Source organism: Eubalaena glacialis, chromosome 4 (assembly GCF_028564815.1).
Source record: "Eubalaena glacialis isolate mEubGla1 chromosome 4, mEubGla1.1.hap2.+ XY, whole genome shotgun sequence".
In the NCBI taxonomy this organism is placed as follows: domain Eukaryota; kingdom Metazoa; phylum Chordata; class Mammalia; order Artiodactyla; family Balaenidae; genus Eubalaena; species Eubalaena glacialis.
The window spans coordinates 29,624,511-29,742,346 of NC_083719.1; the positions used below are offsets into that span (position 1 = coordinate 29,624,511).

At 41.0% G+C, this 117,836-nt stretch overlaps 3 protein-coding genes across 4 annotated transcripts; 1 reads left to right on the plus strand and 2 right to left on the minus strand.

Moving 5' to 3' along the window:
• The first annotated feature begins 2,287 nt into the window (after window positions 1–2,287).
• IL7R (interleukin 7 receptor) lies at window positions 2,288–28,575 on the plus strand. 2 transcript variants are annotated; one of them, XM_061187702.1, is made up of 8 exons: window positions 2,288–2,369; window positions 6,838–6,976; window positions 17,459–17,616; window positions 22,659–22,816; window positions 24,894–25,062; window positions 26,535–26,628; window positions 27,574–27,649; window positions 28,072–28,575. In XM_061187702.1, the coding sequence occupies exons 1-8, from the start codon at window positions 2,288–2,290 to the stop codon at window positions 28,573–28,575; spliced, it is 1,380 nt and encodes a 459-aa protein (XP_061043685.1). The 2 variants fall into 2 exon arrangements, with proteins under 2 accessions (XP_061043685.1, XP_061043686.1); XM_061187703.1 differs by lacking the exons at window positions 26,535–26,628; window positions 28,072–28,575 and having other exon boundaries at window positions 27,574–27,653.
• A 15,224-nt stretch (window positions 28,576–43,799) lies between these two features.
• CAPSL (calcyphosine like) lies at window positions 43,800–76,038 on the minus strand. Its single transcript, XM_061188934.1, has 6 exons — window positions 75,965–76,038; window positions 60,816–60,960; window positions 59,970–60,106; window positions 56,438–56,615; window positions 55,957–56,166; window positions 43,800–43,901 (listed from the first exon to the last, which is right to left on the minus strand). The coding sequence occupies exons 3-6, from the start codon at window positions 60,104–60,106 to the stop codon at window positions 43,800–43,802; spliced, it is 627 nt and encodes a 208-aa protein (XP_061044917.1). The 5' UTR covers window positions 60,816–60,960; window positions 75,965–76,038.
• An 11,007-nt stretch (window positions 76,039–87,045) lies between these two features.
• On the minus strand, window positions 87,046–104,374 carry LOC133089626 (UDP-glucuronosyltransferase 3A1-like). Its single transcript, XM_061187704.1, is given in 8 exon segments — window positions 87,046–87,612; window positions 89,377–89,596; window positions 91,046–91,276; window positions 93,346–93,439; window positions 93,441–93,882; window positions 96,554–96,668; window positions 101,840–101,941; window positions 104,186–104,374. Coding segments are annotated over 8 exon segments (1,563 nt in total). The 5' UTR covers window positions 104,280–104,374; the 3' UTR covers window positions 87,046–87,347.
• Window positions 104,375–117,836: the final 13,462 nt, after the last annotated feature.

The following is a 117,836-nucleotide window of genomic DNA, read 5'->3' on the forward strand; positions in this document are numbered from 1 at the left end:
GTAAGGCAGTTCCTCCTCAGCTTTTCTAAGCTTCCAAAGATCTGGGTAGAGAAAGTAGAGAAGGTACCATTGTTTCCCCAGAATGTCTAGAAGGACGAAGGAGGCTTCTCATTTCTTTGAGCGCCCCACACTTAATCTAGGTTTCTCTCTGAGGTCCTTCAGCAACTCCTGCCCCACCCAAAGAGAGTAAGTACACCCGTGGAAATCCCCTGAGCAAACTAGCACATGCTGTACAAAAATATTGTGTCTTGGCTTTGTTCTTTTACGTCTTCACAACTAAAGGAAAGAGATACAATCAAAATGATAGTCCACTTAAATGATAAACAAGAGAATTTAAAGAGACATGACCCAGTTACTCACCCGTGGAGTGACAGTCTGTGAGCAGTTCACGAGGTCTGTGTTGGTGGATGGATATGATTTGTCATTTCTCTTTGAACACTTATGTAGTTCATGGAAATTTATAATTAGAGCTTTCTTGAAAGGATATTCAGCTCAAGATGCAAAACACACTAATTTTTGTGAATCAGGCTTATGAATTTCTAACTGAGCATTCAAGACAGAATCAGAGATGAGAACACAAATTATTACTTGAGGCACAAAATTGTCACCGTTTCTTTGGTTTGGAAGATGTGTGAAAGATGCAGCAGGTGGAGGAGGTAGATTACGTCCCATTCAGTTGGCTTCTTGCTCTGAAATGTTCCTTGAGCTTGTATTCCAGAGTGTGACTATAAACAGGGCATCCCGTATCTGTCAAGGATCTGCCTCAACCCTGAAGAGGGGCTTCCAGGGGCTGATACAAATGCCCCACCTCCTCTTCTCTCATCTTATGAGATTGTCACAGTAACTGTAACGATGACAAGCTAACTTATGCAGCTTTCAAATACTCTGTTTTACACTTGGGGAGATGTTGTTCATCTTGGTTACTATAGCCATTTTTACAAGCCCAAAGGACCGATTTTACCCAATAACAGTGAATTGAACAGAAGTTCAAAAGTCACTGTCTACTCAGCACCTCTGTACTTGTCACCTTATAATCCTAGTCTCGTGGTTTCTTTCTAAAAGAGCCAAGGTGAATCAAGACAGTGGTGTTTCATGGCCAGAATCCAGGCTAGATTATGTGTGAGAAGACATGAGCAGAAGTATGCCCTACAGGAGCACTGTCTGTGTGTTGATGACAGAACTTCTATCTACCTGTGCCTTCAAACGTGAATGATGGTTTAAGGGGGAACATCCAACAATGACTAAAAAGTCAGCCAGGCTTAACAAATATCACTGCTTTAACCATGAGGCCATGTTGGGGACAATTTTGATGGACAAACTAGTTTAAGGAGAGTCTGAGTGACCTCTGTCATGGTCTCAGGCCCTGTATAAGTAGGTACCAGTGTGGTCTGCATGTATCGTATGTTGCTACAAAGCAGTGCAGCAATCAGATTTTCACAAATAGAATCCTATTTTACATACATGGAGAAGACTATTTAAACAAGGGGTCTTTTCCTGTAACGGGCTAGATGGTGAAGATTTTACACTTTGTGTGCTGTACGGTTTCTGTCTCAGCGACTTTACTGTGCTCTTGCAGCCCCAAAGCAGACGTGTTTCAACAGAACTTTACTTACGAAAACAAGTGGTAGGCCAAATTTGGCCCCTAGGCCATAGCTTGCCAACTCCTAAATTAAACAAATAATTCTTGAATGCCTACTATGACGGGTGAGGCATCAGTAACCACCAGGGATACACAAAGAACAAAACAGAATAGTTACTGTGTTTGTGGAACTCTCTAGCGTGTATGTTCTGAGATGAGAGGTAGACAATTTAAAATATACCTGCAATAAATGACTTCATTAAGTGCAGAATCTTTCTTTAAAGCAAAACTCACCCCAGACATGCAACTGGTAAGTTTGTCAGTTTAGATTTTTGTCTCATGATTCTTTTAAAGCAGGCCTAAGCTAATTTGAACCTGGATTGGAATCCACCCCCTTAGTCTGAAACAAGCCCAGTACGTTTGGGGGCTGCCAGGGACACCAAAGAGGTACAAGCATCTCAAAGGCTCCATCCCTTCCTTCCCTCCACTTCTGCTTATAGCAACACTCCTTTTACCCACACTTCCTGTTTCTGGCACTTGTCTTCTTTTCTGCTGTTTATACTTCCCCCAATACTTCCCCCCTGTGGTTAAACAAGTATAAAGCCCTAAAGCTGTAGATTTAAGTTGCTCTCTCTCTCTCTCTCTCTCATTCATTCCTCCCTATACATAGGCTCACGCGCCTGCTCTCTCCTCTCTTTCTCTCTCAGAATGACACCTCTAGGTATTGCCTTGGGTATGGTTTTCTATTTACTTCAAGCCGTTTCTGGAGAAAGTGGCTATGCAGAGAATGGTGAGTCATTTCTACCTTTTCTTTAGGATTTCAGATGATCTCTAGCATCTGTTTCAGGTTGCTCAGATCCCTAACAGACCAAAGTGGGGCACTGGGTTAGAAGGGAGTTTGAGGGCTTGCCACGTAGTCAGTCGTTTTGTGCATTCTAACCACTAGGACAGAGGGCCTGGGGACAACACTGTGAGTGGTTTGTAAAGGCTTAGAATTGTCAAGGGATGCACTTGACTCTCCCAATGTGGATCTTACATGTTTGTCAATGCTTCTGCTCTTACAAAAAAACACCCACAGAGACACACTGGTTATGCTTGTTGGAGAATCTTCAAGGTAATTTTTCCTTGTCAAGAAATGAAGTTCATTTTGTTTTGTTTAGCTTTTTAGAAGGTTCTGAAAGCTTCACTTTCAAGATAAAATAATATCCAGGAACAACAGCTTTGTCTGCACTTACCTTTGCTATATCCTCAGCACCTACTCTAGCATCTAGAACACAGTACACATTTAATAAATATTTGAAAATTTCTTCAAAATACTTCAGTTTTGGTAGAGTCGTGTGGTATTCTTAGTGAATAACTGAATAGGGTTAAGATCTGAGTGAGTTCTCATTGAAATATATTTAACTGTCTCCATAATAATTTTACCATCATATAATAATTATCCCGTCAATAATTATTACCGTCAATAATTTTACCATCATATAATAATTATCCCGTCAATAATTATTACCGTCAATAATTTTACCATCATATAATAATTATCTTTGGGATCCTTAAAATACTTAGTATCTAGAGGCAGATGCTGCCTACTTTGTAAATCCATTGTAATTACAACTGAACCGTACACAAAGATGAAGTAGTCCAGAGGAGCCACCTGGAAACTTGGACCACCAAATTGCTCCTGAAAATTAAATGCTTTCACTTTAAGACTTACAAAGTATTTGCTTAACGAAGATATCAAACACATCAGCCTAATGACTCAACTTGGATATCTTAAGTCACGTAATTTCTAAGGATAGAAATCCCTAGAATATTTTCTTTAAGGGACTTGTCAGAGGGTTGACATTTTTCACAGTGTGACCATAAATGAATCACTTTGTGGGAAATGATGATTATTTCATGATAAATGTTGTCTTGTGTCTGTAGATAGATGCTTGGCACGTAATACATAAATCTTACTCTTTGGAGTATAGTATATCCCTTCTATTTCTCCCTGCTGGTCATATTATTTTGAAAAGAAATTAACAATTTTAATTGAAAGCTGAGTTTTCACTTCAACTTTTTAAATTTAAGGGTTTTTTAGGAGATTTGTAACCACCCATCCACATGATTACATCAAAATACTTCCTGGTTTGGGGTGTCAGGAATTCAAAATAATCAGCTGTGGTTTGTTGAAAGATAAGTTAGTTCTCTGATAACCACAAGAGTGATCAAGAGAAGAAAGGGATACTTTTTAAAAATCCAAACCATTTATACTTTTAATCAACTAAGCCCTTTCAGTAGGAAGCTTTTAAACCACACTGCCTTGTCTATAATACATAGTTCAAAAAACCTAATTTTTATAATGAGCTTTTAAAAAATAATAGGTTAACTCACTGTTAAAAGCTCTATGTAATTTCAAAGCCATAGTCATAATAACACCTTTGACAGAGAACTCTTTTTCAAAGGAGCCCCAAATGCTTCGTGTATATTCTCAGAATTAGAATTCTTATTTTACCTTTTCATTACTTATTTCTCAAAAAAATGTGATAAAGTAGCTAACCCTGATTGAGTGCTTACTGTGTTCTAAGAAGTCTTTGTATACTTTTATTCAATGATTCCTCATGATAACATGAATTTAAATATCAGAACTCTGAAGCTTAGAAAGGTCGAATAACCTGATGGAGGACCACAGCTACACAGTAGAATAGCCAGGATTTTAACCCACATCTGTTCAGCTCTGGTGCCAGAGGTCTTAACCACTGTGTATATGATGCTTAACTAAGCTTAGAGCAGGTATAGCATTCTCTTTGTAAAATGCCATGCAATTTTGCAGGTTATTGAGGAGAATTTTTCTTGTATACAAAGCAACTTGGCCCAGTAACACCTGCTAAAGAGCCAATGAGCTGTTTGTCAAAACATGGCCATTTTAATTGTATGACCACTGCTTTTTTTCTCTTTTATTGAAGTATAGTTAACTTACAATGTTGTGTTAGTTTCAAGTGTACAGCAAAGTGATTCAGTTATACATATATATATATATATATTCTTTTTCAGGTTCTCTTCCACTGTAGATTACTATCAGATTTGAGTATAGTCCCCTGTGTTCTACAGTAGGTCCTTGTTATTTACCTACTTTATATATAGTAGTGTGTATATGTTAATCCCAAACTCCTAATTTATCTCCCCCCGCCTCCCACTAACCCCTTTGGTAACCATAAGTTTGTTTTCTATGTCTGTGAATTTATTTCTGTTTTGTAAATAAGTTCATTTGTATCATTTTTTAGATTCCACATGTAAGCAATATCGTATGATATTTGTCTTTCTCTGTCTGACTTACTTAACCTCTAGGTCCATCCATGCTGCTGCAAATGGCAGTATTTCATTCTTTTTTATGGTGGAGTAATATTCCATTGTATATGTATACCACCTCTTCTTTATCCATTCATCTGTCAATGGACATTTAGGTTGCTTCTATGTCTTGGCTATTGTAAATGGCCACTGCTTTATAAAATGTATAAGAATATACAACAAACTCACTTTGCCAGATTGGATGGCTAAGGATAGCGGGAGTGCTTTGTTCTGTTAACACCCGGCATCTGCTAGACTCTGCTCTCTCTGGCTTACGTTGTATGTTGAATAATTTTGGAGACAAAGATGATCCACAAATGTCTGAATCCAAATAGTAATGTAGGTTCTGTTGTACAAGATTGGTGGAAGTTCTAAAGAAGAGAAAACATTAGGAGAGCATGAGTACTGCCATATAAGGGCAGGCTAAAGCCACACAGAACCATTCCATCAAGAAATGTGCCAGCAATTAGGGGACTAGATTCACTCTATAAGATTAGGAACGAATATGTTTTGAAATGGGAGCCCTAAATGGTGGACTGCCCCTCATTATTTAAAATTGTCATTAATAAGAGGGCCATACCCTTCTGAAATTACATAAGGAGTCTTTGCTGGTGGCAGAATTGTGAGCCGGATGGATTCTAGGTATAGTCAGAAAGAGCAGTGCACACAGCTCTTATCTAGATGTGGCTTTTTGAGATTTGTCACTTCGACTGAACCGACCTTTCTCTCAACTGGTTGATCCACTCACAACCAGCTTTAGTAACTTTCCCATAGAACTAATGGGTTATTGAAGTAAAGTGGATGCTGCTTGTAATCCCATGGCCTACAGGACACTCAACTGGGGTTTGATTTTTAGTATATTGTCTATCCTATTTAAAGCATCTATTTTCTAGTATCAATGGGCCAAAGTAATTTCTAGTATCATTGGACTTTGAAGCAATCATAGCTCACACTCAGCCTGAGAATGGCTTTGGTTACTCTGGATTTTCTCAGATCCCAGTTGGAGTATTTTGCTGGCATAGTTTTCTCTATTAAATATTGTAAGATATACACACAAAATATCTATATAATCTTAAGGGCCTCAACCCAGCTTAAGAAATCAAATACTATCTCTGACAGACAATACTTTCCAAAAGTGGTGGCAAAAAAATTCTGGTTCCCCACATACTTCCAGAATTTTGCTAATATCTAGAAAATGCAATATCTCTAAAAGAAGGTTGTATAAGCACAGAAATAGTATCTATAAGATTCATAGGAAGGCCCACCAAATCTGAGTCTTGTCATGTAATTTTTTCTAATCACGTTTGCCTCAGTTAGTAGCTTAAGACAAGTTGCCTTACATAAATAGTCACACAATGGAGATAATCAATGGTACTTTTAGTTAGGATGCCTATTCAGGCAAGGGAAAGCTACCATTTTAAAAAAGTGAACTTCTGAATGCAAGTTAGCTATCACATTCTTTCATTCAAAAAAAATTCTTGGGAGGGAATAAATGAAGATTAGTAATAAAGCCCAAGGCTAGATTAGGTAGCACATAAATAATAAAGTATCTCATTTGAAATGTATACAAACAAAAGAAATTCCCACTTATATAAAAGAAAGTGTGTGTTCAGTGTCTCATTCTAGACCTCCAATGCACTAACCCAATGGCAGAGATATTTAGAGATCTTAGGAGGCTATTTATTAATTGTGATGACTTTTTTTCTATTAGAAAAAAATCTGTACTCATTAAGTTTTGTTTCGGTTTTGTTATTTTGTTTGTTTGAAATCCTATTTCTTGTCTTTGTCTTTGAGCTTTCCTTCTTTAGATAAACAATCATCACTCCTTTATGTCCACCACAGAAGGCTGCCATTTTATCAGTCCCTCCAGATTTCAAAAGGATGCACTTATTTGCTTCATTAACAGCTGTAGGTTTGTTCTTTCCCAGGAGACTTTGACGATGCAGAAATGGATGACTACTCATTCTCGTGCTACAGTCAGCTGGAAGTGGATGGATCCCAGCACTTGCTGACCTGCGCATTTGACGACCCGGACGTCAACAGCACCAATATGGAATTTGAAATATGGTGAGGAATGGTGCCTTCAGTGGGTGCTTAGAAAACCTCTGTCTCTCTTTCGTGTACGGTACAGCACCAGCTGCAAAGGCAAGAGTGTGGGAGCTAATTATCAAATATTAAAATTGAATAAATTCCAAAAACTTCCTGGAACCCTTTGTCCTTCACCAAGAGACTCAAGCAAAGCAACTCTCAGGAGTTCATCTTTCAGGTCCCACTGCTACAGTCAAATGACAGTATGGATGTAGATCCCACATCCCTCCTGACTTCATGGCAGAATTTGAATTCTGGTTCTTCTGGGACACTCATCCCCCAAAAGTTCTTTGCCCAACATGAGACAATGTAGTGTCTTGAACCTCACTTGAGGGCAGGTGCCTGGTTTCTAATCCCAACACGAGCACTTACTAGCTTTTTAATCTAGAGTAAGTTGTATAACTTATCTATGCCTTAGTTTCTTCACCTGTTAAATGAGATATACCACCTCATAGGGAGATGTGATGCTTAAATAATTTAATACTTTAATAATTTAATTAGAAGACATATCCGGTATGTAATAAGGGATGAAAAAGAGGCATTAAGTCAAAACTCTATGACTCTAGACTCAACTGCCATCCCCTTGACACAGTTTGACTTCAGATGGTACTCTCAATACCAGTTTTCCAAAAGTCCACAGAAATAAATTGGCTCTTGGTTTCATGGGGCCTCTGAGAAAAGGTAAAAAGAAAGAGAAAGTCTCTGTCTGGTTTGAAAGTTTGGTAAAGAACTCAGAGAACTTTATCTTCTCCCTCTTCCACAAATCATCTCTTGTTGCCAAGGGTTACTATCTCTAATGACTTGAAAAAAATACTCGACCGTAAAATTCTGACTTGTGGCTATTTCCAAATTCATAGCAGATGACCTAATTTTAGTTAGTTGCCTAGTAAGGAAAGTAAGTCAAGATCCACCAGTACTAAAAGAGGGCTTCTTAAATTTCGTAGACATTCAGCCAACCCTCCACAATATATAGTCTAGACAAGCCCTGAATCCCACGTCTTACGTTAATTCCCTACATCTGTTCATGCAGTGCCTTCTGCTATGGTCATTGGATAAATATGACCTTGGACTTGAATTCCATAGTGTGTTCTCAGTCTGCCTCTGTCAGTTCACTTCTATAACATGCTTTCCAGGAATAAAATATATCAGGAGAAGAGGAACCTACAATGTTCAGAATCTGTGCAGCAACTAGACTCCACTAAGGCAGCCGAACAACTCATTCAAAAGATGCACTCATTTTTGTGGGCAAAACCCTCTCCGACACAGAGGTCTGCTTTGGGCTCTCCAGCCAGCCGGGTGGTGAACTGCAGTGGTTTTTCTTGGGGAGGCTGAGGCTCACCTTCTGTCCACTTTCATTCACAATGGTATTTGACCACTTCCTTGGCCACTTGAACAAACTTTCCCGCTTCCTTTAACAAGTCTCTTGATTTCTCCTGTCATATTTTAACCTGTCCATAGCCTCCGTTTGGGTTTTTCAGTTGGGTTCAGATATTTCCGTTGGAAAGCAATTGTTTTAAGACACATTTTCCGTGTGAAAGTATAAGTATGAAGCCCTTAGTAGGTTAAGGTGCTTCTGGAGAGAAGCCGTTTTCGCAAAGATATCCACACCTTGAGGGAGAGATTCATGCAACTCCTGGGTTCAGAGTAGTGATGTAGCTCAAGTTAAAGCCACTTAAATAGAGTGCCGTACTTGCTGCTTTGGTTGGGCTTCTTTTCCACAATGAAACTAGCTTTATTCGAGCTTTTTTTTTCTGTGAATATAAATTTATAAAGAAAGAAATTGTAAATTACTGAAAACTGTGAGTTCTGCTGAAGTCATTACACAGGTGGGATTGTTGATAGAAACCAGGCGTTGTTTCCCAGAGGGCTCACCAGGGACATTTTCTAACAAGCATTGCCTGATCTGGCCGCCAGTCTCCCAGGCTCAGAAACCCATTACTTAGTGTTCAGTGTGCAGATCCATCTCTCAGGGATGGACTTGGATTAGCCAAAATCACAGAGTTGGATTGCCAGCACTCCAGCTGACAACTTTACATGGACAGATGCAACTATCATAGTGACCCAGATGTTCACCCCGGGCTCAGGTGTTTTGCGGGGGGAGGAGGGACAGAGAGGGCCAGTAGGTTGTACATCAATATAAATCCACTCTCACTGGGGGATCTAGAAATTCTTCATTCACCAGCACCCTAACCAGCTCCCAGGTACCTGGAGTGACAAAGCAGAGGCACTGGAAACAGGCAGGGAGGTTGGAATCCCAGTAGCGGCACTAGCTCTGTGACCCGGGGAGTCATTTAAGCTCTGATCCTAACAACCACCTTGCACTGGGGTAGAAGGTTTAGTGTCTGGCTTATGGTCAGTGCCTGTAAATGGTACTTAATTCTCCCAGTGTCATCAGATTTTCATTAAAAATGTGATCCAAAGGTTCAGTAAATACAGCAAAACAAAGGAAATTTGTTTGTTGATTTTAAGACCAGAGTTAATTTGATTCATATCTCAAAGTGGTGAATTTTTCTAAATTTAGTTGCCAACATTTAAAAATCTAAGTATCTCTTTAAAAATCAGATTTGGTAATGCTAGGCCCAGACAGCAAAAATTAGCTGAACAGAATTCTGATTGCTTCTATAGACGAGGAATTAAATCTCAGTCCTGAAGTTAGGCTCACTTTTCTCATTTCTATTACCCACGTGGACACCATAGGCATGTAAATTTGGGACCCTGCTTTTTAGGTGTCTGCATAACTTTCATAGTCAGCTCTCAGAAGGTAATTATATTTCCTTTACTTCCACATCCTTGGGGGCACCACAGTCACTCCCAGGTACCACCTACAGATACCACTTCAAATATGTCATTTTTTTGTTTTCATCAATTACCACCAACTTCACAGGCTGCATCCTGCCAAATCTACTTCATGCTCCTGACTTAACTAGCAATATCTGTCAAGTGTTTTTAATTTAGTCCTTTCTACAGTAAACCATACTAACTTTCAAAGGTGTTTAATACTTTTGAGAAGATTCTGTCTTTTAGGGCCAAATGAGGAATAAAATCTATGGTTGTTTTTAGTATTTCCATGTAAATATCTGTTTGCACCAACAAGAGAAATGTATTTATCACGCTAAACTCCTAGCGATTGCAGGAGGTTTAGGAAGGTGGCGTTGGGGTGAAGAATCAGGTGCTGTGGTCCCAAGCAGTCTCTCCCTGTTTTCAGAACAAAGGAATTTGTGTGAGTGGCTTAGGTTTGATGTCCCTTAGGAAGGTCCTACAGGGCCAAATTTGCTAGCCTATAGTACTGCTTGGGTACTTGTAGTGGTCTCTTCTCCCCACCAAAATACCCTAGAACAGCTCTATCCAACAGAAATACAATGCAATCCACAAATGTGTGAGTGATATATGTAATTTAAACTTTCCTAGTAACCTCATTTAAAAAAAAGGAATAGGTGAAAATTAATTTTAATATTTTATTTAATGTAATATTGCCAAAATATTATAATTTCAACCTATAATCTGTATGAACAAAAAATATTCATGAGCTATTTTACATTCTTTTGCATTCTACATCTTCAGAATCTGGTATTTCATATTTAGAGCACATCTCAATTTGGACGAGCCATATTTCAACTGTTCAATATCCTCATGTGGGGTTATGGCTATTGTGTTGGCCAGTGAAATCCCAGAACATTCCTAATCCTAGCAACACAGTTAGCAACCACGTAAGCTGTTTTAATTTAATTAAGTGAATTGGATTGAATTGAGTTGAGCCACTCATGGGGGGACACTGAGTTTTCTCCAATCACCTAAAGCCAGGGTTAGTGGCACAAAGCAAGGCTGTCTGTTCTAGACCACAGTTGTCTCTTAGTCTTCCGGCACAGCTTCCCCTCCACATAGGGCAGCTCCTAGAGCTCAGAGCCCATAAAAGGATGCCCAGGCTCACAAGACAGCCATATGGTGATCCTTTATTTTTCTTGCTCATTACTTGCGCTCCCTGAAGAGCAGGAATGAACTAAGAATACCATTTTAGATTCTTCTTAAATGTCCAACAGTATCGGGACCTTGCTACATGTTAAGGATCTGCAATTGAATATTCCACACATGCTTTACTTACAAATATATCCTAAACTCAATGATTGAACCAAAAGCCATTTCCTTCTAATTCCTCCATAGCACATTTACCTAAAGTTCAGAAATGGGATCCTGACCCAGTTGTCCTCTTCCATCCTTACTCATCAAACCATGACAGTGTTGCCATCTTCAGAACTTTCCATCTGACACTCTTCTCAAGTTTGTTCCTTGGTATCCGTCTAGCTTACCTTAAAATTTTGCTTTTTATTTTTGCTCTTCTCCAAATGGGAAAACCCATGTAGCCCAACAAGGGGCGTACTCTAGAAACTCCAACACCACACACACACACACACACACACACACTCAATGCCAGAACTGCATACCCTAAATAAGATAACAGTTAACAAAAAAGCTATACTGGGGGGGAAATTTTTAAGGAATGTCCCACAAACAATAAATATTTTAGACCATGTAGGAAAAACAAACTGGTAACCATGGTTATCACAGGAGATGTGAATTAAATAGAGGGTTGAAGGAAAGAAATGAGTAATTTTACTTTTACTCCGCACTGTTTATTTTGACAGTAAGAATACATATTCTGCTTTACTTCCTTATTTTTTATGTGGTTTATTAATTTAATTTCACTTTCTTTTTTGATTACCATTCATTTGGGGGGTAAAGTTTACCTACGGTAAAATGTACAGATATTAAGTGAGTTTGGTTTTTTTTCTTTTTGTAAATACTTCAACTCTTTAGTCAACTTTGTTTTTATAAATTTATTTATTTTTTTATTTTTGGCTGTGTTGGATCTTCGTTGCTGTGCGTGGGCTTTCTCTAGTTGCGGCGAGCGGGGGCTACTCTTCGTTGCGGTGCACAGGCTTCTCATTGCGGTGGCTTCTCATTGCGGAGCACAGGCTCTAGGCACGAGGGCTTCAGTAGTTGTGGCGCATGGGCTTCAGTAGTTACGGCTCAGGGGTTCTAGAGTGCAGGCTCAGCTGTTGTGGCACACGGTCTTAGTTGCTCCGCGGCATGTGGGATCTTCCCAGACCAGGGATCAAACCCATGTCCCCTGCATTGGCAGGTGGATTCTCAACAACTGTGCCACCAGGGAAGTTCCTTAAATGAGTCTTGAGAAACATATCTGACATGTTGCCATCACCTCAGTTGAGATATAGAACCTTTCTTTCACCCTAGAAGGATGCCTCCTGTCCCCTTGCCGTCTTTCCTCATCTCCTATGAGCAACCACAGTTCTGAAACCTATCAGCCTTTGGTTTTGCCAGTTTCTGCCAGTTCTCATAAATGACACACTGCTCACTCTCTTCTGTCTGGCTGCTTTCACACAACAAAATGTTTTTGAGATTTATCTATGTTGATGCTTATCTCATAGCTCATCTTTTCAGTTGCTGAATATTAATTCCACTGTTCAAATATATCACAAATTTTTAATCCTTTCGTTTCTTGATGGACGTTTGAGTTTTTTCAAGTTTGAGGCTATTCTTTTTAAAGTTACTATTAACATTCTTATACAAATCAGTTCGTTGATACATATTTTCATTTCTCTGTGGTAAAAACCTCAGAGTGAATTACTGTATCACAGGGTAGGTGTGTATTTAACTTTATAAGAGACTACCCAACAAGTTTCCCAAAGTGGTTATACCATTCAACTACCAGCAATGTATGAGAGCTACACATCATTTCCAATATTTGGCTTTGAAAGTGTATCTCATGATTTTATTTACATTTCTCAAATAACAAATAACGTTGACCAGCTTTTCAGGTACAGTTGGCCATTTGTATGTCTTCTTTGGCCAAGTATCTGTTAAAGTCTTTTGTCTTTTTTCATTGAATTATTTGTCCTTTTATTATTGATGGATGTGAATTCTTTATATGTCCTGGATACAATTCTGATGTTAGATATATGTACTACAACTATTTTCTGCTAGTCTGTAGCTTGCCATTTCATTTTATTAATGACATATTTTAATAAGCAGGAGGTTTTCGTTTTGATGAAGTCCAATGTATTTCATTTTTCTCTTTTATGTTTACTGTTTTTTGTGTGATGACTGTCTGTCTATACTCAAATCTAGGAGGATATTTTCTTATGTTTTCCTCTAAACAGTTTACAGTTTTAATCTTTATATTTAGAGCTATACTCCATATCCAATTAATTTTTGTGAGATTGAGGTTCATATTTTCCACACATTTGCTCAGTTGTTCCAGGACAATTTGCTGAAGACATTTATTTCCATTGAATTGGTTGGGTGCATGTTTTAAAATCAAGTAACCTTATGTGTATGAGTCTATTTCTGAACACTCTATGTTTTCCATTGATTAATATTTCTATCATTGTGCCAGTGCTAAACTGTCTGGATTATCATAACTTTATAGTAAGTTTGAAATCAAGTGCTCTGTGTCCTCCATATTTGTTCTACTTTTTTCAAAGTTGTTTTGACTATTCTGTGTTCTTTGGGTTTCCACATAAATTTTGGAATCAGCTTGTCAATTTATTTTAAATCCTGCTGAGATTTTGATTAAAATTACATACACCAATTTGGGGGAAATTTCCATTTTTCAGCACTGAGTTTGCTAATCCATGAATGTAGCTCTCTATTTATTTAGATCTCCTTTAATACCTCTCAGGAATGTTTTGTAATTTCCATTGCAAAGGCCTTAAACATCTTTTATTAATTTTATTTCTAAGCATTTTATGTTTTTATTGCTATCATAAATGGAGCTGTTATTTTTTTAATTTATTTTCCAATTTTTGGACACTAGTCTATAGAAATATAATTGACTTTTGTATACCGACCTTAGTGAATTCACTATATTAGTTCCTGTGATTGTGTTGGAGAACCTTTATAGTTTTCCATGTGAACAAACATGTCTGCAAGTAAAGAAAGTCTTATTTTCTTTCTTTTCAAACTGGTGATTTTTATTTGTTTCTCTTGCCTTATGCACTGGCTAGAACCTCCAGTGCACTGTTGAATAAAAGTGGTGAAAAATAGGTATTCCTGCCTTGTCCTTATCTTAGGAGAAAACCGTTCACTAGTTCACCATTAGGTATGTTATTAACTATAGACCTTTTGTAAATGCCTTTTATCAGGTTGAGGATGTGTCTGCTGAGAGTTTTATCATAAATGGATGTTGAATTTTGTCATATGCTTTTTCTAATCACTTGAGTTGATCAGATTATTTATGCCTTTTATTCTGTTCATGTGGTGAATTGTATTGATTGATCTTTGATTGTTGAACCTACCTTGATTTCCTGCATGCATCCCACTTTGTCATTATGTGTTAATATCAATGTATTGACATTTTCTTGAGGAACATTAATTTGTAAATTTCTTTTCTGTAATATTTTTGCCAGCTTTCTGTACCAGATTTGAGCTAACTTCATAAAATAAGTTGGGAGGGGTTCATTTCTCCTCTATTAATAATAAATTCTTATTAATAATAAATTGAACCTCTTTGAAAGAAAGGGAACTATTGAAACATTCAATTTCTTCCTTATTTTCACTTTTGGGCACTATCTCTTTTTAGATTACTCTAACTGTTGCAATATTCAACCATTTCTTAGAGTTTAGAGTTAATGTACTATTTCATGTAAAATATAAGAAACTTGCAACAATATAGTTGTACTTATCACATTCTACCCTTTGTACTACTGTCATATATTTTATATCTACATTGTGGTTTTTTGTTGTTTTTTATTCTTTTTTGGCTGCATGGGGTCTTCGTTGCTGCGCACGGGCTTTCTCTAGTTGTGGAGAGTGGAGGTTACTCTTCATTGCGGTGCGCAGACTTCTCATTGCAGTGGCCTCTCTTGTTGCGGAGCATGGGCTCTAGACGCGTGGGCTTCAGTAGTTGTGGCATGCGGGTTCAGTAGTTGTGGCTCTCAGGCTCTAGAGTGCAGGCTCAGTAGTTGTGGTGCACGGGCTTAGTTGCTCCGCAGCATGTGGGATCTTCCCGGACCAGGGCTGGAACCCGTGTCCCCTGCATTGGCAGGCGGATTCTTAACCACTGCACCACCAGGGAAGTCCCTACATGTATTATTAATGCCACAATAATGCTACAGTATTTGCTTTAAACAATCTTTATCTTTAAAGAATTTAAGAGAAGAAAATATGTATTGGCTTTTTTATTTATTCTGGTCAATCTAATTGCTTCCTGTAGATCTGAAATTCCACCTATTATTATTTCCCTTTGGTCTAAAGTACTTCCTAAAACAAATTATCTCAATTTTTATATAGCTGGAAATATCCTTACTTTGCCTTCATTATTGAAGAATATTTTGTAGTGTAAGGATTCAAAGTGGACATTTTTTTCCCCTTCCAGAGTTTTAAATATATTATTCCAATGTCTTCTCGTTCACATAATTTCTGATGAGAAGTGATATTTTTCTCTGGATGCTTTCAAGATTTCTTATTTGCCTTTGCTTTTCAGCCATTTGACTATGATGTGCCTAGGTGTGGTTTCCTTTGTATTTATCCTGCTTGGATTGGCTGAGTTTCTTAAACCTAAAAGTTGATATTTTTTGCTACATTTGGGAAATTTGAGAACATTATTTCTTTAAATATTTTTTAGCCAAATTTTTTCTTTTTGTTCTGGAACTCTAATTGCATATTTATCTATCCCCTTGATATTGTCCCACAGGTCAATAAGACTTTCTTTCTGTTGTTTTAGACTAAATAATTTCTATTGATCTATCTTCAGCTTCACCAACCTTTTCTTCTGCCTTCTTCTATCTGCTATTAAGTCCATCCCATACATTCAGTACATTTTTAAAAACTTTAAATTTGTACTTGTCAGTTATAGTATTTTCATTTTGTTCTCTTTAATAGTTTCCACTTCTCCACTAAGATTCTACATTCATTCAATAATTATGACCATATTTTTTTGAACATATTTACAAAAGCTGTTGAAAAGTTCTTTTCTGCTAGTTCCAACATCCGGGTCTCCTTCGGGTCAGTTTCCATTGACTGCTTTTTGTCTTGACTATTTGTCACATTTTTCTATTTCTGCTCTTTTGTAGTAGCTTTTGAATGTAGGAAGGACACTATCGATAATAGGGTGGCTTGTTTATTGATTGATTGATTGATTGGATTCTGATAACTTCCTCTGGCAAGTGTTAATTTTGACTCTGTTACTCAGTTAACTTGGCCAGATTAATCTCCAAATTGTTCTTTTGAGGCAGCACCAAAAATATCTTCTTAGTTCCTTCTAGAGCCATCTAGCTATTGCCATGGTTTCCTTGGATTTTCCTCCACAACTGCACAATTAAAGGGACATGTAATAATTTAAGCAGAGTTTATATGCAGACTTAGTGTCTTCTATGTCTAAAGTTTCCTCATTTCTAGGCTTTTCTCCCTTAAAAATACCCAGCCACTCAGGCCAACCGAAACTCTGTCCTCTAACTTCTCAAGACGGTAAAACTGTGGCCTTCTGTTAGATTCTAAATGCCCATCATAATGTGACCTGAGAAGTGCCTTCAGATAAAACAAAACAAAACAAGCAACCTAGAAACAAGGATCTAATCCACCCTTTTCTAAAGAATTAAATTCCCCTAGTGTCTGCCTGCTTTTGGTTATTCTCCAATGCTTTTAAATAGTATTTTCAAAACTATCTATCTTGCTCAAAGTTTTTAGTAGTTATATGTTGATGGTTAGTGTGATATAAGCTACTCTGCCACTACTGGAACTAAAACATACTTTCTTTTTAAAATAGGAATTTTTTAAAAGAGTACAATTTGGAGCTTTTGATGTGGTCGCATAGTAGGCAACATTCTCTTTTCTTCAGTTTCCTGAAAGCCTGATTTTAATTGGGAATAGGAGGTCACAGAAGTAACAGAATTCGATTCCTAGAACATTTAATCTAAGGAACATGGGGAGAAGGGTTGATTTTAAAGTCTGTTGATGAGTTAAAAGTGGAACTCAGCCAAAATTACCTATGAAAATTCCCAAATTACCCATTAAGTGTATATGGTTTTATGTATATAATCCTTTAGACTATTTTATTATTTCCTTTAACCCTTTTTTGGTCAATATTTCTTTACAGGCTTTATTTTTTCAATTTATTCCTGCAGGACATCAAAAAAAGAAATTACCTTCCCACCTAAAGAAAGTACTTATCTTCTAATAATCAGTTATTACAAGATAAGAATTTTCCATTATTTTCATGAACATGCTTTGACTATTTCAGGTTCAATTGCATCTAATGCCTGAGTAAATCAATGCTGATTATAATGGCAGCAAAAAGCTATTTTATTTTAATTCTCTCTCTCTCAAATATGCATCTACCCTATGGACAAATTTAAAGCCACACAAATGAAAAGTGGATGTGATGCTATTCCTTCTATACAGAAACTCCTACTTGAACTAAGATAAATTCCTTTTTTGTTTCTACAGTGGGGCCCTTTTGGAGGTAGATTGCCTGAGTTTTAATAAACTGCAAGGGATGTATCTCATCAAGACTAAGAAATTCTTACTGATTGGAGACAGTAAAATATGTGTGAAGCTTGGAAGAAAAAGCATGACTTGCAAAAAAATGAACATAGTCAAAATAGGTAAGAAGTTGTATATGGGGGTATGTTGCCATTTTTCAGATATCGGAAGACAGATACCTGTGTCTGAACTTTCTGTATGTTAAAGTAGACAAATCATGAAAACTATTTACAATAGAAAATATCAAATTCTCTAATGCATATAATTTCTTAAGAGAAATGAAAGTTTGAAGCTTATGCTATTTATTCTTACTGTGAGAGAACTCTGAGGGTCTTCAAACTGAGCTATGAAAAAGGGTGATTGACACTTACAGATTGCAGGAAGAGTTCATCTGTGTGAAGTGTCTAACTGTAGCTGGGCTTCCCATACTTCACCCACACACGTCTTTTCCTTCCTCACCTTACCTTTTCCTGAATTCCTTGTAATCTTCTCCCCACATACCTACCTGTGAATGTATTTAGCAAAATTATCAAGTTATTTTTAAAAGTAAATATGCCTTCTGTATTAGAGTTCTCCAGAGGAAGCAGAACCAATAGGATAGATGGATATACATAGATACATAGATGATAGATAGATAGATAGATAGATAGATAGATAGATAGATAGATAGATAGATAGATAGATAGACGAGAAAAAGAGATTCATTTTAAGGAATTAACTGTCATGATTGTAGGGGCTGGCAAGTCTGAAATCTGTAGAGCGAGCCAGAAAGCTAGAAATTCAGGTAAGAGTGGATATAGTGGTTTTGAGTCCAAATTCCAGAGGGCAGACCAGGCAGTCTGGAAACTCAAGCAGCATTTCTATGTTGCATTCTTAAGACAGAATTGCTTCTTCTTCAGGGAATCTCAGTGTTTGCTTTTAAGGCCTTCATCTGATTGAATGAGGCCTACCACATTTTAGAGAGTAATTATTTTACTCGAAGTCTCCTGATTTAAATGTTAGTCATGTCTTTAAAAAAAAAAAGTACCTTTAGATTAGTGTTTAGCCAAACAACTGGGGACCATAGCCTAGCCAAGTTGACACATGAAATTACCATCACACCCTCCTAGGAGACTTACTATTGAGGAGTGATGCATAGTCATATCTGATTCGGCCTAGAATATACATATTAAGTGTAATATGTATGTAGAATATACATATTACACTTGGCCAGAAAAAGTGATAATTATTATAATCCAAAAAAAGTACTATTTGAATTGTTAAATTTATCTATATGTTTCCCTTGGTTCTATATAATATCCATATACATAATAATATGAATTATGGATTTCAGTAAATCCATTCAATTATCTGGTTGTAAGTCAGCATTAATTACCAATTCACCATTCGGTTACCAAGCAAATAAAATTATCAGAAAGACTGGGAATATAGACACAAAAAGTTTTCCCATTACTTACAGATTTATCACACTGAGGTAAATAAGGTTCTTTTTGAAAACCTCAGAGATACCCTGGTAGAGGGGAATGTCTAAGCCAGTTATGATATATCAATGCAATGGAATCCTAACTTCTTGTATTCATTCTACCTATGGAGATTTACAAGTGAAACAATATATGTAGGGAGAAAACTGTTCAAAGTGATGGAAGAGGTGCATTCTCTTTCTGGTTTTAAATACTATGGCTCTGTCTCTCCCTCTTCTCAACCCCCTCCCTTCACCCTCCTAAAAGAAAATTAAAGGTAAGAGAGCAATACTCATTAGAGATGACAAAGAGAAACTTGGAATCTAGTCTCAGTTTTGTACCACTAATATAGTAAAGGGCAAAAGCAGAAGTTCCATGTTTGAACAGTCATCTTGTAAAAAAAGCAGAGGGAGAGTAGAAAAGAGACATTAGGCACAACCAGTGTAAGTGTTTAGGGGGGGTGGCACGACAGGGTATCTCTGAGTATTGGGACACAAGCAAGCTGAGTTTTGGTCATTTGGAGACTAGGCTGCTATGGATGGATGTTCAGTTTGTGCACAGGGCACTATATCTAGAAGTTCATCATTTACATTGCAAATACGTATTCACTCTCGGAGAGCAGGCAGAGAGGGCAGAGACTCAGTCCTGTGACAGAGTCCTGAAGCCCCAGGGGGGAGCCCCTTCTTACAAAAACCCACCCCAGCACAGAGGCCCACATGCATCCTAGTGTGTGAGCATGGGAACACTCGGGCACACCCACAGGCTCTTGGTGGCAGTCTGCCCCGTCAGACTCCCTGGATCTCATATGTCCAGTGCTCTTCAAAGTCCACATTCTGTACCACCCAGCAGATGGAAAACCTGACCGGCCACCTCCTCTGAGGGACCAGAGGAGAGACAGGGTGTGCACTCTGCTGGTAGCACAGGTCTACGAAGCAGTGCTGTGAGCACCTCGGGGCTTTGGAAAGCACGCCCGGGCAAGCAGGATGAGCGGTGGTGGAGACATGTCTCCCAGTAGCATCGTCTTCTGGTTCCTGATGCGACAGTTCATTAATAAAACTGTCATTTAACTAAATTGAAATTGGATGCTGCTGATTAAACCCCAGAGCCAGAACTCCCCTGCAGCCACCACTCCCCTCACTCACAACTCCTTCTTTAGGTGCAGGTCCCCAGTAAGGCTGGAGGGGCAGCTTCTGTCTCCCCCCTTTTCTCGTCAGGGTAAATTCATATAATAGTTCAAGTTGTGCCAAGAATAAATTAACTTTTTTAAGATGTTGCTTGAGGAATGAGCACCTTTTTCTAATTTGCTCAAATGTACCATTGGGTTTAGAAGCAGACCTGTGTGGGGAGAGCCTGAACAAGCCAGTGGGAGAGAGCTGAGCACAGAAACAAAAGCTCAATGAAGGAGAGAGAGTTCATTTGTATCATTTTTTTTTTTAGATTCTTCATATAAGTGATATCATATGATATTTGTCTTTCTCTGTCTGGCTTACTTCACTTAGTATGATCATCTCCAAGTCCATCCATGTTGCTGCAAATGGCATTATTTTACTCTTTTTAATAGCTGAGTAATATTCCATTGTATATATATATAGCACATCTTCTTTATCCACTCCTCTGTCAATGGACAGTTAGGTTACTTCCACGTTTTGGCTACTGTAAACAGTGCTACAATGAACATTGGGGTGCATGTATCCTTTTGAAGCATGTTTTTCTCCAGATATATGCCCAGGAGTGGGATTGCTGGATCATATGGTAGCTCTGTTTTTAGTTTTTTAAGGAACCTCCATACTGTTCTCCATACAAATGAACTTATTTACAAACCAGAAACAGACTCACAGAATAAACTTAGAGAATGAACTTATGGTTATCAGAGGGGAAGGGGATGGGAGAGGGATAGATTGGGAGTTTGGGATTGACATGTACACACTGCTATATTTAAAATAGATAACCAACAAGGACCTACTGTATAAATAAATAAATTTTTTTAAAAATAAATAAATGAAGGAGAGTGAGACTCAGGATCAGACAGAATTGGATTTACATCTTATTAACTCATCCTATGGGGGCTGAACTTAGCTAATTAACCTCTCAGACTCAGTTTCCTCATCAGTATACTGGCAATGAGTGAGTGTTGATGCAAAATGGCGTAAGTTAAGCACTTGGCACTTAGTAAGTATAAAATCAACATTAGTCTGTTCTTCCCTTAATTCTTCCATTATTGAGAGGCCTTGGGAGATGGAGATGCAGCAAGGGATTCAGTGTCAAAGGTTTTGTTGAGAATGTGAATCTTAATCATTTCCTTGAATGGCAGGTAGAAACTGGCTTGGCTGGTGTCAAAGGACTGACAGTTTTCTCTGTTGGTCTGTTTCTCTACACCCACTACCTTTCCTCCTGCTTCCCTTTGGGGTATCTTCCCTGTTTATAGTGCATCTAAGGGTTAAAAAAGGGTAAACTTCCCCTTGCAGAAGACATCCAAGGGTAAAGAAAGAACCACTTCCTCTTTTTCAGTACCTCTGGGGAAATCAAGGCAGGAGACACTTAGGCAGCCACCACTACAAGCAAGTGATTATGACAAGGGGGCCAAACTTCACCACATGAGCTCATTTTACTGGATCAGCAAGTCAGTCTTAAAGCCCAGATCATATAACCTGGAATCCAGCTCAGTCTACTGCGTGAAGTTGTGATGAACACAGACTCCCTCATTAACAATAGGTTTAGGTTAGATTTTAACTTATGCGTCTCCCAATCTCTGTCTGAGATCAGCCATGCAAACAAGTGGCTGCCCCATCCCTAGACAACTAAGTTCCCAGGCTTTAGTGAAAGAACAGCAAAGAGGCCAAGACAGGGAAGCCCCAAGTCAAGGGTGGGAGGTGGCCTGACACACATGTGCTCCTAAGATTTCAGTACCTTTCTCTGGGTTTGTTCTGCCTGAAATAATCTCTCTCCCTCCCACAGTATTTCATATATGGTGCCTCTGATCCTAGGCAGGTAGACAGGAGGAAGAAGCCAGAGAGGAGTTTAGAGCTAATGCAAACAAGACTGAAGGAGCAGGCAACCTGCAGTCACACCAGAAGTTACGAGCCAGAGCCAGGATGCAGATCCCCAGTTTCCATGTAACTGAGATGAGGTGTAAGGCCCCCAGTTTTATCAGAATAACGAAGACTCAAAGTTCAAATTCTCCTGCTTTGGGGCTAGTTAGAAACAAGTCCTCTAGTACTCAAAAGGGGAAGAGAATGTGTTTTTGCGTAAAATTAGCACTAGCTACTGTAACCAATATGCCCTAAAACATATATCTCCAACACCATAAGTTTATTTCTTGCTCATGTAAGAGCCAAAATGGGTGTTTCTAACCTGTGGGTGGTGCTCCTTCAAGCAACATTCAGGGCTCCTCCATCCTGGGGCTCCACTCTCTTCAACATATGACTCCAAGTGGCAGAAGGGGACTGAGCATGGGGTCACACACGTGGGGTTTCTGGGCCAGGATGGGAGGTGGTGTACATCACTTCCACCCACATCCTTCACAAGAACACACCCAACTGCAAGGGAGGCTGGGAAATGTAGTCAGGCTTTGAACCAGGAAGAAGAAGAAATGGTTTTTACTGACCCAGAAAAGGAATGTGATTTTCAGAGTAGATGAACTTTAAAAATTATAATTATTTCCTTGACTACCCTATAGAATGATCTCATTTCTTTTTCCTTTTCAGTTAAACCTGAGGCTCCTTTTGACATAAGAGTTGTCTATCGCAAGGGAGCAAATGACTTTGTGGTGACATTTAATACATCGCACTTACAAAAGAAGTATGTGAAAGAATTAATGCATGAGGTAGCCTACCGTCAGGAAAAAAATGAAAATGATTGGATGGTATGTAGGTCAACTACATTTATACATTATAAAATTTATGAAGATGTATATAAAAATATCTTAATAAATAAGTTATATGTATAGATTAAAATATATAAATATATAAAACTGTAAAATAGAAACTTCTTAATGCTACTTATTTTATAGTCTCAGAGGTACAGTTACCTGGGGTGGGTCCCTAGCAATTTCGTGTTCAAAATGTGCCTTTTACTAAAAGAAGTTCTCCAAAGTGTAAAATGTTTAGGCCTCGCAAAACCTGGATCTTCTCTGTCTCTTTTCTTGTCCTAGCTCTCATTTTTTTCTTGCCCTATTTTTTGTCTTTATAAAGTTTCTAAATGAAATAGTTGGACTAACCATTGTAGACTGAGATCAAATCCATCCTCTTTATCTGGGGGCCTGAAAAAGAATCACATTTAGCGCAACTCTCATAGGCAAATCAGGCAAAAAAAAAAATCACCAAGCTGTAACCACAGTCTGGTTTATTGGAGTTGTGGGAATAGCCTGAAGTAAGTAGGAGAGGAGGTGGAATATTTTTCTTCATTTTTTTTAAGCCTGAGTTCTTAAATCCTTGAAGTAACAGCTTAACTTTTACCCTTCATAATCTGGGTGGTTAAACTCCATGAGTCGCTGCAGTTGGAATGGTCTGGTGCTCCTCACAATCTGTTTTGGGGAGAAGATGAGAGAAAATTAGAATGTCCCAGGGTTTCAGGTTCCTCTGAAGTCACTGGATTAACTTTTGTCCTTTTTGTACCGCACGAACAGAAAATGGATAACAGTTGCTTTCTCAAGGGGAAATGAGATTCTACTTATCCATACTGTTCTCTTTTCTCAGTCCACAATCAGTCTCGTGTGTTTGCAATTTGCTGCCTTACACTACTTACATAAGTATAATGCCCACGCCAAACCTCCTTCTCCCTCCTTCTATCCCCACTGACAGGCGCACACACGCCCGCACACACACAGTAGTAGGCTCCTTTGATCTTGACCTCTTCCAGTCTTTATCTGAAAATTGCATCAGTGGAAAAGCAGAGAAAGGAAGGATTTTGAATAAATGGTACCAAGACAATCATTTTCCTGGGGAATATTAAGTTTAATGCTTAACTTGCTCCATGTAACAAAAAAATTAAAATAGAAGATGTTTAAGGAAATTATGTTAAAGTGAAACTCTAAACAGGCTAAAACATTTACAGGTAAATGTTTATATAATCTTGAGATGAGGAAGAACATTCTAAACATAAAAACTGTAAAAGAAAGCAAAGGATGGAAACATGTGACTACATAAAAATAAAGGTTTGTAAATGTCAGCATACACAATAATCGAAATCGTAAGGCAAATTAGAAATTAGGCTTAAATTACCACACATACAACTGACAGATGGTTAATATTCTTAAAATATAAAGAGGTCTTATGAATCATTAAGAAAAGGACAAATATGACGATAGAAAAATTAGCAAGAAAGTTGGAAATGTCTCACAAAATAGGAAATATATAATTTCAATAAGTATAAAAAACTAATAATCAAATAAATCTAAATGTAAATAACCATAGGTATTACTTTTTACCCATCAAATTGACAGAGTACTTTTTCCTCTTAAGGATGACACACATTATTGGAGAGACTGTGTCTCTATATTGCTATTCACGATGTAGAATTATATCTTTCCAGAGGAAAATGATTCTTGCTCACTAACCTTACCATTCCCTTTCATCTCTCCGTGGGATGTGAAATAGGAGGGAAAGAAAAAGAAGAGATTAGAGTGTGGAAAGGAAGGCTGGAGCCTGGGAGTGATTTATACCCTCCCTGACTGGGAGAGCCCAATTCACCTGAATAAAGATAACGACACATTTTATAACTGCCCTCCTTGACCACTTGCAGCATTGTTTGTGAGCTCACACACTCTGCCCCAATTCTGCTGCCAACCCCTCCACGTCAGAGCTCCTTTTTCTAACAAATATGAGAGAACCTCAAAAGAGTGCCCACATGAGTAAAGACACTCAACTTGAAATGATTTGGGAAATGTGAGCACCGCCTCTTTTTCCACCTTAAAAATGTAGTGGCCTTTTTTTGCTCTTCAGCACATGAATTTATCCAGTACAAAGTTGATGCTCCTACAGAGAAAGCTACAACCCAATGCAATGTATGAGATTAAAGTTCGGTCCATCCCTAACACCAACTATTTTGAAGGCTTCTGGAGTGAATGGAGTCCAAGTTTCCACTTCAGAACTCCAGAGACCAATGGCCCAGGTGAGAAATGACTAGAGTCTGTTCCCCCCCCCCGTAGTGCTTTGCATGTCAAAGTCTGTGAGCGACAGTGAGAGCCAGAGAGATGAAACAAACCCACAAGTTAGAACTCCCCAGAGGGCATTCTTACACTTTCTTTGAAAAATGACCTGCCATCTTTGCCCCTTTTGTGAAGAACGAAGAAGGGGTGGGAGTAGGGCTCTTAGTCGCTGATCAGCTGATGTAGGCTGTCTGGACTCTACTGTCCTGGGCACTCCTGGAAGCCACTAGTTCTGAATAAAATTCCCACCCACTACCTCTAGTTTACCAATTCAGACTGGGATCCCAATGGCCGGTCCCTCCAAGTCCCTCTAGGGAATACCATAGAGGGTGGCAGATGGGTAGGCTGGTGTGGCTTTCCCATGCCTCCTTTTCTAGAATAATGAAGATATCCTGGGGGTCTAGGAACTGGGAACAGCCGGAAGAACCAAAGGGCACAGCTCAGGCAGACCACTGGGGACCCAGAGCACCCCACATATACCTGCCCTTTGGGGGCTGCACGGAACAGCTCTGCTGCACCAGCCTCCCGTCCTTACCCTAGGAATTGCTGAGGCTGCAGGGTAGAGCATCTCTCAGCATCCCCCTGCTCAGCTTCTCTCTCTCGGTGCTGGAAGTTAGCCAGGGAGTGCTGCTGTCTTTACTGTTAGGTCACTTTTAAATTCCAAGTGACAGATGTTCTGGACTTGGTCACCCAAGCCGGTGCTGAAACCGTGTACAAGCTCCTGTGTCCTTGTCTTTTGAAGTGAAAGGCTGACTCAAGAGTTAATGATTGAGGAATGTGAAGGTGTAGAAACAAAGAATAGTTATTGGGCTGGGGAGCTGGTAACAATTTATAGATTATAAATCCGCCACATCTGCCACCGAACTCATGGTTCCCTGAGAGATACAGATAAAGGCCTGACACACATTCCAAGTTGTTTTTAACAGGAAGCACACCCCTACCAGATGAAAACTGCTGACCACAAGAACATAGACCCTAGACTGGTTTGAACCAGAAAGTTGATGGTGCTGACTCCCCATTTCCTCACCACCAACCAATCAGAAGAATGTCCACCAGCTGACCACGCCCTGCTCCTTGAACACTATAAGACTCCTCACTACCCCCACCAGGGTGGGGCACGTAGTCTTGAGGGCATTAGCCCGCTGTGGCCCCATTTGCTTGGCAAAGCAATAAAAGCTACTCTTTTCTAGTTCACCCAAAACTCTGTCTCCACGTTTCTATTCAGCACCGGTGAACAGAGGCTGTTTCAGCAACAGTGTCACTTAGTGAAGCCCAAATTCCCCCATAAAAGCTAATACATCATCCTGTTTACTGAAAAGCAACTTTCAAGGAATAATAAATGGGCCCAAGTTACTAAATAAACTCAAAGCATCCTGAAAGTCTCCCCCACAGCACGCTTCATGATTGCTAACCAAGATCTATCCTTGCCTTCCAGGGGAGATGGATCCTGTTTTACTAATTATCAGCGTTCTGAGTTTCTTCTCTGTGGCTCTGATGGTCGTTCTGGCCTGTGTGTTGTGGGAAAAAAGGTGAATTTCTTTAACTAATCAAGAGAGTGGTTATGTGGGATTCCAGACAGTCAGAGCTCTAGTCCTATTTATTGATGAGAAAACTACAAAGCGGAATAAAACATTTCAGGAACTGCAGCGCCCTATAACCCTCCTCATCCTCAGGCGCTGGTGAATTTCCATAGTTAATTTCACAAGCAGTAAAAATATATAAACTGAACATAGGGCAAATCCTCCCTGCAAACCTTTCCTCCCAAGTGTCCTCAATGGGTGAGAGCCATCCCTCCAGAATGCCTGGGCAGCTGGAGGGACCCATGGGAAATGCAGACTGTTTTTGAAGTCTTAGCTTTCAGCACACAAATTCATGAGACTTTTGCATTCTACCCCATGATAGGGCCACGCTTGCTTCATCATTTAGACACACATCAGTCGAGTTATTAATGTTTTAGGAAGATGCCCTCAGCACAGGGTCACATACACGCCCCCCGCCCCAGGATACTCCAGTTTCTAAAGTACCACCCTAAAGCAATTTCCCTGTGTAACTTTGAAAATATGTCTCTCTTCCACCAAAATCAGAGCAGAGGAGTTGCTGCCAATGAAGAGAAAAGAAAGATGACAAAGCTTATTTTGGGGAGTAGATGAACAGATCAGATTTTAGTTTCATAGCTACATCATTGCCAAGACTTATTGTTCCTTTTCTCCAGGGCTCTTTCCCAGGGGCGTATCACTGTTGTCTGGTTCACAGAGTAGGTCGCTGACAGTGGTCTCTGGTCCAACCCCTCCATGGGCTGGTGGGACTCTGAGGCCCAGAGAAAGCAAGTCACTTGTCCAAGATCATCCACCTAGTTGTGGCAGAGCCAAGGCTAGGAATCTGCTCTTCTGACTGCTGGCTCAGAGTAAGTGGGAAGGTCTATTGTGCCTGCCCCCTCCACCATTCATTTCATCTTCAATGTCCTTTTATTTCAGAATTAAGCCTATCATATGGCCCAGTCTCCCTGATCATAAGAAGACACTGGAACAACTGTGCAAGAAACCAAAAAAAGTGAGTGCTTCTGGTGCTTTTATCACTATGTCAAAGGCATCCCAGCAGACAAGAATGATATTGCAGGATGAGGAATGGCTGAACCTCAAGTGTCGGTCTTTTGTGTATCACATAACTAGGGTCCCTCATAAGATGTCAGCTGCAGGTTCCTGGAAGTGGGAAACTAAAATGACATACAAGTCTCAGAATTTCCCAGACTTCCCCAGGGATGGAGGGCATGGCAAGTGGTCACTTCAGACCCTGAAGTATCACAGCACCTCCAGAGGTAAAGAGTCAGCTACAACATGTGGGTAATTCTCTGACATACCCTGGTAAACCCCTGTTGGAAAGTTCTTGAGCTCTTTTCCTGAACAGAACATTTGCTGATATGTCTCTCTGGTGCAGTCTTAATGCTTCCCTTTTTTTTTTTTTTTTTGGTGCAGAATTTGAATGTGAGTTTCAATCCTGAAAGTTTCCTGGACTGCCAGATTCATAACGTGGATGGCATTCAAGCTAGAGACGAAGCAGAAGGCTTTCTGCAAGATCCTCTTCCTCCACAGCTAGAGGAGTCTGAGAAGCAGAGGCTCGGAGGGGGTATGCAGGGTCCCAACTGGCCCTCCGAGCATGCAGGCATCAGCCCAAAAACTTTCAGAGGAGAGTCGTCATTCAGATGCCTGGCTGGGAACATCAGTGTGTGTGACGCCCTTGGGCTCCCCTTCTCCAGGTCCCCAGACTGCAAGGAAGGTGGAAAGAATGGGCCTCTCCTGTACCAAGACCTGCTGCTTGGCCCTGGAACTACAAACAGCACCCTGCCCCCTCTGTTTCCGTTCCAACCCGGAACTCTGACATTGAACCCTGCTGCCCAGGGGCAGTCCATCCTCACTTCCTTGGGATCAAGTCAAGAAGAAGCCTATGTCACCATGTCCAGCTTCTACCAAAACCAGTGAATTGTAAGAAACCGACGACCAGAACCATCATGATGAACAGAGATAACTGAGTCCCACTCTCCCTCACAGCACAAAGAAGACAAAATGAAAGCAGCGCCTCGACATGGTCCACAGGATTCTGAAACAGCGCTTCGACCACACCTCCCTGCTTCAGTGGCAAGAGACAGGAGGCAGGGGCATTCTGCTTCAGGCAATGCAATGATTCATTTATTTCAGAAAGGAAAAAAAGCAGAAAAGAGTGAAAGAAAGGGTGGAGGAAAAGATGGAGGGGTGGGGAGGGCAAAAGGGAGCAACGGAAGAAAGAAGGAGAGGAGAATTAGAATAATAGATACCATTATCAGGACTCACTATGTACACAATGCTGTGCTACGTGCTCTACACATCTGTTCGCACTGCATCCTCACAATAATCCTGGGAGGTGGGTGCGATTAGTATTATTCTCTATGTTACAGATGATGAAACTGTGGCTTAAATTAGCTTATCCATGTTCCCCACTCAGCAAGGAGTAGAATCAAGATTTGCTGCCCAGGAGTCTAACTGCAGTCTTCTCCAAGTCATGTGCCTTCCTCTTAACTAGGGACTGTCCCACTCTCCAGTGCCAAACCTCACTTAGAACAGGGTGACTGTATAATGTATTGTCCAAACTGGGTCACTTTTGCAAGTGAAAGGGGAAGTTATAAATAATCACTCCAGGACAACAAGTGTAAACCGGGACTGTCCCAGGCAAATGGGGACCTATGGTCACCCGAACTGAAAAGGCTACAAGGAAGACAGGGGGCGGGAGGAATGGTCTCATGACATACGTAGCATCATGGCCAACCATGTCTACAAAAAGTAGAGAAGGTAAGACAGAGCCACAAAGACCATTTTATTCCATTTTTCTGATAAAGTGCTCAAGAGAGAATCAACTAGAAGCCTGGAATTTCTATTTTTAGTTACCAAGAGCATGATCCTCTTGCCCCTCCCACCCAGTGGCATCCATCGATGATGGAAGAACATGTTACGGACTCAGGCCACTGGTGCATTCGAGCCATGAGCCAGGAGATAACGTTTCTATATGTGTATAGACTCCCCAACCCAAATCCATCCACCATCCTGATTTCTATCACCATGAATGTTGCCACAAAACTTCAGGGAGAAGGAATTACAAGCCCATGCAGTGAGTGAGCCAACTGTGGCCATGTTCCTGAAGATATAGAGAACATCTGACACGGGTCCTCTTGCATTTCTTGGTCCAGATAAATTTTTAAAGGCTGTCTCAAGCCAAGTCAAGGCAGCGAAGCAGTCTCAACTCAGGGGAGGGCAGCTGATGCCTCTACACACTCCCCCATACCATCCCCATCGCCACTCCGGGTGTACACAGACCAAGAAGGACATCAGTCCAGGATTGATATTGTTGTTTGGGAGTTTGTCCTCATTGTTGTCATTTATGTTTTGCCTTTTTTCTTTGTTGTGTTTTTAGTTTGTTTGGGGGGAGTGCTTTTAATTTTTAAAATTTTAATTAAGTGCTTTTAATTTTTTAAATTTTCTTTTTGGTTTTATTTGGTGATGTCTGTGAAGTGAGTGTTAAATAGTGGACTAATAGACCTTATCTGTTGGCTTAGAGGCCTAATGATAATCAGACTAGTTCAGTGTTGTACTTTGCAGTGCTTTTCTCTGAATCACTAGCAATGACTATAGTCCCATAAACCCTTAGATTTGCTCAGCACTTTTGTGATTTTTCAAAGCACCTCTGTAAGCATTACCCCTTCCGTTTTCTTGACAATTATTTATGGAAAGCTTGCTCTGTGCCAACCACAGTGGTAGACTGGGAGGTCTAAGACAAACAAGGTTGGGACCCTGCCCTCATAAAGTGAAAAATCTAATGAAAGGTAGCTTGTAAACAAATCGTTATAACACAAAATGCGGTCATGGAGGCATGTTCAAAGCGCCCTGCTCGAAGACAGGCAGGGAAAATGCCACAAGAGTGGTATACATCTTTGTGGAAGAAAAGCAGAATCTGCCTGGCGTGTGAGCACAAGACATTTTCCACCAGGCGGACGTGGGTTCTTTACCTTCTGTAGAAATGTGAACCAAGTCTCGAGGAAGAGGTCATCACAGGAAACCTCACGCCCAACCTAGCTCTCTTGCATCATATTCATACAGGTCCTATGAAGTACTTACCATTATCTTTGCCTTATGTGAAAATGGGGACACAGACAGGACAGGTAAGTTACTCAACCTTACATGTTAAGTCAGGACTGGAAGCTGTAAGTTTGTATCCCTCATATAAATAACAATCTCTCAAAGAAAGGAGGGGATGGGTCTCAAGGAAGATCAAGGTCCCTCCAGCTTTAAAATCCTGTTGGCATAGATTATCATTTGAATTCAGTGTGTCAATGTCTGTCTGTTACCGGAGGTATGTAAAATCTATGTATCATACTCTTATAATCATAACTGCTGCTAATGCTTGATTATATACTGTATAATGTAAGATTACAAATTTGTTCTGACCAACCCTCTTTGGGATTTCATTAAGAAAGAAAAACTCCTGGTCAGAGACAGTGCATAAATCAGAGATGTAAACTGCTAGTTCTATATGGCGTGAAATGAAAAGAAAACTGATAAGTAGGAGGCAAATTTGGTCAATTAAACAACCATGTCTGAATCTAGGGCACCCTGGCTTATTCGACTGACTTTCTACCAGCCTTTGCCCCTCCCTTCATTCTCATTTCCAGGGGAATTTGCTTCAGAAAAGCCAAGTGTGGGCTGTTTCAGATGTGCATACTTGTGTTTTCAGAGCATTTGTAGAGAGGCTACAAGACTTAGAATTGGCCAGGGAGACAGTGAGCACATGTGATCAAACAGCTGGAATGATGGAGATCAGGCGGCATTTCTGCCAGCCCAGCTGTTTTTCTTCGGGGTTATTCTTTAAAATATCCATTGTTCACTACACCGAAAGTCTCTGATTTGACTGTGTACTTTCCACATGCATTACAAACATTTTGCAGTGCTGCTAAGTGTGTTATAAGTATCCGATGTGTGTTACAGTCATATATTTAATTAAACACTATGGAACTCTCTGTGACTGCACTTGTCTTCTATGAGAAATACGAATAAAAGGCTATCCAAAGTGGGCCATGCTTCTCCTCAGCCACTGGAAACATCCTGGTGTCATTTGCTGTTATTTTATGGACTGAGATTTTCAGAGGAAACTTTTTTCATCAATTAAGTAATTCATTTGCAAACTAACAAATTAGCAATTCGTTGAGGATCTGCTCTGCATTACTTTGCACTAGGCTGGGCACTGGGGTGATGGAGATGAGATGGGATGTCGCCAGCTCGCAATCACACGGGGACAAAGACACATTGGAACAGGCGACAATGTCATACCGGGGTGATGAGCCAAAATATCAGTCATGAATCTTAGCTTTAGGCAATAGGAACCAGCTTTGGCTAATTTGAGCAGAAAAGGAATTTATGAAAGGCTATCAGAGGGCTCCCAGAATACCTGGGAGGGCCAAAAAACCAAACACACGGAGGCCACAGAGCCACCCTGCATCTCAACCACTGGCACCTCCAGAAATGGGAAACAGCCCTTCACTGCCACCACCCGCTCCAGAGCAGACTCGGCAGCAGTGTCCCAGAGCTCCACATCACCAGCTCTGGTTTAAAGGCAGAGCAGGAGCCTATGGCTGAAAGCAGCTACGCCTCGTCCTGTGTCTGGGCGCCAGCAGTGGGAGTCGGGGCAGAGAATAGCTGGCATTTGCATCTTCTGCAGCGAGAGGCAGGCTCTGCTTCACAGAGCCGGGAGTTCCTCAAATGTAGGAAGGACCTTCTACTGCTGGGTGAGGAAAACAAGGACAGCCAAGGACGCGTTAGGAAAGAAGCATCAAGAAGAGGTGGCATGAAGGAAGTGCAGAGGAAATAGGAGAGTGCCAACTAACAGAGCCTGGAGTAGAGAGAGGGCATTTCCCGGCAGAGGAAACAGCATGTTCAAAGAGATGGAGCTTAGAGAGAGCCTGGACCATCTGGGGAGTTACAAATACAGTAGGTAATGTCTTCTTATCTGTCTCAGTTGAGAACAGTAGGGTGTTGGTGGTTACTTCTGAGAGTCAGACACAGGACACTTTGATAAAAAAATAATATGTATCTACCTTGAACATCTTATTTGAATTTAAAACATATGAGTGTATGCCCATTTATCCCTCTTTTATTACAAGGCCAAGGCTGTTCCTCTGGGGTCATTGATTGTAGTTCCATGTTGTCTTTCTTAAGTAATACACACCAGTAACACTTCATCTACTCCTTCTAGTTTTGCTTTCTTTAAAATGGAAAAGAACTTTCAAACACTTTAGAAGATATCTAAATGTAGATGCCTAGCTTTATCTCCCCACTCCAGTCTTTTACCATCACTTTTCCCACCCTGTTTACTAGCAATATTCTTTCAGTATGCCTTTATCAAGTCTCTTCAAACCATTCGAGTAGTTCTCCTAGATCAACAGCAGTCTTTCTTTGCACACTCACATTTTGCCAGCTTGCATCATGTAATTACAGTAACAGGTCCGACTGGGCTAAATGAGTTTGGGAACACACACAACTGACTTGGGTGAGTTTATACCTTACTTGTTGGGCACTAGAGATAAACCTGCCAGCAGCCAAATCCCGATGTAGGTGTCAATGTATATCAGAGAGAGAATGGAGTGTGCAGGTTCATTCAGCAGGTGCTTCAGTGGAAGCTGTCTATGGGCATCTACTTAGCTTAGCATCCTTGGTCCAGAGAGTCTGCTGCGTGGTGGCTGAGATGGCACTTGGCAGAATTGGTGGGGCCAGTGGCATTTGACATGCCAGCCTAAGAAATTTTGATTTAGTCTGTGGCGGAAGAGGGTGCTTAAGAGGAATTTAATCAGGGGTGTGGCATAATAAATTTCATGTGTGTACTTACCCCTATTGTCACCACACTGATTTGTAATTGCCTAATTTGTCTGACGCCCCTAGGGGCTTCTGAGCACTCTGGCGGAGAGAACTATGACTTATCGGGGTTTATGTCTGCTGCTAAACACAGTACGTAAAATCTAGAAGGAAAGCAATTATACTCCAATAAACATGTTATAAATAAATAAATAATTAATTAATTAAAAAACATAGAATGAATGAATCAATATATTAGTGAATGATGTTTTATTAGTCAAGATACTTCCTCATCGCCATTCGAGATAGAAGAATGCCAGGCTCAGGCAGAGGCAGGCACAGCATCCCTGAGAGAATAGCTCATCTGGGCAGCCACGTGCAAGGTGTCAGTTGCCTTCTCCATCCACAGTTACCTCCCCAGCTGCACTCTTAACCACCATAACCACAGAAGTGGAGAAACAATAGGGTGAGGTGGTATGGGGAAGAATTTTCCAAAGCTTCCTTTCTTTGATGAGTACCTGCATTTAATTCTGTTTGTTCATTTATTTAGTATATTTTAGATCCACATTTGAAGGCTAACCCAGCTTCTGAATTTTAATAGCTTGTGGCATTTGTATGGAATTTGTGTACAGCTTGCAATGAGGCAGCTGTTCAGACAAACAAAGTGTGATACGTAAAACCTGGTGGGTCCGAGGGATACGTTAACACTGCTCAGGACACTAGTGAAAACCAGCTGTGAAGCAAACAACACACAAAGCCCCTGAGATTTGAAAAATAAAGTTTCAGTGCTTAACACTTGAGTTAATCTGGTGGATCCCTCAACCATAAATCATGAGGGCGAATTCCTTTCTACTCTGGGTAAAGATCTCTCATCAAGGAGGAGAAAAGAACTTGCAGAGACTGAGAAGGACTTTTTCCTTTTTTATAACAAATTAGTTGCTGCAAAGTGCAAACTGCACGAGTCATTAGACAAAATGCAAAATAATCAGAAAACATTTTAATATGAAGCTAAAGACACTGCTATTCACTGATAACAATGAAATATTGCTTTTATATCCTATGAGATAGTTTAATTAGAGTGTCAATAAATGCTTCAGCAGGATATTGATGAATACGCTTCACTGAAAATCCATTTTTTGTATATTAATAAACTTTTATGAATCGTAGTATGAAGTTGCCAACGTAGATTTGAGTGGTGCTTAGGATTTTTTTTTTAAATAAAAAGCTTTAGTAAAATAAGAATAGAACATAAACCAGAATCATGCTCAATGATGAAGTATTAAAGGTTATACTCCATTTAATCTACAGATAACACAAAAGAAGTTTCATTGCCATCACATTTAACATTGGCCTAGAAATCTAGGAAATGCAAGCAGACAAGGAGAAAAGTAAGAAGCATAAATATTAAACAGGAGGAAACCAAATGATCATTACTGGCAGATGAAATGATTGCACATCTTGAAAACACAAGTGGATCAAATTTTAAAAATACACTAAAAGGCACAAAGACTTCATTAAGGTCTTTGATTACAATATTTTCATATATTGAGTCATTTCTTTAAATCTTTATTGATGCTTTATTACTAAAATAATACGTGCCTCTTCCCCAAAATTCAAGAAACATAGATGTATATAGTGTAACAAGTAAAAGACCTTGCTCAACAATCCCACTCCTCAGAAATAATCATATTTATTAATTGATGTGTAGCCTTCCACATCATGTACATATATACATATGCTGTTATTCCAAATACTAAATGGAAAAATACATGTTCAAGAAGAGCCTGCATGACTCTGGAGAAGAAAAAAATTGAGAAGAAACTGACTATACAAGGGATTTTAAAATTTTATTCACATTTTTAATGGCAATATAAATTACTATCATTATACATTTAGAAGTGAAAAAATTACAGATATCCTTAGTTATATTTTCTTCTTTTTCTTTTCTTTTATTTTGTGACAGAACAATCAATGGAATATATTTGGTTGGCCAAAACGTTCTTTCGGGTTTTTCTGTAAGATGTTACAGAAAAACCAGAAAGAATTTTTTGGCCAGCCCAATAATAGAGAACCTGTGTCCAGATCCATGTGCTTACAAAAAAAATTCATTATTTCTAATTAATGTAGTAAAGGTGGATTATTTAAAAGAGAGAAAGAGAGAGATTGGAACAACACACCAGCCATTTGTGGATAAAAAGGAAAGTGCTGACCAACTTCTTACACCAAAGTAAATCCCACATAGATTGAAGATGTAAATAATGTAAAAAATGAAAACAAATATGCCAGAAGACATAGGTGAATCATTTTATACATTTTGGATGTGGAATGCATTTCTACATAAGACATAAAACCCAGAAGCCATAAAGATTGATATATTTGACTGCAAAAAACTTTAGACTATTGATAAATTTTTATTGCATTTTAAAAATCCACAACAAAAAGAAAAGATAAAAACAAACTGGAAAAATATAGTAACAATATGATAGGCAAAGTGCTAATATCTTAACATCCAAAGAATCTTATATGTCAATAAGCAAAATATGAACAATCCAAGAGGGAAATAGACAAAGCACACTAACAGAGCGTTCACAAAAGAAATGAAATTGACTATAAAAATATGAAAATGTGCTCAATCTCATTCAGAATCAAAAAATGCAAATAAAGTGAATGAGACAGATTGTTTTGCCTATTAAACTGGGAAAATTTACAAGCTTGCTAAACTTCAATGCTTGCCAAGGGCATGGGAAAAGAGGCTTTCTCATATACTGTAGGTAGGAATATAAATTAGTACAAATTTTAAGAGGGCAATTTGGAAAAAAGAGCAAAAATTCAAAGGTGAATACCCCGAAATTTCACTTTTAAAAATTCTCTACAGAACAAATCACAGGAGTCAAAAATATATGTACAAGAAATATCGATGAAACACTGCTTGTAATAGAGAAAAAATTTTAATATTCTAAATAAAATATGCTATATCCATATTATGGAAAATTAGCAAAATCATTAAAAGAAATACTGCAGAGCTTCATATACCATAATAGGGAAAAATGTCTATGCCATTTTTCTAGGAAGAAACTCTGCAGAGGTCTCCACCTCTTTTCCCCATCATTCCCATGAGGAGAAAATACCAGATTAAGCAGTGTGTCTTAGCTATTGCTACACTAATGCTCAGTAACAAACCATGTCAAAGCTCAGTGGCTTCAAACAACATCATTTATTCTCACAAATTGCCCATTATGTGGGAGTTGACTGATCTAAGTTAGGTTCTTCTGGGTAGTTCTACTGGTATCAACGGGGATGACACAAGTCATCTGCACCTAGATGGAAGTCAGCTGATTTAGGCTGAGTCCCACTGGGAATACCACCGTTCCATGAGTTCCCTCTCTTTTTCCTGAGACTAAGAGTCTGCCCATACTTATTCTTATTTCATAGTAGAGGTACTAGGGGACAAGCAGAAACACAAAGACCTTCTGAGGCTTACATTCAGAACTGGCACACCGGTCACCTTATCCTATTGGCCAAAAAAGTCACATGACCAAACTCAGAATCAAGGAGTAAAGAAATATACTCCCTCTTGTGTGGGAACTCCAAATCATAAGGTAAAGAGTATGGATAAGGAAAGGCGTAAAGAATCAGCAGTTAATGCAAATTACGCCAGTCAGATATGTGGAGAGTTATGACGCCACATTTACAGGAGGACGCAAGTGTTGCCTCTACCTAAGGAAGCCCTTCCTATCTCGTCGATACAGCAGCAGGCCCACTGTCACCTTCTCTCCATTACTTAATGAAATGCCTTTAATCTATAAATTTCCTGAGAACATTTTGGGAAAGAAAAGTCGTTGGGCCATGGAAGGATTTCAATATTTATAGATCCTTTAGTCTAATAGCAAAAAAATGTAACCATTTCTTACATAAATTAAGTGGGGAAAACATTCTCTCTTAAACATGAAATTTACTTTTTCCCTTCAGTATGATTGACCCAACTGAAGTAATGTGCACATCCTTGGATCAATAACAGTCACCAAGAGAATGCCATGTACTGGTTGACTTGGAAATGGCTCACCATCTCTGGACCTGAGGATGAGATGGACACCTGGCCAAAACAGGGGTGACAAAGAAGGAAGGAAATAAAGGATGTTAGAGAAGCAAACAAAAGAGTCTACTAAAAAAGAACCTTTTCAAAATTATATATAAAGATAGACAGAATACCAGAATTAAGAATATGCTTATAAAACAGTCTGGAAGGCAATGCTCCAAAGAGTTTTCAGTGGTGATTATGGGGGAGAAGAATGAAATGGTAAATGAGTACATGAAAGTAGAAGACTTTCCATTTACTACATTTGTCTTCTTTTCCTTTAGGGAGAAAGTGTGTATGTTTTATTATTGTAATAAAATAATTAAAAGACCAAAATGTTTCTCAGTATAATTATTACTTGGAATTAAAATTTTCATTTTTTTCCTGTAAAGTCTATTTTTCTAGAATAATCTTGATACTGACTACTTTGATAAAAAATGAGAATTTGCTGTTCTAGAGTCATTGTCCGACTTCTTCCTTGTGATATGGGTGGTAGAGCAGTGAACTTCAAGATTCCCCATCTTCCCATCTTTTAAATAATTTTTGAATTCCACCAGTTAACTGAGCACCTCTTGTATGCAAATGGCAGTGATAGATGTTATGGAACAAGATGATATGACATGTCCCTACAATTCGCATCTCTCCCTATCTGCTGGGTGGTCCTGGTGAAAATTTCACAATGCTGCCAACTGGGGTCCTTACAAATTTGTGCTTTTCTTTATTCATACTTGGCAGCATCCTCTCCCAATGCACTCCATCACTAGCCAAACCTCTACCTCTTACTTCAAATCCTCATTGAATCTCAGTTCTTCTCATTCCCAGCAAGTGACTTTACCTTCACTTTGAGAAAACTGAGTCAAAACTCATATTTCCTCTCTATTTACTATCTCCATCCACACACTCCCAAACCCCCATAAAACTCTACCAACTCTTCCCCTAGTCAAAGGATGAGCTTCCCCTCCCTCAGTAGAGGACAATGTCAACCGTTAATGTCCTTTACCGCAGTCCTTCCTCCTTCTCCAGAATCTTGCTCCTTCAGTCATCCAGTCTCTCCTGTACCTTTGCTTTTTTTCAATACATTCATTGGCTCTTCACCTTCCAGATTTTCCTATCCATCCTGACCTACACCTTGAACTTTAGATTTGTGTCTTCTATACTGAACTCTCATGAGTAAATATATCATATTTCTTTTGTTCAAGGCTAAATCTCCAGCACCTAGAATAGTAATATTTGCTAAGTAAATATTTGCTAAGTAAATATTTATTGGTAGAATGAATGAATATCCAAATGCCTGTTGTATTTCTTCCTTAAATATCCATAGCTTTCTCAAAAGTGAGCTCCTCATTTACCCCATTGGCAGCTCTCAAAGTTGTCATTTCCCAAGTATGGTAGAAAAGCTGCCGAGATTCAGTGGGTGTAAGAGAGGCAGCAGACATCTCAGGGATAACATGTGTGATCTGAAGTTACACCCTTTCCCTTTCCCGGCTTGCCAAATTTAAGAACCATAGAACAGCCTTCGGTGGGAATCCCAAGAAAGACTTAAGCTACATTTTCTGCCAGCCAGCTTGAATGGGGCAGTGCTCCAAGTTTGAATGAATGTCTACTAGAGAAAATAATATTTTTTATACATCCGACTAGTAGATTATGATATAAAGATACATATATCCTCAACAAAAGCAGCATAGAAAATGAAAGAACAAGTCAATCTTGCTAGAAGATTGAGGAAAGCTTTGTAAAACCTTTTAACTTTTGAATTGAACTTTGAAATATGAGCCAGTTTAGCAAATAATGACTTAGCTTGTTGCTGTTGCAACCCCAACTAGGTGTAGTGCAATCCACTCTGGCACTAACTACCCAGAGTTAAGGCAGGCCCCAGAAATTAATGGGCACAACCCCCAACAAGAATGGTCTTCTTTCAGACATTTTCTGCTTATTTCTGGGCTCCCCAGGCTACTTATACTTCTGTATTAGTCAGGATTCTCCAGAGAAACAGAACCAAGTGTGTGTGTGTGTGTGTGTGTGTGTGTGTGTGTGTGTGTAGAGAAAGAGGACTTATTTTAAGAAATTGGTTCAGGGACTTCCCTGGTGGTCCAGTGGTTAAGACTCCATGCTTCCAATGCAGGGGGTGCGGGTTCTATCCCTGGTCAGGGAACTAGATCCCACATGCCCCGCAGCCAAAAAAAAAGAAATTGGTAATTGGTTTACATGATTGGTGAGGACTGGTACTTCCAACACCTTATGGCAAGCTGGCAGGCTAGCATCTGGTAAGAGTTGGTATTGCATCTTGAGTCTGAATTCTACAGAGCAGGCCAGGCCAGCCAGAACCTCAGGCAGGGTTACCATATTACAGTCTTGAATTTATAGCCATTTGCTTAGAAATGCAGGTTCCTACAACACCCTCAGGTTCAGTAATTCCCTAGAATGACTCACAGAACTCAGGAAAGCACTCTACATACAATTACAGTTTTATTATTAACGATACAAATCAGGAGGACCAGCCAGATGAAGATACATAGGGTGAAGTTTGACAGAGAAGGCAGGCTATGCTTTGCTCTTCTCCTGGAATCAAAGTGTGTCACCCTTCCTGCACATCAATTTGCTCACCAACCAGGAAGTGCTACTGAGCCTCAGTGTTCAAAAGTTTTTATTGGGTCTCATTGGGTAGGCATGCTTGATCAAAACACTGTCCACAGGACTGAACTCAATCTCCAGAACCTCTCCCCTCCTCAGAAGCTGGGACGGCCCAAAATTTCCACTCTCTAATTATGTGGTTAGTCTTTCTGGTGACCAGCCCCCATCCTGAAAATATCTAGGTCCTCACCCTGTGTCACCTTCTCCCCATGACGCATTGAACCATGTTGTTTGGTTATTCTGATGAACTATCTCCAGATAAGATAATTCTCTTCTATTTAATTTTTCCCTCTAAGATGAAACAAGAATGCACCTGATTTCTGTTGTCAGTTCCCTGGGACTACAATAAGTTGCACTCCAAATAACAGGGAAATGAGATAGCCCTCAGAACAACAATAAAATGGCTGTGATATTTTATACACAATGAATTAGAACAGAGGTATATAAAAGTACCCTAAAGAGACAAACATCAACTGCAAGCAGGCAAGGCAGACCAGATCCTGAGTGATTTCATTGGACATGCCTAATTAACACATCTAAAGTGAAGTGTGTGTCCCTCCTTATGGGCTGTTAGTCAGCTATGATGCATTGAAAAAGAGATAGGTCAGAGAGGGCATCTTTGATAGTCTTCTCCAGGAACTGTTGGGAAAAGATTATGGTCTCACTAGCAAAATGAATGTTATAAACTGTCAGCCTAATTTCATGAAATATTTTAATCTACATGCCCTTTGTTCTGATTCCAATGACCAAATAACTTCATAATAATAATTAAGTTTCCAAAAAGAGATCTGTCTCTAGGGCAAAACATTTCTCATTTACCAACATGAATAACTTGGTTCCAGTATGTGCGTTAGGACATAGCTACACCTCCCCACAGAAATCCCCTGCATAGATATAGATGGAAAATTCCTAGGTCTTGTGTCATAGGGGCAGATAAAGGATGAGTTGCTTCAGTGTTATGGCAGCATGAATATCAAGGCCTGGAATAGAACTATGAGGCCCAAATGACAGGACTTGCTGATTAGAAAATAATTACCTTATATGGTTGTAGAAATTGTTTTCTTTGCTGCCAATGTGGCTAAAGATAGAGAGACCTCAGTTCTGCCTCTAACCTGGCAAATACCTCACTCCATGTTGGTTCGAAGCATGCCTCTTTAAGAAAATGGAAGGCAGTAGGACTGCTATTTCAAAAGTTATTCAAAAAGCTAGTTGGGACTTCCCTGGTAGCGCAGTGGTTAAGAATCTGCCTGCCAATGCAGGGGACACGGGTTCGAGCCCTGATCTGGGAAGATCCCACATGCCTCGGAGAAACTAAGCCCGTGCGCCACAACTCCTGAGCCTGTGCTCCACAGCCTGTGAGCCACAACTACTGAAACCCGCGCACCTAGAGCCCGTACTCCACAACAAGAGAAGCCACCGCAGTGAGAAGCCCGCGCACCACAACGAATAGTAGCCCCAGCTCGCCGCAACTAGAGAAAGCCCGCGCGCAGCAACGAAGACCCAACGCAGCCAAAAATAAATAAATGAATTAAATTTTTTTTAAAAAATGCTAGTTGTCCACCAAAATTTGTACTCTCCTGTCATTAGATAGATTTTCACTGGCGGGAATATTTCCTGCCCGGGACTGCACTTCCCAGCCTCCTTTGCATTTAGATGTAATCGTGTGACTATTTATCATCAAATGCAGTGCAAGCAGAATTGATGTGTGTCACTTCCAGACCAAAGCTTTTCAGAAAGTTCTTCAGCCTTCTCTATACCTCTTTACCCTTTAGCCATGTGGATGTCATTGATGATGAAGCCCTAGAGAACAACAGAACCACAACACGGAATAGTCCTGCAACCTGAAATCACTGCACAGAGAAAAGCTGGTCACCGACCATGAATAGCACATACATAATACTGTTTCATGAATGAAAAATAAATATATTTTGTGTTTGAGCATTTGTAAATGTGCAGGTTTATTTGCTACAGCAGTTAGTGTTACCCTAACATACCACAGGTATATCCTCTTGCACTGCTTAGTCATATCTGAGAATAAACTGCTAAAAGCAACCTTGAACTGAGTGCTAAGCTGTCACTCTCTCATCCTCAAACCTAGACGAGGTCCTCTCATCTGGTCTCAGCAAACTTGAGAATTGCATTCTCCATAGTAGATGAATGGTTTGGATTCTAGTTTTAGTATCAGTTGCTATGAGCTTGCTCAGTGGAGGTCTCAAGAGATAAAACCTACCCTCAGTGGGCTGGCACCATCAGGTCTTTGAGGCTGGAAGGCTGCAGGACTCGGTCCTGGACAATGAGAAATTCTCCAATTGAAATACCACCGCACAAGTGCGAGTTCTCTCCTTCATGTGCCCAGGAAGCACACGTTTTCTATGGTACTTCCTTCAGACTTTCACGACTTTAAAGACAAAGAGAGGATGGCCCAGCAGTCAAAAATCATAAATTAGTATGGTCAACCAAAGGTGGGCAAATAATAAGTCAAGTGCACTGGAAATATCCACGCTGGTATCTCTCTACCCCTTACTACTCGAAATGTTACCCAGAGGCCAGAGGCATCAATGTCACAGGGAAGCTTGTTAGAAAGGCTGAAGTTCAGTCCTTGCCCCAGATTTCTGAATCCAAATTAGCATATTAACAAGATCCCCATGGGATGTGTGTGCTCATCAAAGTTGGAGAAGCCCAGCTTTAGCCTTCCATCTCCACTCCCACCCTCACTTCTTCTGCTTTTCCAGGATGAAGGGCCTTTGGTTATGTCCAGCCATTTTTGTTCCTTGAGAAGTAGTCACTAGAGGAAGGGAATGGGTCAGGAAATCTGACATCATGAGCCTTGGGGAGCAGCCTGGAAGTGTGGGTTCAAAAGGTGAATTCCAAAATCAGTTTCAAAGGCCCCTCGCCAGTTTACCCCAAAGCCCCAGAAAGTCTCCACAGCTTCTAACAGGCACTTCCCTTTCTTTGTGCATCTCTCTCACCCTAATAGGCTGATCCAGGAAGTGAGTCACTCCAAGGAAGCCCAGCCTTCAGCCAGGTGGGCCAGCTCAGCTCACCTTCCTTTCGTCACAGGAGGCACTTAAGTCCTCTGTTCACACAAGTGTGGCAATTTGCTGAGTTTTAATCCCCAGATCAAAATATAAAAATAGGCCCCCCAAAAGTCATTGGATTTCAGAATAAAATAAATTTTACTTATGAAGTATTCACCAAGAGAAACCAAAATAAGTAAGCTCAGGAAATTTTACACAGATGGATGTTCCTCCAATTCTTTTATTATCACCTCCTGCTACAGACTCCAAAGACAGCAGATAAAGTGAAGGTGTGGAGAAACAGTTACATTTACACCTGCAAGAGGCACAACTATAACAAGTGCATTATTTCACCTAAGGAACACCTCCCAGTCTCACTTTATGATTTTCTTTCTTCCTTCTTTCCTTCCTTTCTTTCTGATTTGAAAATATATTCTCAGACATTTAAGGAAATGAACATGTTCCAAGTAATAAAGTAAGATGATTGAAGATCTATTGCTTTTGAAATTCCAGATCTTCCAGAAACTTCAGTTCATCAAAATCTACAGCATTGGACTTCTTTCAAACTCATTCCATTCTCTGAGATTTGCAAAAGAATTAACAGACATAAGTCATAATCTCCAGGATTCTCTCATCATTAAAATGAAATAGACATCGGTGTCAATAGAAGCACTAACACCAGCATAATAGTTCAAAAAGTCTTCTTTTGAAACCTGAGGGGGATAAAGGGCAAGGGAAAAAGAAGGAAATGGTGTCAAAACATGTGTGTCATTGTTTAGCAGTTTACGTTCTCCCTGAAATCTTTTCTATTGAGTTTGCTTTGCCACTGGACCTCAGGCAGGGTCAGGCGAGTCGGCGGGGGAAGCCTGGCTTGACTTTCCCCTCTGACTCTGAGATGGGGCATTTGCAAGGGCCGCCAAAGACCTGCCTGCCCACTGGCCAGCTACAGTTTTCACACAGCCATCATTTCTTGCAATAAGATAAAAACCTCTAGAGCTGTGCTGTCCAATACAGTAGCCACTAGTCACACGTGGCTTTTTTAATTTAACTGAATTAAAATTAAACATAATAAAAAGTTCAGCTCCTCATTCACACTAGCCCCCTGTGGCTAGTGGCTGACATCTTGGAGAACACAATATAGGACATTGCCATCATCACAGAAAGTTCTATGTGGCAGTGCTGCTGTAGAGCATACTTTGTATCAAGATACTTGTGGTTATTGTTAATACTTTAGAGAAGTTTACAGCATAAATGAATAGATAAAAAGCCCTTTAGTGAAGGGGAGTCTAGACCAAGCACAGAGGTAGGAATAAAACTAGAGAGGGGGGAACCTCCCGGGATCCTTGGGCCCCCAGGAGTACATGATGCCTGGGGTTCCATAGCACAGTGCAGGGGAGTAGCCATAGGAGAGGTGCTAAAGGCAAACTCACGCAACCGCTCAATTTGGCCGGGATATGTGTTAGTGTTTCATGCTTGGCCCTGTGCTTCCGATAACAGGCAATAGAGTTAAGAGCAGAGACACAAAGAGCAGTAATCAACCTCTAGGTTCCGTCTCTCTCCCCTCCCTCTTAACCTCCCCTGCTCCTTAATACCAGCCCAGAGAGTATTAATATTCCCCGTAGTCTTGGAAGCATCACTCAGAGGCCGAGCATTCTGGGAACTTGCTTGGCCCATTAGGCAGTAGTCCAACCCTGCAGGAAAAGGAGTATTAACATCAAATTTTCAAACTCTCATTCTTGGCTGTCAAAATAATGGTTTTTATGGGTAATTACGTTTTGTTCTTTTAAAAGCACAAGAGAGTACAATCTGAGCAGAGCCTCATCATTTTCAAAGGAATTTCATCACCTGTAACTGAAACATCACACAGGTACATTTTTAGATGATTCGAAAGCACCATCAGGGAAGTAAACTTTTAAAGAAGCAGGGTATGTAACATGTTAGTTAATAAGAAGAAATATATTTTGGAACCACTTTAAAATGGAAATAGAAAAGATAGCTGAACTATTTTATTATAAGAGTAGTTAATGTTTCAAGCCTTAAAATTGCAGAAATCCTACTAGATCAGAATCATGTTAATGGCAAGGCACAGTCTGATAATGTGACAAAATGACAAGGCTGGTATTATAAATTAAACCATGTCTAACCTTGCAGCTCAAAAACTTCTCAATCTCTGGTTCCTAGAAATGATATCCTAACTATTGCCATTAAAGACAAGTTCTTGCTTTCAGTGCATACCTAGCTTACCATGCACAGTTTTTGAAACAAAATATTTAAACTTTTACGTCATAGATATCTCGTGAAATCTGCTTTATAAAACATTGTTTTTGAGCATAATTTCTATTCAATTTCTATTTGAGAATCCTATCAAGAGAGGATTTACATATAGAAACAGCTCACTATCTAGAAAATAGCTTGTTTTCCAGTTATGCAAATAAAGTCTTGTCAACTAACTGTTGGCCTGATATTGTTTTATAAGATATGTGGGAACTTTTTATGACTAGCATAATAATTATACTTGTATGCAAATAGATATCTCCAAGCAGCTGCAAAACATACACGAATATAAGTAGGCACAGCCTTTATAACCTTCTTTCCATTACTGATTTGCTTAACAGCCCCGCTTTTTTTAGTACAGATGGAACAAAAGTAAATTGTCACACAAACCCTACCTAAATGAGCTCAATTATTGGAGCCTAAATTAATGGTGATTTACTATATTCACTTTGCAGCCTCAAAGATAACCTGAAGTAAATGGGTGTTGAATGATATTGCTAAATGAGATTTTAGGCATAACTAAGTATGAAATTTGTAGAATGGTATTTAGTTTCCCAGTTCCCTTGGAAACTAAAGGAATGATCTGGGTTTTCTGAGGTAATGCCTGACATTTGCTAATACCCTGCATTCGTGCCCCACTTTATCTCATCAAGGTGGAAGCACTCTGGCAGGAGCAGGCCACTCGGCCTCCATCATTTTCTCTCAACTGCAGGTCCACATCCTGTTCTAAGGCTCCCTTGGAGCACTGATTGTCTCCAGTTCTGCATGTGGCCTGAGCGTTCCTAGGAGACCAGCAACTCAAACCTTTCAAGTTTAAGATCAAGATGTTCCCAGGATCAAAACCAGTCCCTGAGGGCCAAGTGTTAAGACGAGTAAAGAAATAGGTACCCAAGTCTTCAATGACAGGATTACAAACTACAGGCTCAGAGCTTGCTTCAAATTTCAAGTGCTTGAGCTCTGAGTCCCCGGGTCCTTTGTAAATTTAGTATGAGGTCTAGAGCAGGATGAAATTGGAGATGAATGATGGTTGCGTGGCCAGCGTGACGTAAAGCTGGGTGTGACCCTTCCTGCATCTGAGCTGCTTGCTACAGGTCCGCTGTTGAGAGCAAAGCGGGAGCCGGAAACCTATGGTACTCACAGGACTTTTGGTGAAACAGAAAATGCATCCACAGCATTCAGTGGCTATTAGGACATTCATGATACTCCAGAGCAATAAAAATATATTCCATTTATGAAGAAGAGGGAGAAGAATCCAGAACAAAAGAAAATAGACCATTACATCTTGAGATGTTCTCTCCCTGATGCTGTCTACCTTTCTGGTGGTGGCGAGGTCCAACCTCAGCTACTGGTTGGTTGCTCATATGTTCAAGGGGGTTCTCTCCTAAGGAGCCCCTTCCACTCCATTTAATGAGGGGAAATACTGGCTCTGGTGAAGCAGGTGTGAGAATGAAACAAAAAGCTCGTGCTGTTCTCAGAGAGGAAAAGCTGTTTCACCACAACCCCTCACCACACCAACTGAGATGGCAAAAAGGTCCCTTCTCACACAGTACTCTTCTCAAAACCCCCGGCAATCACTTGTTTATGCTTCTTTCAACAGATTTCGCCCATCATCTGTTTTAGAACACATAATTTTAGGGGATTCATTTAGTAGTTTTTTTTTTTTATTACAACCAATAACTAGCTATCTCTATCAAGGTTTATGTCATTTTCATACAAGCAACTTGGAAGAGTAAAACTATGCTTAGAAACACGGCTTTCAAAGGATCAATGACACGAAAATAACATTATATAACAATCTATCAGACCCTGGGCACCTTTGTTTTCCCTTCAATCATAAGAATTTCTAAAATTTAAAACTTTGTTGCGTCTTTCAACAAGCCCTTCATTTAAAAGAACAGCCTATAATTTCCAGGAAAACAAGTTTGCTGACTAATCTGAAAAACTGGAAGTTATGAAGTTGTTTTTTATTCTGTGCCCCAAAGAGATATGCGTAAATCCAAAAAGGTACACTGCTCAGAGCGTGTTAGTAGAATTTCATGAGGAAAGAGTAGAAAGGCACCCACACACCATCCAAGAATACACCTGGTTAATTTAACCTCCACTTGATTAAACATCAGCAGAATAAATTGCATCTGTAAGGAGCCTGATGAGGGTTGAATCGTGACCTGCTTGTACTCTTGTGATTCAGTGAGGCAATCCATACCGGCCAAGAGAAGTGAAGGGCCAGTGACCTACCTCCAAGAATAGAAGGGTATTTTCCTTGACTGTCTACACCCATCAGATCCACTACATAGTTCTTCCACACACCACCATGTGAAGGGTCCCAACCGCCCTGATTCAGAAGCCAGATGAGACTCAGAGCGGGGAACTTCAGTGCTTCAGAACTTCCCTTCCTCTTTGATCTCTGAAAGACTGTGGGCAGTTCGATTGGCCCAAAAGCCAGTAGTTTTGTTTGCATTTATTCTAGCACATTGCTTATCCCCACAGCCTAGAAAAGAACATGGCACATGGCAGTGGCTCAATAAGTATTTTTTGATGGGATGTCTTTTCACCCTAAAACCATGACGTATGCAGCCTACTTGGAGGGGGCCCAGCTCTGCCTTAAAAGCTGCTATTACAGTATGAAACGTGACTCCATGCTTGCCACCAAACCACAAAGAACCATACATTGTCCTCCAGAGGGCCATCTGGGTCTGGAAAGAAATCCTATCAAGGTTTAAATGACTGAAAATCAGCCCCACAGACCGGCTGGAAGAATTCTGTCTCAGTCTACAATTCAGCTCATGCATCTTGGCTTTCTCGTCTGCCCTGTAACTGGAACTCAGACAGCATGTGCTCCAGCTCTTGACAGCGGCTGAGGCAGGGCTTCTCCATTCTTCCCTGGGTTTGCCTTGCGGGGAGTTAGAAACCCAGATTCAGTACCGATACTGGTAGCTTGTTCTGACCAATCCTGATTCTCAGAATTCTCATTGTTCCTGTTTCATGAAAAGCTGCCAATTTCATCCTCTTCTCTTTAGCTTATTTGTGTAATTTTCTATCTGGGGCCCGGGCCTAACAGTTGAAGCGCTCCCAAGGGTTCTTTTGGAGACACTTTTTGTGTTTTATCCTCTTACCTAAGTGGTCAGTTTATCTTTTTTTTTTTTTCATTACAAAGGGAGTAACGTTTTAAATGTACAAGTTAAAAAATATATATGTACACAGAAAAAATATTAGCAAATAATTTTTTTAATGACCCGTCTCTGTCCCTCCCACTGCTACCAGAAGGAATAGATTTAAATAATGAGTGGTTGCTGACTAGGCCAGAAATCACAGGTTAAGACTGAGAACAGGAGTGGAGTGATCCTTGACCATCAGGTTATTAGATCTGGTGTCCGGAGGGCGAGGGGGCCGTGGTGGAATCCTCGCTGCAGTCCAGAACCTAACCTGCTAGAAGGGAGGTGACTTAATGTGACCCAATACACTGTGAGGCATGGATTATCAGAAATCTGATAGCAGTGTCCTGTGCCCCAATTAGACAGGAAGCAAAGTACTACTGGGGAAGACGAAGCTGATAGCTGCAACCTAGTCCTTCTTCAGAATCACACGGTAATTCTATGGCCCCAGTTAAGCAGAGGCATGAGTCATTCCCAGAATCAAAGACACAAATCATCTAGAGCAGCAGGCTTGAAACCCACCATGCCCAGATAACCGGGGACCTCTCCTTAGTCACAATCTGCAAGGTGTAGGCTGCAGAAGACATGGATATTTTTCCTGTCCATTTCTTCATAGTTTCTTCTGGCTTTCTACATCATTCCTACGTATTTCTTCATAATACTTGGCATCTTTTGGACTGCCACCGTCTACATAAGCCTACATAATAAATCCAATGGAAAACCAGACTTGTGCCATTAATTTGCAAAACAAAAGCTAGCTTCCCATGATATGGGGACGCTCTCATCCTCAAGAAAAAGGTCTCTTTTCCAGCCTGTCACCAGGGGAACTGAGAGTTTAGATTCTCAACAATAAACAAAGCAAGGCGTCCTCTTTGTTGATTGCTATCATTCTCATCTGGAAACGTCTGTTTTCACAATTCTTAAATCAATGTATATCCTGATCCCAACTTCCAAATCTGCGAAGTAAAAAGTAAACAAACGAATTGATACAAAAAATGGCAAGCGTGTTCCGACACTAAATCCAGAGCCACTTAAATACATAAGATCAGGCTGTCTTTTCTCCACTGTATATGCTTGCCTCCTTTATCAAAGATAAGGTGACCATATGTGCATGGGTTTATCTCTGGGCTTTCTATCCTGTTCCATTGATCTATATTTCTGTTTTTGTGCCAGTACCAAACTGTCTTGATTACTGTAGCTTTGTAATATAGTCTGAAGTCAGGGAGCCTGATTCCTCCAGCTCCATTTTTCGTTCTCAAGATTGCTTTGGCTATTCAGGGTCTTTTGTGTTTCCATACAAATTGTGAAATTTTTTGTTCTAGTTCTGTGAAAAATGCCAGTGGTAGTTTGATAGGGATTGCATTGAATCTGTAGATTGCTTTGGGTAGTAGAGTCATTTTCACAATGTTGATTCTTCCAATCCAAGAACATGGTATATCTCTCCATCTATTTGTATCATCTCTTCAATAAGTGGTGCTGGGAAAATTGGACAGATACATGTAAAAGTATGAAATTAGAACACTCCCTGACACCATACACAAAAATAAACTCAAAATGGATTAAAGACCTAAGTGTAAGGCCAGACACTATCAAACTCTTAGAGGAAAACATAGGCAGAACACTCTATGACATAAATCACAGCAAGATTCTTTTTGACCCAGCTCCTAGAGAAATGGAAATAAAAACACAAATAAACAAATGGGACCTAATGAAACTTAAAAGCTTTTGCACAGCAAAGGAAACCATAAACAAGACCAAAAGACAACCCTGAGAATGGGAGAAAATATTTGCAAATGAAGCAACTGACAAAGGATTAATCTCCAAGATTTACAAGCAGCTCATGCAGCTCAATAACGAAAAAACGAACAACCCAATCCAAAAATGCGCAGAAGACCTAAATAGACATTTCTCCAAAGAAGATATACAGATTGCCAACAGACACATGAAAGAATGCTCAACATCATTAATCATTAGAGAAATGCAAATCAAAACTACAATGAGATATCATCTCACACCGGTCAGATTGGCCATCATCAAAAAATCTAGAAACAATAAATGCTGGAGAGGGTGTGGAGGAAAGGGAACACTCTTGCACTGTTGGTGGGAATGTAAATTGATACAGCCACTATGGAGAACAGTATGGAGGTTCCTTAAAAAACTACAAACAGAACTACCATACGACCCAGCAATCCCACTACTGGGCATATACCCTGAGAAAACCATAGTTCAAAAAGAGTCATGTACCAAAATGTTCATTGCAGCTCTATTTACAATAGCCAGGACATGGAAGCAACCTAAGTGTCCATCATCAGATGAATGGATAAAGAAGATGTGGCACATATATACAATGGAATATTACTCAGCCATAAAAAGAAATGAAATGGAGGTATTTGTAATGAGGTGGATGGAGTTAGAGTCTGTCATACAGAGTGAAGTAAGTCAGAAAGAGAAAAACAAATACAGTATGCTAACACATATATATGGAATCTAAGGAAAAAAAAAAAAAAGGCCATGAAGAACCTAGTGGCAAGACGGGAATAAAGACACAGACCTACTAGAGAATGGACTTGAGGATATGGGGAGGGGGAGGGGTGAGATATGACAGGGTGAGAGAGTGTCATGGACATATATACACTACCAAATGTAAAATAGATAGCTAGTGGGAAGCAGCCGCATAGCACAGGGAGATCAGCTCGGTGCTTTGTGACCACCTAGAGGGGTGGGATGGGGAGGGTGGGAGGGAGGGAGATGCAAGAGGGAAGAGATATGGCAACATATGTATATGTGTAGCTGATTCACTTTGTTATAAAGCAGAAACTAACACACCATTGTAAAGCAATTATACTTCAATAAAGATGTTAAAAAAAAAATACATAAGATCATAAAGGGAAAAATTACCCCAATCTATGTCCCCAAACCAGGAAATGAGTGCAGCCAGGGACAGAGTAACAAAAAGGACTGTCCCTGAGTAACAAGGTCATTCCCTCCAGCACCATAGCCAGAGGGTTAGTCACCATGTTTTTATCTCTGGCCCAGAAACAGAACACACAAAGAGAGAGCTGCAGTTTCAGTATCTACTTTCCAGCAGCAGGGGCTACCTTTGCTTAGAAGCCTTTCCTGGGGAGATGCTCACACATCAACAATATGAAGCAAAGCTTAGACCTGGAGGAGAAGGCTTTGAGACACGAAGTGTCAGGATGGAAAACCTGCTTTGGAGCGTGCCTGTGATCCTACTCTATGCCACGCCCCACTTCCTTGTGCTGGTGGGAACTTCAGCGTGATGGGCCAACAACAGGGAGGGGAGAAATGAATATTCCAGCAGACCACTGATATGATCTGCCCACTCACAGTTGAGATGTCCCACATAAAATCTGAGAGCACAGCCCAGCCTCAGAATTTAACCACAGAAACAGTCCTGGCTCTACTGCTCAAGGAAATGGTCTCCAGTCTCACACCAGCCTTTAAAATGACCCAAAAAAGTCATTTTAAATCTATTCACCAAACAGAGGCTTCCCGAAACCACAGGCAGAGACACTCAACATTCAGTTATAGAAATAGAGGCTAACGTGAGGTCTCCTTCTGGTCCCCAGATTGGGACTGAGGCATGTGAAGATTTACAGTCATTCATAAAAATAGGTGAATTCTTCCACCTAGAAATGGACCATCTAATAGGATATGGAGAAACACTCTGGGTGCATGGGTGGGATAATACTTAAACTTTTATTAATGGCCAAGGAAGAAATCTAATGTTTATTAGACACCTGAATATATCAGCCTGGCTCCAGGAGATTTTCGGACCTTATTTTAACTAATTCCTGTTTTAGAGCTAAAGAAGCAGCCTCAGAGAAGTCACAGTTAAATACTTAGTGTCTTCATTTCTGCCCTAGAAAATGCAGTGTATGTGAGCACGGAAGAAACCCTGGGGTGAACATGAACTCAGCTATGATCCTGGTTTTGAGATGATGTTTAATCATTTGGAGCCACATGGCAGCACTCAAATCCCTGGTCCCCAGGTCATACATTTGGCACTTCCAGGCAGTTCTCATCATGACGATGAAATACACATCAGTGTCAATGGAAGCGCTCACCCCGGCATAGTAGTTCATAAACTCCTCGGAAGTCACCTGCAGTGGAAAAGTTAGAAACGAAAACAAAACTCTGCTTCTCACCATTTCAGTGGAGGCCCATCTCCAGGACCTGTAAATGGGAGGGAAATTTCAGTCAAGGAGGCTTTTTAGGGACACAGCTGAGGAACAGATCTAGAACAAGAGAAAAAGTGAGGTTGAGGATGGAGTGAGGGGGTGGCCGAGGGGGAAGAGGGGAAGAAAGTCTTGAAAATTTCCAAACCAACCTAAATGGAAAGTGAGATACAGGTCTCGTCTTTCTTTAAGAGCAGAAGCCCATCTGTTCAGGTAAGCAAGACTGAAACTCAGAATAAGAAACAAGTTTTCTTTAACCACAGTGAATATCGTCTTTCTGTGACACGTCAGAAACATCACCTCATGTCCTTGTGTCAAGACAAGAAATGTTTTACCTTTCAAAAAATGGAGCTCGGTCTTATGGGTAAGGAAACAGATTTCTTGTTAAACACTCCTTGGCTTCATGCTTTTTTAAGATACATATTACTCATTCTAGGCACAGAGTAAGTTAAAGATACCCCCTGCTCCATGCCCCCTTGGGTTCTCTCTTCTCCCATGCCTGTTTCAACTAATATTTTTATCTGTGCTAGGATTTTACTTTCCTTTCCTTTCAGAAAAAAGGAAAAACTGTTACCAATTTATTCTTTAATAGGTGGAGGTGAAATGTACACTCTAATTCAACCATATTGGCTGACACAATTGGTTGATTGAGGGAAATAATTGTCCTCTGGTTTGATCTCTATAACCAGTGAATTTAGCCCCAAGTATAGACTTGCTTATATGAGAGAATGCAGACACAATAATGATGGCTGTTTTGGAAATTTATTGTTTTTCTAGTTAGCCCTCAAATTTCAGTGTCATGAGAGATTGAAAACATCACAAAAAGTGAAATCCGTAAACAATTCAAAACCCCTTTCTGGTCCATAACAGCAAACTCCTCTCCCACCGAGTCTTTGGGAACGTAGCTATCTCTTCCAAGAATCACATGAGCTGAATGACCTACTTACTCTTTTTGCTGAAATTATAAGTGAACAGAGAAAAAAGTCTCAGGATCCAGAATTCTCTCCCTGTACTGACCTCTTCCCCCTGCCTGTCCCCCCAAAATAGTAAAAAGTAGTAGGAAGAAAGGCGTTGAATGGAGCTACTAATTGAGCTGCGTTTATCAGTGTCTGGAAGTAGAACTAAATAATATATGTACATAGCTTTGGTAAAAATTAGAATACCATTAATGTCTCTTTTCTTGCATTTCTTTATTTCTGTCCTCCTTTGCATTCCCCGGTTATCCAACCTTAAGCTCCATCTGGAGTTCCTTTATACTGACAGTTCCTTGTGCATTTAAAATGGTTCAACGTGGAAAAGTGTGAATCGCATATCACTTTTCAGAAACATTTTCATTATGTCTATTAAATGGAATATCCCTGTAAAGTCCTTGGCACAATGGCTGGGAGACAGTAAGTACTCAATAAATATTCCTTAGATTCATAATTATGCTAAATGAGGTTCCTGTGCATAATATATGTAGTCATTAAATCAGGCACTTCTGAATCTTTTAGAGGCAAGGATCTCAAATACAAATGTGAATAAGAGTCATTTGGGATACTTATTAAAACTGTAAGTCCTTGAGCTTCATCCGTTCCCCCCACGCCCAGCCAAAAAAATCAGATTCTGCATTATGAATCCATTCCCCAGATGGTGAGCGTACACAGAGCTGGGGATTTATGCAGGGTCTGTGAAATTCAGGTGACATCAAATGCTGTAACTGCTAAAAACCCCAGTAACCCTTACGAGTATTTGAGAACCTAATGTGGCTTGCGAAGATAAATGTCAAAAGAAATGGGGTGGGAGCTTTAAATCAGCTGAATCACAACAACTGGCTACTTTGACTTGGGTTAGAGAAAAGGGCAGCTGAGGTTTCCCCAGCAACGAGGAGGAACCACCTGCAGAAAAGAGGTAAATACACCCTGGGATCCCATGTAGAGTTGGGCTAATTTGGGGAAATGGCAGTTGACTATTTTTCCACTGCCATCTCAGAGATCAAAGGCCAGCCATACGGGAAGAAAACATACGGTTCTGCTCTTTCTGTCCCTACGCATTTGGCTGCCCGACAGAATCTAGGCTCCTTTTTTATCTACCTCTGCAATCACTTCAGGCTAAAATGGAGGGTATTTCTCTGTCCCTGGCAGGAAAATGTCAGCAGAAAGGACAGAAAGATCTCCTTCCTACCCTCTTCTCCCCTTACTCATAGGACTCACCACGAAGTTTCACGGAAAAAAACAATTGGGGGAAATTCCCTTCAGGATGAGAAGGCTTCTTTCTACCATCTCTGCTTCCTGCTCACTTCCCACTAATCCTTCCTGTGTGGCCAAGGGGTCAGGAGTAACCCTCCCCAGGGTTCTGCTGCCTCAGCCACGCAGGGAACTCCCTTCCCCATAACCATAACCTTCAGGACACCTCAGGGCAGAACTGATCTTGGGTTAAAAATCCCATTTCTGGCTGTTGATAAAAGACAGAGGACATTTCCATCTGAGCCTAGACACAGTTATGGAGATATAATTCCTTACCCTACCAAGTGACACATTTGTAACTTGAAGACACCAGTTATTGGAGATGCGTGGTTGCTTTTGTCCTTAAGTTCACTGGAGTTTAGAAATGCGAGTTCATCTCAAAGCCCACCAAAGATTAAATCAAAGCGAATTCTGTTATCTGGCATTCCCTTTACTGAACGCTTCCCTGAAATGGCATTTCCATGCAGCAAAGTGTGATGACAAATGATGCTCATAAGGGTGTATGAAAAAGGCATGCAGCATCCTGAAATGCTCTGTGAATCACGTTCTCCAAAATTGAATTATGGTCTCATTTTGAAGTTAAATATATGTTATTATCATCAAATTCACTGGAATTAGGCTAGCTGTGTATGGTAAATACGGCAACCATGAAATAGAACATTTAACCAAAATACCACAGTCTTCAGATGATGGGTATTTAGCTGTATGTGACTCCCCTACCAATATATGTGCACGCGCACACACACACACACATTTTTACTACTTTTGTTCTCAGCTTTCTAGATAGTCACCAAGGAAACATTTTACTTCTATTTATAAAAAATATGATATAAGTATTTTAAGGTTTTGAGCCTGTTTCCCATTTACAATTACAGATCGGATAGAAGAAATTTCACTAGATTAAGCTCTTTCACTTACCACTCCATCTTTGTCATAGGGTGAGTCAAAGTTATCCAGAAATTTCTGGAACACTTGCTCCTCCGTCCATTCTCCGTTTTGGTACTTCGGGTGGTGTTTTGCATTGTACACCTCACGAAGGTCTTCAATTGTTATCATGCCATCTCCAGTCTTGTCTAACTTTCTAAAAGCTTGCATAATTACCTCTTTTCTGGCTCTGGACATTGGAGGCTAGATACATAGAAAAAAAACACATACACAAGCAGATGAGCTTTTCCTGTATCATCTGTGATGAAACATCTTATTCCTCTCAGTGATGTTTGTGTGCTGTTAAATGATGTGCATTACAACTGCTCCAAAAGATCCCTAAGCCTGTACTCGGTCTCCCGCCAGTCTCCTCCACGGTGTGCTAACAACTTCTGAAAACCAAGCCTCACAATAGCCAACCCAAACCACTCGAAAGCCAAACCCAGTAGATACGGTGATTCATGGGACCACTTACTCTTAATGTGAGAAGAAATTCATTAAAGTCCATTGTTCCATTTCCATCTTTATCAAACCTCCGGAAAAGCTCTTCTGCCTCTTCCTTTTCCATGACCACAGCATAATCATTTAACCCTTTCACAAATTCTTTGAAATCAAGGGTTCTGTTGTTATTGTCATCCATAACTCGAAACACTCTGAAGATAATACACACATACAAAAAAAGAAGAAAAAACACAGAGAACATGGTGTAAGAATAAAGATTTCAAAAGAAAACCACTCTCAAGGTTTTTCTGAAGTAAAATACAAGTCTTAGATTCTTCTCTGTACCCTCCTTCCAAATTTGGTGAGCCTCTTCCCAGTCTCTCGGAAAAGAAAACAAACCTTTAAAAATATTCTGGGGCTTCCCTGGTGGCGCAGTGGTTGGGACTCTGCCTGCCAATGCAGGGGACACGGGTTCGAGCCCTGGGCTGGGAAGATCCCACATGCCAAGGAGCAACTAGGCCCGTGAGCCACAACTACTGAGCCTGCGCGTCTGGAGCCTGTGCTCCGCAACAAGAGAGGCCACGATAGTGAGAGGCCCGCGCACCGCAATGAAGAGTGGCCCCCGCTTGCCGCAACTAGAGAAAGCCCTCGCACAGAAACAAAGACCCAACACAGCCAAAAATAAATATAAATAAATAAATAAATAAAAATTTAAAAAAAAATATTCTGTATGATTCTAATTATATGACATTCTGAAAAAGGCAAAACTATAAAGGTGGTAAAAAGAAGAAGGCCAAAAAAAAAAAAAAAAAGATGAAGGGAAGGGGAGAAAGATTAGGTGAAGCACAGGGGATTTTGAGGGCAGTGAAACTACTCTGTATGATACTATAATGGGAGATACAGGACATGCATTTGCTAAAGCCCATAGAACCTCACAGTACAAAGAGTGCACTTTAATGTGTACATTGAAGTTAGTTAGGAGGTCAGGGGATCCCAGGAAGGAATGCAGACCGTGACAAGAGAATCTAACTGTTGTATAAAAGTTTGAGGCAATCTCACTGAAGGGGGATGGGGAGATGAAGATGCCGACTTAAGTAACTCTGGAAACAAATAGAGTTTGTAAGAATAAAGACAAAAAGAACTGCAAATAAGCTCTGTACTCTATTTGATAAAGATATTTCCTGTGGAGATATGAGTTAACAATTATCATATTGCTATACGGGTACCCTAGCACTGAACAATTAAATGAATGGCTGGTGGATGGTGGGAGCCAGGCTTCTCACTGTTGGAATGTGGATTTATAGATAAACTAGGGCAGTAAGCTAGAAGGATCTGATCCATGTGGTAGAGGATTGAGTTGGAGACATCAGTATGAACTCATGTTATAAACATAGATGATTAATATATAATGTATACATGATTACATACGTATATACATATACGTACTCACACGGGTTAGTATAAACACATATATTTCCTTGTTCTAGCTAAGAGGACCTAGAAGTAACAGCCCAGTAAGAACCAGCACATCTAGAACCTAGATCTTGGTTTCTAATACAATTCTACAGTAAAAGTATCTGACTTTCTTGGAGAAATCTCTGATTCTAGAATTGGGGCAGGAAATATGCAAGATGAGACTGGAGTATCTTATACCAGAAAGTAAGGGGGAAAAAACCCTACACTGATGGGGATACATCAAAGGGACACAGAAGCCAACTGAAGAGCTCCCAAGGCCAAAACTGGAACAATTTGAGCAGTAAGTAGTGTTCAATTATAACCCAAAGTATAAAATAAATATCCATGAGTTAATATTGGTTTAAGAAAATGATTGAATAAATAAACGTGAGAGGAGAGAAGTTTCTCCTGCAGAAGAATTTCAAATAAATTATGCTCATTCTCTGTCCTGAAGGAGGAAAGCCGACTCCCCACACCCTAAGTAGGACTCTGCATAGAGACTTCCCTTTAAAGAGTCCACCATGGAAAGGCAGCGGGGAGAGTAACTCCACATTGGAGAAGCCAGACCGGCACTGTCTCAGCCAGGTGACCAAGGTCAACATCAGTAGTGATAAATCATGTTGATAGTACACATGCATCCGTGATTTGACATGATGAAAATGGCACTTTACTTCTGTGGTCCCCAAAGAAACAAAATCCCAGTCTGATAATAAGAAAAAAAGGGGGAAGGGGCAGCCAACCCTTGAGTTGAGGAGAAATTTAGGGAAGGGCAAGGCCAGTAAAGGCGAGGCGGGAGAGGGCACATTCAAGCAAACGGCCAAGGATAAGACGGTGTCTGTTCATGATAAACTGGTTCATGGTGGGAGGGCTGGTAGGGGTGTTGGGTGGAGATGGCATAGATGGCAGGAGGCATTTAATTGAATGGGCCTGGAAGTGGATGAGAGGGTGGTGGTCATGAAGGGTTTGCACCGAGGACAAGGATGTGGCCCCAGGATGAAAGAGGTAGAGGGTGGAGTGATGCAATGTTAAAGGGAAGTGGTCCAGTGCTCAGTACCCTGCTGGAAGTGAAGCCTGCCACAGCCTCCAGATGGGAGGTTGGAGGCCCCTGGCGTGGCATCCTGCATTTCCCTAACATATAACTCTCACACCAGGAGGATTCCCATTTCTGTGGCTCTCAGTGTCCTGAGTCTAAGTCCTCCATGAGCCCTGGGGAAGCCTTGTTCACCCATGAATCCCCCAAGATGTCACACTGCCTGGCGCATGGCAGGCACTGGATTTAGTCTGTTGGAAAGAGATAATGCTCAGGACCTGCCCTCGGGAGGGTTACAATCTCGTTCCACTTGGGTTTCTCAGTCCTGAGGACTACTCCCACTCTCAGAGGGCCAGGAACAGAAGCTGTTCTCTTATGGAGCTGGGGGAATCCCATGGGCAGCGAGCTGTTGATTATCTGACAGGCAATTCCGAAGCCCCTGGAAGTGATGGAGACACCACTGCTGCAAGAGGAACTCCAAAACCTGCAACTGCATCTAAATCAGTATTCCTTCCTCCCTCTTCTAATTCAGCCCCTAATTTCTTTAAGATTAGAGAACTTTCCATTTTTATTCCCACCAAACCTCTGACCCTAAGCTCAGTGAACACTTTTATAGCATATCTGTTTCCTTTTCTGGGCATACAGAAGGCATTTCTCAGCCTCTCCTGAACCCTGCTGGGAGTTTGGGGTTAGTAGATGCAAACTCTTACATTTAGAATGGATAAACAACAAGGTCCTAGTGTATAACATAGAGAACTATTTCCAATCTCCTGGGATAATTCGGCCCCTATTGTCACAGCTTTAGGGAGTGTTTCTCTCATTGCCCTGCTAGGTGTCTCTAATACCTAGACACACTTCTACCTTCACCTCGAGTTGTCCCAGTAGCTGCACTTAAGAACCAAAAATTGTCACAGGGGACCTCAGAGATCAGTGCTTCCAAACTCTGCATTTTACAAACAAGGAGCTGAGAACTCAGGAGGAAGTGAGTGAGTGCCCGAGGTCACACAGCCAGAATTCGCCTCATCTGGCCGCACCCTGCTTTTCTCCTCCATCTTCCCGCCACCCACAGCCCAGGTCCTACCTGCCAAGTCCTTTGATGCCCGAGGAGCCCCTGGATAGGCACTGCAGGCGGAGCCTTTCGATGGGGTCAGTGGCCGTGGTGAGCTTCTTCTTGGCCTGGATCACCATCTCTCGGTCGTGGCGTGCCGTCCCCGCCATCTGAGAGGGAATCCATTCGAGTCAGCGGGGCTCAGGCCTCCTCGCCTGCCTCTGACAGGGCAGGGAGACCACAGCCTCGCTGAGAAGGAAATTCACGGCACGCTCTCTCATCCACTTCACGAGAACCTTCTCAAACCTCCCAGAATTTCCAACTTTCAGCTACACCAACTATGTCCTGTCATATTTATTACTTGCTTATCTAGTCCTGAGAACCTCTGAACTCTGGCCTGGACAATAGTTTTAAATATACAGCCATCCCCGATACGCTTTCATCTTTCAGAAGCACTCCTCCCGCCATAAAAAATAAGTCTCATTTCACCAAACTCTTTTTGAGCCAATCTTATATGCTTTATTCTTTTATTTAGAATTTTCCATATTCCCTTTGACTCCAGATTTAATATTCTCCTTTTTGGTCTAAAGATTCATTTTTGTTGCTTCTGTCTTCACTGAGATTCTCAGTATTGGGCCTTGATGATTCCTACCAGTAATTAGTATGTTTTCTTGTATTAACTTGTTAGTGTCCATTAACACCTAACTAGGTTCTCGGGACAGAAAAAGGTAAGTAGACTCTCCCTCCTGAAGAATAGATACATCGTTTTTCTACAGTTTGGCTTTTGTGTTTTAAATATTCAGAAATAAGAGAGAGGATAGATGCAGGGAAGCAGCACCCCCTGCGAGGTCTCTGAGCAACGTAAGGAACTGTACTAACCCTGCAGCCGGGCTGGGGCTCTGAGAACACACACAACGGTGGAAAAGCCGCACCCTGGGAGCCTGGAGACCCGGGACCTAGGCCTGATGGCAACGCACTCCTGGTGAGGTCGGAACAAATCTCAGGGCCTCCGATTCCTCCTCCCCTGTTAAATGAAAGGATTGGATTAAATGACCTTTAAATTCCAGCTCTGCTCCAGAAACACTAATCTTCTTATGAGCCCACTGACCCACTAAATGGGGGATTCTAGAAATTTCTTTTTTAGGGTGAGTTGTGAATGAAAGGAGCAAGAGAGCTTGATGGATGTGCAAAAAACCAGCATTCAGGGTGCAAGAAGAACTGGTGTTAGAAGGCTTCTGCCACTGACTCCGAGGCTCCCCTCTCCCCCCAGCCCCCCACGTGCTGGCACTTCATCCATCAGCGATGGCAACCCTCACGCCCTCGAAGGCTGCTCCCTCCAATACAACCCATAAGGTCTCCCCACAAAGTTCTCGTTATTTAACTTTAGAGAGAGGGCATCTCAGACTGAAAGCCGAGGCCAGAGCAGGTGATTCGGGGAAGCACATTTCCGACCTCCTTGCCCCTCACAGGGACGAAAAGGGGAGCGGCTCTTCTCAGTTCTCTCGGACGCCAGGCCGAGAGGAGGCCTTTGCCTGTCTAGGCCCCAGCGCTTTGCTCCACATCGGGAAGAAATTGCTCCGCCTGAAGTTATGTGAACCCTTCTTTGCTTCCTCCGGCCCTGAAAGCAGAGGTTCCCGGAATTCCAGAGATGGGTTGCCTTTCCGGCAGCATTAACTTTCTTAAAACCTGAGTTTGCCTGTTACTGCTTTGTCACCTGATCTCAAGGTGACAATTCCCAGGGCTTGTCCCCAGCTTCCAGCCCTGACTCCACCCCACAGAATCCCTCAGCTGCACCCAGAATCCTGTGCCCAGGATTCACGCGCGAGGCCACCGGTTCGCTGTCCGGCCATCTTCCACTCCCTCCCTCGTGGTCCTGGCCTGAGGCATCCCTGGTCCTGACCCTCTTTGGCAACCAGCCCCGGCCCTCCCCTCCCACTGTAAGAGCAGCAACTAGGGACGCAGCCCTCACGTGCCCTCCTCACCCTCAAAATCCACCGGGGACCTTGTGTCTTTCCTGCCCCTCCCCCTCACTCAGCGCCACTGGCTCACTCGTTGTCCCAGCCACTCTCCTCCGCATCCTCGTTTCCGCTGCCTCTCCCCTGCCTTTCCCACCTTCCTCTACCTGCCCTGATTTCCCACACCAGCCACAGCAGCAGAAAGGGAGTGGAGAGAGTGGAAGAAAGTGAGGTCTGGCTCCCGGATCCGAGAGACAGGGCCAGAGAAAGAAGCCCTGTGGAGCCCTCTTTGAAAGCCTTCCGGATAATGTTAACAACTTCAACCACTAACATTTGTCTGCTCGCACTGTGTGGTAAGCACACATCCAATCCTCACAAAAACCCTCTGAGCTGAATTGAAAACAGGGACTTTAACAAATTCACATACACCCCTGTTCACAGCAGCACTATTCACAAGAGCCAAAGGGTGGAAACAACACAGATGTCCATCCGTGGACAAATGGATGAACAGAATGCAGTGTGTCCCTACAGAGAAATATTATTCAGCCACGAAAAGGAAGGAAGTGCTGATAGTGGATGAACCTCAAAAACGTGATGCTCAGTGAAAGAAGCCAGACATAAAATGTCACATATTGTATGATTCCACTAAGTCTCCTACATCCGAACAAGTTCTGTTCCAAGAGCACTTCGTGAGTCCAATTTGTTCATAAGTCCAACAAAGTTAGCCTAGGTACCCAACTAACAGTACTATAGTTAGTACTGCACTGTATACTAGTTAGTACTATTGGGTATATAGTACTGCACTGTAAACCTATTACACAAATAATCCATACATAAAAAACAAACACTAAAAGTAAAGGAAACTTTTTTAATCTTACAATACAGTACCTTGAAAAGTACAATAATACATACAACGGCTGGCATACAGGGGCTGGCATGCACGTTCACATCTTTTTAAGTTTGCAACTTGAAGGTTCGTATGTAGAAGACTTACTGTATATGAACTATCCAGAAGAGGCAAATTCAGAGACAGAACACACATGGGTTGTTGCCAAGGCCTAGGAGGAGGGGGCAATGGGGAGTGACTGTTTAACGGGAACAGGCTTTCCTTTTGGAGTGATGACACGATATAGCTGGTGGTTGCACAGCAGAATGATTGAACAGTACACTTTTTAACGGCTGATTTTATCATATGTGAATTTCATCTCAATTTTTAAAAACCCTATGAGCTAATTACTCCTATGATTCATATTTCACAGATAAAGAAATTGACAAGCACAAAAATCAGGTGACTTGCCCAGGTCCCACGGTCAGTGTGGCTCACAGAAATTCACACACCATTAGGACTGTAGGACCCTGAAAGGTCATCGAGTGCCACCCCTGCCTCTGGCGACTTGAAAACTAGGGCTTGTGTTGGTCAAGGAACTTGCCCCAAAATCCTGGCCAACAATGAAACTCAGGGCTTCAGACCAAGCAGGGCTCTTTGTACTCCACCACCTTTGTGAAATACTGCAAAAGCATCTCAAAGCACAATGTGATGGCACCCACGCAGAGGAGAGCAGGGTGGAGTCCTGGAAAACACCCCCCCTGATCCACCTCTGCAGCCGACCTTACCCAGTGACCATGCGGCAGTTACCTCTGGAGTCTAATCTGATATATCCAGAAAAAAATTACATTCTCTCCTGCCACCCAGCCTATCACGGTACTTGAAATGCCCATGTTAACTACTCTTTTTAATCATTTAATGACCCAGTTCATCAACAAACAGCTAATATTTTCATGTGATATTTTCAAGGCACCAGTTGGAGCAGATTACTCCAAGGAGCAAGCCCTTGAATGAATGGCTTAGAATCGTAAACTTGAGTACTTAAGTCCCCTAGTTAAGCAAGGCAGGAAACATAAAATTTGCTAAGAACTGGGGGCTTTGGAAGAAGGAAGGATGGGGTAGGGTTTTGGTGAAGAAAAGCCATAGTCAGAGCTTCTGAAGTTTGCATGAGGACACCAGGGCAAGAGCCTGTTCCCAAACATATGTCACCTGCATCACAGCACTGAACAAGCGTCCCTGTTTCCAGAAGACCCTCTCTGAGCACGGAGGAGTCCGCGTGGTGACATCAGAGCCCATCCAGGAGGGCCTGCGCCAGGCAGGAAAGAGGCTGCCCTCCGATGCACGTGGCCGCAGCGCCACCTAGTGTTCGCACCGCGTCTGCGCAGGTCCCTGGGTCAGGCGCCAGTTCGGTCCATTCCTTCAACAGACGTCTAATAAGTGCGGGGCACTGTGCTAGGAGTGGGGGGAAGAGGGAGAAAGACAGACAGCGCTTACAGCAATCCCACAGCTGAGCCGCGGCAGCTCAGGAGAGGCGGCTAAGCAGCTTTCTCAAGATTTGTCGGAGGAAGAGTTGATGTCTAACCTTTAATCCTAAAGGAGGGTGGAGGTCATCCAGGTGAGGATCGCGGGGATGGGAGAAGGCAGAGCACTATTTCCCAAGTGCTAAGGCCAAAGTGAGAGAGAAAGGAGTGTAACTAGAGAAACGCAAGTATTTTAGTCTGACTGAAGAATAGGGGTGTATGTAGGGGCGGGGGTGAGATAGAGCCGTGGAGGCTGGGAGGGAATTTGGAAAGTGGAAATTTGGAGACACGTGAAACTGGGCAGGTCAGCAGGCATCAGATCCCCAAGATCCTGAGACACCATGGTAGCGAGTCTGGATTCTGTACTGAGGGCAGCAGGAGACCACAAAGGGTTTCAAGTGAGAGGGCGACAGTTTGTACTGTAAAAGACCCCTCTGGATAAAGTGTGGAAAATGAACAGGAGGGTGGGACAGGCTGACCAGTGGGAGGTGAAACCACGCTCGTGACAACCAGGTGAGAGGTCATGCTGCCTGGAAGGAGGTATTGGCGGTGGGGACACAGAAGATAAAGAGATCCGAGATGGAGAGTACCTGCCCGGGCAGCGAAGGGAGAGAGATCCCAGGGGTCCACCCAGAGCTCTTGCTTACCGCTCCCCAGACCCACCCCCGTGGGGCAGAGACCTGGAGATTTGGGGGCACAGGCTGAGTGGAGCCGCCACCAACAAAGTCACAGGAGACTTTGCGGCAATGGTCACCAGGCCTCCTTGCGTTAAGGCTCCGGGTTAAGGCTCCGTCATCCCACCGTCCTGGCGCGCAGCTACCTGCCGCTGCCAAAGCTCTCTGCCTGGTTTTCGAGAATCGTGTGGAATGGGTTATGGAAAGCTGAACATGCATGGAGGTCTGTCTGTTCATGATTCTCGGCGAGGTTCATGGAACTTCTCTTGCTGAATTCAGAGAAAAATTTGAGCGGAATCTTTGGGGAAGAGAGAAACTCTCAAGCCCCAGGCAGCACTTTTTTGGGTTGTCTTTGGTGACCTCTAGTGGTAATACGCTGAATTACATCCCCCCTCCCTCTCTCCTTCCCGCCTCTCTCTCTCCCCCTCCCTCCCTCTTTCCCGCCCATCCCCTCTCCCCCTCTCATGCTGGGTCGAGTGTACAACCAACAACCAGCAACACAGAGGTGGATCTTAGTTACAACAGAACATGTTTGAAGGCAATGATTGAGAAAATTAAACCATCTCTACTGACTCCAATCCATTCAATAAACTGGTTATTACTATGTGGTAGATGGCAAAAAACAAACAAACAAAGTGGCTCCTCAGGACGTTTCCCCTTAGAAAGTGCCTCTCTGGAATAAATATTAGAGCCCAGTGCTCAGAGTAGCCTGAGACTGAAATGAAAGATTTAGACGGTTTGAAGAGAGACGTGGTTTCTGCACTAGAGACTGGGAAACCCCAGGAAAAGTATAATGACAGGTGTGTGTCCATGTTGTTGACATTGTGAGAGCTCCCTCATTGAACCCAGCTGAACTGTATTCAACTAAAGAGACCCTTAGCACCTCTGGCTATGCGAGGGACTGTGCTAATTCTTCAGATGATATTATAGAGCTGTGGTCCCAAGTAGGTATGATCTTGCCTGCTAGGGGACATTTGACAATGTTTGGAGACATTTTTGGTTGTCACAACAGGGGTGAGGGATGCTACTGGCATCTAGTGGGTAGAGGCCAGAGATGCTGCTAAACATGTGAGGAGAGCCCTTGACAATGAAGAATTCTCCAGTCCAAAATGTCAGTCATGCTCAGGTGAAGCCCTGCTGTAGAGAAAGACCTGGGCCCAGCAGGGGTGCTGAGACCACCAATGAAAAATAAAGATGCCCACCCTCCACCCCAAACACAGCAAATTGGCATCTCTAGGTGTGAGTGCTGGGGATCTGCATTATCACGTTTCCAGATGGTCTTAACTAACGCACACCAAAGCCTGAAAATCTCAGCTGTAAGAGACACCAAGTCACCCTCGAGTGGCAATAGCAAGACCTTGAGGGGAAAGGCTAGAGGGAAGGTTATAACATAGCACAGGGTAAGAAGCAGGCATGAACAGAGGACAGGTAATGACCATTATAACCAGGCCAGGGACCAAGCCCTTGCTCGATGCTTTGCACTCATCAGCATGCCAACTCACATGGAGGGTCTTATTGAATAGAAGTCCCTTGTCTGAAAATGTACCATGAGGCAGTGGCAGAGTCAAGACTGATCTCCACTTCTGTCAAAGCCACCGTGTTCAACAGCTACGGCAAGGGGCTGAGAAATTGCTTTGGGAATTCAGAGAAGGATTACGAAATGAGATGAAGAAGAGACAAGGCTTCAAGGAAGAGATTCCTTGGAGAGCTGAAAGGATTTCATGGCAGAGGAGGGCAGGGGACAGCAGAGCAGAGCAAAGCAGGGCACTCATGGGTCCTAAACAGGACCCCTCTGTCTCACCTCGGGGTCCTTGCTTGTAAGGCTCAGTGTAAATTCCTTCTGGTAGAGATGAACAATTTCACTTAGTCCTTTCCTTTTAGAGCTGTAGTGTTTGATTGTTTGCTTGTTTTAAGAAAGTGATGTGTGAGGTGGTTTTTTTCCCCACAGATTATTTTTAAAATTATTTCTGCAATGTATGAATATATGAAACATCTGCTTTTTGTTTGGATTGCCAACCTCTGCATAAGATTTAAAATATGACAGTATTTAATCTCTCCTTTAATGACGTAAGTACACTGTGGAGATAAGATGTCATTGAAGTCTGGCATCTTACCAAATTTTCTCTGCACAGAAATACATTTTCTCAAGATGTTTGAAACTCATGTTTCGGCTGTTGTCTATATGCAGGTTTCCCTAGAGCCCATGTCTGATAAATCATAGTCTTTTATTCTTTCTTCCAACCTTTGGAATGTGAATTAATCCCTTATTTAATGTTTATGATATACAATTTAAGAATAATATTTCATAAATATTATTGTTATAAAGTGTTTAATTCACACATCTTCTTGAAATTTCATTCTATAATCATCCAACCAGGGTTGAGATTAGGGCTAGGTAAGGTACATGGCTGGGGCACAATGTTTAAGGTGACCCTCAAATCTCAGGATTGTACAGACATCAACCTTGTACTTGCTCAAGGCTGAGAGTGAGTGTCTCCTTAAATATTTTGCCCCAGGGACCTACCTTGCCTCACCCTAGTTCTGGTCTTGAATTCAACATATATTTAATATTTATTGAACATCTATTGTGTGCCACACAACAGCAATGAGTGAGACAACCAAGGTCCCTTCCAGGAGTTCACATTCCTCAGGGTAGTTTTAGCTTTGTTGAATTTGAATTACAGTTGATTTTCCAGAATTGCCAACTGGCTGATTCCAATCTTTTTTCTCCGCTATATTCCACTTTCAGTTGGGTGGCCATGTCTCTCTGGCCAAAGAGACTTAACTGAAAGTGCTGAGGGCTCTGGGAGAGCTCTCCCATCTCTTTTGCCTCTTCCTGCCTTAAACAAGAATGTGACACCAGGAGCTGTGACAGGCTTTCTGCAATTGTGAGGAAAGGGCCAAGGGAATCACAGAGATATCAACTTACAGCCCTAACATCACTGAACTACTGAACAGATATAACCAACTACCTGACTCCACATTCCTGTCATGTGAGAAACATAAGCCCTTATTTGCTTATTACATTGTTGGTCAGGTCCTCTGTTACTTGCAGCGGAAAGTATTCCTAACTGGTATAACTGGCAAAAGCTTATTCCTGCAGTGTTTGGGTTGACCCTAGATCTCTACCTTTACCTGGGTAAAATAACTAGCAATCCAGTGTGAGGAGAGCCTCAGCTTCCCCTGAGAACTGGGAAAAAAGGTAAAGTAAAATTCTTCTCTCAGGAGAATTTTATCAACATTTAGCAGCCTCTGCTGCATTTTGGGCTATGAAAGAGAGTGGGGAAAGCTGCTTAGCATGATAATTCAAGGACCCATGTAACTAACACAATGTGATACAAGCCCAGGTTAGATAAGCACAGAGGCGCCAGGGTTAAGGGGTCCTTGTCATAATGAGCATCCCCTGGGAATACCTGGAGGTAGAAGCTGTCTTAACAGCACTCTCCTTGCTGTCTCTTTCTCCATCTCACTCTTCCCCTCTGCTCTGCCTTGAGTCTCTGGGGTTTTTACCAGGAAATTACTTGCAATCTATTCTGAGTCAGGCAGCCTGCCAGATCTTAAAGAAGCAGAGTAAGAATATATCTAAACTACACAAAGGTAAGCAAAGCTTTGGCTGGATTTGTGTACAAAATGCAAATAAATAAATAAATAAATAAACTTCTCTTCCAAACTCCCTGGTTCCTATGATTACACTCTTAGAACCAACCATGTAACTTCCAAATATCCCATTTTTCAGGTGCCATGAGGTCTTGACCTCAGTGATTTCGAACCCACTACAAAGACAAACCCCAAGTGTACATCTTCATCCACTTTTAGATGGGAGTAAAGCCTCAGCTCTGACTACCATTTGCCATTTTGCAACATTAGTCATCAAAATCACCTACTTAATAATTATTTTGGGGGCTTCCCTGGTGGCACAGTGGTTGAGAATCCGCCTGCCAATGCAGGGGACACAGGTTCGATCCCTGGTCCGGGAAGATCCCACATGCTGTGGAGCAACTAAGCCCGTGTGCCACAACTACTGAGCCTGTGCTCTAGAGCCCGCGAGCCACAACTACTGAGCCTGCGTGCTGCAACTACTGAAGCCCGTGCGCCTAGAGCCCATGCTCCACAACAAGAGAAGCCACCACAGTAAGAAGCTGCTCACCGCAACTAAGAGTAGCCCCTGCTCCCTGCAACTAGAGAAAGCCCGCGTGCAGCAATGAAGACCCAACACAGCCAAAAATAAATAAATAAATAAAGTTTAAAAAAAATAATAATAATTATTATTATTTTACAGTCACTTAAAATGTTCCTTTTGGAATCATTTGTCTATTTAATGTTTATTTTATAGCCACTTAGAAACCCAGCTAATTATTTGCAACCTGCATGGTCTTAATTGATACTTCCAGAAAACCAAGAAGTGTTAATGGATAAAAATTCAATGTCAGAATGCCAACATCAGTGTAGGGATTGTGTCCAGCTACTCATAACAGAAACAGGATAATTTTCTCTAAAAATGGTAGAGGTATACTTTCCTCTCATATAAAAGAAGTCAGGCGACAGTTCAGGTAGTCATCAACATCTCAAGAAACTACTATTTTTTTTACCTTACCATGTTTTTTTCCCCTCAAAGTTGCCTAAAGTTACAAAATAACTACAGCAGCTCTAGCCATTACATCTACACTCCAGGCAGCAGAAAAGAGAAAGGTATGAGGGCAAGAAGAATGCACTTCCCAGCTAAGTCAGCCTTTTGTAAAATGGTTCCCAGAAGACTCCACCCAACTCCTTTCACTTAAATCTCACTGGCCACTCCTGCAAAGGAGGCTGGTTCTATGGTCTCAATGTTTGTGTCCCCCAAAATTTGTACAATGAAATCCTAAGTCCCAAAGATGGTAGTTTCAGGAGTCGGGGCTTTTCGGAGGTGCTTAGGTTACGAGGGCAGATCCCTCATACATGGGATTAATGCCTTACAAAAGAAGCTCCAGAGAGACCCCTCACCCTTTCCACCACGCAAGGACACAGCAAGAAGCCATCATTGTACCAGGAAGAGTGCCCTGACCTGACCATGCTGGGGGCCTGATCTTGGACTTTCCAACCTCCAAGACTGTGAGAAATAACTATCTGTGGGTCATAAGCTACCCAGTCTGCAGTATTTTGTTACAGCAGCCCAAATGATCTAAGACAGCTGGGAAACCTAATTTTAGGCTGGAGACTTTGCCATCCTCCAGGTTTTGTTTACAAAGAAGAGGAACAGCCTGGCAGAAAAAAATAGAGTCCTTCCAGAAAGTAACTGTGTAAGCACTTCTAGATCAGCTTATTCCACAACATCATCTGGAGCCTGAGGCTTTTGGAGGCATTTGGAGCCGCCAGACCACCCTGGGGGAGAAAACTAAACCAAGTCCTAGGAGCAGACGTTAGCACCTTGGTGATTTCTCACTCCTCAACCTCTGTTCTTCCAAAACGAATAAGATCACCTTAACACAGCCAGTTATCAAGGACACCTTGAGTTTAGGCAAACATAACCTAAAATGAATCAGACCTGGGGACATCAAACCACAGCCGATAGGCTGAATTTGCCCCTTCGCCTAGTTTTGGAAATAAAGTTTTAGTAGAAAACAGCCCCACATGTTTGCTTACGTGTTACCTGTGGCTGTTTTCACCCCGCAACTGCCAAGCTGAATAGCTGCAACAGAGGCCTTCTGGTCCACGAAGCCTGAACTATTTAGTATCTGGTCCTGTACAGAAACAGCATGCAGCACCCTGGGACCACACAAAGGTAACGTCAACTGCAAGAGGGGACATTTATCGGGCACGGGCTCTGTCAGGCTCTCTGCTAAAGCTGTAGCCTGTGTTTTACAAATTATTCACTATCAGTTTGTTTAGAACAGAAAATGTGTCTGGTGCAAGGTAACTTTTGATAATAATTCTGATAGTTTACAAAGTGCTTTTACATGCATTAGAGGGAACTATTCCTATTTCACAAAATAAGGAAACAGAGGTACAAAGAGACTGAGGGGTTGTCCCAGTTCAGACGTAAGGAGCAGAACCGAAGTTCTGAGTGGCGTCTTCTGCGCCTGCCACTTCTCCAAGGGGCTTTTGTAAATCACCCACAACATTTCAAAAAATATTCATTTTTTTAGACAAGGAACCATGTAGTCACCACAGGTCATTCATATATAAAAACTGAGACAAGCTTATTAGCAATATTGCAGCCAAAGCACACTTAGTAACAACAACTGACATTGTAAGTTACTGGAGAGCGTTTGCCTATGGCCTTCTTCTGTGTGAAGAGCTCTTTTTGAGGTCAAGGTCAATGGTAGAGGTGATACACAAAAAGCAGAGTTTCCAAAGAAAGTAAGAGCATCTTTAATCCACCTCTCAACCAAGGACAGCCCTGCTCACTCAAATGATGTTCTACACTGAAGTATTTGGAAAACCTTGATTCTATTTGACTTCAGGTTTTGAAAAGATGTAGGGACACTGGAGGGAAAACAAGATCCCGGATGGCAATGGAATTATGGCTAGAGATGTGTAAGAAAATCTGCTCCAAAGAATATCATGAATGGTGAAAATGTTCATGGACATTAGGGTGTCAGGAGAAGGCAGCTATGGTCCTTTCTCTAACATAGTAATCATCCTGTAACACTATCTTCTCCCAAATGCCAGCTTGTTTGTTTCTAAAATATAGAAAACTGCTGCTATGAGCCTTGATATTTTTAATATACAACACTGTCTGAGACCAGAATAAAGAACAAAATTTTACAAGGAAAATTCAGTAGGGTAAAGTCTACTGAATTTATCAGTTAAAGAGATGAAAGCAACCAGGAAGTTGAAACCAGGAACTAAACACCCACCTCCTTGCACCTGTGCACCCATCACCACCACAAGTTACCAGGCGAGGCACGGCCCTCAAGACCAAGAGCTCCTGCCATGCAGAGACACACAGTCTTTCCTCAATCCCTTATGCCTCTATAAATCTCCTAATTCTCCTCGGTCTCTGAATTATCTTCACTGCTGACCTCAATATTCTGTTTGCCCAGCCCCTCCCCTGACCCATTCTCCAGCCACATCTGTGCTACAGGAGGTTGACCTCTATGAACTGCATTAACCAGGTTTCTTTGCTTTCAGGCTTCCAGCTGGATTCCACCCATGGGAGGCACTAGCAGGAGATCAGAAGGCAAGAGGAGAAAGGGCGGTTTCCTCTCTGCCAAGCCACAGTTGTCAGTGACTGCAGTCTTCCACCAAAGGCAGCTCTTGTTGAGATCAGATAACTGCTCCTCCTCCTGACCCTCCAGGTCCAAGGAGGATTCACCCTCCTCACTGTGGCAGCCCTGGGGCATTTCCTCATCCCTTATCTAAGTCCCTGAGCCCCATCCACATCTTTGTAAATTGTCCTTCGTCAAACTTTTTTGACTGGGCCGTCCATTTCCTGCCAAGAGGCTGACTGGTACCTGAATGTGTATAAGGACCTCTAATCCAGCAGTCTTCTCATAGGAAGATACTTCTCACCCCAAATGCTAAGTACTGAGGAATCTCACAGTCTGTAAGATGCATCCCTCCACCTCTACATCATGACCATCCTCACATCCATCTTTGAAGCACAGCCCAGCTTGACATCCTCCCTTTGTCCCTCTTTGGCTCTGTCACTTCCTAAATCACTGAAACTCTGGATCCTGCCTCACAGACTCCCTCTCTAACCCAAGTAGCCCCATCAATCTGGGAACCTCAGAGCTTATCTAGACAACCCACCCAACATGCAGCCATGAGGTTCCTGGAGGTCCTTGATTTCTACCAACTTCATCTGCTCACTCTTTTCACATGGCTTTCCAAGATCCTCTCCTACATTCTGTCACCAGTCAATGCTAGTCTCTTCTCGAAGTTCGAAATTCAACATCTACTTTCTTTCCACCTTTCAGTTTCATTCTTCCAGCCATAGATGCTTGTGACCTTACAAGACCTCTAGACTCCTGACCCTGCATTTTCTCCGCAGCCATTTCCTACCTTGTCTTCCTTTCTGGACCCATTTCCTTCCCTCTTCATTGTAGACACCTTAAAACAGCATTCTGACCATTTCTAACCAGCGCCTTCTTTCTCAGCCCTCTCTTGTCAATCTCCCACACTGCCTTAGGAATGCCTAACTTGGCTCAATTTGTGTACATGTCCTCTCCTTAAAGGCAGGCTGTAAAGTGCATCTGAACAAACCCACATGCCAGGGTGAACAAGTGCCTTCAGAAACATGCAGCTCTACTCTTACATGACATTGGTTAAATTCTTCTTCCAATCTTTCCAGAGGCTAATTCAAACCTTTGCTACTCTCCTCCACACCTTATCTTGAAATTCTTAGTAAAAATGGAGCCACCAGATATGAATCACTCATACCACTCTCCTCTCTCCTCCAAGTCTATAAAGGTATTTGTCTCTGAGACTCTCTCGACTTTGTCCTCCCTCCCCCTGAGGGAGTGCTGAATTTCCTCCCATTGAAGGATAATCACCCCACCTACAGCATAGATCCCAACCTCTCCTGGACCCTCAGCCATCAGGTATGCCCTTTCCTCCTCTCCACCAACTCCCCACTTTATTTATTTCTGTACTTGCAGTGGATTTTATTTTATAATTATTATGTTTTAATACCTTTAATATTTTATTTTTACACAACTGTAAAGATTACACTCCATTTACAGTTATAAAATACTGACTATATGCCCTGCATTGTACAATACATCCTTGTATCCTATCTTACACCTAATAGTTTGTACCTCTCACTCCCCCATCCCTATATTTCTCCTCCCGCCTCTGTATCTATAACCAGCTCCTCCCTTTAGTTCATGAATCTGCAGTGGTCCCTCAACCCTAGACTCCTTCTAGCTATCACCCTTCAAAGCCAAACTACTTGAAAGAGCCTCAGTTTTTTATTTTCTCATGTCCCATTCATACTTCAGTCCACTGCAGTCTGGTCTCCACTCTGTCACTCCAAAGAACATATTCTCAGGACATCATTGCCAGCCTGATTGCCAACTTCAACAGTCACTCTTAACCCCTATTTCACTTTGCCCAGCAGTTGACTCTTACGATAATTCATTCCTCTCTCTTGAAACTCTTTTCTCTCAATGTCTATGAATCTAACTTCCTATCATCTCCCTTCCTCTCAGATCTGAACTATTTGGTCTCTCCCTTGTCTTCTGCCTGCCTTTTAAATGTTACTGCTTCCTAGGATTCAGTTATTTATCCTCTTCTCACTCTCATAAATAGTAGCAATCTCTGCCTTATCCACCGTTTATCACAACTCATCCCAAATGTTTATTCCAACTCATCCACTCTCCCGAGCTTCAGAGCCATATTTCAAATTTCCATACAAAATGTACACTTTAATGACCTACAGACACTTCAAGTTTAATGTTCCAGAACCAAATTCATTACCTTTTCCTCCTTATTCCTTGCCTCAGGAAATGGCAGCACCATTTTCCCAAGTCATTAACTGAACATTATCCTAGACTCCTTTTCACCCTCTACCTTGAATTACCAGCCAATTCCTGTAAATTTTTACCATCTTGACGCCTCCTGAATCTGTTCCTTCCTCTGCCTCCTTTGCCATGGATACCACCTTAATCCAGGACCTGGTCCTCTCCCATTTCCATTACTGAAATTACCCCTTAGCTGGTTCCCTGCCTCCAATCTTGCCCTTCCAATCTATCCTCCAGGTGACTAGCAGAGTGATCTTTATAAGATGGAAATCCAAACTTCATACTCTAGTCTAAGACCCCTTGGTGGCTCCTGGTTGTATACAGGTAAAGAGCAAACGTCTTAACATTTGATGTATACATTGGCCCTGCCTATCTCTCCAGCCTTGTTTCTACTAATCTCCACCCCTTCAAAATCTATTCTGCATCTAGATGCACTCACATTCCCCAGACGCACCATGTTGTTCTTTATCTCTGTGCCTTTGTACAAGGAGTCTCATTTTCAGGAACACCTTCCCTCCCTTGTTGGTTTAGGGAAGTCCTACTCTTCCCTGTAGAATCACTATGGTGAAGCCTCATATAACCTCTCTCTCCAGAGTAAAACAGCTTGCATCTTCCTTTGTATAATCTGTGCAGAGCTCACATACATCCTCATTGCACTATGACATAACTCTTTGCTTTCAGGACTGCCTCTCCTACTAGACTAAAAGGTCATTAAAGATAAGGGCTGTATGCTTTGTGTCTCCTTCAGCACTTAACAGAATACTCGCAGACTGCTACTTACTGGAATTAATAATTGCTATTGTTATTAGATAATTACTATTTGAATATAAATACAAATGAACGTTCACAATTTAAACCTCACTATTTAAAATGCACAGTTACAAATTTAAAAGATTTCTGTAGTTGTAAGATTTTGAGGAAAAAAATAAGAGCTTTAAAAAACAAGAAAGAATTCCATCTGTTTAGTATGGTTTAACTATGCCCCAGACTGGAGGCAAGTGAGGTGGACACCTTGATAAATGGTATTGCCATTTACTAAGGTCCTTCTCAACTTCATGATCAATCCAATCAACTCTCTAATATAATTTTTAACATGCTGTATCAGTTTAATAAGAATTCTGATTCTTATCTAATTCTAAGTGGTCAGTTCAGCAGGCAGGGTTCCCCAGAAATAGCACAACTTAGATAAACCAAAGTCTGAACCAAAGCTCAATTTTTTCATTGTTTTTTGACTTGGAGATATTTAACCTTCTTGAAGCTCGCTTTTATCAATGGTTTTACAGGCTACTTACAGTAATTCACCCAGACACTTCACACTTAAGTACCCAGTACCTAGTGACTGCCCAGTGATGGTTATTTCCTTCCCCTTTACTGAAAGAAATTTATTTTTGTACATTTTTATCTGAGCACCTCTATGCAAAGACGACAAAGGCTTCTCACAGTACCAAGCTATTTCCTCCCTAGACAGACAGCCAAGAATGCTCACCAAATTTTTGATTTTCTTTTTAGAAGGTAACATTTACTGTTTTCTTTCTTCTTTAGCTAAAATGAAACAAAAGTGATCAAATCAATATAATAGATAAAAACTTTGATTTACCTTGAATACTAACCTGTTGCCAACAGTTGCTTTGAACTGAAACTATGGACGCTCCCTTTTGCATCTGGGAGGACCGGTCCCCTCCCATCCCCCTTTGCCTCCTCCCTCTTACCTTCTGTCCTCACACCTCCTGGTCCACCCTCTTCCTGCCAATTGGTTGTCTTGGAATCACTGCTGCAAACTTACAGCCTCATTGGCTCAGCTCATTGTCAATCCCTATCCCAGCCCTGCCTTTTCTCAAGTTTACACTTCTGTTGCCTAGGAAATCCAGTGACTGTGAAAACCCAAGCTGTTGGCCTTAGGAGAGAAGCCAACAGGAAGTTGGCTGGCAGTTGTTTGGTTTCTAGAAGGACACAAAACTTGCCTCCTAGGTTGTATAAGATAATGTTCAGCAAATTCTCTTACTTCTTTAGGCAACTCTTCCCCGCCCTTCTGTTGTCTCCAGATGGCGTCTAATTATCAGGTAAGACGTAAAACCACAATACACGGGAGCAGGCAGGTATAATTACAGGTGATTCAAAGTCCTCCCTCCTTCTCCACAGCCACACACTAATAGGATTCATTTCCCACTGTTTCCATCCTTGGTGTCTTCTTTTCACCTTTCTCCTCTTTTTTTTCACTTCTCATCTTTTTTTTACACTTGTTCCCTAACAACAAGTTTGCCAGATGAGAAGTGACCCTGTTTAGAAAAAAAACACCTTAATCATGCTCTCTCTAATTTGTACCGATGACATCTCTCCTACCTTCATCATTTCCACCGCTTCTCTTGCTTCCATCATGAAGTCATGCAAAGAACGGAAGACTAGAACTATGAAGATCTGTTCTCACATTACATGTATTCTCAGGCAAGTGTGGTCATTGATTTCTACAGTCTCTAGAATAGACTCTATATCTGCCTTGTCAACTTCTCAGACTTGCCCTGGAGGTCAAGGGGGTGATGTTCTCTATGAATTTTAATGAAGATTTGTCTTGGTTGAGGGGATTTCCAACAGGGTGTGATTTGAGGTGCAAATAAAAAGCCACTCATTCAAAAATGCGTCCTTTTCTCTCTTTGGGAGTTAGGTACTGTTTCCAGAAGGTTCCTACCTATGGCCCATGACCGCTACCAAGCTCGAAGATGATGTTGACACTGACATGGATTAGATGTACTCCCCACCTCCACCCCAGGGTAGTTCTGAGTTTCTTCTCCACACACCATTAGCCATTTCATCCCAAAATACCCCTTCTTGCTGCAGCTGACCTCATGGTATCAAGCTGTTCATTTGACTTTCACTAAGTGAAATTACTAAGCTAAACTAATAAGCTATTAAGGAGCAATCACTTAGACAAGATGCACGACCAATGACAGATAAATCTGCCTTTTAATTAATCAGTAAGACAATGGAAAGCCAACTGAGAGCTCTTAGAGGACTGGGAAAGAGTCTGGTTCATCTTTGCATCTTCCAAAATGTCCCGTACCATGTACAGATATGAAATCGGTCATTGTTGGTTGAATCAAATTTTTGAACTGGATAAAATGTATTTATATGAAGGACATTTAAAATACAAAGTCTGCTTTTCAGAAGTCGTTAAGTCCTTGTACTAAGTAGAAGTTTGTGTAGGACCATAGACATTTCATTTACTTCCTTTTACATGAATAATTTTTTGACATTTAAATAAATAACATAACCATCTCTTAATAGCCTGCAATTAGGATGTGATAAACAAAACAACGAAAGACTGACATGAGGTAAAACCACATCTACAGAGCATCGGGGTAGACAGGTACACAAAGAATCAATATGAGATGGTGGTAATGTACAAAGAGATAAGCAGAACAATGAAAGGAAACATAAATGGCATCTTGAACTTCCTTTCAGAACCTTAAAATGCACCTCCAAAAATAGGTATTTTATACCTAAATCCTTAGTTTATGTCATGTTTAATGTCCATTAAAGCTCAAAAATTAAATATCTTGCCTGTGCTTATAATTTTTCAAATGTGTAATTGTGTGTTATCATTATGGAAGACCCCAGGTTCCACTCATAAAATAAACATGCATTAGGTCTGAGTATGTGAACTTGACCCCTGATCCTAGGCTTTTACCATTAGTCCCTCTGATTCTCCAGGAAATGACCTTACTTCTTGTACACACATATCTCCTCCCTTTTCAAAACTGTACCAGCTCTACTGTTTTGGAAGGTATAATGTATTTGCATTTTCAGTTATATTCAAATGGAACAATAATTCCCAAATACTAAAATTTAAGGTACCCAAATAGAAAAACACTTAAAAGCATATCTCACCCATAGAGATTTTCAAATCAATTTTAAGGTCTAACTTGTGTACAACAAAGTGCATCCACTTAGTTTTGATAGATATATACACCTACAAAGCCACCACTGGAAAGATTTCCATCACCCCATTCACAGTCCGCCTGCCCACAGCCCACAGCCCCATGCAACCATTAGTCTCCTTTTCCTCAGTAGAGATTAGTTTACATTTTCTTGAATTTTATATAAGTGAATCATGCAGGAGGCACTTCTTTGAGTCCAGCTTCTTTCACTCAGCAAGATCATTTTGAGATCCATGTATATAGTTGTGTACATCAGTAACATGTTCCTTTTTACTGCTGAGCAATAGTCCTTTTTATGGATATACCACAACTTGTTTATCCATTCACCTGTTTATGGGCATTTCGTTTTTTCTTAGGCTAAGGCTGTTACAAATAAAGCTGCTATGAATATCTGTGTATAAGTTTTCAGGTGGACACATATTTTCATTTAACTTGAGTAAATACCTAGAATTGGAATGGCTTAGTCATTTGGCACATAGATGCTTAACTGTTTTGGGGAAACTGTATAGAGATTTTCCTAAGTGGCTGTACCATTTTACGTTCCCATCAGCGGTGGAACGTATGGATTCCAGTAGCTCTATGTCCTTGTCAACTATTGGTATTGTCAGCCTTTTAAATTCTAGCCATTCTAGTAGGTGTGTTGTGGTAACTACGAACTTTTTGGCCAACCCAATGCAATTGTTCCAGTACAGTTTGCTGAAAAGATTTTTCTTTTTTCCATTGAACTGTCTTTGCACCTTTGTCAAAAATCCACTGAACATATTTGGGGGTCTATTTCAGAATTCTCAAGACGTGCCTGCTGTGGTAGCCAGAGAGAGATCACAGAGGCCTTGTATTCCCTGCAGTGGGAGCCAACAAAGGATTTTAATCACGGAGTGATGAGATCGGATTTCCAGGTCATGAAGGCCATGCTGGCAGCCAGCCCTGTGTAGGATGTTTGGCGGAAACAAACTGGAGGCATCGTTCTGGCCCATTGACTGCTATTGATCAGATTTCATGGATTGGGGCAGAGCCTAGAAAGAGTTGGCCTCACTGAGTTACCAGATGATCAGGAAGGATTTTGTAGTGAGAGCAGGAGAGAGGGAGTTACAAGCCAGGGAGCCTCATCCCTAGGTCCCTGTGTTGCTTACGAGGGGAATGCAATTCTGGCCATTCATTCCAATGACAACACAGAGAGGGCTGCATATCTGTCCCTCAAGGAACTTATGCCAAAGACCAGTTTAAGAGGTTTTATAAGAATTGTGGAAATAAAACCTTAGCTCACATACACACACACACACACACACACACACACTTCTGCATGTGACATGCTCCTGACTGTGTGGGACACACTTGCAGCCTGAGAACTCACAGAAATGGGTGGAGAGCAGGCACCCAGCTGTCCATACAACCAGGCAAATCCCATCCCGGCACTGGCAGGTGTGGGCATTTTCCTATTTCTGCAGGGAGCATTTGTAGTAACTGTTTCATGTTTTCATTTGAATTATTTCAAGATGTGTTTCACATCCCAGAATTAAGCAATCCAGAATTGCAGTTTCCAGGGCCATCCCTTGTTTCTAATATTCTCTTTACCATGTTTTAATCTACTAGATACCATACACTAGAACTTTTAAGGAGGAATTTAATTCCATTTCAGAATGCAAAAGTAAATAGGAGGACACGATAATTGAAGGTAAAATATTTCATGAGAGCAACAAACCCAAGAGGCAACTTGGAGAATAGTATAGGACAGGAGGTCAAAAGTCCAAAAAAAAGAAAAAAGCTGTGGACAGCAGGATGAGTCACCACACCAGCCTTCCACGTCCGGTCTCCAGGTTGTGTCCAGGGAAGAAAAAACAACCAAAAACTCCAGAGTGTTTAAGCCATTCTTTTTTTCTTGTTTCTGTTACTAGGAACTGAATGTCATCCTTAAGGGTTTACCACGCGTAGGGATGTTCTCTGCTACATGAGGTGGCAGATGGAATGTTTCCTAAATCAAGAGGCTTGGGCACAGCCATGGTTCTTGGACCTGAGGCCCCAAGCCTTACATGTAAGTTCCATTTCTCCACTTTTAGGTTTCCGTGACCGCGTTTATTCGAGTGGGGATCTTGAGGAGGCAACTGTGAAAAGTGGGAAACAAGCAGCATCAGCTGTGGGCCAAAGGCAGGCTCCAGGCCTGACAGCAAAGGAGGTGCTCTGCGCAGGAGGGGACTCGGGCAGACACCAAAGACGGGGTCCTGGGAGGGGTGTCCCTGCCGACCTGCAGGACGGAGACCAGGCTTCCCGGGCTGTGAGGCGAGATGAAAAGGAGATGCAAGAAGAAGGCCCACATGGAAGAATCAGCCGAATAGTTCATGTGAGTTCTATGAAAAGTGAAAGAAGGAGAAATTGGGAAAGAGCCTGAGAAGCCTCTTGGACAGGGAGGCTGAAGCAGGCTGGTCTGAGTAGAAGTGTCAGCTGGTCAGGGGCAATCCAGAAGCTCAAGTTCAGATTCATAGACACAAAAGTAGATCATGGGTTGCTTAGAAGCTTGGCAGGGATTAAGGGGGATGGGAAATGGGGAGCTATCCTTTAACCTGTGTGGAGTTTTAGTTTGGAAAGATGAAAAACGTTCTGGAATTGGATGGTAGTGACATTTGCACAACAATGTGAATGTACTTAATGCCACTGAACTGTATACTCAATGGTTAAATGGTAGTTTTATGTGATGTATATTTTACCACAATATCTGGGGGGGGGGGGGTGGTGAAGTAGAAAAGAATAGCTTTATTGCTTTGCCAGGCAAAGGGGGCCACAGTGGGCTAATGCCGTCAAAACTGTGTGTCCCGACCCAGGGGTGGGGGGTGCCTGTGAGAGTCTTATATAGTCCAGGGGTGGGGTTGCTGATAAGGATCAGGGTGTGTGCAGGGCCCGCATTCCTTCAATCCGGAGATCATCTGGCGTCAGGTGATGATGGGAGAATTGTGACCTTCTCTGGAACCAAGAGGGCTTCATCAGGTCTTCCATTTGGTGGGGGTTTTAGCTCTGCAGAGGAGCTCACAGATAACGTTATGTATGGTAAGTCCCCTACATACGAACTAGTTCCGTTCCGAGAGCGCATTCATAAGTCCAATTTGTTTGTAAGTCCAACAAAGTTAGCCTAGGTACCCAACCAACACAATCAGCTAGAACTGTACTGTAATAGGTTTATAATACTTTTCATACAAATAATACATGAAAAACAAACAAACACAAAAAATAAAGAAAACGTTTTTAATCTTACAGTACAGTACCTTGAAAAGTACAGTAGTACAGTACAACAGGGGCATCCAGGGGCTGGCATCGAGTGAACAGGCAAGAAGAGTTACTGACTGGAGGAGGGAGAGGAGGTGGGAGATGGTAGAGCTGAAGGATTGTCAGCAATAGGAGATGGAGGGCAAGCTGCAATTTCACTCACACCTGATGTTGATGGAACACACGTCCACATCTTTGAAAGTTTGCAACTTGAAGGTTCGTATGTAGGGGACTTACTGTATATCTCTTGAGGGGGAATCAGGACCCTGCCCCCAAGGCTATACTATTGTTTCTTCACTGCTCCTCCCTTGTCTCCTCATCCCCTCCCTTAAATGGTAATTTTATGTGGTGTATATTTTACCACAATATTTTTAAAAAGAAACCCAAGAGTTCTTCATAAAGATTTCTAAGGAGGCAGAAAATAGGAGAAACGTGTGTCCTATCAAGAGAAAGTGAAGGGGAGGATGCCAGAGGTGTACAGGGCTGTGGGAAGCCTTCAAAGAACCAGTGGCTCCCCAGCACACCCTCTCCAAGGCTCCACTTGGCCTCAGGCCTTCTTCAGCTTCCTGGTCCCACACAGCCACCCGGCCACCAGGCCCAGCAGCTGCCCACAGAGCCACGAGGTGCCCAGGGTGACCACTAGCAAGAACAAGAAGACGTGCAGCAGGTACTGCTCATACCATGGCTACTGGAAGGTGTGGGGCTTGAGGTGTGCTGCACCCCCGGTCTGGAGGATGGCAACCAGGTGCTGGGCAGGGGTCAGGGGGTGGGAGCGCCTGATGATTCATCCTTTACACAACCATGGCCATTGTGATGAAAGAGAGAGAGAAGTGGACCTTTATAGGCATTACAAGTCTCCAGCCCAAATGTTATCTTGTACCTCTCATAATGTATCAGCAAAATAATTTTTTTTTGTCTAACTCCAATCTTATTTGTATTCAACAATTATATTGCTAACCAATTTTATTTCAGGTAGTCTTCTGCTAGGCAGACAAATGCTAAACACAGTAATAAATAAAATATATAGTATGTTAATGGCAAATGCTGCTAAGAAAATCACACAAGGAAGGAGATGGGAGGGTCAGATATCAGGAGTATTAAAATTTTAGATGACATGATTCAAATGATCTCTAAAAATTTATTAATATCAGAGAAATAGGAGCACAATATTTGATGATATTAAATAGTTACTATTCATTTGGAGAAGCATCACAATGTTATTATGGTTATTTAAAAAGAGATACCTTGGCTCTTCAGATACATTCTGGGACACAGATGAAGTATTATGATGTTTTGGATTTGCTTCAGAATAATTTGGGGCAGGGGATTTTACATCATTCCATTTTCTTCTTGAATTTTTATTTATTTTCCACTTTCCCCAGAGAATTTATTTCTAATCTATGTATCATTATGCTTAAAAGAATTGTATAGAGTATTCTCTCATAGCCTTAAGGATCAAAAATACGTATTCAAATTAATATTTATAGTTCCTATAACAATAAGCCTCTAAAAGCCTAATATTTTTACTAAATTATCATTCTTTGTTTTAATACTTGCATTAAATTGGTCAAAGCTACGTAAACATATTTCATATTTCAAAACATATAGTCACCTAACACAAACTATAAAATTTTATTGGAGACATATCTCACAATGAGATGAGGGGCTGTTTCTTCAGTTCTTTTAAATTAATTTATATATCTTTAGATAAACATTATCTACTTCTGAAATGAGACAGTTTTGTATCAATATCTCTTAGTTATGTAAACACTGAAAAACTATTCACGTAGATAAGTAGCAGGAACACTAAGAGTTTTGTTATGAACCACCTTGAAAATGATGCACCTTCATTCTTTGAACACCTTCAGAATAATATGCCACATGAATATGCTATTCTCACAGCAGTCTACCACCAAAAGTTACTTTTAAAGGTCTGTCAGCTGAAAAATCACAATTCACCTTTGGATTTTGTTAAAAACAAAGAATTACAAATCATCTGAATTCTAAAGACTTTCTGGCTCAGTCATTAGATTTTGAATTGTTCATTTGGTACCCCTACTTTTCGACCCTGGGGCAATGTACCATGCGGAGAATGGGGGTGGGTGAAAGGTGTCCATTTCTTCTGTAAAATAAGAGTCAGGAAATTGTGAAAAGTGTGGCAGGACAGAGGATCTGCCAACCAAACACAACACCTTGTCAGGCAGACCAGTTTTAGGAAACTAGAGTAAACAAAGGTGGAAATTTACCACTTCCAAACTCTGTGTCATGTAGCCCTTGGGAAATCTTCATGTACACATTATGGTGAAGGTAGCCCAGTTTGAAGGCTACTGGCTTAAGCTGCTCTGCTGAGGCTTTCTGCTACTGTTTGCAATTGACTTTCTAGTAACAGTAACTCTCATCTGAGATGATATGAAGCTCATAAATGGTCACTAAAGGAAGATGGAATATCAAGCCTTAGCTCGATAAAATTCCATGAGATAAATTTTAAAAAGGGGAAGGAGTGAAATGAAGTGAACTATTATTTGGTCTTTAGCTCTGGCACACTTTTCTGCTATGTTTTGTAGGCTTACTCATTTGTAAAATCAGTTAGAGGACAGATGCAGCTCAGTTCTCAGTAACACAAATGAGAAAGGAAGAGTTGTCACCAGGTGCCATTGCTCCCAAGGGTCTCATCTACAGTCAAGGGAGGTGGTCCCGCCACCAAGAGGTGTCCACAGCCCTTGTTTGTGGAACCTTCCTTTCTTTGTACATGTTCTAATACAAAAAGATCTCTCAAAATTCATCTTGGATTTTTTTGTTTTAATTTAATTTAATTTATTTTTTTATACGGCAGGTTCTTATTAGTAATCTATTTTATACGTATTAGTGTATACATGTCAATCCCAATCTCCCAGTTCATCCCACCACCACCCCCGCTCCCCGCCACTTTCCCCCCTTGGTGTCCATATGTTTGTTCTCTATTTCTGCCCTGCAAACCGGTTCATCTGTACCATCTTGGATTTTTAAATCAGGAAAAAAATAAAACCCGAGGGACTGAATCACCAGTGCAAGTGTTATCTGATTATTACTCACTGTTACCTTGAGATGAAATTTGTTTAAAATCTACTCTGACAGATGTGTGTCTATAAATTTGAAACATTTCATTTAAGGACTTATAAAAAATAAAAAATAAATGATTAACTAATTTAAAGCCCAGCACGGAGAAAGGAGCCTTCCTGGATCTTAGGGGCAAAAAAAAAAAAAAAAAAAAAACCCCACAAAATTTCCCAAGAGAATTCCTTAGCAGATCCAAGTGCCTTCTGCATGCATGTGCATGGAATCACCCTGGGTGGGAGGGATACACCAGCCAGGACCCCCTGTGGTAGGGCAGATTATTCATGGCAAAGAGGTGCTCACAAGAGGGGCCAGTGGGGCTAAAATCAGCCCATCCACTCTCCAAGCCCTGTGCTCTGGCAGGAGGAGGCATCCATCATGGGGACAAGTTTTATTGCTGTTGTCTTAATTTGCACAATGGCTCTCCTGTCTCTCTGTGGTTGCCCCGGTGGTACCTGCTTCTTTCTGGTTGGATGGATTAGACACATGTATCCCATTAAATGGCAGAAAGGAGATGAAAGAACTTGGAAAGCATAACACATGTCACATTGGTAAAAGATTTCTGTTCTTATTTTGAATGTTCACTACTCAGAAAGGTCTGCTTTCCACCCACAGGCAGTTACAGTGGGTATAAGACTGTCCCTGAGGTCACTGAGTCACCAGGTCACAGGTGAAACGTAACATTCAATCCAGCCCCTCCCTGCTGCCTTCCACATGTGACCAAGGCTCTACTTTCCTCCCATTATCCACTGTCCTTTTTTTTCTTTCTAACACCTCTTCGCCACCCCCCCACCCCCCAGTTACTTGGAGTAGTAATGTACCCAGCAGGGAAGTCGGGGCTGGAGGACACTTCTTAGACATTTTATGCAGCTAGGAATGGTCACGTGACACAGGTCTGTCTATGAGATTTCACTGGAAGTCTTTGGGTAGCTGTGATGTCTGGGAAACCTCTTTAAAGAAGCTAACTCAGCTGGTATGAACCTGCTTTATGCCCTTTCCTTAAGTTTCCCTTTTCTTGCCTGAAATTCCAATGTGCTGACTGGATCTAAAATGACCACCTTGAAAATCAGGGTGACCTTGAGGATGAAACCACCCACTAAGGAAGGCAGATCAACCACACAAGAAATCCGGACTATTGATTACATCATGTAGCTGCCACATCACCACCGGACGGCCTGCCTACCTACACTTTTTTTTTTTTTGGCCATGCTGCATGGCTTGTGGGATCTTAGTTCCCTGACCAGGGATTGAACCCGTGACCTCAGCAGTGAAAGCGCAGAGTCCTAACCACTGGACCACCAGGGAATTCCAATACACATTTCTTTTACATGAGAAAAAGAAGAAAGAAAAGAAAACTCTAAGCTGTTCCAGTCACTTTTTTCTGGTTTCTGTTACTATCAAGTGAATGCAATTCCCAATAGTATGTCAAGTACAGAAAGGCTCAGCTATGGAGAGGCTCTTCTCAGTTTAAAGAAGAAATTATCTTCTTTCTCATGACTTCATTTATTTTAATAGGAAAATTGAGAAGACAGCTCACAGCTATGAAAAGCGGAGACCAGGGACATTTCAGCCCATGACCAACCTGCAGTCTCCACACCCGATCTGCAAAGAAGGAGTGCTCAGCAGAAACCAAGGCAGAGACCATGGACACAGGCAAGGGTGTGTCTGGCACTGAATGCGCATGCCCAGGACAGGCTTCCTGAGCTTTGACAAGAGCTTGCAGGAGAAGCAAATAGAAAACAAAAGAATCAGCAAAGCACCTGCCTTAGGGGTTATTCCATGATAAGTGGTGGAGTGGAGTGAGGGAAGGAGGCTGAGAAGATGCTGGGCATGGAGGCTGGAATGGTTCAGGCTCAGTGCCATGAAGAAGGGCGTGATAAGGAAGATGGCTTCAAAGCTTCAGATCTGAGGGTCACTGGTCCAAATTATCCAGGGACGGAATCACAGAACAGCCTTTGCTGACTGAAAACAAAGAAGGCCACAAGGGCTCAGTAAAGTATTCTAATCATGGTGATAAATGGACTATTTATAAATGGAATGGAGTATTTATAAATGGAATATTTCCTGCCATATCAATAAACAAAGGATGTCACAGTCACCAGTGATTGCAGCCCTCCAATGTGAGCTGGTGAGCCCTGAGGAAACTCAGGGCTGAAAAGAATACCTACCATGTAGCAGCCATCAGACTGCAGCCACTCCCTGCAGTGAGCCCTGAGGAAACTCAGGACGTAAAAATACAGGCCCCAGACAGCTGAGGTGCATTATCAAAGGAATGATTTCGGTGAGCCCAGACTCTTGCATCTTCCCATACATAGAAAAGTGCTAAATTCCTTAACTTGAGATATCTGGTTTTCTTTATTTAACAATACTCTTTTGATGTTCCCAATTACATGCTCTTTGTTGCAAAACTCCTAAATATCCTGGCCCCTCCCCTCGCCGCCTCAGAGCAGTTTCTCAGAGTTATCTGAAACGCTGTCTCCCAGGATACAGTCCTCATTTTGCCCCAAATAAAACTTAACTCGCAACTCTCACGTTGTGCATATATTTTTTTAAAGTCAACAATGGGAAGAAGCCAGTGAGCAGGAATTTGTAGCAAAATAGCAAGTGGATAGGATGTGGAGAACGAGGGTTGACAAAACTGGTGGGAGATGCCAAGAAATGCTGACTCTGCCCAAACACACCACCTTCGAAGGCTCCAGTTGGCCTCAGGCCTTCTTTAGCTTCCTGGTCCCACACAGCACCTGGCCACCAGGCCCAGCAGCTGCCCACACAGCCACGCGGTGCCCAGGGTGACCGCCAGCAGGAACAAGAAGACGTCCAGCAGGTACTGCTCATGTCACGGCTGCTGGAAGGTGTGGGGCTTGAGGTGCACCATACCCCCTGTCTGCAAGATGTGGTCGATCCAGCCCACCAGCCGCTGGCTGGGGGTCAGGGGGTGGGAGCGCTTCATGATGCTGGTGTCCACCATGGCAGATTTCTGCCTGTTGGCAGAGAAAGGGGGAGGTGTTACTCAAGTGGTCTCAGAAGTCTTAGGGACCTTGCATCTCACACACACACACACACACACACACACACACACACACACTTCCCAAATTATGCACAAAAGATTCCCTTTCAAGGAAAAGTTGTTGGCCTGGCCTTGGTATGGTCTAGTTGGGTCCCTTTAAAAAGTTCAAACTGATATTTGCATGCAAAGATCCATGCTTGGTGCTGGAAGTGCTAAACTATAAAAAAAATGACTAAGTCTGTAAGGACTAATCTCTACCCCAAGGAGGCTTAAGATATACTACAGGAAACCATTATATTTATTGAGCATCTACTTTGTGCTGGTGTCTGGGCTAGATAACAAATGTGACTCTGGGGACTGCAGCCCAGGAAGATATCTGCATTTTCCTGCTCCTTCAAAGCATCATGTTGACCAGCACTGGCTTCATGGGCTATGAGCCTGTGTATTTGCACAGGGCCCCACCCTTAAATGGGCCTGTGCTTGATTTAATTCTCTGCTGTCACCTTCTTGAACTCCTTAAACTTTATGACAAGGGTCTCCACGTTTCACATAAGGGCACATGAATTACGTAGCCAGCCCTGATGTCCAATGTCTGTGGACTATCCCAGCCCAGATGACTCCTTCACAGGGCCAGTGGATCATGCACATTTGGAGTTTAGGTCTTTGAAAATCCAGTGAAAGTTACAAACCCATTCATCAGAAAATGAATATTTTAAACACATGAGATACCAAATATGCATAAAGTTTCTGGGTTATCTGACCCCCAGAGCTTAACAACTTTTCTGGGGCTAGGAGTCACATGCAGTGCGGTTATTATTCAGTCACCTAACAAGAACTACTTGCAGTTCTCCTATGTGCCATAACATTGTGCAGTAATGCTAAGTCTTGAGATATGATTCGGGTTTGTGCCCTTGAAGCTCTAACTTTTTTAGTCCTTCTTCATTATAAGAAAGAAAATATATTTTTCCTCTTCACATGAGATTATTGTGCTGGTTGGAAAATTTCTTAAGAGATCAATGGGCCCTTTTGTACTGACTCACTTAACAGGAATCCATTCAAACTTACTTTGTGGCAAGCCCTGTGCTGAACCCTGGGAACACAGCAGAAAACACGAGACACACGCTGTTGTCCTGGGTGAGCTTACTCTCTACTTTCTAGTGTGGGGGACAGCCAATAAATTAAAACATAAAGAAATGGGCAATTACAGATCCTGTGACATGTTAAGAAAAAAATAATGTGCTATAATTGGGGTGGATAGGAGAGAAGGCTTTAGGACTATCAGAGAAAGACAGTCTCTCTGAGCAGGTGACATTGGGATGAGACCTCAATGTCATGAAGGAGCCAACCCTGTGAAGAGAAGGGAATGTGTTTTCTAGGGAGCAGCACAGGCAAAACGGCTGAGGTGGGGAGCAGTATGGGATATTGGGAACAGAAAGGCAATCTCCTGCCTCAGTTGGAATTCTACTATAAGCACCTCCAAAGTAGAAGACCTCTCAAAGACACCCTGTGTCAGTAGTTCAGGTTCCTCACAACTAGAAGGTATAAAATCATTCTCAGCATCTAACCTAAACTGCTCTAGTCTTCCTCTCATAGGAAATAAGTCAGCTGTTAGCATCACACACATATTATTTCACGTCCTGGAAATTTCAGTTTTACTGCAAAAAAGACCCACACGGTGCCCATTGTGGTTTACATCTTCATTCAGTGTAAGTAACCACAAGCCCAGAGAGCTGCACACCTCTTGTCCTCTATGACTTGTTTCATGTTCAGAGCCAATGTCTCAGCCTTGATCTGCTTTAACCGGATGGAGACACCGAAATTTTTGGCTTCTACTCGGAGCAGGTTTTCAGGCTGGTCTCCAAAGAGGGGAATCTCCACCATGGGCACGCCATGTTGGATGGCCTCTATGACACTATTTATCCCACCATGGGTGACAAAAAGGTGGACGTGAGGGTGCCCTGTTGCAAATAACAAAGACAGCAGAGCATTTCAGGATGAAAAGTTTCAGAACAACAAGGAAAGCAGAAAAGGCAGAAGAAAATACCAATGGGACTTAAAGTGTGTTGGAGCCATTGTGAAGATGAATTTGCTTGCTACACACCCAAGGATTCCAAGCCTTGCCTGTGTATAGAGACTCCTTGACTCAGCCAGAACCCAGGGAAGACTCAGCCAGAACCCAGGGAAGACTCAGAACCCAGGGAATTCTGTAGAGAATAGTGCTAAGCAAGGCATATATCTCCATCCATCCATCCATCCATCCATCATTCCATCTATCCATTCCATCATTCCATTCCTTCTCTCTATCCCCTCATGTCTCTTTGCTTCTCTCATCTGTTTTCTCTTTGTGTTTCCCTATGTCTATCTCTGTCTCTCTCTGTCTCTTCCTTTCCTTGAGCAAACTTTTCTCACCACCAAATAATAACCCTCTTCTCCGAATTCCTGACACATTCATTGACATCACAACTCATGTAGCACTCATAAAACTTACACTGTATGTGTTGTTCTTTTTAAATATATGAGAAGCCACTTGAAAGCAAAGACTGGACTCTGCACATCAGTATTTGCTAGCCTTTGCTTATTTAGAGCTAACTAAAGTGATTGTTGATAATGAAGAGTTCATCTCAGCCTGTGCTGGCCAACTGGGATGTGCATGAGAACCTCCTTGTTTCTTCTTTGAAATGAGAATCATATCCCATGTTCAAGACTTAAAGAAATACATTTGCAGACGTGGAAACAGGAATGTTTTTAAAATTCTACAGATTATTTTGTCATAATCTTGGTTATGAGCCTCTGATCCAGTCAGTGGCTATGGCAGTGAGGGGTCTCTAAGAAGCAGCACTAGGCACAGAGATAACCTGTTGTGGGTGAGAAAATTCTCTGGTATCAGAGACTCAGTGTGCCAAATAACTGGCCAGGAGGTTGCTCAGCTTGGCACTCAGGTACATTGGCATCAGTGTTGTGAATGTATGAGTTGCTCACACCTTAGTAGCTAAGGAAGATATGTGTGTGTGTCTGTGTGTATGTAAGGGAACATGGGTGAACAGTGCACATAAAGCCACTGAATACAGTGGCAATGTGCTCCCTGGTATGTGTTCTCAGAGCTCACAGATTGTTTAGGATTATTTTGTGGTGACCTTGTTCAAGACCAAAAGCAGTAGGTCTTTGTGACTTTGTTGGCTGCAGACATCAGGCCTGGGATAGAAAAGAATGAAGGGCAAATAGCTGTTTTGGCACCTGATCTCATTGGAAGTATAGCCTGATTCCCCAAGAGCTCCAGCTGGCTGCTCCATTCCTGCCCTCTAAAGACTTATCTTGTGCTGATGAAATTATCCAACTAGAGATCAGAGGCCTAATGATCCTAAAGACATGTAAATGAGAAGAAAGAAGCAGTCCTGGGCAGTCTTTACCCAGGAGGTCATTCCGAGGAAGCCAGTCCACAATTTTCACATTTGCTGCCAATTTGATGTCTCTGGGCCAATGAGAAGGCTTACACTTCCATATCACCCCTTGAGGGAGACGAGCAAAGGCAGCATTCATCTCCTTGAGAATCTCCTGGGACTGAATTATGCTCACCATGGAGCTCAGGGCCACAAGGACAAAACCAGAGTCTCCAAACTTGGTGATGAAATTCTCATATTCTTGGAGAGAGGCGAGAAAAGAAAGAGGAGAACAATGTTCATGAAAGCCTAGACAGCCATGAAATGAAGTCAGCCATTTACTAAACACACTCTCCCGTCATTCCTAGAGCTCGCTGTCCTGAGACAGCTCAGCACTCTCAGTTGTGCTCATGCCCACTGTGCTGCTGTGAACATCTTTCATTTTTGAAACATTCACCCTACTGTCAAGGAGATCATAGACACCCTACTCATTTTAGGTCCATGGAGACATGGCCACTTGGGTGTTTTCCAAAGCCGGACCAGAAGTGGTAGGGTAAGGAAGAACACCATAGGGAGTCAGGGTCCAGCAGAGGGAGGTGGGACATCTGCAGCCTAGACTGGAGAAGCTGGGAGAAGGCCTCTGGCATAGGAGAAATGGAAGCAGAATGGGGAGGTGACTGGCCACCCACACCCCATGCGCCATGTAGCACGCTTTCCTCCGATATCCCATGTTGTTCTTAGTCACTGATCTTTGCAGTTCATCTCCTACCTCAATGATTCACCCACTTGACTTCACATTATATTCACATGGAAAGATTTTTTTTAAATCTGCAATGCCCAATCCCTAAGCAGCGTATCTTTTCAAGTCCCCTAGGCAGTTCTGAAGAACACTTCTGACCTAATGTTGTAATCTTGGTTTTAACACATTTTGTCAATTCTTCCAAATATTTCTAGGAATCCTGACTCTCTTTGGACTTCCATGGCTCCCCCACCCCCAGCACCTAGCCCTTCACCCTATTGGGTTGATTCCATCTAGCATAACACTGTCTGATTTACCATCTCAGAGGACCACTTTGACAACAGCTTTGTCATTCTGTTATAATTAAAAAGCAACATAAAACCATTATATAAAAATTGGAAAATGCCGAGGAGAAAATCTTTTGAAAAAGTCCCTGTTATCTCACAGCCATGACAATCCTTACTCCCATTAGGCTCCTGCTTAACAATTCCCTCCCCCAGGCCTGTGGCCAGGGTTGACTCACCCTCCTGTTAGGTGAAGCTTCCTGCAACCTGGCCTGGCTACCTCTGTGCAACTGCATCTTCCACTCTCTAGTCCAGCTGGAGTCACCCAGGGAAACCAGAGACATCTCACTTCATCTTCACAATTTGGGCCCCATGTTCTCTCCAACCAGCTCCATTCCTAAAGAATCCTTCCACAAACTCAGAGCTCGTGTAGCCCAAGGATCATTCCCCAACTCTTCCTGCTCACTCAATGCAAGGTCGGTAGAGGAAGGGTAGACACTTTGGTGCCTGGAAGGCCCAGGCCAAATCAGGGCTCTCTGGCTCTGAAATAAATGATAGTGGGACAGCCACTTACACCACCTGAGCTCTGTCCCCTCATTTATAAAAATGAAATTTATCATACTTCCCTCTATGTGGCAAGAGATTATAGAAGATAAAATTGCAAGCCTGTGTTGATAGATAAGAGGCAACCAATTCATCTTAGCTCCACTCCATTTTGAAAATTTCCACAGCAGTGGTTCTGAGTTTATGCATTCAAACTGATTGCACAGCTTTTACAACTCACAGTGCCCAGGCTTGACCCCACATCAATCAAATTGGGAAGCCTAGGCGAAGTTAGGGACCAAGACTCTACAGTCTGGGGATGCTGGAGATAAAACCTGAGTTCTCACTGTCAGTCCCACATCTCGCTCCCCCCCCTTGGTCACGCCCTGTCTCACAGTGTTGCGTGTTTCGTTGTAACTCATCCCCTTAACAATTCCTGCATGTGACAGATGCTTATTATGTGCTTACTATACATGTGATCATACAAAACGATAATGTAAACTTCAACTTACTAAAAGGCTTATGCAACCAGGGCTAGGATTAAGGTGAGGCAAGAGAAGACCCTGGTATAGTATTTAAGGAGGTCAATCTCAGGGTTGTGTAAGTCCTAAGTCTGTACTTGCATGACAGGGCATCCTTCCTTTAAAAGGATGCCCTGGTGCCTCATTTGCCTTACCTTATGCACTCCCAGGATCCCAGTGGCAGAGGCAGTCACTAGCTCTGCACTGACCTCTCTGCATGAAATCCATATCCTCAGGTTTTACTTACTTGTGGTACTGGTTTAACAGGTTTGGCCATTAAGCCTCCAACATACACCGTGTTAGGAAGCAGGGGCAGAGCAAATTCAAAGGCAAAGTCAGGAGTTAACAAACCACAGCTCTGCTTTCTTTAAAAGATGAGACAAAACTGGCCTAGAGCCTTCCGGGAAATGCTCCTTGATGGTGTTGTCATACATAGAGCGGATCTGCCACTGTTTCACGGAGAAATCAAAGAACATCAGGAAATTCTTTACTCAGCCCCAGAAGTCCATGTGGTCAGTTAACAAGGAATAGAATACTGGCACATAAGACAGGGGGCTTGGTGGTCCAAAGTTCACACTGCCAAATGAGGAAGGGAGAATGGACACAAATGGCTTCCCAAGCTTCTCAGCAACCAAGAAAGGACAGTAGTCAAAAATTTCCACTATCACCAGGTCAAAGTTCTCATTCTTTAAAGAATTCATAGTATCATTTCTCCTTAGCGAATGACTGCACTGAAGCCCTAGTTGCTCCAAAATAGTTAAAACGTGATCAAATGTGCTTCTGTAAGAAAAATAAATACATGATAAATATTCATTGGAAGTGTTAATATCACAATACATAAAAGAATCTTGATCCACTGACAGATGAATGGATAAAGAAGATGTGTTATACATATACAATGGACTATTACTTCACCATAAAAAAGAATGAAATAATGTCATTTGCAGCAACATGGATGGACCTTGAGACTATCATACTAAGTGAAGTACGTCAGACAGAGACAAATATCATATGATATCACTTATATGTGGAATCTTAAAAAATGATACAGATGAACTTATTTACAAAACAGAAATAGACTCACAGACATAGAAAACAAATTTATGGTTACCAAAGGGGAAAGCAGGGGAAGGGATAAATTGGAAATTTGGGATTAACAGATACATGTTACTATATATAAAATAGATAACAGAGATCTACTGTATAGCACAGGAAACTATATTCAATATCTTGTAATAACCTATAATGGAAAAGAATCTGAAAAAGAATATATATATATACACATATATATGTATAGCTGAACTGAATCACTTTGCTGAATACCTGAAACACTGTAAATCAACTATACGTCAATTTAAAAAAAGAATCTTGGGATGCAAAGAAAATATTCCAGGTAAGTAAGACCACACCCAAGAGCAGCCATCCTATTCTACCACTGTCCATAAATATGTACCTTAGTCACTCTGGGCAGATGTTCTGCTCTTGAGAGTGTTCCCTTCCTCCCCTCTCCCTTTCCTCACTGCTCCAAATCCCCAACACTCTCTATGCCAGTTCCTAGAAAATATATCTTTGAACTCTCAATTCCTGAAATCCATGGGCACAGATGAATTATGTTCACTGAAAATGAATTGCCATCATTGGGGCTTCTGCTCTGGTAGGTTTCTTTGACCATAGCAGACCTCACAGATCTCTTTCTACTTGATAAATTCTGCGACAATTTCCTTAAACTTCACTTACATACTGAACTTTTATGAGTGGTTTTCTTGTTTACTTAGCAAAACAGTGGAAGTCACTTGATGACACAATCCCACAAATGTTGACAATATAGGCTATTTTTTTTTAAATTACTGTGTATTCACATATGACAGATTTCCTCACCCAAGGGATTATTTGATGATATTAGAACAAAATCTCAGCTAGAAATGGGAATTCTACCTTTCTATGCCCAGAGGTTAAACAAAGGAAAAAGAAACCTGGCTCTGAAACATATGATTAGCCTTTCCACTTCAGTGCAGGCTAAGGTATACAGAGAAGATAATGGCAAAGCTTTCTGACATGTAATTAAGACATTGCCTATGGGATTATTCCAGGAACCTATCTTCTTGCAACGCTTTCCCATCACTGCCTATATAGATTATGACCCTGTTTCCTGTTTGTACAACATATAGGGAAATAGGATATCCATCTGTACTCTAAGATACTAGAGATAATAAGTGCAAGGGCTTAAGACATCAGAGGCCTCCTGGCTGCATGGAGGACCAAGAGAATCGGTACCCTGGCATAGTTATAATTGTCCACCTTTACACCATTGTGCCCCAGGTAGAGATTGTACAGAGGCTGAGAAGTCATTAGCAATATCCATATCTCTGTCTGATCTTCAGGGTTAACTTCAAGTCACGCAATGAAAGTGATTGGCTCAAATCATCCCCTACTGTGTTTTAAAGATTTCACGTAACAAAGGAGTGGTTACCAAAACTTTTGGATAACTTCAGTAATGCTGTAAAAATTCCTAGAATATAATTTGTTAATCATAGTTAAAGTTAAGCTAACAAATAGAAAAATATCAAGAATGCATGGTTACCTATATCTGTCCTCAAAAATATGAAATTAGGGGAGAATAGACAAAGCATATACTTAAAATGTACAACTAACATCGCAAGTCGGTACAGACTAAGTATCAGATGAGTAGGTTAGGTCAGACCTATCCCAGAGGGACTATGGTCTTCCCGTTTGAGTGAGGAAAGGAGGTTTTATGGAAATAGTCAGATTTAAGCAGTACCTTTATTAGTAAATAGATTTTCAAGAAGAAAAGAGGGGATTAGTCCTCTGTAATTAGTCCAGATAGGCATGGATTTCTGTCTTTTCACTTCTGTGTCTATGAGTAAGGAGTTATGTGTTCCTTTCCATTCCAGATGAAGCAAAAGGAGTCAGCTTCATGTCTTATTTTGCACGAGGTTGATTGCATTTTAAAAGGACTTTACATGGCCAGAAGTTCAACTTCTACAAAATTGTTGTTTAAAAGTCTTCTCCATTAATAAATACATGTGAGGAGAAAGGAAAAAAATAAATGGAAAGGTGTCTTTGATTTCCCTACCAACAGTGAGAGGTTGAGGTACCTATGCTTCTGTGTTGGGGAGATTATAGACAAAGATTGTAAGTGAAGTGTTGCAAGGAAGTCCCAGAAGAAACTACCTCCCAGTTGCTACAGGAATACCTTCATGCTTATAGTAGAAGAGAGAAAGGACAGAGCAAGGGAAAGCCTCCAATGGCTGGAATGGAGGATTTGGTGTGAAATACTTGTTTACCCAACTATCATCATCATTCATTCCTCTCTCCCTCCCCCTCTCCATCCATCCAACCATCCCTTTATCACATCCTAGTCCAAGCATCCACCCATTCACTTATATTACCAAAATTGTGACTCTTTAGTTCAAATAATTTAAAAAATTACCTGCCCTCAAAAGTTTCTTCCATAAAGAAATGAAAAGACTTCTTAAATTCTTTGTTATAGTCTTCAGGTAGAAACCAGTTAATAACTTTGTATGATTTCTCCTCCTCTTTAAAACCTAAGAAACAACAATGGGTTAAATGTTAAATGTGTCACACAACATGGATTAACATTAGAATGATACCAACATTCGATTGTGTCTTTTGAATTATTTTTTTTCCATTTGGTTGCTTTCTTATTCAATCTTGTATACTGAAAGTATTTCTTGAGAACCTTACAATGATTCAGGAATGCTTTTTAGTTTAAATTATGGAAACTTCCATTTAAAGCTTTAATTGGATGTATAGCTATTTGTCTCATTTTATTGCTGAGAAAATAAACTTAATTAGTTTAAGATAATTTGTCAAGGTTGATTCCAGAGCCTCTGCTCTTTCTGTTTTAGAAAAATTCAACTTCATTATTTAAAGTGATATAACCCAATAGTTTGTGATTCAGTAGAAAGTACTGAATGGCTTAATTAAAATAGTAGTCTTCTGCACCTCTACGTACCAACTTGGCTTCTCCTCGATTACCCATGAGTTTGATGTTTGATGCTGATGTTTGACTGCTAGCCGGCTTCAAGCCCTATCTCTCATTCCCTCTTCTGTGCATTACCTGGGAAAACTGGTAAGAAAGTCTGCATGCTCCCTCCCATGGCCCTAAGTGGGAGTTTCAAACCATGCAAGTCAGGCCCATGAGGCGGAACCCTCACCACATCCCAACCCCCTGCCCACAATAAAAATTCAAGCTAGTCATCCCTCCCTACTCTCGATAGCCATTTTTCAGGGGCTTGGGAACCTGTCCTGCTCTTTCAAAAAGGCCTTATTATTTGAGTAATAAACCTTCCATACTCTTCTTAATGCATTTGTGCCTATATCAGTCATGACATCCAACCAAATTGTGCATAGGGACTGGGAACAGATTATTGCATGGTCCCACACATTACAGCTCCCATATCCAACCTCAGTGAAATGACTGACTCTATCCAAGGATCTACTAGAAAATACTTGGCAGTCATAGATTTGGCTAATATGTTCTGTTCAGTACCTATTTTACCAGGCTCTCAACTGCAGTTTGCCTTCCCTTTGGAAGAGGCACAGTATACCTCTAATTGGTTGCCAGTGGGACATTTCAACAGCTCTACCACTGGCCACAATCTTTGCTGGCAAAATATTAACCACATCCAACTTTCCCCAGGAGCATAGGTATTAATTACATTAAGGACATCCTCCTCCAAGGAGATTCATTTCACACACTCATTCAAGACAGAAACATTCTCAAAGTAGTTCATATGAAGGGATGTGCCATTTTCCCTACACAAAGCTCAAGATCCAGTACCTAAGTGAAATTCCTGGGAAAGATTTGGTCAGTCTAAGGTTTTTCTATCACTGACATTGTCAAGAAACAACTATTGACACCATAATATTTCAACAGGTCCAACATCTTTTAGTTCTTTTTGCATTCTGGAGACAACATATTTCTCATTTATATGTTTTACTTAAGTCCATGTATGCTCATTGTTTGAAAATCAGCCCACTTTGGATACGGTCCCAAATAAAAAACATCTAGAATCTGTCCAAATCACAATGCAATAGGTACTGTAATTAGTGCCCCTCAAAATTGCCTTTAGCAACCTGCTCTCCTGCCTCCTGGAGTGACTTGACCACCTATGATGGCTGCATGGGTTTCCTATTGTTGCTGCAAAGATTTACTGTAAACTTAGTGGCAAAAAAAACAAGCTTATTATCTTACAGTTCTGGATATCAGAAGTCCAAAATGGGTCTTATCTGAGTAAAAGCAAGATGTGGGCAGGCCTGCATTCCTTCTGGAGGCTCAAGGGGACAATTGTTTTCTTGCCTCTTCCAGCTTTTAGTGTCTGCCTGCATTCCTTGGCTCGTAGCCTCCTTCCAATTGGCAATCACATCACTCTGACTTTTCCTTCCACCATCACATTCCTTCTGTTACTCTCCTGTTGTCTTCTTTCATTTAGAAGAACTCTTGTAATTACACTGACTCCACCTGGATAATCCAGGATAATCTCCCCATCTCAAGATCCTTATATTAATCACATCTGCAAAGTCCCTTTGCCTTGTAAGGTAGAACATTCACTGGTTCCAAGAATTAGAATGTGGATATCTCTGGGCGGGGGGGGGGGGGGGGGGGGGGTATTATCTGCCTATTATTATGTTCTGCTCTCTGCACCTCAAACACTCATGTACATCCCACATGCAAAATGTATTCACCCCATCTCAACGTCCCAAAAGGTCTCAAACCGTTACACTACCAACTCAAAGTTCAAAATCTCATCTAAATATCATTAGCGCAAATGTCCCAAATTATAACATCCAAATAATTTAATAAGTATGGGTGAGAGTCTGGGTATGATCAATCCAGAGGCAAAATTTCTCTCCATCTCTGGACCTATGAAATCAGGAAACAAGTTTTCTGCTTCCAAGAAACAATAGTGGGGCAGGTATAAGACACTGGTTACTGATTTTATTAATCTAAATGGAACAAAGTGGAAGGAAAACATCAGTCACTGGTCATAAGAAATTCTGACATCCAAATGGGCCAACTAATATTGTTGGCCCATTTGGATGTCAAAATTTCTTATTAAGGACTGGAAACAATCCTCCGTGATTTGAAACCCAGCCCTGTGAGATTGAAGCTCTAACCTCTGGGCTTACTGCTTCATCCTAAGAGTTCTTCTTTGTTCTCCATAAAAGTTATCATGCCCTGGGGTCCCACACGGGGAAGATGAATCCCCTTAGCTGGTTTGAAAACCAGTGGGACTTACCATAGGGCTGTAAGAAACCAAGACTTCACTTATGAAGAGTGTGTATACACGCTTGCTTACTCCCAGGAACAAAGCAGAGGAAGCAGATTGAAACTCTTGGGGATCCGGCCGGTTTCCTGGGACCAGCCCAGTGCACACCCAGGCCCGCACTAGGCTCCTGCTCCAGTGCAGTCCCCGCTAGAGTGAAGGCTGCTATCGCCAAGGAGAGTGTGCACTTCGGGGGAACGAAGCGGCTCAGACACAGCCCTGCATCTGAACAGGGCAAGGGCAGCCATTGCCCTTGGAGGCAGTCCTCATTTTCAGAGTTTTAACGTCTGCGTTTCCACTAACAGTGTGTTCAAGGCAATCTAGGCTTTTTCTATCATGTCCTCAATATTCTTTTAGCCTCTATCAATAACCCAATTGTGATTTCACATAATGATTGGAGCTTATGAATCCACAAGTATGGTTATTAGAGATCTTTGCTTCTTCAGTGCCACTGATGTTATTTCTTCACTAAAGTTATTAACAAATAAGTAAGATGGGTGTGTTCAAATTAATAGTTAATAAATGGTTCATATATTCCATACACTGAAATGAGCATCAGGTCAGAAATAATAACCTAATCATGTATTTTCCTGATTTGCAGACACCTAGCCTAGCTCTTCTAATGAAGTAAAGATTGAATATGCTGTTTCAAAGCCTCAGGAATGCCCATGATTAGGGAATATTGAAAGAAACCCTAGACACTTAAACCTGGAACCTAAGAATAAGACTGAATGGATCTAAAAACTCCCTGAATTGTTTATAGATTTTGATGTACATATATTTGTTAAAGGGGTAGAAGGTAAGTTGAGTAGTTTCTCAAAGTTCATGCCAAACGTATTTTTTAATCTAAAATTTAAATTAATTTAATTTAAAATTTTCATTAGATTAAATTACAATTTTAAAACTTAAATCTTAATACACTACAGCTATTTCATCAGATCTGCTATCAAGGAAAGTGCAAAAGGATACGCATATAAAAGATGCTCAGTGAAGCATACAGAACTTAATCTAGAAGGTGATTAGAATGGTTTTAAGTAGGGACTCAAACAGATATTTGTACACCAATGTTCATGGCAGCATTACTAACATATCCAAAAGGTGGAAACAACAGAAATGTCCATCAACAAATGAATAGACAAATAAAATATGGTATATACATTCAATAAAATGTTATTCAGCCTTAAAAAGGAAGAAAATTCTGATACATACTCCAACATGAATGAGCCTAAAAGACATTATGCTAAGTGAAATGTGCAAGATACAAAAGACAAATATTGTATGATTCCACCTATATAAGGTATCTAGAATAGTCAAATTACTAGAGAAGTAATGTAGAATAGTGTTTACCAGGGGCTGGGGCAATGGGTAATGAGCAGTTATTTTTAATGGGTACAGAGTTCTAGTTTGTAATGATAAAAAAGTTCTGGAGGTGGATGGCAGAGATAGTTGCACAACCATGTGAATGTACTTAAAGTCACTAAACTCTATACAAAAATGGTTACAGTGGTCAATTTCATGTAATGTATATTTTATCACAATAAAAAACGTAAAAGAAATTTCGACAGAAAAAGAATTATTTTAAAACAATCTGAACAATTACAAAGCCTGAACTCACCTTCAAAGTTTTATAATTTCTCACAATTTTGTTCTTCAAAGAGTCCGCTTAATACTGTATTTTTTTTTCTTAAATCAAAGCCTGAGCGATACTTCGGAATAAGCAATCCAGAGCTTAAAGTCCTAAATCCACCCAACACACTTATTAACCTGCCGTGTGACCCTGAGTAAATTGTTCAAGTTCTCAGGGCTGCTGCTTCCTTTTCTGTCAATAGAGAGGAGTTGCTAAGATTTAGGAGCTCATTCTAGCTAAACTCTTTGGATTTAGGCACTTCCTACATCAGTGTGCACAAACTCACGGGCAGTCACCAATTTTCAAGAAAACAAGATCATCTCAGTGGCAGATTCTGATCTTAGTTGCATAAATAAGGGACCGCCTGAGAAAACTTCCTTAAATTTCAGATACCATAAGAGGAGAAGTCATCTATGCTATAGAAAAAAGTGATCCTTATCTATTAGAAATCTTATACATGGATAACACATCTGTTCAACAGGTTTTCAAGCCAAGTTATAAAGTAGCATTACCAAAATGGTCTGTGATAATGTGTGGAGGGTTGCTTGAGATGGAGTGGAAGTCAGGTACAGGAGGAGAACATAGAACTACAGAGCATGGAGTCCTGGTGGAAAGAGCCAAGAAGTTTTCCTACACCTTACATAGACACACACACAAACACACACATGCACACACTCACCCTTTTCATTCTTTCAGTCCAGTTACATTTAAAGAAACTATTTGAAAAGACCCTCTATGCAAAAGGCATTGCTGTTCCTTGCCTGGAATACACCCAATCAAGAATTAGCAGGGAAGATACCTGGTAGCAATAAATTTCCTCTCTGGAGAAGCATGGTGACATTACGACCATGATCTTGAAGAATCTGAGAGACCCGATTCATCAGTAGAAAATGGCTTCCACCTAGGAACAATGCACAACTTCATTTTTGTAATGATGAGAGTAGAGATTCTAAGATTGATGGGCTGACAAATCCAGGAGAGGAGGGGTAGGGAAGCAGAAAGTTGACAGGAGTAGAGGAAATGAGCGTCATCAGTCAGTCTCTCCATCTCATTCTGAGTAAGCCCTAGCCCACTCACCCAGAGCCTGCTGGCCCAGCTCCTTGACAAGTGGCAAACCTCCATCAAAGATTTCCTATTGGGTCTCTGGTCTCCAAGTCAGTGTGACAAGCTTCTCGGTGCTTAGGCCCTAAGGAGTTCCTGATCCTAAGGTACATACTGCATTTTAGCCAGGGATTTACGGAGACACCATGTCCTAAAGAAATAACTGCACTGGTGGAAATTTTGGCATGGTGCCGTGCATGTGAGTGTGAAGGGGTCCTAATGGACAAGCAATCAGAGCTATTTCTGGGATCCTTCTCTTTGGAAAGTATGCAAGAGTAGGAACCAGAAATATGGGTGCTTGAATGAGTCCAAGAAGCAACCATTACAGCAGAAGGACGTGGAGCTATCAGTTTGAGCCAAAATGCTTGCAGTTCAAATACATTTGGCAGGAAGTTTCTCAGTTGGGGCCTGAATGTTTCACATCCATTAAGACTTGGGGATAGACTTGCAGGATACCTGTGGGGTCCATGGGATGGGCCTGCAGGATCCTATATGCATGAGTGGCTGGGACATCATCTATCCTAGGACAACCCTGGGATCCTAAGGAAACGTAAGCTCAATCCTTGGGAGAGGTGCAAGCTCCATCTCACTAAGGTCTTCTCATAGAACCCGCACCAACACAGGGACTTTGCTTGAATCTAAAGTTCTCAGCAGCAGAGAAAGCTAAATCAGGAGAGAAATTAATGGCAAATGGCAAGGGTTAGGAGACTGGGGTTAGAGGGATGGAGTACCTACCCGGCCCCGCACCTACCCGCACAAACGGCTCCTCCCTCTTCATCCGCCCGCCAGGGTAACAAACCTGCTCCGGGTGGTGCAAGAGAAATAGTGTGCAGCTATTTCTTCATTTTTTTATACACCAAGTTGTACAGTCTGACATAACAGGAAATGATAAAGTACGAATTCCCCACACCTCTTGCCCACATTTTAATCCCAAGATCCGGGAGAAAGGGCAGGATGAAGGGCAACTACACATTCATCCTCTCGTGGAGGGTCTTGGGGACCCCAGTGCCTTCTGGGTGTCCAGCCCCTCACAAACCACACCAGCTCCCTCTCAGAGCCTGAGGCTGGGGAACAGTGTACTTTTAGGGGGTGAGGAAGCTCTCTTGCATTATTACTACAAACAGTCAGCAGGAAAAAAAGATTTTAGGACTTCCCTGGTGGTCTAGTGGTTAAGACTCCGCCCTTCCACTGCAGCGGGGTACGGGTTCCACCCCTGGGTGGGGAAGTTCCGAATGCCGTACAGTGCGGCCAAAAACAAAAGTAAAAAGAAAAAAAAAGCTTTCAAATAGAGATAAAGTGATTTTTAAAACTCCCCACTGGAAAGTGGGTGACAGTGGAAGCTTGGAGAGGATGGTCTTGGGGATAGGAAATCCTGAGTAAACATTTGGTATGTGCCATTAGGGAGGTCCCGTATGCTCCTGCCATCGGCGCCTCCCTTCCCTGACCTTTCATTTCCTGCTCAGGAAAACCTAGTGGGGACTTAATTTGATGATTTACGGTTCCTTGCAGCTCTAAGATCCCCTGATTCTCAGTGATGTAAAAGTGATCTAAGAGAGCCCACTATGGGTTAAAATAAAGTCTTGGGGAAGCTCCCTCCTATGATTATCCCTGTATCCTGATATATTCCTCTGGGTGAAACACTCCACTCTCCTAATTGTCACTGTAGTATCTCCCCTGCTCCACCTTGGCTCCTGGGCAGCCTCAGAAAATTATTACTGCTGCCCCCAGGAGCACCTTTCCTTGGCCTCCGAGAACTGCAAACCGCTAGTTAGCCCCAGTCTTTACCGGCAACTGCTGTGCGCCCTCCAGAAGTTTAGGGTGAGCCTCTGAATGTCCAGCCCGCGCCCTGGAGGAGGCGGCCGGGGGCCTCCTGCACTGGGCTGGATCTCAAACTTCTGGCCCCAGCCCCGCTCCTACCCGCACAAATGGCTCCCCCCTTTTCATCCGCCCGCCTGGGTAACAAACCTGCTCCAGACTGGAAAAACACACGACTCTCTCACCAAGGGCTGTTTGCCGGTCTCTGGATCTTTGGCCAAACACTTACCCACCAGGGACAGAGTTAGGATTTTGGCAGCCTCTGAGAGCAGGAGGCCAGGCAGTAGGAATCCGACTAGAAGCAGCGCCTGCTGCCCCGCCATCCTTGCTCCTGTAGAAGCTGCAGGGCGGAGACCCCTGCCCCGCCCCCGCACAGGGGACCTGATGCGCAGGCAGTGAAGGAAAGGTGCTGGCTGGGGGCTTGGGGAGAAATAAGAGAGTGGTTTACCCATCTTCCGTTCTGTTTGTCCCCTCTCGCCCTTCGGCCCCTCCTCCCTCTGTGAGTAAACCATTAGACAGTCTCTCCTCATCCTCCCTAACCTTGGCAGCAGAAAGGAGGGGTTAGTGAGCTGATCCAGCGCTGTTCACATAATCTCCGCCCTCCCTGCCTGGAAAATACTCTGAACCAGGAATGGTAGAGACGTTTAGAAATCACGTGGATGACAACTCTACCTCCAGGTGACTTGGACCCATCTCAGTTTTATGGACCCTTCCCCAAACTTATGGTACTCCACCTAACCGCTCTAATACTTCATACTGCTGTATCCACGCTCCATTTCCCCAGGTACCTGCTTAAACTCTCTGCTAGTGTAGCAAACTCAAGACCTCCCTAAGCAAATCCCCAAGGGAACTTGACCTACCATTCCTGGATTATAGCTCTGATGGCCTTTTAAGGAGGTAATTTATTCATGAACAGGTGCTAGAGTCCTAACTCTGAAGTCCAAGTCTTCACCCAGAGGACCAAACCTCTAAAGCTGAGACTAATTCTGAATGAGCCTCATAAAATAGGACTAGGGATCTTTCCACAGTCTCCCTAGGTACAAGTTGAGGCCATCTTGTAATTCTGCTGCCTTGTAATGTTAACCCTGGGAAGGACAGGGCATGCAAACCCCAGAAGTCATCTTTGCATTTTCTATCCTCAAAACAAGACTGGCTTCGGTGTGGGGTTTTAGTGCAACTCTGAAACAGGCAGAAAAAGACCTCAATGACCGGAAACCAGAAAATTCCTAGAAGAAAACATAGACCGTAAGCTCCTTGACATAGGTCTTGGTGATGATTTTTTTGGATTTGACACCCAAAGAAAAGCAACAAAAGCAAAAATAAACCTAATCAAACTTACAGTCTTTTGCATAGCAAAGGAAACCATCAACAAAATGAATCATAACTCACCACAATAATAGAGTAAAAATGAAGTACCATATGATCTCCTCAATAGATGCAGAAAAAATCTTTGTTTTCTTGACAAAACTCAATACCCTTTTATGATAGAAACTCTCAGCATACTAGCAATAGAAAGTAATTTCTTCAATGTGATAAAAGGCATATATTTTATAAATCTTGGTCTATAATCATACTTAATGGTGAAACATTGAACTTTTTCCATCTAAGATAGGAACAAAGCAGAAATGCCTGCTCTTACTATTTTTATTCAACAACATGGTAGAAACTCTAGCCAGTTCATAAATAAATGAATGAATTAATTAATTAATTAAATAATCGGGAAGGAAGAAGAAAACTGATATTGTCAGAGACACTGTTGTGTACATAGAAAACCCTTATGGAAGCTACAAAAAGTCCCAATAGAATAAGTCAGTTCATCAAAATTGCAGGACTCAAGGTTGATATATAAAAATCAGTTGTATTTCTATCTAATAGCAAAAACTAATGGAAATTGAAATATAAAAAGCTTTACATGCCTAAGATTAAATCTAACCAAAAAACAAAAAAAGTCCATAACCTCTACACTCTACAAAGCATTACCGAAATCAAAAGATGTACAATGTTAATGGCTCTGAAAGCTCAAAATTGTTAAGATCTCTATTCTCCCAAAACTGGTCTATAAATTCAACATACATACACACACACACACACACACACACACACACACAATCCCAGCAAGCTGCTTTGAAGACAAAAGAACTAAATATTTATATTTTTAAAAAGATCATAATCCCCTAAAACATCTATGCACAAACTTTAATTCAAGATGGATCATGGGCCTAAATGTAAAATCTAAAACTATAAAACCCATAGAAAAAGAAAGCATAGGAGAATACCCTTCTGATCTGGAGATAGCAAAGATTTCTTAAGTCATAAACAAAAAAACTGATAAACCAGGGTTCATCAAACATAAATGCTTCTGTTCATCAAAAGACTAGTAAGAAAATAAACAGGCAATCCATGGAAGATCTCTATCCATAACATAAAAAGAACTTCTACAAAACTATAATAAAAAGACAAACAACCTAACTAAAAACTGGGCCATTTTGTTTGTTTGTTTTGTTTGTTTGTTTTTGTTTTATAAGGCAAAGGGGAAGGAAAGAGGTGAACTGACATGACCTCCTCTATGATAGAGGTTTCTGGAGCTGAGTGTGTGGACCTGAGTAGGATCTGAGAGCAAGAACTCAAAAAAAAAAAGGGGGGGGGGGCTAAAGATGAACAGACATTTCAAAAAGGAAGATATAAAAACAGCTATTAACACATGAAAAAATGTTTAACATCATTGGAGATGAAGGAAATGAAAACTGAAACTAGAGGTACCATTTCACCCTCACCAGAATGGTTAAAATTAAAAAGGCTGACAACACCAAATGTTGGTAAGGATGTGTACATGGCCAAAGGTTGGAGAACTATTTGGCAATTTCCTTAAGTGATAAACCCGCCATTTACCCATTTCCTTGTTTTTGTCTTTGCTACAATTCTTTCTGGTGTTTAGAGTGTTCCTGCTTTCTTCCTTCTGCCATTATGCTTTCTTCCTTCTTCCCCTCATCTAAATTGTACCCATCATTTAATGGTCTTCCTGCTCTGGGAGATGTTACAGGGTCTCATGAACACAAGTGAAGGAACAGCAATTTTTTTTTTTTTTTTTGATAAACGACTCTAAAAGCTGTGTGCCAGTGACATCTGCCAGTCTCTTGCTTTCAACTATTGGGCCAACAGATGTCTTCACATTCCATTGGCAGCAAATCCTTCAAAAAAGTCACTGTTGCCTGGGGGTCCTGTTTAAGAGGCAGTGAATGAGGACTTCATATTTTTCTTCATCCCTAAGGGCCTCTTCTGTGATGCAGATTCTGAAAATCCTGCTGAGGATTAATATTCTGTGTCAGCGTTTACTTGAGGTTTTACTTTGTTTTATTGGGGCTTCATTTTCTTTTCTTTTAATAATGTTTAAACATGTGCTAGTTTATAGAGCATTTGACAAATGCCCCACCTAAGGGATTCTACACTTATGATCTCAGGACCCAGCAAATTGGCTGAAAAGTGAGATTCTCACTTCCCAAGCCCAGGAATCAGGCAGTCAACTGATGAACTGAATGATCAGCAATCAACTATGACCACTTTTGCTAAAGAGAAGGCCTGACACTTAGAGAAAACCCTGGGGAGAGAGCCCTGCCCTGTGCTCTCTGGTAAGAGATGTTGGGGGAGATAGAGACATGGCTTGTGGAGGGTAGAGTCTCTACTTTGTGGGCTATAATTCCTGGGGACCTTTACAATTACATCTATGCCTGGACTTCACCATAAATCATTTACATAAGACATTCTGAAATGGGACCCAGACATAAGTATGCTTTCAAAGTTCCTCAGGTGATTCAAATATGAAGCCAGGGTTGACAGTAACTGTTCTGGAGGGAGAGAGAAGGCAAACATGCATTTATCCTAACATAAGGACACAGGGTATATCACCGTTCACATATATTTAAATGGTTCAAGTACATTTACAATTGGTTCAGGAGAAAGAAGATGGAATGAACTAATGTTGGGACAAAAGTTGTTAAAATTTCTGTTTCAATAAGAAATCCTTCCTTTGAGGATAATTACTGATAATTATTGGGAGCAAGTAAGAGGAAACTGGCTTGTCATTTCAGCAGTGGGACAGGTAGGTAGGCTTCTTCCAAAAGAACACGAGGTTATGAGGGGAGAATAAATGTGACCAAATGCATAGTCAGTTTAGGCTATACTAGGTTTGATGAGGGTCTTCTGATTGGATCGGTTAAAAAAAAGCAGACAGCTAGCTTAAGGCCAGAAAGAGATAGTGTAAGGAGTCTTCTTGAATTCAGTGACTGAATGAGAATAATTTTCCAAGTTATACCTGGAACAGTAGCAAAGGTTTCATTAACTGCAAAATCCTAGTCAAGAAAGATGTGATTTATACTTTGGTCTAATATGTCTATAAATCTCGATCTTTAGATAGTGCAGTAAATGTTTACCATCTGCCTACTATGTGCTGTATGCTATGATACATTCTGTGGACCTGGTAGTAAGCAAGGCAAACATGACCTTTGTCCTCATGGAGCTTACAGTTTGACTGGGAAAGAGATATTGAGCAAATCATTAAAAATAACAGATTAAACAATAATAAGTATGTTAAGGGTTTCAAAGGAAAGAACTAGGCATTATGAAAGTGTAGACACAATCTAATTAGTCTAGCAGTTAGTATAGTGATTCTGTCTGTATGCTACTACCTATTTCATGTAAATCAGTTGGGAGACTTTAATTATGTTTAAAAAAACAGTTAAAAACATGTGGGATAGTTTTGAGAAACCCTGCCTAGAAATCCAGGGCTGGAGAGTCTCTACAAAAAGCAAGTCTTCATGTAGAGAAAAGATAAGTTCCTCTTCAAGGTGGGCAAGTGACACTTTGAGCAGCGCTGGCCCAGAATGCCAACTCAGGATACCTGGAGTCTGCCTTCAGTATTCCCAGCTCTCCTTTTCTGGACCTCTCTCCCAAATTTTGGGCGCTCCATTATCCTTCTTACTAATTCTAATAGTCACACATCTAATCTCCAACCCTCCCCTCTCTCCACAGGGAAGAGACTGACAGGTGGTGAGGTTTAAAAGGTGTCACAAGGCTCTTCCCATTTAGTATCCTAGTAAATACTCCCCGTTACCTACTATAATGCAGTAGCTCAGATCAGGGCAGGATGGTGACTGTGTAAATTAACCCATCTATCTACTGATTCAACACAAATTTATTGAGCACTTATTATGGGTCAGGCACAGGTGGTTCTGCAAACAAAAATAATTCCTCTTGGAGCTTATGTCTGAGAAGAGAGATGAGAAATAGCACATATTATGTTAGATAGTGCTAAGTGCTAGGAAGAAAAAATTAAGCAGGGATGTTCCCTCAGAAATGACTTCCAGATAAGAGCCTGAAGGAAGAGGATGAGCTTAACCACACAGATGATTGGTGTTTCTTTTTTTTTTTTCTAAGTTTTAGTAATTGTTCTTTTTTTTTTTTTTCTTTTAATTAATTAATTAATTAATTTTTGGCTGTGTTGGGTCTTCGTTTCTGTGCGAGGGCTTTCTCCGGTTGCGGCAAGCGGGGGCCACTCTTCATCGCGGTGCGCGGGCCTCTCACTGTCGCGGCCTCTCTTGTTGCGGAGCACAGGCTCCAGACGCGCAGGCTCAGTAGTTGTGGCTCACGGGCCTAGTTGCTCCGTGGCATGTGGGATCTTCCCAGACCAGGGCTCGAACCCATGTCCCCTGCGTTAGCAGGCAGATTCTCAACCACTGCGCCACCAGGGAAGCCTGATTGGTGTTTCTTAATAAATGAATATCTACTGTGGGGTAACATTTTGCTGGAGACTTCCAAGTACATTATTTGATTATAATCCTCACAGCTACACTGATAAGCATTGTATTATAAGCCATCCCACTCACCACTCACCCTTTTTTAAAACAAATATGAGACTGAGGTTTGGGTTTGCTGGAGGTCTGTGACTTAACCAGGGTTCAGAGGCTCCAAACACCACCTTAAGAGATGCCACTTTCTTATCAATTCTAATAATTTGTGTATTTTTGGATCTTCCACATACATAATCATGTCAGAGTAAATAAAAGTTTGTTTCTTCTTTTCTCATTCTTAGGCCTTTTATTTCTCTCTTCTTATGATTATGGAACATACACTGTTGAATAGAAGTGGTGACAGTAAGCATCCTTGGCTTGCTCTGGGTCTTAAAGGTAAAGATTATAGCATTAAGGATGACAGTTGCAGTAGTTTTGCATTCATGTTTATACACATATATGTCTATATATATGCATGTAGATATGCATCCTTTATCAGAAAAAAAGAATGCTTATATTTTCATTGTTGTCTTTTTTCATTTATTATTTTTTAATTGAAATACAGTTGATGTACAATATATGTTACAGGTGTACAACATAGTGATTCACAATTTTTTAAGGTTATACTCCATTTATAGTTATTATAAAATATTGGCTATATTCTCTGTATTGTACAATATATCCTTGTAGCTTATTTTATACATAATAGTTTGTACTTCTTCATCCCATACCCTTATATTGCCCCTCCCCCTTTCCCCACTGGTAACGACTAGTTTGATCTTTATATCTGTGAGTCTGTTTTTGTTGTTTTTGCTGTTATATTCACTAGTTTGTTGTATTTCTTAGATTCTAAATAAAAGTGATATCATACAGTACTTGTCTTTGACTTATTTCACTTAGCATAATACCCTCCAAGTCCATCCATATCATTGCAAATGGCAAAATTTCATTCTTTTTAATGGCTGACTAGTATTCCATTGTATGTATATATACCACATCGTCTTTATCCATTCATCTGTTGATGGACACTTAGGTTTGGTTCCATATCTTGGGAATTGTAAATAATGCTGCTATGAACATTGGGGTGCATGTATTTTTTCAAATTAGTGTTTTTGTGTTTTTCTGGATATATACCCAGGAGTAAAACTGTTGGGTCATGTGGTAGCTCTATTTTTAGTTTTCTGAGAAACCTCCATACTGCTTTCCCCAGTGGCTGCACCAATTTACATCCCCACCAACAGTGTACAAGAGCTCCCTTTTCTCCACATCCTAGCTAATACTTGTTATTTGTGTTCTTTTTGATGATAGCCATTCTGACAGGCATGAGGTGGTATCTCATTGTGATTTTGATTTGCATTTCCCTGATGATTAGTGATGTTGAACATCTTTTCATGTGCCTGTTGGCCATCTATATACCTTCTTTGGGAAAATGTCTATTCAGGTCTTCTGCCCATTTTTTAAAAAAAATTAATTAATTAACTAATTAATTAATTTTGGCTGCACTGGGTCTTTGTTGCTGCGCGCGGGCTTTCTCTAGTTGCTGCGAGCAGGGGCTACTCTTTGTTGCGGTGCATGGGCTTCTCATTGCCGTGGCTTCTCTTGTTGAGGAGCGCGGGCTCCAGGTGCACGGGCTTCAGTAGTTGTGGTTCACGGGCTTAGTTGCTCCACGGCATGTGGGATCTTTCTGGACCAGGGATTGAACCCGTGTCCCCTGCATTGGCAGGCGGATTCTTAACCACTGCACCACCAGGGAAGTCCCTGCCCATTTTAAAAATTGGGTTGTTTGTTTTCTTGATGTTGAGTTATATGAGCTGCTTGTATATTTTGGAAATTAATCCGTCAGTAGTATCATTTGCAAATATTTTCTCCCAGTCTGTAGGTTGTCTTTTTGTTTTGTTTATGGTTTCCTTTGCTGTGCGTAAGCTTTTAAGTTTAATTAGGTCTCATTTTATTTTTGCTTTTATTTCCTTTGCTTTAGGAGACAGATCCAAAAAAATATTGCTACAATTTATGTCAGAGTGCTCTCCCTATGATTTCTTCTGGGAGTTTTATGGTTTCCAGTCTTACATTTAGGTCTTTAATACCTCTTGAGTTTATTTTTGTATATGGTGTTAGAGAATATTCTAATTTCATTCTTTTACACATAGCTGTCCAGTTTTCCTAGCACCACTTATTGAAGACTGTTGTATATTCTTGCCTCCTTTGTCATAGATTGACTGTAAGTATATGGGTTTATTTCTGGGGTCTCTATTCTTTTCCATTGATCTAGGTATCTGTTTTTATGCCAGTACCATACTGTTTTGATTATGTATCTTTGTAGCAAAGTCTGAAGTCAGGGAGTGTGATTCTTTCATCTCTGTTCTTCTTTCTCAAGATTGTTTTGCAGTAGTTTGGGGTTCTTATTTATACATATACATGTCTATACATATGCATGCAGATATCCATTCTTCATCAGAAAAAAATGCTTTTTAAAAAATAGAACTTTAAAAAATATAAGTGCTGAATTATATCAAAATGTTTTCTGCATCTATTTGAGATGATCATGTGATTTTACTCTTTCAACTATTAATGTGATTTACAGAAGCTGATTTTTCTTTTTAGAAACCCTTTACATTTTGAAATATAGACACATTCAGACAACTGCATAAAATATAAATGTATAGTAAATAAGTATAAATAGAAAAATGCTTGTAAAAAATGCCCAAGTATAAGAAACAAAACATTGCCCTTAGGAGCTGAGAGCCTCTCTGAGTGATATCTTTGAATGTCCCATCCCTATCAGAAGCATACTGACTTATATAGTAAATCACTTCACATGACTTTCTTTATAGTTTTCTCAACTATGTATGCATTTCGAAACAATAAAGTCTAGTTTTAGGGTTATTTTTATTCTTTTGCTGTTTTGATTTGAATTTTTTATCATTCCATTTTTCCTTTATTTGTATCTATATCCTATTTCTGTTCTTTTAATGATTATTGTAGCATGCATCCTCAACTGAAAATCTGGCTTAAGCAACCTCTTTACTCCTCCCTTAGAACACTATAATGCAGTTTCCTCCACTCCCAACTTATATGGTATAAGTTATGTAATTTAAATCTCTATATTTTTTAAGTTTATTATGAAATAAAAGGTACATATAGCAAAGCACACATAAAAGCACGTACTATTCAGTGATTCATTACCAAGTGAACACCTGTAAAACCACCCACCCAAGTCAAGAAAGAGAACACAGGCAGCAATCCAGAAACTTCTCTTGTGCTCTATTGCAATCACTAATCCCTTTCTCCTCCTCAAAGGTAAGCAACAGCGTGACACGTATGGTAATCTTTTCCTTGTTTCTTTTTTCTGTATGATTTTACTACAAAGCATTCATCTTTTAAGTCTACAATTTAGTTTTATCTTTTTTTAACTTTATATAAACAGGATCACACTATATTATTTTTTCACATCTGAATTCTTTGGATCCACATTATCTGTTTCAACCGTGTTGTTACATAGCTGTAATTAATCATTTCCACTTATTCATGCATATATCCATCATGTTGAATAAATAAACTCATTCTGTTGATTGAATTATTTATGGTTGAAGTAACTGTGAGTAGCACCATGAACATCCTTGTACATGTCTCTGGGTACACATATACACACATTTTTGTGTGATATATATACTGGTCGCCAAGCCCAAGTTCACCTACATTTCCTCCTATGTTACCTTCTAGAAGTTTTGTGTTATAGTTTTAGGTTCATGAACCATTTTGAGTTAATTTTTGTGAAAGGTGTAAAGTTAGTGTCCAGACTTTTTACACATGGTTATCCATTGTTCCAGCATCATTTGTTAAAAAGACTATCCTTTCTCTATTGAATTGCCTTTGTTCCTTTGTCAAACAATTGACTATATTTACGTGGGTGTATTTCTGGGCTCTCTGTTCTGTTCCATTTGTCTATTTGTCTATTTTTTCACCAATCCCACAATGTCTTGATAATTGTAGCTTTATAGTAAGTCTTGAAGTTGGGTAGTGTCAGTCCTCCGATTTTGGTCTCCTTCAGTATTGTGTTGGCTCTTCTGGGTCTTTTGCCTCTCCATATAAACTTTAGAATCAGTTTGTCAATATCCACAAAATAACTTATTGGGGCTTTAACTGGAATTGCATTGAATCTATAGATCAATTTGGGAAGAACTGACATCCCAGTAATATTGGGTCTTCCCATCCATGAACATGCAATCTCTCTCCATTTATTTTGTTCTTTGATTTCTTTCAACAGAGGTTTGTAGTTTTCTTCACATAGATCTTAGATATATTTTATTACATTTATACCTAAGTATTTCATTTTGGGGGGTGCTAATGTAAATGGTATTATTTTTAATAAATAATAAATAAAATAAAATAAAATAAATAAAATTCTACTTCTCCATTGTTGGTAAAAGGGAAAGTGATTCACTTTTGCATATTAATCTTATATCCTGCAAACTTGCTATAATGACTTATTCCAGGAAGTTTTTTTTTTTTTTTTTTTTTGGTCAATTCTTTTAGTTTGCTACATAGATGATCATATCATCTGCAAACACGGTTTTATTTCTTCCTTCCAAACCTGTTTATCTTTTATTTCCTTTTCTTGTCTTATTGTATTAGCTAGGATGAATGTAAATGGTGTTGTGTTTTTAATTTCAAATTTCCATTGTTCTTTTTGGTATACGGGTAAGCAACTCTCTATTTCCTTTGTCAGCCCGGCTAGGGTTTCATCAGTTTTATTGATCTTTTCATACACTCAGTTTTTGGTTTCACTGATTTTCTTTATTGCTTTCCTGTTTTCAACTTCATTGATTTCTGCTCTAGTTTTTTTTTTATTGGAGTATAATTGCTTTACAATGTTGTGTTAGTTTCTGCTGTACAGTGAAGTGAATCAGCTATATGTATACATATATCCCCTCCCTCTTGCCCTCCCTCCCCACCCCCCCCATCCCACCCATCTAGGTCATCACAGAGCACCGAACTGAGCTCCCTGTGCTATACAGCCGGTTCCCACTAGCTATCTGTTTTACACATGGTAGTATAATTATGTCAAACCTAATCTCCCAGTTCATCCCACCCTCCCCTCCCCCCTCCCCGTGTCCACACATCCATTCCCTACATCTGCGTTTCTATTCCTGCCCTGCAAACAGGTTCATTTGTACTATTTTTCTAGATTCCACGTATATGCATTAATATATATTTGTTTCATAACAATTATTTATTTTAATTATAAACACAAGATAAAGTAATGTGGAACCTAAAGTACAGTATTTAATTACTTATCTTAAAACATTTCTTTTGTGATACCTGTTAATAAATTTGTAAGGAACAAAAAATGCCTTAGTCTACTAAAAAGAGTTTAATCTCAAAGGTGGTATGAAGTAAAACACATAATCAGCAAAATTCTTAGTAACTTGTAGAAATGTACTTTATTTCATGCAAAGCTACATAATCCTATATTTTAACAGCTAATCAAATAAACATTTCAAAAAATTCATTACATCACAATAAGTTAAAAATACTACAAAGCAATTCCAAGTCCATGAGTTTGTCAAAACCAAACTAAGAGAACATTATGCATAGATAAGGCCAAAGATGCTAACTTACTTATAGGTAGCACTTTGCAGGTTTGTTCAAATACATATTTAGTGAGAATCTGCAGAGAAAAATAGTTACATCTACAACCCATTAGTCAGAAAGGAAAACATGTGCCATTACATACCAGGTAGTAGTAGCTGATTAAAGATAAATTGGCATCATGCACCAGAAATGAACATAATGAACATTTTGAAAATTATGATCAGATGCACATTTGAAAGACTTATCTTCTATTTCACCTAATCCACTGAATTAGATAAATAACAAGTACTTTATTAATGCAACACAGAAATTAGGCATTTGGTATACTTTGCTTGGGTACTGGTATATATAAAAAGATACTGAAGAGATGTAGGAGTATTTCAAACTCATACTGGACTACTGAACTTTAGAGTATTGCCCTAAGGAATTAGGTTCTGGGCAGAACTTATTTGAGAAAGATTTTTAAACTACTTAAAAGCAATGCTACAATTAGTTACTTACAAAAACATTTTATAAAAATTAAATACCAGAAGGTAACAACATCAATATTAGAGCTCTTTTTTCAATGCTATAATTTATAAACATATATATTAGATTACAGTAATTTAAAAGACAGGTCCACATGTTCTCTATCTTCTAAACGAGAAAAATCCTTCAAGTTGTGTTCAAAATATGGACAAAAACAAATCCATTGGATTGCTTTAAAAAAAAAAATAGTCTCTCCCCTACAATTTGGTGTACTAAGTAGGGAAGATGCTAGCCAGCATTCTTTTGAGAAATACAGCTCTAAGTGATTAGGTTGATAAGATTTATGTCAATAATATCAACTCAAAATGGTGTTGTACAGTCAGATGAACAAATTATGACTTTATTCTCCATATGTCTGCCACAGTAAACCATTCTTTCTACTCTTTTGCACTAAGTACAGTAAAAATCTCCTTTTGCAAAATGATGTGAGATCCGGATAATCACAAAAGAAAAGATTTTCACAGGAAAAAAGGTTAATTCTCACCAGGAAGTGTGTTAAAAACAAAAGTCTTTCAGGATATCTATGAAAAGAGGAACATGCCAATATTCTTGCTTTATTAACAAATCTAAAATTGTGATCAACCTCAATGGACAAATCTTTTGAAAGTGAAAATAAAATGTTAGGAAAACCAGGCTGAACATGAAAGGAATTAGGGGTGAGGCTATGTTCCCACTGCAATGGGACTGGGGATGGGACAGGGCTAGTGGCTGCTCTGATGGTGGAGATGGCTCACAGGACCTGGTCTCCAGGAGTTAGTACAGGGGATAACACTGCCTAGTCTTCCAGGTCTCTGAGCAGGAAAAAAGTCACTGAGTTGGAAAGAAGTACCCCACACAAAGGGAATTCACAATTCAGAAGGCTTCCTGTAACCCTCTCATATTGTTCCAACCTCTCTTTAATGAAAACTTTGACAATGATGTATATTATTTACGGACTCCTTTTCATAAAAAGAGGCCTCAAGGTTCTTAATGTTTTGGGTTTGTTTGCTTGTTTTGTTTTTAACAATTACTGGTTTTGGAAGTCTAATTTTATGCTAAAACACTTACACTGAGAATAATTCATTTTACTGAAGTGTCCTACTTAGTGGAGAAAAAGACAACACACTGAGCTAGCATCCATCACATTTACATTCAGATGTTGCTTAGTTGTCTAGCAAAATCTGTTTCACTACTTTAAGTGCAATACTGCTATTCAAGTAGTGGGATCTGTAGTAAGAACCTTCTGAGTGTACTGATCATCAAAAACAACTGTACACAAAGAACAAACGGAAAAAAACTCTGTCAGCACATTAGAAGTCATACTATAAAGAGAGGCTTCAGAGAGGAAGGAAGGTATAAAAGGAATGAAGGGAAGAAGGAAGAAAAGAAAGGAAAGATAAAACTCTAAATTCATTTACTTCTCAACATTTAGAATTTAATACAATACAATCCATTGTATTTTGGAGGTTCAAGTATGTTAAGATTTTTCAGGGACATGTTTTGCCTCTAGTGCAAATATATTTATCCCTGTGATTTTTCAGGCATTGCCCACACAAATCACAAGTATAAAACTCACATTACTGAACAGTGTGAATTATAATTATGGAGAGCTTATTTTTCCTTTAAAATAGTAATCAACACAAAAATCAAGAACATTCTCTAAATCTACTAAAGGTATAAAAAAACGAGGTTTGCTATTGTACATCAATGAATCCGTTCATTGATATTCTAAAATATACTTAAAAAACACTCACACTGGCTTTCCTATCCACATTTAATTTCATTTGGGCACACAACCAGCATAAATTTAAGAACTGATAATCTAATCAAATAGTAGTGTCCAAAAACAAATCAATTGGCAGCATTTTTTTTAAGAAAGTTTCGATTGTCAAACTCTCTGATCTATTCTTTATAAATGAAAAACCCTTGAATGTTCTGATTTAGCTCTTACCACTCTTGTGAAATGAGGGTCTCTTGTGTGATGAAATTATTCCAAAG

Coding starts and splice junctions, on each gene's coding strand:
- CAPSL (XM_061188934.1), bottom strand. CDS start 60,106: ATGGCGGGGACGGCACGCCACGACCGAGAGATGGTGATCCAGGCCAAG. Junction 56,167..56,437: donor AATTTCTTCTCACATTAAGA/GTAAGTGGTCCC, acceptor CTATGTATCTAG/CCTCCAATGTCCAGAGCCAG. Junction 43,902..55,956: donor CCTATGACAAAGATGGAGTG/GTAAGTGAAAGA, acceptor TATCCCCCTCAG/GTTTCAAAAGAAGACTTTTT.
- IL7R (XM_061187702.1), top strand. CDS start 2,288: ATGACACCTCTAGGTATTGCCTTGGGTATGGTTTTCTATTTACTTCAA. Junction 6,977..17,458: donor AATATGGAATTTGAAATATG/GTGAGGAATGGT, acceptor TTGTTTCTACAG/TGGGGCCCTTTTGGAGGTAG. Junction 17,617..22,658: donor AATGAACATAGTCAAAATAG/GTAAGAAGTTGT, acceptor TTTCCTTTTCAG/TTAAACCTGAGGCTCCTTTT.